Source organism: Clavelina lepadiformis, chromosome 7 (assembly GCF_947623445.1).
Source record: "Clavelina lepadiformis chromosome 7, kaClaLepa1.1, whole genome shotgun sequence".
Lineage (NCBI taxonomy): Eukaryota > Metazoa > Chordata > Ascidiacea > Aplousobranchia > Clavelinidae > Clavelina > Clavelina lepadiformis.
This window is the reverse complement of record NC_135246.1, coordinates 2,394,510-2,537,595: the sequence shown is the minus strand read 5'-3', so window position 1 is coordinate 2,537,595 and position 143,086 is coordinate 2,394,510. Positions and strand designations below refer to the sequence as shown.

The window sequence follows — 143,086 nt, the reverse complement described above, 5'->3', positions numbered from 1 at the left end:
TCTATTTCTATTGCAATTTCTAAAGCAAGCAATCTATCAATTCCGTCCTTTTTAAACGAAGAAGAATACAAGTTATAGCCTGACACTCTTCTTTTGCAAAAGATATTTGTAAGCTTTCCTAGGGAACTAGCGCTGTAGGTCTTTAAGGACACCACCGATGCGGGTTCGTGTCTGGTACCACAGACAATGAACTGGTAAATTGTCCAGTTAGCGGTGTCGTGCTAAATTGTACTTCCGGACCGCAGCGTAATCTTAACTACCCAACCGCAGAGGAGTGTGATAACAACAACATGCTGCGCCAGCTGCGGGTAATTCCAATGAAGGAGGGAGAATTTGCAGTTTGGTAAGGTCTAGGACTCTAGGTTGTTTGATTTTTGTAACAAGTCACCTGCTTTCTTGACTGTACTATCTTAGAGAGCTTCCTGTCCAATGAAAGTTCAGGGACATCATTTTCAGTATGCTTGAGGCAACAACAACCTAAATGAATTGAAAACTCTCTCACACATAAAAGTTCAAAACTGAAGGTTACGTTGTGGTTGTAGTGTAACTGCGATGACCACGGTTACTGCTCGCTAAAACATGACTGGGAACAGGTCGGTAGCCTGAATTACAAGTTATCAATGGGCTGGTTATTTTTAACAACGGACATGTCCGGTCGAAAAACTAAACACTCTTTTTATGAACCACATCACAAGTTAAATTATCCCTTATTTTGTTCCAGCCAGAAACATTTTCGATAATAGGCCTGGTGACAACCATGAATCAGAGATTTCCAAATAATTTAAAATGTTGTTCAGGAATAATACAAGAAAACACTGTTAAACCAAGTAATTGCGATAACCTGTTAACTTCAAGAAGACAAATGTTACAAAGGCAGCTTTTACCAAGCTAGTTGAGAAGGCAAAAACAAGTATCAGAATTGACCAAACCTCAGCGCTAACAACCAATTGGCAATGGTGACATTACTGAAAGAGGCTACTTATGTGTTGTGCTGATTCTCGTCACGAAATCGTCGGCTACGGATAAGAAGCGCCACAGAGCGTTAACCGGTGTAGAATGGATACTTCAGGCAACATTCTAGAATCTAGAAGAATGTCCGCGGGAACTTACAACAGGTTTAATTTGAAGGACTCCAGTGTAGCCAACCTTACCACGGGAATTTAATCGCAAATTGAGCCCTTTGAAGATTTATTTGGTTTGGTGGTGATAAACACTTCTCAAAGGTGTGCAAATTTGTTCTAATCTATTGCATGACTGTATGACATGGTATGGACTTCCACGTGATCAATCTGGATTACAGTGTCCGTTTTTGTATTAGTCTGCCACGTTGAAGCAATGCTATGGAAGCATTTGATTCTGCTTTGTTACGTGTTACTTTTGAGCATGTGCTTGATGCTGTCTTGTCAATGTTCTGTTATAAAGCAGTTCAGTAGGCTTAGGCGACTCTTAGGCCCACATGGGTTGTAAAATAACGTCTTTGCAACGATTTCCCTTATCTACACTTTTTGAAATCAATGTCATCTGGAGTATTCACTAAAAAGACACCACTTCATGTCACCCATTGTCAATTAAGCCTAATAAATATTAAGTTGCGATTTTTTTTAAATTTTACCTTGTTTCGTTGCTGTTCGTAAGACCTTGCAAATATCCTGATAATGACTTTGGAAGTATTCAGTTTGACTGAGGCAGGGAAAAATGACATGAAACGAAATAGGCTACTCAACTGTAGCAGACTTAGAATATCATACCTTCCATCTTGCTGGCATTTCACTTAAACTATGCCTAGTTTATTTTTAACTTCTTAAATCTATGCTGATGTTGCAAACACCAATTGTAAGCACATATGAACTAACACCGATTTCTAGGTAAGCTGTGTGATGTGCTGAGCTCGGATATGTCAGAAACTACAACAATGACCATGGCTGGAAAAACACTGATTTTCAATCTGAATAACTCGATGTTGCCCACTCCGAGCTCCCATTTTTAAAGACAGAAGATGCAGTGTATATATAATTCAGAATCTTGAAAAATATTTTACCATTTACATATTATAGGAGCTGGTTTGTTTGTCTTGATGAAAACATCCGATGTGCCCAGGCTATCCATCCATTTGTCTACTTGCCCATTAATTAGCCCCAGGTGCAAATCACGTTAGCATGCATTTGCAGTATGCAAATAGTTTGCTTTGTGTACTATGTTGGGCATTGTGACCTTGCTGGTTTATGGGACCACAAACTTTGAATGCCCGGTGAGTTTGTAACCTTGAAAGTTTTCTACTCAACGCGAAGTCATGCCAATCAGTACCAAGAAAGAATTTGGCACGAGATTTTTCTTGATGACTCGCGTTTTATAGCCACACGTATCGGAATTGAATGGAGTATTTTTATGCTTCCTTTTCAATTAGGAATTATTTTTTGACATTCAAACTTTTCTGCATGTGCTGGGTACTAGGGATGGGCCGATACGAACCTAAACCCGAATAGATTCGCCGAATATCGCCTGTGTGGAAGATTCGGGCGAACACGAATACCAACGATGACGAACCCGAATACAATATTACTTGTAAATATACTGACTTTCGTAAAAAACGATGATCTAGTTCCCCGACAAAGCTAAACTAGAGTCAGCAGTACAGTACTTACAATGAAGGTCTTTTTCCTAACGATTTTGCTTTTTCGATCGTTTTTTAAACACTATTTTTCGTAAGAAAGCGATTTGTTTATCGATTTCGTCATTTTAGAAGCAAGACTTAACAACTTTTGGAGGAAATTCTATTGTTTGGTTCCAATACGAATAGATTCGGGATTCGTTCGTGTCGACCTTCATGATATTCGGGTTCGCACGAACCCGAATACTCTTCTTCGTGGCACATCCCTACTGGGTACTCAATAATATAAATGGACACTCAAAAATTGAACGAACACAAAATTGATTGTGTATATTTCTGTCTAAAGTGGAATTAGGTCTTGCTTGATGGGGAGCGATATTATTGCACTTGATATCATACGAGAGGGAAAACGACAGCCTGACTGGGAAAGTGGGTTGAAGTCTGCAGCTTTATCTCGGGATACAAGATATTTCAAACAAGTTATTACAGATCATTTTGGTTTAAAGCACGCTGTATTCGGTCAAGTGGGGATAAAAGATTGTTTTTGCGACACTTTTGTTGTTGTGGGCCCACATAGGGTGTAAAATATTGTTCCAGCACCCTTAAAGGTGAGTTTCCAAATAGTTTTCGCTTAAATATAGAATCCCACCTTTTCACAGTCATTTTCTGCCCTGTTGTAAGTATGTGTAGCTACGAGTTGCGCAAAAGAAGTACAACACTAAATCATGCAAGTCCCAAAAGAGTTAGTGAAAATTCATACGGAATTTGTAATCATCATGGCATAATCTGGATGATTTTTTTGAAATTTTACCATCTACCGTGTATCTTTTCGAAAGATTTTGGACATTTCCTGCTCATGACTTGTGCCTTGCTGGGCTGTTTGCCGAAACCATTTTTTATATGTTTGGAAGGTTGCTCACTTCGACCATTTTCTTAAAGTTAAAGGAAGTGTTGAAGCCACGTTCCGTGTGGTTTCTGTTTGTGTAGTGCACTAATGTAGTCACCTGTTGTTTTGCTCTGACAAATCTGTAAGCTCTTCGATAAAAGTTTTCTCCGTGACAAGCATGGTAGAACCTTTTGTTCGCCGTAGACCCAACCCACAATATCACATTTTTTGACTGCTGAATCAGAACCTTATTCAAATAGATAAACTCCATTCTCCTGTTTAAAGCTAGGAGGCTAAGTAAGTTTCCATAAGGATTGGTGATGATGTAAATAACTTCTGTTTGATTAAAACCACTTTAAATTAAATCTGTTCTTTAACCGAGTTACAGCTAGCACGAATGTTACTAGATTTCTGATTTTAACCCTCCGTCTACCATGGGGTCAAATTGACCCCAATCGTACTTTCACTGTGTGATTATGTCTTTAGTTTTAAAGATTGCTCATTGAAACTTGGTGACTTTGTGCGCATACCCAAGTAAACGCACCGAATCAAACATATTTGTCCATTGCCGCATGCGATTCAAGGGAGGCGGGAAAGTGATCCATTTATGACTTGCAAGCCAGGCTTGAAATTCAGAAGCCTGGGTCGAGATTACAGAGGTCTTGGCTCGTATAAATTGAAGCCTGGGTCGAGATTGGAAAGGTCATGGCTCGTACAAAATGAAGCCTGGGTCGAGATTACAGAGGTCATGGGTGAGGCTATGTAGCCTACGACTGGAAAGGTCACAGCTTTTTTTTTACCAAATGTCTGATCGACAATAAAAAGGTCATGTCTAAAAGGCTGGTTTGAAATGAAATAGATCATGTTTTTTAATTAAATCCTGTGTCACTTAGTTCGCGTTGTGCAGTAAATTATCATACATTACCTATATTGCAGAAATTAAGCCCCACAAATTACACACGAAGTTAAATTGAGTGCCACAGGAATGTTGAGTTATGCAAAACCACAAATACATTATGCAAGTACTTGATATACTTATTTGTGGTGTTTTTGATAAAATGCCTGCTACCAATTACTTTTGTCTCGTCACATGTTAATTACACCATTGTCTTACTTGTACTGTACAGGTACATAGTGATTTGCCTAGTAAGCAATTGAAGGACATAAAAATGAAGTGGTTTGACCATACATCATTACTGCATGTTCGGATTTTTGATGCAGACCATTTCACGTTACTCCTAGGATTGGGAAGTCTCCTGACTGCATGAGTTAAAGAAACATTTACAGAAGAACGTCTTTGTAGTGAAGAAATCATTTAAAAGTACTTTCTTCCACCCCTTCCTTGATATCCCTTCAATTTAATAAATCATTTACAGTGAATGCTTGCCTGACTTTTATATTTGTACCACAAACAGGTTAAGAACTGGAAACAATTTTATTACATGAATTAATTTGTGCAATGTTTGCAAAGAAACTGTTGGTTTTCTCCAGGTTCAGCAGAGCAGGATTCATCGGCAGCATTGATCACATGCATAGTGAAAGATAAATGAGCAAAACAGTTTTATATGGCTGTAATGGAAGCCTTAATGTTATGACATTACATTGAACAACTTAAGGCGAAAACTATTTACCCATGCAGTGCTTCGTGATGTTGTTTTAGAACAAAGAACACAAAATTCGTCAAGGTTCTCTTCATCTAAAAACAAAACATGAAGTGAAATAATGTAATTTTTCTTGAGACTTAATTCAAAGTAAAATTCCATCTGGTTGTGACATCCATCATCAATTTCCTGTTGGTTTGGCAATTTTGTAAAAGATGGTCCTTCAACCTTTTTGTGTGCTTCGCATACTTATGGTAGTGCTTCACAATTGAACGAACACAGCTTATAGTGCGAGAAACTTCTTCCTGGCCTTTTAACGCATGCTGCACCACTAGGTTGAGGGTATTGAAGTAATTGAATAAAACTGAACTTGCCACTTTTATTCCTGAAGTCGTATTTCCTCCAATATTACATCGGCCTTGTGCGCTTCCTCAAGTTCCTTGTTGCAATGTAGCTCCTACACTGATATGAATGCCATTACCATGGTTAGATGTTCCAGTCGACAATTATGCCTGAAGCTTCTCACAATAACTTCACAACGCACCGTTATTGCAATGTAGCTCCTATGCTGACATGAAATAATTCTTATTGATTGCAGAATAAGAAAACTTGTTTCAAGAAAACTCTGCAGGTGATGTGGACACAATTCCATTTATTCCACCTTTTAATGTCGCTCTTGAACTTAAAGAAACTGGTACAGTCTTATTGGCAGTGGCTTGTCATTCCCATAGCCAAGCAGCTTCTTTTTAGACCCTGGTGTCTTCTTGATTTATCTTCACCTTTGACTTCTTCAACCATTCCCATGCATCACTGTTTAGCAGATTGCATGATGATCCGGAGTCAGCTAACATGTCCATTTTGACTCCCCCCAATAGATAAAGTCAGAAATCCCTTTTATCTACTTGACTTTATGCTAAATGTTCGATGGATTTCTTCTTCTTCCACAGCATGTGTCCTTGGTCTATCTCTTCTTGCCTTTCTGCCATGTTCAGGTGATCGCTGATCGATTGGCCTAGATCAGGGCTACTCAACTGGCGGACCGCGGTCCGAATGCGGACCTTTTCAGTGTTGAAAAGGCCCTAGATCGACATTCCATCTGCAAGTTTTACTTTCAGCCGGGCATTGAGCATCACCTTTAAAATGACCTTTTCGACCAGAAGCAAAGCATTCTTTTCCTTCCATGTTTGTAGATCTCATCTGGTTTCTTCTCGATCCTGCTAACTGTTGACACATGGCAGTTAGTCATAACTCCTGATAGAGTGTATACAAAGTGCTCTGGGATGCTTTCATTAGAAATGGACAATATTTGCAACTATTTGAACTTCTTCACGCTTGTTCGAAGCACGTGATAAACTAAATTTCGTAACCAGATAGTTTATTTAAATAACCGAAAACGAATAAAAATGCAGACACTTTTTAAATCGTACAAATAGCAATTATGGTCATACTTAGCTCACATAAACACAATTTTACCTCATTACAAACTCATATGAACTCAATTGATAAATACTTTTGAACAACGACTTGGAGTTTAGTTAAATTAATTAACATTTATATGTAGGCTAACCACAGGCAGTATTCGCCAAAAACAACAGCAATATAACTTACTCCGATTGGAGTTACTGTACGTATCACGTCGAGTTCACATATCATATACTATTATACTGCAATTGTAGTTGTTAGCAACAGTTTGGTTCAGCAGATATAGCAGAAAGGAAACATTGATTAGTGAAATGTTTTACATATGCTTAGGAAACAGACATTAATTTGTGTTCAAAAATTGTAGAAGTCACCACCAAATTACACAGGCGCTGATTGACATTGTTCCAAGCCCATACACTCGTGCAATAATCATTTGAATTTTCCTATTTTTGCTCGTTGCAATAAATTAAATCGTTACTGAATATTTTTAGCGGAACAAAAATGTTTGCAACGGTACAAATTAGCTTTCCGACTTTTTGGCAATATGTAAGTTTTCGTCAATTGTTTTGTTAGACTTGGCTGTTTTATTATCAAAATGTAGTTGCATGCGCTTCTACTGCATTTTCGGTACTGGCTTTGAGAGATTGCGTTTGTTGCGCTATAAGCTCAGTTTGAGTATAGTACAGTTGAAGCACTAAGTTACCCAATGAACTTGTTGTGTCCGTACCATTTTCATATATTATCTCAACATCTGTAAATTATTTGCAGTGCCAAGTTTTTTTTTGCTAGTAGTATTGTAGTAAACTTGTATACGTAAAATAAGAACAAAAAGCAGCACAAGACAATACAAGCGTTCCGAGAAGATTACTGCACTTCATTCGAACAAAGAACCTGCCTTTTTCCACTGAAGAAGTTCGTCAAGCGTGCTTGAACTGCCGTGTCTGTCGAGAATGTAAACCCCACTTTTATAAAATGCCTCAAATGAACCTCATCAAAGCCTATGGAACGTGTTAATATCGATTTCAAGGGACCTCTACCATCTAAATTCTAAAGGTAAAAACAAGTACATACTCCAAATATTGACGAGTACTCGAGGATTCCATTTGCAATACCATGTCCGAACATGCACTCATCAACTGTTGTCGAAAGTTTGATGTAGGGTTACATAACTATATTCATTCAGATCGAGGTTCATCATTTTTGTCAATAGAACTACAATCCTATCTGCATGGCCTTGGTATAGCAAGGAGCAGCTGTACTCCATACCATCCTACTGGAAATGCTTAAGTTGAACGGTACAACGGTATCATATGGAAAGCCGTAACACTATTACAGATATTTCACGTTTAATTTTCAGTAGTGCGAAAGCAATACTCAAATATAGAAGTAGACTGTGGAGTATTTTATTCCTCAAAAGACGTCATCCAGGGACAATATTCAGGTAGTGTAAAATAATTTGGCAATTATTTTTTGTGATCTTTTTGGGGGGAGGAATCGAATAAAAACTTTGAGAACCACAGATTTAGACTATATTGTAATTTACTAAGTTTTCTGTTGCTGCTGAAGTATGGGAAACAGTTTAGCATGGCTGAATTATTATCTAGTAAACGAGGCACGCATAGCACACCTATGTAAATAGGCTTAATTATTTTATGATGTGCTTGTCAGGTCTCAATAACAATGTAATTGAAATTGTAATTAGGTAAAAATTTTATCAAATGACAATCACACAAAATAAAAATGCTTCAATTACATTTACATGAGAAATGTAATTAATTACATTCAGCTCAATAACAATTGAGCCAAGCTGCATGACGTAAAGAAACATCTTGCTGTTGTCTTTACAAAATATTCGGTGATAATTAAGCCAGAGAACAGTGACTGATTTGTAGTAGCCTAGATAAAGGTACCTTACTGGGGTTCTTCCACGCTGGGTAACGACGGCTGTATCCGTATCTTTGGCGGGGTCGAAATTGCCCGGTAATAAGATTTTGTTCCAATCTTTCTGAATGGCGAAGGCCCTTCGTTGTTACTGAACACGAAAACTTGAGATTTAAAACAGCAATTCCACTAACCAATTAGAAGCTATACTATTCGATTAAATATTTACAAAAAAACAGGTTTTTGACCTAGCATGTCTGCTGAAAGCTCTTCTTGATTCGTAGTCCCTTTCTTGATGCGGGTGCAAAAACTTCGGTGCCCAAACCTGTAAAAAGTCTCTCCATGGTCTTGACCGCATACTGGTTTGGTGTTGAAAAAAGCTGGATGTTACCAGAAAAGAATCATTCCTCTCCTTAGTTCCTGGTAAGGGTTAAAAATCAAGCTGAAGGTTAGCTCTATAATCAGAATTAAAGAATCAAGCACAAACTGTGATTTTGGCCTACTAAAAGATTCGGGATAGACTAATCTGTGGTATAAAAAAGTGATCACTTTCGACAAAGAAAGTTGCAAGATGACATCACATTAGAGCAGTGCGTCTGAAACTGTGGGTCGCGAAACATAATGCGTTGTTACGTCATTGTCACTTTAATTGATATACGTGCGTAGTAAATCGTTTTTTAGACCGGTTTTGTCATCTTATTTCTGCTGCGTCGTTGAAGTGTGGTTAAAGTGCTCTTAAAGATTTAGTACGCATTACACTGGCTACTGTTGCTGTCAGACCTGGTGACGTGTAATTTTGTTGCGAGGAACGAATTGTTGCATTCATTCCCGCTTTCAGATTTAGATTAAAGCAATAAGTGTTCATTTCATTATGGATCAAAGGCTAGATTTAGACTCGCGTGGAAACATCAAAAGCACACAAAAAAAGCTTCAAGTCAAAAAGAAAATATGATAAAAAATTTTTGCAGTACGGGTTCAATTGTAATGAAACTTTGGCTGCGGAGAGCATGAAACCCTCCAAATTAAAACTACATTTTAATGCCAAGCATGCAATGTATTCCTACAAATCAAAGGAACATTTTAAAAGACTTGTGAAGTCTTCTGCAAAGCATAAAAGTACTTTTCAGACAAATATTTCGCTGTGAATAAATTTTACTTGCACTTGAATAATACTTGAAGCCAGTTATTTGATAGCCAAATCCGCAAAAGCTTTCACGTTTGGCAAAGATGTCGTCTTATCTGCAGCTGTTAAATTGTCATTTCAGAATTAGTACACGGAAAAAAGCATGGTGATCAAATTCTCTTATCTAATGAAACCATCTGCGGACAAATTGTTGAAAATAGTGATGATCAAGTCCAGCAGAAGTCTGAAGTTAGCCAACACAGCTGCTACTGTGTGTGCGGTATGTTCATGAAGAAAGTATTGAAGAATTGCTTTTTGTCGCTCTTTCGAAAGCCACACCAGAGGTGAAGGTAATCGCTCAAGTCAATTAAGTTTTTACAATGGAAAATTTGTGTTGGATTCTGTACGGATGGCGCATGGCAAGGGTGCTGGTTTTGTTTTAACGCTGAAAGAACATGTAAATGAACGAGCCATTTTTATTTATTGCATTATCCACAGAGAAGCATCCAAACGTCATCTGAGCTTCATATTGTCTTCGTGACCCTGTCAAAATAATCAATTTTATAAAAAGCAAAGCTCTCAACACCCGTAAAGGAGGCTACAATACAGTACACAATGGCTATTGCATTTGAAAGATAAACTGTCATGTTCCTGCACTTGCTGGTTGTTTAGTTATGCTACTAGTCTGACATTTCTCGGAAGTTGAATATTTTAACATATCTCTTCCGGGAAAAAATGCATCATTTTTACGTTTAAAGACAACATTAAAACCTTTACTGAAAAGCTTACAATATGAAAATATGGGTAGTTTGGAAATGTTTACTGTAACAGATGATTTTAAGTTAAACTCAACTTAAGTTGCAATCAAACGAATACCGTTGTGTTAATTTTTAACAGAAAAGTTTACTTACCGTTCACAGATCTTCGTCTTGTATCTATACACGGTAGAAACATCAAGTCGTTTTTCTTTTGATTGGGTTGGGCATCAAGTTTTAGTTGAACTGTGTCCATATGCTTGCAGCTGGTTCTGACTGAGTCTTGGCAAATTTTGTCGAAATCATAACTATGGCCGGCTATTTAAATGCTTCTGTAAGACGTCCAACATAATCATAGAGATGTTAGTTTTACCCTGTTTGACGGCATCATAACAGATGAGATTGTGCAGTTTATGGAAGATCATTTATTCAAGTAATATTTTAAAAAAAATGAATAACTTAAAAATTGAAATAATTCTAATAAAGGAACGGAGGTAGATCGTAGTTGGACCGAAGCTCGCTCGATCCGTGTGCGAAGGTACATGATGCTGCCGAATGGGCAATTTGCTGAAACAATTTGCCAGTATTTGCTGAAACCTTCCACGACTCATGATTTTGTTGAAAATTGGTCTGCCATCATCTTTACTCCAAAGTTGGCTTGCATTTTCATTTCCTGACTTATAAACTCCAGTAAGTATTACCACGCCAATAAAACTCTTGAACTCTTCAGCTTCCACACATTTCCATTCCCTGTTGTACACAACTTCTCCTTCTGCATTGGTCCATTTACAAATTGTTTCTATGAGTGGTTGACGTAGAAACAGCATAAATGAGTCCACAACGGAACCACGTTGCCTGTTGGCAAACCGTGATGTGCCTGGTGTTGCATGGATGATGTTGCGAGCAGGAGCTCTGCCACCTGAAAGTCCTACAGGACTGGAAGACCAGCATACGGATTTGTTTCGAGAGAAAAAAGAACTTGTGGCAGCTGTCAACGAAACATCTTCACTATCACTTTTGACTGAAGTATCTGAGGAAGCATAGTCACTGATGTGATCAACCTCTCCATCATCAGAAGACGAATATTCATCATCAGTCGACTCCAGATCCTCTTCGTCTAGCAAACGCTCAATATCCCCAACAGTTAACCATCTCCTCTCCATAGTAGAACTCTTGTTTTTCGAAAAATTGTTTGCTTTTACTCTTTTGTAATTGTCCAAGGAAAATTACTGTATCAGTCTTATGTATCACAAATAAACTTACACTTGTGGTTACTATTGTATCATTTACAAAATAAAATTGCAACTGCTAGTTTATTATGGTGATTTATGTACGAAAATCTTCTTGCAACCTCAGTTTTCCGATTGTGATTCTGTTGGGGTCAACTTGACCCAATTGGTTCATAATGCTGCTTTTTTGCAGACATAGTAAAAGATGATTTTATTTACTGAGGTTTGTGTTGGTTATACCACTGGGGTATGCGCACAAAGTCACCAAGTTTCAATGTGCAATCTTTGAAAGTAAAGAAATAATCACACAGTGAAAGTACAATTGGGGTCAATTAGACCCCATGGTAGATGCAGGGAAAGGAGGTAGGTCGTAGTTCGACCGAAGCTCGCTCACTCCGTGTGCGGCATTATAACAGATCGTATTATGTCATAACTAGGGCAACCAGTTTTTTTACCTAAAAATTTTCAATTTTGACCTTAAAATTTGCAAATTTTGACCTAAAACGTTTAAATTTTGACCTAAAACGTTTAAATTTTGACCTCATTTTGAAAAACGCTATACTGATAGTCTCTACACTGTCTACAGCAACTTTCTAATCTAAAGCTGCATTTAAAAATGACAAAATGTTTTTCTAGTGTTGACTTTTTTTCGTTTCTGCGTATTAAGATTGACAACTTGCAGTTTCAAATGCAATGCCGTCACATGGTGACGTCACCAAACGCGCTGAAAAGCCTTCCCTCTCTTTGTGGCTTTGGTTCTAAGTAAAATTTGCGGCACTGGAATTGTTTGCGGTACAAGAAAAGAGAAAAACGGAAGAATAATATTACAAAATTACAAGTTTAATAGATTTTGACCTAAAAAAAAAGACCTAAAGAAACAATTTGACCGTATTTTGACCTAACGTAACATTTTGACTTTATTTGACCTAATAACTTCTATACCACACATCGTACAAAGCTGAAATTTGTTTTGTGCTTGTTTGATAACATTCTGGGCAGGTTAAAAAAAATTGACCATATTGACTTTTGGTTGTCCTTATCTTTACGTACTAACTAACTAACTAACGTAATGTAACTAAAACATGTATGAAGCCCTGAAAACCATCAAACCTACATCAGTTGAGGCCGAACGTACGTTCCCAGCCCTTGGTTATTTTGGCAATAGCTTGAAAGTAGACATCGCCTTCATGATGACGCTCTTGATGCACTGCTGTTTTTGCGTTGGTATTACAATCAATAAACATGCTTTGTTTTGATTGTATGTGAACACTTTTTACTTTGTTAATCTCGAAAAGGCCCGGGATTTCAAATTTAGTCCCGAAATCCCAACCCTAGCCTAGATCGTACTTACTTGAAACTAAGGGTTGTGTGGTTTAAACGTAATCGAATTCATCTAAAACCTTCATGCGTAACAGTTAACTTAGAAACTGCTGCTTTCGTTTATTTGTTCACATTACCAACATTTTGTTTTGCGAAGGGATGTTGTGATATATTGCACGTCGCTTGGTGGCGCCAGGGATCCGTACAGCATTGGTGTTTATTACAGTAGTGATTTTTAAATATTTTCTTTTGTAAATATAACAACCAATTCTATAAACATTTCTTTTGTGACTCAAGTCAAGTAAACCGAAATTTCCATGGCAAAAAGAGTCAATTCGAGTCTTAAAATAAGTCTAAAAACGCGAGTCAGGTCTTTTCAAAAACTCGACGCGAATCAAGTCTTTCCATCTCAGCATCAAATCCAGTTTAACTTTCAAGGTTCGAAGTAGTGTATGTTTCTAGCTGTTGTATTAAGTAGTGTATCAATTATTCGCGTCAACCAAGGAGGAATTTAATTGATTCTACCGTGAAAAACAAGACAACAAGAAAACCAACCTGTTGGCGTTTTAGGAGCATTTACGTTAAAAAATGGCGTACGATCTTCGGTAGATTGTTAAATGTGTTTCATTAATGTGATTGTTAATGTTGTTTCATGTTTGTCTAGTTTAAAATTGGATATGACACAATTTCTCAAGGTAGCCCACAGTAAAATTTGAAACATGAAGAATTTTTTGTTGTTGTTTCCTTGCATTGGTGTAACCGGTTTTCGCCGGTCAATTCTGCCAGGCTCTTGCCGTATAACGGCTGGTCGCTGCAGCCAGATAAAACAATCGAAAGGTTGCTTACTACGACTCCATTTTAAGACGGTACTCGTCTAATTTTAATACGGTAAAAACGAAGGTTCGAAGCAACACAACTCGGAACGTCACGGACCTTCATCCCCTCGTTCTCTCTCGCCATGAGTACAACAACCATCATTACTTGATAGCAATCAGTGTAAGTCGGTCGCTTGGGCGGAATTAGTGCTCTGGGAGATACGAACAAAACCGCACAAACCACCAACGCAGTTAAGACGCATTTCTACTTCCAAATATTGTGATCGTGATTACAGTGAGTAAAACGATAAATTGTGGAATCTACGTACAAGTTACAACGTGTTGAATATAGAAGATATAACCTATACGTGTAAGGTGAAATGGGCGCTACACAGTACACTTAAAAAACACAAGCCAAAGCTACAATAGTAAACATAAACAACAAATACTAACATATTCATGACATTGCTATTGCTGACCTACTCTATGCCGACGATGGTGTTGTATGTTCTTAGGTTCTTACATGCACAAATATACTGTTTCTTACCATGCATTAGACCCAAGAGTAAAGGTATTGTGTAAAGTTGTTTTTGTTATCAAACATTGGGTTTACCCACGCATTTACAAGCCATTAATTAACCTTATCAAAGCCTAGTGGCCGATAACAACCAATTTTACGACTCGGTATTTGGTGCCAATAAACGGTTGGTTATGAACAAACAAACGGTTTGCAAACAGGAACTTTGTACACTTTAACAAGTTTTTAATGTATAGAACTGCCATGGATTTAGGCGTTTGATAGTTTTATCGTAATACCACGGCATACTTTGTCAGAAGTCACCACAGCATATGAAAGCTTTAAACTTACACAACTTTGCACTTTTATCACTGCAGTTTTCAAGTTTTCAGAAACACATTTACGATTTACTGAGCGAAGTTTATTATTGGATTTCGATGTAAAATCAAAAAATTTAAACCATAATCCGACGATGTTCCATCAAAGTGTGTATAAAATCTGCAAGTTCAGCCAAGATGAACGCGTTGACATGATCTTGAAGCAAAATGCCATTTCATCAGTTATCTGCGATAGAACATGACTAAGCGTTAGCAGAAACCGGTCATGTGTGCAGTCCTGTTGATACGACTAACGATCCATTTCTCCGACGTATCGACCGTCACATCATTTCAATAATTTTCGGTTTATGCGGAATTGGTTTCACGGTTTTAGATCATTACAGTATCTGTGGGAAAATACTTATTCAACTATATCTGATGTACTCACGGCAAAATGTATTTTTATTTGATGTTTATTTCTATGATTTATTTTGTTTTCCGCCTTAATTGAGCCAGTTCATTTTTCGCATGAATGAATATTTTGTCTTGCGTAAACGAAAAACAAAATGCATTTTCGATGCATGTGTCAAACAAATTGTTTCACGGGCACATGTACATGTATGAAAAGATGTAAAATTGTGAATAGCTGTAACATAAAGTTAAACCAAACTTGTCTTTGGTATGTAGATTGTTTTGTAGGCCCGAGTCTTGTGGTTTGAAGACTATCTTGCAATTTATTCTGCCTGCCAAAAATGCTTAACTAAAACAGCATTTCGTGTTGCCTACTTATAATAGCAAAAACATTCTACACATTTAACCAAATGTCATTATTTGCCTTTTGTTGGTCCGGTTCTGCAAGAATTTTACGAGTTAGTGCATTTTGCAAACTTTCCCCAACATAAATTCCGTTTGAGCTCCATGTCACATGCTAAAGAATGCGTGCAGAAGGATCACGAGATGCATTATGTACACGAAGAATTGCAACACAGCTAAAACAACGCTTGTAATAGTAGCAAATACTGCAGGGCTGTTAACCTTTTCAGCATTTCAGTTTTACAGTAAATAATTAATTGTTGTTTGAATAAGTCACGAGATTCGACGAACAATGGTAAGCATAGGGTTAATTTCAACAAAGTTAAAAACACGACCCTTAATTATGATCATAACGGGATGTTTACGCATAACCAAGTAGTGTTTTTATTGTAAATGTTTTTGTTTCATGTCGCCACTGAGTTTATTTTGTTTTGATCTGTTCTTTTATACAGCATTAGGTTTGGTGACTTGAGCTTTCCGTTACTTGCTTGCCACAAATTCGATTTTCAATCCGATGATATTTAACCTGTATCAGACAGATCCTTATAAACGTTAAAGAACCTGTAAATGAGGTTTTGGCCTTAACCAGATGCAGTAATATGCAGTGTGTTTGCTTGCATGCATTTCATCGAATTTTCTTTTGCAGCTGGCCATAAACGAGCGCACAAACATGTCATGGGCAGTCAGCAAAACTTTATAAATAATTAATTGCCACAACCTTTGTTCGGAGTACTTTGCACGAAGCTTAATACTGTGCTTTCCATGAAAGACGCAATCAAATTTTGCCAAGTAGCATAGGACTCAAATACTAGTAGGTTGGTTAATGAAATTGTTCTCAACTCCCGAGTCAAAACAACAGACAATCCTGTCTATGGTACCAATTTTATCCGAAAAAAATTCAAATTGCTTCACGCAAATCGGCTTGTTATAAAAACAGGACTGTTTTAAACACCCAACAATATTGTCGTGCTGTAATGTAACTATCAAAACAGAATGATTGTAAGATTTACGTATTTACTTTCATTTTTGCTTTTCATGCTTTCAGGTTGTTGTGATTAGATAGATGGTTATTGATGTGTTGTCACTTTTACGCTTTCTATATAGTTTATAGGCTACGTCGGGCTTACATTCTGTGAAAGCGCGTATGCGTTAAACAATGCATTTTGCTTGGTGGCGTATACCAACTATACTCCTGCCAGTAAAACGTTTTGACAGCTAAAAGATATTCTCAATACAACCAAAAATAGACTTCAAAATAAGTCTTTCGAGTCGAAAAGCTTTGATTCTATGGAAAGTAGGCCTACAGATAAATACATGCAACGAAAAATTGCGACCACGAAATTTATATAGAAGGGATATTTGAAAATCCAATATTTTAGAATACTTTTCAACGTTTGTTATAAAGTTTAACCACTTTCGATATTTGGGGGCTTGTGATTAATTGTTGGCAGGGATTATGCATGCAGCATCATAACACAAAGGATTGTACTCGACGGAAGTATCCTGGACGGTTTTGCAGCGTAATTCAACAAACACATAATAATTAACTTCTGGTAAACACAAATATTTGTTTAACGGTGGTCTATATAGACTGCTACTACCAACCTATTTTAATGTAAAACGAGCTGGTGTTAGCAGATTAGAAGGAATTCCTTGCAAGAGGGAATAATAAAGCAATTCAAAGCAGTTGAAGTCTTCGCATAAATGACTTCGTTTTATTGCAGATTATATTTTAATACAAGTGTTAAGTGAACTAGATATAACAATGAAGTCTTTCGCTGTTTTGTTGCTCTTTGTGGTTTTGGCCAAGGGAAACGTTTTCTTTCAGCAAGAATGGGAAAACTGGAAGTCATTTTATGGTAGGCCTATAACGCTTATACGCTCAGTTTCAATAACTTGTTTAAGGCTTTTGTAGTAATTTTGATATTGTCGGCTTTTGAGGAACGTTTTTGAACGTAAAAAAGTATTTAAACGGGAGTCAATGAAAATTTGTTTTATTATTTAGATGTTTTGTGAATGATGTCATTTTGTTTATAGAAAAAACATACACCATTGAAGAAGAAGAGAAGAGACAGTACATTTGGCAGCAAAATCTCATCTACATCACCAAGCACAACTTGGAAGCAGACCAGGGCCTCCACACTTACCGCCTGGGTGCTAACAATTTTGCCGATCTGGTAAGTATGATAAGTATAATATATCAGAAAAAATGACATTGGCTTCGTTAAAAAGATTTTAAAATTCTTAGGACAATGATGAATGGAGAGAACTCATCCTGAGCCAAGTAACAAGACCGAAATCCCAGATGAGTTTCTGCAACATGACATTAAGCGCTGATTCCGGTTACACTGTGTCTAAGAAGAATGTCGATTGGCGCAAGAAGGGATACGTCACTGGCGTCAAAAATCAGAAAGCTTGCGGCAGTTGCTGGTCATTCAGCGCGGTAAGAGTTACATTGAAATAGTTAACGGTTTTGCACCGACAATTCGGGGCGAGTTAACAAACAAGTAAATTAAGGACCTAGAATTTTTCACGTTTGAACTTCGGAATTAATTACCCCCCTCCACCCGCCCATGTAGTAAATGCAATAACGTACAGTAAATAATTTCAATGAATGTCAACCAGAGTTTTAGTAACAATAATTGTTTAGTTAATTAGAGTAATTAGTTGGATGAATATTTTGTTACAAGTAAATTTTTCTTCTACATTACTTTCTACTGGAATACCGTTCAGTACGTAATTGTAATTACGGTTCAGTGCTATTCAGTAATTGCAGTGCTTTAACCACTTCAATTAAGTAACAATCAGACTTTGTTTTCAATGTAAACCAGACCGGCTCTCTAGAAGGTCAGCATTTCAAGAAAACAGGTCAATTGGTCTCCCTCAGCGAACAGAACTTGATTGATTGCAGCACAAAAGAAGGCAACCATGGTTGCGAAGGTGGTCTCATGGACCTTGCATTCGAATATATCAAGATTAACGGTGGCATTGATACCGAAGCGTCATACCCCTACATGGCGAAGGTTAGCGAAATGTAATGTGCAGTGCTTAATATATTTTGTAAGATATGTTTGACCATGAATGTCCAAATTTGCTTTATTCGGCCTGCTCGTAAATTGCGAATGAGTTCACAAATTGCCTTCGTGTTCAAAATTTACGAACGGGTTGAAAGAAGCGAATTCTGACACATATGGCAAACCACAGTAAGATTGCATGCAACAAAGGTCTACATTATCGTATACGTGTGTATCCTGGGATAATGCCTACGTATGAAGACGTGGACTTAAGATGCTCGCTATTAAAAGTTGCCAATAAATTGTTGTCTTCAGAATGATCCTAAGTGTCTTTACAACACTCGTAACAAAGCTGCGACGTTGACCGGTTGTGTTGACATTGCTCGTGGTAGTGAGGCTGCACTTATGAAAGCAGTTGAAAAAGTAGGACCCATTTCAGTGGCCATCGATGCTGGACACCCATCTTTCCAGCTCTACAAGTCAGGTATTTGGCTTTCAAATTGACAGCTTCAATCTCTTTTCCTTACCAATGCAACATCGTTGTTTCTGTACCATTAAAGTGATTATCATCATTAGCATTAACACCGTACAATAGAAATAACAGAAATCTAAAGCCTTAAGTTTGCTTCATGCAGGAGTTTATTACGAACCGTCATGCAGCGCAGTCAAGCTTGACCACGGTGTGTTAGCAGTTGGTTTTGGAGTGGAAGAAGGCAAAGATTATTGGCTGGTCAAAAACAGGTGATAAACTATCAGCTTTAAAGCCTTATTGATAAGTTGTTCAAACTTCTTACAGATGTGTATTTATCCCAAAATCACTTCTTCTGCAGCTGGGGTACTGAATGGGGCATGGAGGGTTACCTCATGATGTCACGAAACAGAAACAACAACTGCGGTATTGCCACGCAAGCTAGCTACCCGGTCGTTTAAGAGTTTGAAGAATTTTAATACGACAATAATCGTTTTTCCATCAACATAACAGTTTATCTTTTAAATTACCATTTACTGCATTTTAACTTTAATTTTTAAATTACTCGCATATTTGAGCATGATTTCTTTTCAAAATGTTTCTGTGCCATATATACGACGACATGCATTTCACAGAGTTACTTTGTTTCGTCTTTGTAAACTGTTTTAATAAATTGTTGTACTGTAAATTGAGACTATCAAAATTTAAAAAAAATTTAACATTCAGAATATAAAAACCAGTAAACTTCAAATGAAAACCAAATAAAACGCTGTTAAAGCAATATTCTGATACCTACTGCATGGCAGCAAAACTGAGGTATAGCTTATAGCTTCCAACAAGAAAAATGGTTCCACTGTAGCAATACATTTATCCAGTTACATTGATTTTTGTTATGAAATACAGCCAACGCAAGATGTTCTTAACAGAAGAAAAAGAATTGACCTTTGACCTCTGCTACAACAACGATCAACTACAGACAAATCCGACCTGACAGTGCAGGATTAACCATTAGGCAGACTACATACGCCAATGATTTGCTATAAATGTTTATTATTATAATTTTTATCAACTTTCAAGGATGAGGTTTATTGAGGCCTACGGCAGCTTCTAATTTCAAAGAATCTGTCCTTGTACCAGGACAATAGAATGAGGTAACATAAGTATATTCATACTGTATAGGCGATGAATGTACCGAGTAAAATACTAAAACTAACTACTATGCTACTAGTACTATTACTGCTAAACAAACTATTCCTACTAAAATACTGTGTGCGCGATCAATTTTGTGGAATCGATGACAACCTGCAATAGCAAAGCAAACCTGAATGAAAAAACACTTAACCTTCGTCAGACTGCATATTTTTACACCGCTAACAGGCGGCATGGGTACAATTGTACCCACGTACATTTTCCATTGAAATTTACAAGTTAGTTATATTTTTTGTGCGGTATGCCGTATTTATTGGTCAGAGCGTTTAAATACTGTGCTCTAGGGAAGTATAGCACCTGTTGCTGCACCAGTTCTCTCTCCATTCCCCTTTTATTTTTATCATCCTTTCTGCCCCTGCGATCAGCTATCGTTTGTTATCTCCCTTCGTTATCTTCGTTATCCTTCGTTCGTTATCTCCCTTCGTCTCTTGCCTTAGATAAGACAAGGCACGTGCAGTATTAGAGTTTTTGATTATATTTGAGTAGGACTAGTAGGAATTGGTAAGTTTTCTGCCGGAATTGGTTAGGTGTAAACTGTAGATTGAAAATTGGTTGTACTGTAGGCTATAAGTTTTGGAAGGTTGGTGAAGAAATCATGAGTGATGGTGATCCAAAGCTAACCCCAAAGAACCCCATGGAAATCGAGGAGCTACACCGATTGTTGGCAGTTGCTATGTCTGCAGAGATCAGAAACGAAAACGACGTAAAACCAGGAAAGGCTGCGTGGCTTGCGTCCAGCCTGTGTGCGACGAACACTCCATAACAAAAACAAAGTGTATTACTTGTGACACTGACTAAACCCATCTCGACTAAGTTTTCTTTCATATTTCTGTGTCAAATAAATCATTTCTGTACTCTGTTTCATTCAACATTCAAAAAATTGTCTTTGTGTTATGTATACTGGCATTATTTAGATACACAATGTGCAAGGGTACAATTGTACCCATACCGCCTGTTAAGGGTGTAAAAACAACTCGACCCTAAATCTCGGTAACGTGCAAAGATTTTTTGCCGACATTTAGTCTGCATAATCTAACACAGAAATGTAGAGATGTCAGGAAGTTTCAGGTCTCTCGGGTTTCTAGAAAAAAGACTGTCGTATTTTAAAATTGGAATGGGTACAATTGTACCCATGCAGCCGGACGAAGGTTAAAGCACTTGCCAATATTAGGCCTAATTGTGAATTATCTAATGGTATTAAGTGATTTAAAACGTTTGAATTGGCATATTACTACCGCTCGCGGAAAACACATTTCGGGATGTTGGTTCAACTATCGCTGTACTATAGCAACGAATTACTTTCCCGCGGTACTTTTTCAATGCTTGCCTTGTAAATGCATGGATAAATCTTCCACGCAAAATTGAGTAGTTCACACGCAATTTTGGAGCTTTTTCCCAGAAATGCGCGTAATATAACCGAATCCGCGGGTTTACTTTTTGTGCCTTAGATGAACACAGCGGACAGGAGAAGCCGTCGGAAGTAGTCTGATAAATGATGACCCAAAACTTCCCCTTCTTTTGTGAGTAAACCAATAGATGTCCGGTTTGCCCTAAACCAACATTAGCACAGAGGACCAAGGTTATAACTGAAAAAAATAATGACGAGATTGTTCTGAAGCGAGCCTACCGGATTCGTGATTGATAACTGTTTGCCGCGAGGTGGCAGGACCGGTTGTATAAGTTCATTCCCAAAGTTTCTGTTATCATGGCTCACAAGTGCGTCATCAACGCAATACAGTGCGTGGGTTGCGCTATAACGCTCTGGGTCTGCATACAAACATATAATCCGCGCCAAAGAAGCAAATAATTCGGGCAAAATCTATTCCCGAAAAGAGTCCTCCTCAAATTCCTTTTAAGTAATTACATCATTACAACAAATACGTTATCATTACACAGCACTACCTCATAATCAGGGACTTATCCTATGCAATGCAAAACACTGTACAAGATTTAAACTAGCAAGTACCAGAAATTGTCATGAAACCAAATATAAGGACGACTGAGTTCATACCTACATAGAGATCAAGAATATTAACCCTAACACTGAAATTTTAAACGTAATTTACCTAAATGTTAATGTTATCTATATCGTCTCCTTAAAAAAATAAAGCATTACGTTTCTTGGAAAATACGTCCTAAAATTTCAATCAACACCAGAATCAAAACAAGCTGTCACTGGGACCAGTCGCCGGCTACAGTCCGGTGCCCGTAACTGATTATATCATCGTAACCACTTAACGAACTAACACCTAACTAAAATACGATTCAAATATATCGTGTCTATATATTTCTGTGTATACAGTGCACACATGTAATAATACAACAACGCAAGAACGTAAGTGACGTGGAAACGTGCAAATATAAAGCAATGCAAGAAAGATTTTGTCGTCGCAAAGCGATAAGTAATTTACTGTAATTTCGATCAATCATTTATTGTGGCAATGGGTCGCATAAATGGCCGACTTTAAACAAATGTTTGAGCAGAGCGTTTCAAGTTTCTTTTGCGTACAAATTAAAGCATGACGCTTATTCATTTTCATAATTGGTGATTAAATTAATAACAAAAAACAATATTAATGATTTCTTGGTGAAATGTAGTCTAACATCCTAATGTTAAGGATTTTTGCTAATTTTATAATCAATCGCGTACAAGAACGCCTTTGATTAAGAAATAATGTGTCGTAGTCACTTATAGTTTCCAGTAGCTGCAGTGTGTTCTATACTTGGCAAGTATACAATGGACTACGCCACAACCTTAGCAAATTCTATACTAGAAAAATTTGGAATGAAAATATAAAAATTTTGCTAATTCTTTATGACGACATGAATTGTTGACACAATTTGAAGAAAATGCTACATCGGCATAGCTTAGCAGTAGCCTATTTTGCGACAGCACGACATTTCACAACAAGCCAAATAAATTAAATCAATGAACAAGATGACTTGAGAAATGTTTTGCAATCGTACATATTTTATTTTATATTGCTCGTAAAATTCACAAATTTATATAGGAACTTGTTTTTTCTTGAAGATACAACTTAGAATAAATATTTACAGCAAGTTTTTGAAGAATAAGCAACAATAAATACAACAAAAACAAATACCACAAACATACTGTGCAACTATTTTCAACTAGGAGTGTTACAATGTAGCATAACAAACTTACGACATTAATAAAAACATGATAACAATAGTAAAAGGTTTCGTAAGCATATAACATCTATTCTTTGGTGTAAGAAATTTGTGTTTGAGAGTAGCAGAAAAAAGACAATAGAATGATAAAAGAAACTGAAAAAGTGAAAACCGATTGCCAATTGTATTCTTTTGAAAATCAGCTTTCCGAAATCAGTTATACGTAACTGCTGGTAGAAATTACCAACACAATTACAATGAGGTAAGTGATAAGACGAGAGTTACGTAACAGCGGTATTACATCACAGTAATCGCCATATTTCTTGCATTATATCTTAGGTTATTACGAAAACTCTCCTCCATGAAACATCGCAAAGAAAGGTGGTGATCGCTACTTCACAGTGCCCTTGTGTACGCAACAATGAAGTAATACTGCGGATGACTGTTTCAAACGGACCGCCTTCACAGTCCAGGAGGTCAAATGAAACTTAACGAGCCTAGCGCGGAGAGACGAGATGGCCGACGTCCAGTTGCTGTCCCGGAGTTTGATACGGAGGCAACATGCTTGAGGAAAGATGTGCCGGGGCAAGCATCACATTAGCTTGACGCAAATGTTGCGACTGAAGATTGTGCGGCTGCAAGTGATGAGCGAACTGAAGATGTTCCGTTGATGAGGATGAAATTGAAGGAAGGAGCGCTTCCCCGACAGAGTTTGCGTAACTGCATCTAACGTCATTTGCGTCCGGTGCGTGCTCCTGGTGATGAGAATATGACAAAGGATGATGACTTAGAACAGGATTGTGATTTTGAGTGGAGTGAGGCGGCTTGGTGTCCGTTTCTCTCGATGCACCGTTGCCGTTGTCATCGTTCCATTTGTTTGTGTCTCTTCTTCTTGCGTTCATGAAATAATTACTCACTGTTGTCACCTCCAGTCCAAGTTGTCTCGATATTTGGATCTGTTACGTCAGAAGAATTTATTGTTACTCAATTAAGCATTTCACTTTCGTATATAATAAAATAAATTTAAACTTGACAGAAATACGGAAACTGTACTAGCGTACACAAATGTAAAAATTGCTAAGTGTAACAAACGTAAAAACTTAAAGTCTTAAACCAATCATGAGATTATGTAACAGCATTTGCATCAGTATCATTGAATACTTCAAACCTGCACGTCCTTTGTCGGCCGTTTACTTTGCTGAAAAATGTCGAACAATGTTTTCTTCTGTAGATCAGTGAACACCAGGCGGGATTTCTTGGGAGCAGGACTTGAGTTTTCTAGCGATTGTTCGTCTTCTTTTCTCTTGCAAGCTGAATGAGAAGCTTTAATAAAGTTATAAATGTTTGCAGATTGACCATATATAACAAAATAAAAATATCCTGTAAAACTTTCAGACAAACACTGAGCGTTTAAAAAGGTTGTTAATAAATAATTTTAAATAATACGGTTATTCACGCTGTTTATACAAATCGTTTACGTGGCTTGTAAGGAAAAAGACTGTATAAAAAATATCAATATGATAGTACAGCGTAGCAGTGGCCCTTTCACTTTTCGTAAGCTACGTTGGTGTGCTTCGACCGCAAATACTTTGGCGTCAATTAATTGCAAACTGACAGAAAAATCAATACTTTCGTTATTGTTGTGAAAATTTGAGGTGGTTTTTACAATTTTGTATTTTCCCGTGACGTATCCTTATCTCACAGTCTACTTTCTCTCTCTCTCTCTCTAGAGCTCCAGCATAAATTTTCAAACCAACATTTTTAATAAAATTATCATTTATGCTTGACTGGTCAATTAGTACACGTCAGGTGGGAGTAGAGGGCAGGTAAATTAAGTATCTTTAATGTCAGGCTGCCAAAAGTACAGTAACGTGGAAAATATTTTGCAAAACTTTTGCTGTGTTTTAGTAGGTTTTGAAAGAAAATGTTAAATATCAAAATGAAAAACGTCCGTTTCAGCCGAATGATACAAAAAACCTTCCAATTCATAATATCAAACACACCGTTTATATAACGGATATTGTTTTCCGAAAAATAGTTTTCAATATAGATTAATTTTCGTACAAATATTTTCTGTTGCTGCAAGAACTTGAAGAAAGCTTTTTACCCAGACTGAGTGAGCCAGCAATTCCGTAATTGGATTTTGACGAGATTTTAAATCGCGGCAGTGCCATTAAGATGAGATTCTTCTTTTGGCTTTCACACCAGCTCTCTCGCGTAATTACAAGCGCACAAGACACTTTGCTGCCCTAGATGTTTTGTTACCGATTTCCATGCCGAGAGACAGCGGTAAAACAGCGAAATGCGCTAAGTGAGGTGACCTCAACGACAACGTTTTAAAGAAAAATATTGCCCGAAAATGCAGGAAAACAACGCCCCCACAAGGCGGGGTGCGGTTTTCGTGACACTTGAGATATATTTGAACAAAAATAATTGGGAAAAATTTCACAGAAAGGCGTGGCTCCGGGGGAAGTCAATTCGCTACACGAACATGCCAAAAGCTGGAATGGCTTCATGACATTGCTTATACCTTAAACATCCTGCTTAAGGAGGTTGTATTTTAAGCTCTGTCTACATATTCCTTGATTTAGGTTAACTACTGCAATGATATTGTGAAAATAGGTAGTAGTAACATTGGGGCAGGGTGTAGTAATATCTATCAAAACCCACTGCAGGTAACTCCTACACTTTGCTGGCAATCAACAACACTGACACTTGAGTGCCAGCGACACAACAAGCATTTTTTCCAGATTAGCTGTTTTGATTACAAACAAATTATTTAAAACTTGAATGTAAATTTATTACAAACTTGCGAGTGATTCGTTAATATTAATAATTTATTTTTAATCACTTCCAAGATATTTTTAAGAAGTTTCCCGAAGAATTCAGTCACGCAAAGTTTTTTAAAAATAAGTTTTGACAGTTTTAACAACCAAAATATAATATGATAATTATCTGATTACGATACAGTTTAGTCGCTATATAGTTAAGTGGCGAGAACGGTCGAACTAGTTTGGTGTTATGAAAAAAATTGAACAAGTCGTATCTTTCTGATAAAAGAAAAGTCTTTTGCTTTTTCTATCGGTATCATTTCATTGCTTTTAATCCAGGCCACAACAATTCACCGATGACCCTCGAATCGCCCAATAAGCTCTCGTCCCATCGCAGCTGTTACGCGCTCCAATCTATTTCCTACTGTTTTCAAGGACATCTGCCTGAAGTAACTACGTAACAATACGCGTTATTGTTGCGTATTCACGTAAGAGGCAAACACGATAACACAAGATTCAAAGGGCTTTCATGTTGCAGAATACAAGCTTTAAATAAATGTGTAGCTTCAAGGTCTCAAGGAAAATATTACATTACCACACGTCCACTTAGCATGTGATTTGATAGTAGGCGGGCTTAACAGAGCACAAAATAAGATTGCGAAAATTTTCAACGTCGTAGGTCTGTAATTTAACTAACTAACTAACAAAGTGACTGTTTCTGTAATAAAAACTACGTAGTTTTTAAAGAAAAAAATTACAATTTTTGTTTGATGTCGGAAAATTGCATGCAACCATGGTCAACATGTAAGTTAAATTACAAAATGGCGAATATTGTAAAGGTGGCAAGATTCCCAAAATCATCACTGGATAATTTAGTTTAACATAATTTCAAATTTTTACTTATTGTTTGAAACTTCTGGTTTATTCTTAGAACGTCAAGCGCCCAGGATAAAATTCTAAAAAAATCATCTTAAAAAGGGTTCGATAGTGGCAGTAACTTCAGTACTTTAGTGACGTAACTTCTAGATAGGCCTACCTGAAGCACAGCTAAAATCAACCGAGAAAAATAACCTTAGTATTTTGCACGGCAGCACATTGCATTTTCAACAGCGTATTTTTAAAGGTAAGTTATACGATGGAAATTACATTCGTTAATCATGTTTATAGCTAACGTGTTACTTGTAAAAAATACCGTTGGGAATGATACTAATACAGATTTATATGGCACCTGCTTTCGACATCAAATGAGACAACCGGCGGCAACTGTACAAACACTTACAAGCTGCCATCAAAAGCAATTAAGGCCCCACTCAAAGTCATCCCATTGAAATTTCAAAGCATAAAGCGAGTTTGACTTGTTAAACTGTAAATTGTGACTTGGCGTATATTAAGCTACGTTACGAAGTTTTTTAACATTTTGTCCGGTTATTAGGTGCTACTGGTGACGTACTTGGTCATACTTTTCAAATATTTCAACTTGACTGAATTGGTTTTGTCATAAATCGCGTAAATTCATATTCACAATTAAATTAGCACTACATTTCCTCTCAGTAAATTGCCCGCTTCACAAAAAAATAAAAGGGTTTATTGCATGTCGTAACATTCTGGAATCCTATATCCATATAACCGCATAATATTGTTATTCTACTGTAACAAGGAATAAAGCTATAAGAGCTTTTTTTCTGGATTTTAGTACATTATTTGGTCACGATAAAACAGTGCAACGGTATTTGCAAAAAAAACTTTATGTGGCGATCTTATGCATGCAGGCTTTATCAATCTATATTTAGTGACATTTTTCTTTGCGCAATTCAAGTCTATTTGTATTTTGGAAAATAACCTTCACCGGCTTGTAGTGTACAGCCGATAAGTAACATCTTCGACACATATCTAGTTTTTTTTCTCTAACACTGCCATTATATGACTCTGCCACATAAACAGTTTTTCCTGTGAGGAGGAATTTTAGGGTTTTTTAAATTTTACATAATGACAATACGCAATAAACAGAGAAATATTTTAAAAATTGTTATTTTTTTGCGTAAAGTGAAAATCGAACGAGATTATATTTGTGCCGCCGAAGACATTGCACTTTCATTAGTTTCTTAGGAAACTTCTGAATCTGGCATTGCACCCCAGAACAGAGCAGACGTCGGCTGCATGTTGGTGGAATGCTTGTGTCAGGCACAAAATTAAAATCAGTCGGATTATCGATTTTTACGTGGCTTGCTCTCTGGAGTATTAACCGGGTTCTCGTGCAAAATCGAAAATTAAGGAAAATATTGCGTAAGGCATGGCTTTCAATATGACTCAACCTTTAGGCAAATTCCAGCCCCAAACGCACTAAGGTCAGTAGGAAATGAAGATGGTTAATACACAAAAAAACAATCTATAGCTACGACTTTTAAAAAGCAAAACTACAACTCAGTGTAAATAAAAACATTTCCATACACGCAGTAAGCAGCTATAATGTACCGCTTACTCGACCGGAAAAGACGTTTACATTAATTAACCAAACATTGCTGTTTGCAGTTCAATCAGCGCTTGCGAAAATCTGGTTTTATCCGGTTTACTTACTTACGTCCAATCACACTTATTGTGTTTGTGCAAGTTCGTCACGCTGGTTTGCTCTTTCAGTTGTTTCAACAAATACAAGTGTTTTTACCATTTTTTGTTTAAGAAACTCCCTTTTGTTTAAACTTCTGTTAAATCTTTGTTTGCCAATAAAGTAATAGCTAACAACATAGTCATGCATGCATTTGCTTTCAGCTACAGTAGTACCGTATATATCAGCATGGCATACAATTGTCAATAGCAATCTTTGTTGTATATAGCACATTCTTATTGGGATTCAGTCAAGCATAAGCAAACGCTTCGCAGTATAAAGATCTAGTAAAGAGTTGCAAGAACGCAAAAGCTTCTTGTATTTGTAATAAAACTTGCGATTGCTTTTCGCTCAGTTGTTAAAAGTTTTCAACGGAAATTGTACACTCATTCATGGAATGTTAATCGACAAGATTTAGCGCATTACTTTCTGATGGCTTTAAAATAAACGCCGGAATGACAAAAATATTGTGATATGGTTGAACAATTTAACGATTTATAAACTTTCCTGGACTTTGCAAAGCTGAATCGTTTTCATTTAGCCTTCAACATTCATTAAAACCCGAGGGGTTTATGCACAAATGCGCATGTCGTTAGTAATAAACAGAAACACGAAAACTCCACTGAAAACAATCAGAGGGAATGGGAATCGAGACCACAGTGACCTGATTTTCCATCTGGTGCAATTAGAGAGCGGAGAAATAATGAACGCAGGTGAATAGACAGCTCTAAGCAAAACAAGCGAGGTCCTGTTTCACTTTTTCTAATAAATTACATCCGCGCAGATGTTGTTAAGTACATTACCGAGGTTTTTCCTAAACTGTCGGCTGCACAAGCAAGCTTCAACATGACATCATACTCTACTTGACATCTACACGGACAAATTACCATCTAAACCTGTCATATTCTTACCTGCCATTCGTAATTGTGTCATTCTTTGTGTTTCTGGTTGCTGCAGCCAATCAGACATACGCCGGAAGGTTTCGCGACCGCTTTTTAACTTGGACCAAGGCTTAGGGTTCCTAAGGAGGTCGGAAAGCGTTCCCTGGCTGCGGCTGAGGACCTGTTGGGCAAAAATCGCTTGCGGGATGCTGTACCGCTTAAGTTCCTGTGTAACTTTCGTCGCTACTTCCCTGGTGTTAACCTCCTCTAAATCTCGGCTTCTTGACGATTGTCTGCAGTTGGACAAAGAATGGCCAGTCAGTCTTTCCGAGCTTTGTGTCTTTATTTTTTGGGATTCGTTTCGGGTGTCCACATGCAGGGGGATTCTCTGATTTCTTCGATCATAATGTGCGTTCGTTTGGATGGAATTGGAAAAATCCTGAAGCGAAGCTGGGTACTGAGGAACCATGCTTCCGGGGCGATGGGAAAACATGTGACTTCCCTGGAAAGCGGAACTGATCTCGGGCCGTTGCTGATCAATTCTTCCGAATACGTGAGCATCGTATGGGTTAGCGACAGTACTTTGTGGTATGATGTTTGAAGAAAGTACAGGAGCCTTATTATAAGGAGATAAAGTAACTGCAGCAGCAGCGGCCGCTTGATTTACTACATCTAGGGCAGTTTGGGACTGTATATCACCTCTGGTCTGTGCCGCTAGACCGTTTAAAAGCATGCGATTGGAAAGGGGCGGTAAACTATGACCCATACCGCCTATTTTCGAATAACCGTTACTAACATCGTCAGAGTCTTGCTGCACGAAAGAAGCGTAGCTGCTTCCATTCGGGATGTATTTTTCAGTCACTGCTGCGATTGGGGGAAGTGGTTGGAGGGGTGTCAGTGTGGCGTAACTGGGCGGTTCGTTGTTTTGTGCGGATACGCCGTCCATCTGCTGTTGTTCGTCCATAGCATTCTGGTTGCGCGGCTCTGAACGGAAGAAGTTATCGTTTGGGCCTGAAGTAGAGATCTCGAGTTGAATGAGGTTGTTAAAATCGTCTCCAGAAGATTTTCTCGACAGTCCGGGCTGAAAGGAGGCAAGATTTTGGGAATCGAAGTGATACAGCACTTGCTCCTCCTCAGTTTTTATTGAACAATGTTCCGGAATCTCCGTGGAATCTTTCATTAAGCTCTTTTTTAAATTCTCGTTATTATTCGAGCAAGTGACATCGTTTAAGTCAGCCATTTCGCCATGTCTGCCCTGCTTAAAAAATTTGTTTTTATCCTTCGAGTCCTCATAATCCATATGTTCGCCTTTGTCCTTGCAGGGAGAGATCTTGTGTAGATTTGTGTGATTATCACAACGCAGCAAAGCATCCCCGATCGACGGAAGATGATTATGAGGAGGCTTTTCATCTTTTCTGTCCGACCGCTTGGTGCTCTCGGAAGATTCCGAATTCAAAATGTCGGAATGACATTCTTTATCGTTCGGAAAAGACGGCGTCTCGGCGGGCGAGACAACCCTGTCGTTATACCGGGATCCTGCGAACGCGTTGTCGCAGACCGGATGGTGAAAGTGGTGGTGGAAATGGTCGTGACGGTAATATTGCTCCGTGCTATGGTGATGTCGGTGGATGTGGTTAAATCCGTTAAATTCCTGAGATGCCGTAGTAGCCATATATGAGTGGCCGTTCCCAGTGATACCGTCCAAGTTTATGGAAGACTGAGCTGGCTCAATCTTGGATTCGTGTCGTTTAACCAAACAGAATATCGATTCATAAATCACCTTTTTAAACCGCATGTGACGGTCTATAAGACATATAAAAGATATATAAGACGACTATAACGACTATAACTTTCGACTATAACAATGTATTGGATAAAATAGAAAAGAGGATATAGTTTGGCACTCTGAAGGTTAACCATATTTTTGATTCTACTACAGAAACGTTCGCAAACGTAAACTTGCTTCTTCGAGTGTACTAAGAAAAATCTTACTAAGAAAAATTGTAGTAGGCCTGAAGACGCAAGTTTAGGTTTGCGATAGTTCATGTAGAAGAATCAAAAATAAATTTAACCTTCAGAGTGCCAATTTATATCTTGTTTTTTATTCTACCATGTACCACGGTTTAGCCACTGTCAACTTTGTAGAATGTATTGCATAGGATAGTTTAAGCTTGTTGTAATGATGGGCACATATACTATTTTATTTAAGTACATTTCAAGAATTGGCTTGATATACCAAAGTGGAACGCAATTTGTTGACCATCACGAATTTAAAATGGTCGTCGCGCATTTTTACTTGTAAATTGTTACAAGTAAGAAATAGAAATAATTAATGTTGCAAAAAAAATTTATCACAGTAATAATAGGTTATAGTGTTTTAGTTTTAAAACTGTAGAGTTTTATTACAACAATGATATGTTTTTCTCAGGACTCAGGACCCCTCAATTTTACTACATAAAGCAGTCGATACCGACCAATACATATCGATTGTTTTCAAATTGTACAATTTTTATAGAATAATCAATATAATGAATTTCATTCTTTAACGGGAAAGAAAAAGTAAATCTACATCTCAACCCTTTGCAAGTGGCACGTTTTGTTGACTGCAATTTTTTTTAATCACTAAACTGACCACACTGTCATGTTTGACTGTAAATTTATCGCATACTTATCTCACGGTCTATCTCCATTCCGTCTCTTGCAAACTAACATATTTCATGGAACCTTTATTTGGAGCAAAACCTCTTTCCAACATCTGCTTTTTTTATTCGACGTTGGCTGTATGCTTGTAGCCGACGTGCGACCTATCTGTAAGGCGATGTTCCATCTGCCTTTTTTGGTAACATGTTTGAAGAGCGACGCAGCACTTATGACCCTGCCTAGCTCAGTAGCTCTTGTGCTAGTATTCGCGTTGTTCCTAGTTGTAACCTTTCCTAAATAAAAGGTCGCTTACAAGTGACGGAAATTAGTGCGGTACAATTTGGAACTCTAGTAAATCTGCAATTTATTCTTATAAATGTTAAAATTTTGCTTTACGTTATAAATACGTATGGACACATGTCGGACTTTGACTTGTACATTAACACGCTCGAAAGTGAATTTATTTAAAATTTATTAACCAGCAATTAATGTGAAATCCGAAATACGAGTCACTAAAAATAAACTCACACTATATCTGGACATATGGTTACTTGCACTGAACCGATGAACGTCATCGTAACATATGGCGTAATACACCACATTTGCGGAGCTGCATAGCGAAAAAATTCTTTTACCACAGTTTGAAAACAAAAGCGGAGAAACTATAGACGACATCTTGTATTAAAAGCTATTTCTGTATTTCACTTTATGCTTTATAATAATTTATTGCCAGCGTAAAACAATAACTAAACTTGGAAAAGATGGCTTTTTTAAGTTGAGTAATGAAAGCTGTTTTGTGGAGAATAACTTGATGACAATTTTGAGTGCGTATGTTTTGGAAGACGTACTCAGCTATTATGGTGCTATTCTGAGCCGAACTTTCAAATTATTAAATTCTATTAAATCGCGTGTTCGTTTACCGGAACAATATTCAAAATAAATTTGATATATATTTCTGCTTGATGCTATGCGCCAGCTGCCGAAATCTCAGCGAATTGAAATAATTATTATTTGTTTCTTTTCAGGGAGTGAGCCCACGCACTACGTGCCTGTTCTATTGTATTTTTCTAATAAAGCGACGAGCAGCGTGTTACACGTGAACCAAGCAAACATAGACAGCCTGAGTAATAAAAGCACCTCCCGTACAACAGATGGACCAATGTAAGCTCTAATATTATTAGGCATCCGTCGTGAGTCGTGACGTAGTATTTTGTTTTCGTTTGACGTTAGATTCGTTGCTTTTTTTCTGTCAGTGCTCGCGCCGTGTATTTGATTGAAAATGTTTGAAAACTAAAAGCATGCTACCGTCTTTTCCTGGATTGGTGTAAAAATGATGTCACTGAAAGTTTTTTGGTCGAACCATCAATGTGTAGTCTGGCTAACTCATATTAGGTTTTATTGAATACATAAGTCCGCGAATTGAAATGCCATTTCTATTGCAACAAAGAAGCCTGCATGTTTTGATGCCTAAGCAATGCAAAATATTGAGAAATGCAAGCTTAATCGTAATTCCATGTTCAGCTTACAAAGATTTATTAGAACTAATCTTCATTATATAGATTAACTAAACATTTTCGTCTGTCGGATTACGAGAAGGCTGAAAAAGGGTCAATGCCAGTTATGCTGGAAAAATCTCAATCAAAAACTTTGAAATACGGTCACTTTAACCCGTTTGGTACCTTTATGTAAGTTATGATGCTAACGATAGCCTACATATGACTATTGTAACTTTTTATCTTTGATTAAATCAATTTAGGCGGCACCGCGTTTAATTTTAAGGCGCACCTACACAGTTATTTGCGCTTTACGTAATATTTCGCAATAAATGGTTTTTAAACAAAAACTGTATTTAATTGTTTGGCAGATACCGGCAACTCGGACAATTTCTTGACATTTTCGGACCGAAATTAACCAACAAGCGGTCATTACATTACTGCGCTTAGATCTTACTGTACTTAGCTGAGAGAGAAAATCAAGCACATTGTAAGAATTTTATTTATCTGACTCGGCAGGCACTACAAGCCCTTACCGGCTTTTTATTTAGGAGATTAGGAAATGACGCATCGCGGTAATGGAATCGAAGTCTCGCGTTTGTTAGATTGATAGCCGCAAACTTCCCCAAGAGACCCCGCTAGTGGGCAGTAAAGACATAGCACAGTAACGACCAGAAGCGCATCAGGTGGCAAAGTTGAGCGGACGAAACCAAATGACAATCCATATTCGAGCTAAATAAAATTCGACTCTACTAAATCCACTACGGTCACATTTATCTAAAAATAACATGAACTAATCGGGGCTTTGCGACCTTCAATTGCAGTTTTTAATAAAGTGCATTTGGTCACAAGCAACCAAGTATGAACGCTACAACGCTACTTTGCCTGAGCGAAGATTGAATGAATCAAGACTCGTATGCTTCCATGCGTTCATTAGATCATTAGCATTGGCGTTCATACACAGACGGTAGTTATAGTTTCATCAGGTAATACAATGTTAGCGGTAAGATTCGCTGTAAGTTAGCAACCACTAAACAATTTATTATTGTTTTAATAGAACAGTTAGTGCATTTCTCACAGTAAAACTTACACGCACATAGCACAGAAAACAAAACGTAATTTTTGAAACTGAAAAATACCATGATAGTTGCAATGCCAGAAAATGCAATTTTAAAGCGAAAGTAGCACCTGCACAACCTGAAAGCAAATTCAGGTAAATCGTGTTTATAGCTGAGTGGGAAGGGCTGGTAGGCACGTTAATATAACACTTAAGTAGGCAAGACTTGAAGCACAGTGTGTGGGGTAGCTTTAACTACCCCTAGTTAATGAAGCAAAATTACTCAAGTTAGTTAGTTTTAGTCTGGAGTGCATTAGGTTGCACCTAATGCTCAACTTTATGCCCAACTACACGTTGATTTGTCAATAAGAGCAAGCATTACAATTTACGCTGGTGTTAGATTTAGTAAAACGCATTATATCATAATGGTATGAAACTGTACATTACATTTCAAGTATATTGCAATTGCATGCATTCTTAAAAAGGTAAATCAGAAACTTAGTAAATACCCTTTTGGGGACAAGAAAAGTAAAAACGCAGCACATTGTACACTTTAAGTAACAACAAGAACAAGCAAAACAGCAAATTAGCTAACTTATCAACATTATTTCATCCATGATGCAAAAATCTTAAAACCTCCGTCTAAAACTTAATTAGTTTACAATGCAATCCCGAGTTATTGTCAAGACAAGCGAACAGGACACAATTTAAAGTGCATAGAAGTTTCTCGAATTGATTGTCCGGTCTTTCCTAAACGTCGCTTAAGTCGTCATCCACAGAATGGCGAGAGTGCAAAATTATGGAACAGTTGTTGCGATTGTCTTCACATAACGCTTCTGTCTCTTTTTTGACGAAAAGATTTGAGCTGCAATATGTCTAATATGCTTTGATTCAGCATTAGATGTACAGTAAAAGCACACAAGGTGATATGACACACTCTCTGTGTGTATGACACGCACACTGCATACACAAACATGGCATTAAAGGTGTATATGACAGTTGACACAGTCTTTGCTTGTATGGGAATGTGCAGTGCAAAGAAAAACGTGATATATACAATTATAGCGCATAAGAAGCATGCGCCCTAGTTGGTATCTGTTGTGAACAGGTGGCAATCAATGTATAGAACTATTCGCAAACCTTACCTGCAACTGGGCTCTTCAGTCACATTATTATTGGTTAGTGGCAACAGATTCTTTACATGGAGCAAATCAGAATTCGTCTTGGCATGGTTTCGTGGTTTCTTACCGGAGGGTAACTTCAGCTGTCTCATAGCTATTTTGGTGGCGGACCTCTGCAATTGAAAAAGTTGATTTAATTACAAAACATACAAAATAACATTGTTTAATGTGCCGTAACTTCTGTTACTTCCGAACTCTGACCTAACCTGACAGTCAATTCAAACTTAACTGTCATCTTTTTCAAGAAAAGACGCACAAATAATAATTAATTAGATGCAGATCACTAAAAAAATTCCTGTACTATTTTTCAACTAAGTTTCAATCTAAAATAAAAGCAACTTTAAAATCTTTCCAGTAAAACTTTTTAAAAGAAAGAGCGCATTTATTGGAAATAAACTTTAAATAGAATAACACCTGAATAATGTATTAAACTAGCCGTAAGTGGATAGCTATATCGTTAACTTCATAGCTATGTAAATATAATAATAATAACTAAAAAGACAGAAATCTTTTAACAGCAAATTAAACTGATATACCTTAGAGAGTGGAGTCGAATTATGGCTTGCTTCAGAAATATTTGACGGAAATCTTTCAGTGCAAAAATTAAACGTATTCTTTTTCTTATGATTGAGTGCACTGTTGAGATCAACAGTATCCAGACATGCAGGGTCAGAATGCAAGTTCTCAGCACTGGGAAAAAATAAAAACAGAATAAAAATATCAAGATGAAACTTGAAAAGCAATAAATTTATTTGCTACAAATTTCAGTTTGAGAGTTGAAGCGTTTATTTGGCTACAGTGATTAATATAAGCGGAATAAACAGATTCTATTCCATAAATAGCTCCAGCTATCATCTACGACTATCAACAAAGCTTGTTTTGCTTTAATAGGTAGAACAAATTCCCAAAATATACGAAAACAAAAATGAATGACGAGAGTGCAAATAGCAGTCGATCTCATTATTAAGAAATTTACTATTTCAATCTTTAAATCAATACAGAAAAAATAAACAAGTCTGGAATAATTCAAGACCCGGTACACAAAAAGCTGCAGCATATACAGGTAGATAGACATTTCTTCATACATGATTAATAATATATCAGACAGTAAGTAGTAATTAATATTTACTACGCTACGGCTACACTTTGCAGTTAAACATGTTTGTGACAATCCATGGCAAGAATTTGATTCTAGTAACCTTCTTTAAGCGTTGCGTTTTAATAATATTGGTTAACTTCCACAATTCGTAATTGCTATTTAAGTGAGCTGTATACGGTCAAAATTGCAATGGGAAAAAGGCCTGCTCCAGAAAACAAGGACTAGGCTCTAAATTTAAAAAAAATCAATACATATATACATATGCGAAGTTGTGGTTACATTGTGTTACTAAAAACCACATGATTTTACAGGTTTTTCAATAAAACATTAAAAAATCAAATCAATATAACATCAAGTTAAATGCAACAGAAACCTTTTTTTTGCTGTGCGTGAGGTTCGAGAATCTGTCCGCGTAGACCTCCTAGTTCGGCAACAAAGCTTCTGCTGCAGTGATCTCTTTATAGCAGGAATTCTCCATATGTATAAAATTGGATTAGCAAGAGAATTACAGGTGCCCAGCAGAAAGGTGAATATGGCGTAGTCCGTCAATTTTGAGCTGTACGTGCTGCTGAAATAGTCCTGAAATTACAAAGCAAGAAATCAAATACTAAAACTAACTCCATTCACCACTTTATCATACATACATGATCCTAGGTCTGTGGTTAACACAGTTTCATAAGAAAATATTTTAATTAAAAGAACTTACCCTGTGAAATTTCAAAGGGAAAAATACTAATATGAGTGTTTTAATTTTTGTTAGACTTTGAACACAATTAATCTGCAACTGAACACAACCAATCTGGGTATATATAAAATACTATGCTTTTAGTTATATTTGGTCTTTGTTTATTATCAAATATACCTCTTAGAATAAAATACAGGACAACGTGACAAGTACCAAGGAACAAGCGCTGGGGATGAGTTAATGGTCGTCAACTGTTTAATGTTACAGTGATACTAATTTAACTCATTAAAACGTGGACTGTAACCGCTTATGTCCAAGTGAACAAAGCAACAAATAACTTTAATATCAAAACAGGTCTATGTTCATTTAGAAGACAAAAATATTAGGGACACACCCAATTATAGGAAATAAAAAGTAACAAATGGTCCATTTTTAGTGCAGTAAGCAAGCAAAGTTCCTGAGTGATAGAATTTTAACAAATTCCGAAAATAAAACTTAAAGTTGAGATTTTTTACTTCATTTTCCTTTTCCTTAATTAACAGTTTTTGGACAAAGCCCAGTATGGTTTCACAGTGAAAAATATACAATAAAAATTGTCAAAATTTTGCTTGAAATATTTTAAAGTTTCCGAAAAAAAGTATAAGATATATACTTACAACAATCATAACTATGCCAGATGGAGACAGGGTTACAATAAAGACGACCATTATGACAATCAAAGTGCGTATCAAACGCCTGTCACGGTGTCGCATTTTCTGTCGAATCGCTTGTGTGCTTTTTCTTGCCTGCAACAATATACCCACACTACTTCAGCTACAAATAAATTTAGAAACTGCTACTCTATAAAATTTAAACCATTCCATCTTCAACGAGTAAGCATATAAATATAATTTACAAAACTTAATAAGTGAAAAGTTGACGTTAAATTACTACACCAATTGCAAACCAATTTATACTACAGTACCTATATATAGCAAGTAGCTTATCTTTATTGTATAGTAGCATATTTTTGTAGCTTTTTCAATGCATTAGACTCATTAACATAACATGTCTGACAGGCAATTAAGGAAGCTTTTATTTATCAAAAAGCTAAATCAAAGATCAGAGATCCAAAACAAAAACATTATTTATTTTTCGTCGAAAACAATTCCTCTCACAACTGCTGTTTCAAACAGGAGAATCTGAGGCAACGTTATTCTCCGCCAGCACCGTGAAATTGTTAACATTAATTCTTTATTCAACTTTTAACAGCTAACTCATACTGACCTTGATAAATATTAAACAGTAGATTATTACTGGTAGCGGCAATATAAACGAAAGATACAATACAACAACCAGGATATATGATTTGGTAAAAGGCGGGATAATTTGTGAACAACTGCTTATTGGCAAGCACTCGATATATTCTCCTTCTCTGCAACTGAAAACAAACAAGATTATACATAATGTCCACAATAACATGGCCATAAGCTCCGGTCATTATACAGCTAGGCGTATGTCTATGTTATATAATGCATCAACTCAAACATGATTTTGTTCCACATGTAGGCCTACATATCTGTTTTCTGTATCACTTTATTATTGATATGAAAACTGAAAATGACATTTATGTTAAAAATGAGAGATTTAGTATTTGACAGTACATATGTAACCAAAAGTAAACTCACGCAAGTACAAGTAACTTTACTTTTGTCCATTTATTGAAAATAATTTACCGAAACCTTACAAATACAGACTTGGCTATGGTACAAAGACAGTATGGATAACCAAAGACAAGACGTTTTAATCCCGTTAAATTAAAACTACCAACTTAAATGAACTTCTAAACCATCTCTAATCAAATTAGTACCGATTAAAATAAAATAAAAACTGGAAATATAAGATAAAAATACTCGATAAGGTAGATGTAGCTTGCACTTACTCCATCAAGGCATTCATGTGTATAGGTCTGTTTAAATATATTCATAAACCTACAATTAAAAGTCTACCAAAATAAAAGCCTGACACATCGCATATGTCCTAGTACGGCAAAAACAAAACACATACATATAAACAAAAGATGTGATCGAATACAAATCTTTTGGTATATGTGCACTATTGTTTACTTTCAATAAAAGACATAATAACAATGTTTCCTAAAACTTTTTGGCAGCAAAAAAACAATTGATTAGGCCATTAATAAAACTAGTTTTATGTATTGCATCAGTTAAGGAATACTGGCCTATGAAAAATAAACCTTTGAAAATTGCGAATTATTGTATATGTAATAACTAAAATCACCTAAGACGGGAGCTTCTCCTGCTATTGACGATCTGATATATCAGATAGTATTTGCAATAACGTTTAGAAGCATAATTCCCAGATCTGTCAATTGATTTATTTTACTTGGATCTTAAACTTATTTATAAGTTTTGCTTAAATGGTGATTGAAAACGGTCTTTGAAAATTATCAATATTAACAAATAATTTAAACTTTAACTACTACAAAACTATTCTAGTGAGCAGTATTACTTGCAGCGCTCTTTGCATGACCAATTGAATACAATGGGTGCGACGTTAAACATCAGCATAGGTATGAGCAAAGCAAAGAAAATGGCAAGTCCGACGTTACATTGATTGAAATATAGATTATGCATTCGACGGTGCACAACCTGCATGTACCTGCAAAAACAAACTTTGTAACAGTTGCAAAGAGAGATAAATATTTGATGTGAGGCACCTGGAAAAACATATATATTACACCTGCACTGATATGTCAGCTTTAAGTTGCAAAATATGTACAGGTATAGTCTACAAACAGAATGTATAGCTTGCAGTTTATATTTATCCAAGTTTTATCACCTGTCAAAGGCAAGGAGGAAAATCCCAAGAACTGACGAGCAAGCACTGGTGACCCAAACGCCATTCAATATTGATAAGCTTGTAAGTGAATTGCTTATTTCAAAGATGGCAGCCAGGCAATAATTCCACAAAAGCATTAAACCTAATTCATGAAATGTGCAACGTAAGCGTTAAAATATAAGTATCCAGAAACTTATCTGATTCTGCAATCATATTTGAAATGTGCCGTGCAAGTCTGCGTGTGACAAAACAGCACCCTCATAATGCCTTACTGGAAATATAATTCGTTATGTGAAAACAATTACTGGGCCATGCATTAATTCAAGCGGTGCGCATTGGGTAACATGGTGTGCCTTCTACAGCCATTTTCTCACCATTTTACATTGTTCCTTGGTGGGCTAAAGGTGTAATAATCCAAAGAAAATGAACGCAAAAGGTTTTTCACCTGTAACTACAATTTTTCAAACAACTTTTCTATTTGCGAAAAAGAATACATATACAAGCAAACAATAATGTTTTGTCATTTTGGTAGAAAAATGCCTCAAGCTCTGTCAAAATCAAACTAATTGCAAGCTGACTCAGCAGCAAATTGCTATTAATCGTTCAAAATCCACACTTCCCCTTATGTAAACTTGGAGCTTATCTGCTTACCAAGAGATAAGTCGGTGATGCAAAGATGGGTTATGAACCAAAACATCGGCCGAAATGTATGCGAGTATCCTCCTATAATGGCGTAAATAACCAAGACATTTCCAACAATGATACCACAGGACATCAAACCAGCGGTAATCACCAAGGGTGTTGAATTTAACGGCTCGCAGGTCTTGATCTATGAAAGCATAATTAATATATATTCTAGTTAAATGGCCTAAAACTCTGGCTAGCTTCAATGATTCTGCTTTTCATTCTCAACAGCAAATTTGAAAATCATCTTTTCAAAATTTTATGAACATATAACACTAAAAGCCACAAATTGAATTTGAGTTGTTTTTTTCAAAACATGTTGTGTGTTGTGAATAAATATATACTGTAATCAAAACCTGAATTAAAATCTCTACCTACAAACAACCTCAGTTGCATGTGTAACGTTACTAATGAATAAAAAATCACTATAAGTTGAAAGATCAAAGCATTAATGCACAACATATATATATATAACTTTTATTTGGATGAAGCTGTGTGTTATGAAGCTTCTTCATTTAAAATTTTGCTTTGTGTTTCTCAACTTTTCAGCACATACAATTCTAAAAACATCATCCCATAACTGCAGGCTTCTGAAATCTAGGTAAAAATTACCAACAACGTTTAATGGTACATACATGCGTAAGATTATAGTCATGCTCTGAGATTGTAGAATTCATCGTGTTAAATGAAGTAAGATCATTGTATGTTTGAGGCAGGAAAGTTGTGAGATTAACGTCATCTTCAAAACGAGCAGATTTATAATCTGGCAATAAGCCAGATATATTCATTTCTATTTGCTTGATACATGCCAATAATAATCTAAAAATAAAAGCATACAGAATGGTGAATTAAATACATATATGATTATATTATCTTGTTACAGGGGAAATTTCTCCCACAAAAACAGAATACTTTCCAATCTGGCAGATAAAAATCAGTTTTCCAGCTCGTATAGCTGTTTCAGAAAGATATGCGAACAGGGAGTATCAAAACCTATAAATTCTGAAATTGCAATCTACGTGCACAGCAGGTTAGGACCCCTGAACCCTGAATATATATGTATATAGTTTCTATAGTGAGATCCCTGACTGGAAAATATGGTAGTTTCTGATGAGAAATTCTGCGCTTGCAAACACACAAATTCTGGCGTTTAACAATGCAGCCTTAATTCTTTTCTAAGTTATTATATAAACCGGCAAGCAACCAACTTGAGCTGGTTTGTTTATCATAAATCTGCATAAAAGTTTGATGTGGACGTTGAGCCTCAGGTGGCATGTGAGACACTATCTACTATGGGTGAGATCTGCTAAATATATACTGTCATAAAAAAGAGACGACATTTCTTGTTCCTGGATACTGGATATTTCCAGGATAAGTGTGTGCCTGCAAATGGGCCTCTTGTACTTTTGCATTCTGTTTCGACTAAAAAGCCTCAATGGGAATGAGTTATGAGGTTATACAAATGAAGGGCCAAGTGTACAAGGGCACAAGCAGCCAATCAATTGTGACGTCATCTGGTTGTGCACTTGTATAGCCTACTACAGGGATGTCCAACCTGCGGCCCGCCTGAGATTTTTGTGCGGCCCGCTAGTCATTTTCACTCCAAAAGTATGTACTTTATGTACCCATTTTTCTTGAAATTTAATAGGTTCTGCGGCCCATTGAATTATTTCAACTGACAATGCGGCCCACTATAATAAAAGGTTGGACATCCCTGGCCTACTAGGTCCGAAAAAAGAATTGTGTTGTGACATCTTTCAATACTCAATCCTGATGTGGGAGCGTAAAGAAGATCCCAAACGTACAACATCTGCAAATTATGGACTTTCGATGGTAGGTTAGTCCAGATTTTACTACCGGTACAGTCCCCTACAAACGATTGTACTGCTATGTTACTACTTTGGTTTGTCATTAATACCAGCGCCTTCTTACTGCCTCCTATTTTTCTACAACAGTACAATAGGTTGTATAACCCACAATGTCATATCAGAAACTAATGGACAATTTACCATTGAACCGTAGACCTGTAAGTACCGTATAGGTGTGCTAAAAAAGTCACAGTTGCAGTGACCTGTAACGAAACAGCAAAAAGCGGAAATAATTGCAGATCTCTGAACTAATCTAACACCTATTTAGCAAACGATTACACGGTAACTACTTCCTGTGCTCTTGTTAATCTGTCGCAACGACTGTTCGCACCGTCACTCCGTCAGCGTCTACCATTCCGTAACCCTACGGCGTATACTTACAAAACCTATGCTGGCCGTTTGCTTCGGTTCGCCTGGCTATACGCTGATGTCTTGGCGTGTGTGGACCAAACCATTCACTGAATAGCCTCAATTACCGTTGCTATTAAACAAAAAAGTGATCAGGCAACAAAATGGTTTGGTCGACCAAAACGCATAATACCAAGCTTTAAAGTACACTAAACCTATATTAACCTTTAAAAGCAAATTAGATCGATCAGTATTCATAATTACGTGGACCGCGACTTTGGGCATCAAGTTAAAAGCTATCATCACCATTGTCGAAATGATTGTTACTGTATGTTTCAATTCGTAACTTTTCGACAAGCAAAACCCAATAAATTGTGCCTAGCAGCAGTTTCTAACTAACAGCGATTTCTGCAAGTACCGCAATGAATGGTGTGTTGCCTGGGTATAAAAAAGTGCTCGACCAAGACCACGACCATGACCCCTTTTCCTGCAAGACTTATCTACGAATGAAAATAATTAATCACTTTTAACTTGAAACATTAATTTGGCAATATTGCGGGACACACTATTTACGGGATTGTGTCATGCTTGATATTGTCAGCTAGGGACCTGATTATAAGGGGACAGGGCCCACAGGGGGACATGTTCCCCCAAATTTTGAACAATATCATAGTTTATCACAATTGGTAACTGCATTCTGTAACTGCCAATGCATATAACACCAAGTCTGTCTCCTCAAAAGTTTTCTAGGAAACCAGGTTCCTGTTGTCAACTACAAAATTAATTTTTTACAAAGTTTAAAACCCGAAAATAACCACAGCATAGTTGTCAACAACGTCTTGCACGTATTAAGCCCTCGAGGCTTTGCCACTTTTTCCCGTTTGTTGATTATGTGTGAGTATAATTTTGTTTCCGTAATGCTGTTAAGCATGAGATTAACACCATCTTTTTTACTCCCCGCAGTCAATAGCAAAAAATAAACGATAAGGTACCAGTAGGCTACATAAATTGCCATCTTAACTGACATAACCAAGAAATGGGCAAATCAAAATACGCAATGTGACGTCATTATGTTTTATCATCAACACAGGGGTATCCGAAGTAAATTCCACAACAATTGGAGATGTAACAGACGGGGCTATTCGGTTATCAACTGTTTTCCTATTAAGAGCGTAGCGAAATAATACGCATTGCAACAAAAACTTTGCACAGCGATTGTGACATATTAAACTTAATTGATTTCAGTTTGCAGGAAATTTAGTACTTTTGATAATCCAAGGTAGGACTCATAGACTTTATATATAAGCTTATAATCTACTGTTCATAAATAGAGACTATGGTAGGACTAAATTTTCAAAAGAAATAAACTTGGCGATGAAAGAGACACTCAACAACTGCAATATACTTTCACCAAAAGTAACTACTCCATAAAATACATAACTTCGATTTATGTAGGCCTATAAGATTGTGCTGAATATCTTGGAAAGGTGTTTGATGTCACTTGCCCGTGTTTAGTCACAATCATCGAGACGACAACTTACTCGCTGACTCACACTTCCACTTTTGTAACTTTGCAAGGAGTTATTTTATTTTATTATGACGTCTAAACTCCAAATCAAAGTACATTTGAGGTTAACTTCAGGATTGTGATACTAATCTCCATTGTAGGCAAGCGCAGCGCTGTACAAATTAAAGAAATAATTCAAAACATTTGAGACATAATTAGTATAAGGCTAGCTCGGTTACCGAGGCTCGAGTGTCGATGAATCATCGCCGAGTTTAAGTCGAACAGAGACTTTCCTCAGTCCAAAGATGAAGTTTATCATACCATACCAATTATATGATGTTTAACAATACGCCACAAAGCAGTAAAGGCCTACTGGCTGGCATCTCGGTCTTATTGTGGACCAAGACGATTTTCTTATGAACGGGCGTTAGAATCCTTTTTTCGGTTCCCCGTAACTTGAAATTTGGTTGGCAGAAGTGGCCATGTTTGTTCCGGAAAAACAACAATAAAACCTTTTCGCAATAGATTAGCGCCTTTGCGTCAAAGAATAGCTTTGCTACTTATGTTTTATCCGTTTAATCACAGCCACCCTTCGGTGCGCTTTGCCATCTTTCGCTTGTCTATTGACCAAAGCGGTCGTGCAGAGCGAAAGCACTGATTTTATCTCCTTCATTTACTCAGTCGATTAACTCAGACAATTTATTGACTCACTAGCGCCATCGCGGGGCTGATAAATTTCCTGAAATTTCCGCCTCTTAAACTGTTGATTCAAACTTTTATTAACTTACATCAACATCGGCACAAAATAAGATCGACTTTTCGAAACAAACTAATTGCTTATAGCGGAGTTGCTCATACTTTGCTATTCTAGCATTAACAAACTTCGCTTTCTTGAGTATAAAAAGCGAAGTGTACATAGTTTGACAAAGTTTAAAAGGCGAACCGTTGCAGCAAAAGTAGTTAGAATTGCTTGCGAAGGGCCCAATGCAAGAACTGTTAGCGCCGTTCCTTGACGATTTTAAGAAAACTTGAAGAAATAATAAGCTTAATAATAATAGCCTAACGTTCACCAAATATCAGCTCAACTCTCATCAAAGCTTTGCTTCGAGATATACTTTCACTGAAACATTGTTTTTCGAGAACAAATTGAAAATCAACGATTGTGATTCATGCAAAATAAGACTAAAATGTCGTTTTTGTTTTGGCGCAAGCGGGACGGGTCCCATGCAATCGCATCGCTCGCATTGACCGGTTTTAGCAGCTATTAGCCGGATAAATGTTCGAGCGAGCGGGAAGCTCCAAGATCTCACTTCAAATGAAGGTCGCCAGTCTTTCCCGGTAAGCTACATTGACGGCAGACCTTACCAAGCAGATTAACCTGTACAAACAAATCAAAATTCGTTACAATTAACTAACTAGACCGAGAAGCGAACACGACTGCGTTTGACGAATGCGATTTGAGGACAGATAAACCAACCAATTCATTAATGATTAATTATATTAAAGTAGGGAAATATAAAACAAAGCATAAAAAATAACAAAGGTGTTATCTATCTAAATTTACTTACACAAGACCCATTCTTTCTCAAAATGGGGAATTCATCCCCAGCTTAGTATTAAAAGCAAGCCTCGCCCGTTTTTGGTTTCTGGTCCACATTTTAATTTCCTTCCATTTCACAAATTCATTCCACGTTAAACAGGGTATTGTCCACAAAAAGGTAATTATCCATATGAATGGCTAAAGAAATTGTTCCGCAGATTTTGAGATTCAAATTTTTACAGAGTTTTGTAAGTTTAAACAAGTGAATTGCACAGGCAACTGCATTCATAAATACTGTATAAGCAACAAGTATGTTACAGTAATAAAATAAATCAGTTTGTAACGTTTTAACATTAGTTTTTGCATCATGATAATCCCTTTTCCCACCTAATACGCTGTATGTACAGAACTGATAGACTAACTAACTAATATTAACTAATAATACCAAAATAATAACTAAATAATAATGGCAATAACTAGTTAATAAAGTAAGAATTTTAGGAAATCTTTACCTCGTGCTTTCCCAACGAAAATCGAGTCAAAGTACTTGGTAAAAAATCAGAAGAAGATGACGTAATTGCAATTACTGAATAAACAACTTGTGCTAGCATCCTAAAAGTAAACAACATGTAACTAATTCTGTGATATTTGTCGGTTTGGTAGCCGAGTGGATTGAGCGCTGCCCTCGCGATAATGCGGCCATTGTTTTTGATACCTAGTGGCGCTACCATTGCAAAGCCCTTGGCCCAGGCATTTCGGGCAATACGATACAAAAAAAACAAATAAAAAATGCGTGAAAATCGGAACTTGCACAAAGTCTAGCTCGGTAAACATGACTCGATCGATGAGGAATCATCGCCGAGTTTAAGTCGTGCAAAGGCTTTCCTCAGTTTGGAGATGAAAGATTATATCATGCCATACTATATTGTACTAAAATACTAAATGTTAATAAACAAGTTACTTACAGCAAGAGAACTGTAGAAATCCAAAGTTTGTTTGTAAAAACCAGTCGATTCTTTAGGAGTTTCCAATGATGCACGTAAGCACTTGATATTGCACCTACAGCAGAAGATAGTGTTTAACAAAAAACAGAAAAATTCAATTTTTTATTTCAACAAAATGAAGACCAAAACGATTTAAAACACACAGTAACTCTATATCGGCACAACTTCATGCAAAAGACATCTACAAGTAGGCTACAAACACAATATATACTTACACATGTAAAGAGTGAGTGCAAACATTGCAATCTGTTGTGAACGTCTCGTTTGCTGCTGAATGTATGCTTGTGCCAAAGATGGTTGAGGACAGGAAGTTTTGGCCATAACAAATTGTGGAAAGCACTGAAAGCTGAAAGCAAAATACATTTAAGTCCATGATGGTCATGAAACGGTTAACACAACCGCTGCCATTACTGCGATTGTATTAAAGTAAAGTGTGACATTTTCAAATATTATATCAAACAAAAATTTACTGAATAAAAATCCGGAATCTTGTGCAATCAACCAGGCAGGCAGCTTACTTATCACTAGTTTCACTTTGATTGCAGGTAATAAAATTTTTAATCTTTTACATGAAGACACTTGAGGCTAGTGGCACTATCAGAAGTAGTTTGTAATCCTAAGATAAGCAGAAAGTTACTTACTTCATTTCATTATATTGACTCGGTGAAGAAGAATTGAGGGTCGTGTTATCCATCTTGCAGTTCTATATTGAATTTAATTACAAAAAATTTAAAGGTTTGTTCAATATTATCATGGTTTCAATATTTTCTAATTTAGAATGAATTCAGGCAATTCAAAACTTATTCATACTCATTGACATTGTGTAAATAGCTTCTGAACGTTAGCATTTAATTTGTACACTTCCACTTCAGTGCTATAGCATGCATATTAACATTTCTCACACCAAATTTGGACAATATGGATATATGTCACCTTAGTTGAAGTAGAGGTAATGATAATGATAGCGTTTAATTATCGTAAATGCAATCGTTTCATACATAATACACAGTCTCACCTGATTTTGTAAAGACTGGCACGATGAATGTAAGCCTAAAGTATGTATCACTAAAACTGTCATACAACTAGGAAAAAATTTCATCACAAAATGCGTAAAGTTTTGAAAAATTATATTCAAGAATGTTGTGGAACGACTCGTGTTGTTTAAAGAAGCCTGACTCATCAAATCTGGATCGGAAGGTGAACCGAGAATAGAAAAACTGAAAAGTTTTCAATGCTCTAGTAAGTTGTGCTCAAACATTATACTATTACAGTAAAAAAAAAACATTGTACTAACATGTAAGATTAATACACTAATTAATTATGAAACATACATACAGTGTATAACGCATATGTACTAATTATGACCTTTTAATTTTACATAAATTAGTTAACAAGCCTTTCAAGAGCAAAATACCTTAAGCATGGAATTGTGATGTAACAAAGCCAAAAGAGATCCACAGGGGCAAAGACAGCAGGCAAATGCAGAATATGGGAGAACAGCTGCACAAGACTGACCATAAACAAGCATTTTATGTACAGTATTAAGCATACGTTGGTCAAGGTAAGCAACTGACGTGCCTATTAAAACAATTCAAAATATATAAAGACGGTTAGGATTATCTTAACTGATTTAGAAACATTTTAATAACATTAAAGGCCATTTAACTAAAAGTAATTCATTCAACAACAACAGAACTAGCAATTCTATCAAAAAAGTAAAAGATACTTGCTATGCTGCGTAGTTGCGTGGCCGCTAATGCTAACCCATATTGGGGTAAAAAATTGAAACAGAAAAACCATCGGAAACAACTCATTAATTTAACAACAACAAAGTTAAATATACAAGCCAGCACATACTTGAAAATTCTCTAACTCTGTGAAAGCTGAATATTTGAAAATAAAGAATGCAAACAAGAAACACTTTTTGGATTGCTGAAAAGATTTATAGTGTTCATATAAAGATAAAAATGTACTATTAAAAAAATTCAGGATCTTCAAGTATCTTGCCATTCCCAAGGGTTTGCCAATTATGTAGGACTGATAAAGTGACAAAATGATGGGTCCACAAATGCACATTGTGATGCACAATGGAAGTTTCGTTACATCAGCAAAATTCATAGACAGCTAAGTGAAACAATTCTAGTGTAAACATCGTCAAAGGTTTTGGGGATCTGACTAGCTTAGGCAAATTATTCCTCTCGTAGTTAGCAAAAATAGTAACGATTTAGAGAAATTAGGCGAAGATAGCCTAGCCTTACTATAGCTTAATCACAAAAACAGTAATTTCTCAGTCATTACCACGTTATATGTGGCGACTTAGGGGAATTCTTCTGTATGTTGTGTGGGACTTAATTTTAAATTAATTTTAATACCGGCTTTTTATTTGTAGTTCTTTCTTTACTCTCAGTGTAGCATATTTAACTTGATTAATAATATTAACAAATTAATTAATTAATTTATTAACAAATGTTTGTATGCATGACATACGCATTCACATTTCTGAATTTAAAATACCTGATATGCATATTTGCTACATATGTGTACCTTTAATTGAACTGCATTCTTCCCCAATACAAACAGGAAGAATAAGTTACGTGTTATTACAAAAAGATTAACTCAGTAATTTCCATATCCTAAAAAACATCTTCGTTTTGTCAAAATCAACAAAAATCAAGATCAATCGATCAAGGGCTTACCTGCTTAATCATTTCAAAGATGGTGGCCATGCTCTCTTCGTGCGAAAGGTTCACTGAGCAAGGGAACGTGTTCAACGATCGGGCGCAAGTCATAAGTTTTGTGGAATTTGATAAAATTCTCAGATAATCCTGATCAGCAAATACCAAATCATCATAATTATCAAATAAGATATTATTACTGCTTCATTGTACTAAAACCTAATTACTGTAAATTCACTAATAAAACCATAAAAACCATTGATAGAGCCGAAACAGTGGAAAACATTTTATCAACCATACATTAGGCAATGTTTTGGCTCGTATTAGTCAAACACTGTCGACAGTTGGCACATTGCAAAACAATTTCACTCTGTTATCATTTCAGGCCAAACACCAAAAGATCGACTTTGCTTAACATAATATGGATATTTACATGACTATCAGCCTCATGCCTGTCCTCGTCAACAGAGGAACTTGTTGCAGATTCTTTGTGCGAGTCCAGAATTGGCGGCAAACCTATACTAAAAAGTAACAGACATTATCAAAAGTATTAAAACTTATTAACGCAGCGATAAAACCTGGATTTAGCACAAAGGTTATTCTTGAGTTTAAGTCGTTTAAAATTTTCTCTAGTGCGAGGGTGATTATTCCGTTAATGTACTTCACGATTAACCATCCTAAAAATCACGGTTGAAACCAAGTCATTTTTTTTGACTTGAGTCAAATCGAGTCATTTTGACCTGTGACTCGAGTCAAGTCAAGTCAATGCCTTTAAGCTAAAAACTATTCTGAGATCGATATTCGTGTTGCATTAAACTGAGTAGTATAACGTTATAACTTATAACAGTCTAGAAATTAGTCTGGTACTGGTATACTTATTAGTTATTACAGAAAGCTGTAATTGTTTAGAAATATATCCAATATTGTAACCTAGATTGGTCTTTTTTGCCTTTACAATTTGTCATAACTTGACTCGAGTAATTCAGGATCTTTGACTCGAGTCAGGTTGAGTCACTTGAGTTCTTACAACACTGGTACGAACCTGATGTCAGCTTGTGTAAAAACTGACATGTTGTGTACGTCGTCGGAACTTCCAATACAACACACTACCTCATTGTATTTTTGCATTATTTCGACCATTTTCTGTGATGCTACGAAAAGTTGAAAAAGTTAGTTAATTAGAAACTTTTATCGCATAGATATCTATTACAAATCCATGCTAATAAAGAAAATATCATTGGGATTTAAGATCATTTAGTATTTTAGTGCTACGTTTCACTGCACCGCATAATGCAGGTGAAGAAAAAAGTTGCAAAAATGAAACACTACAACACATTTGGAAAGTTCCTTGATAATTATAATAAGAATGTTACAAAACAGTTTATTTCTAATCAAAGCTGAACAATGGACAAAATTTTAATCAAGAACTAAGTGGAAAATCTAATGGTGCCGTTGAAATACACAAGTAGGCTGTAGGCCTATATAATTTTCTGTTTTGCCTTTCCAACAAAAATAAATACCTACAACCAAATAACGTAGGGTACTACTTATTCCAAAGGTCTGAACAGTATAATGAGAGACTGCAACGGTTAAATAGCAAACATGCAAAACCAAACTCAAGATAAACATTATACATTTTACGTATGTATGATTTATCTTAAAATTTTTAGCTTGTCGGTAGCCACCCAGCTGGAAATGTATATAATATTTATATAAAATTATACACAAAGCTTAAAAAATACGTCACTGGTACCATAACAAAAGATAATAACCAATTCATAAAAAAGGGTCGCCAAACACATTAAGTGAAACCTGAGAAGAACTTACATTGGTAGTTGCAGTTTGTGAAAAGTGGAACAAGCAAGGGCACATTGTCAACATTTTCTATATGAGGTATTATGTTTTCTACACCACAAGGCAATTTTGCCTAAAAAGTACACATTTTTCGTCATTAGCAATTATATTTAAACTACGTCAAAAAAGTACATTGGATATGTAAATTATCAAAAGTTGCTATGTCATCATGTCTAAATGTACTGTAAATATACATCATTCATAGGATATCATATCATAAGATATTTCAAACATTAAATAGTAATTTAGCACCATGTCTTTTAGTTTCAAAAGATTAACTTCATCTTATCTTAAAAATCGTTATGCATATGTTCCATGAACATAAAATCTGTGTACGGTGGAAGTTACGCACCTTGTTCTGAGAATGAAATGCTGACTCCGAAATGCTAGACCCACTTTGTGGAGTTTGTGGAGTTTTCTTGCTAAGAAAACTGATAGAAGGGTCGTTGGCATCATCTGCTGTGAAAAAAAATCTTTTAAAATGTTTTAAAATCTTCGCAAGTGATTGTACTGTATCTATTGTGATTTGCTGCTAGGCTTTGTTGCTAACTTAATTGAAATCACCTTCAGTGACATCATAATCAACAAGCACGCTCTCCTGTTTTGAATATTTGCTGCTATCTTTATCAGAGTTTGAAGTTAAGGAAATGTGGCAATTCCAGCCAACCTCAAGACCCATCTTCTCGGCAAACACCTGGTGACAACAGAACATAGACATCAAATGTTTCATTATTCCACTAAAGATGCACAACAACAGAAAGAAAAAATAGAAACGCAAAGCTTAAGAGTAAATTTAGTCCACTTACATAAAATGCCTGCTCGTGAATTGTAATTTACCAAACAAATCACTGCTTTTGCAATTAAGTAAGTATCAATCATTTGTTGAAATAATACATGCTTTTATGGCGAAATAATGCACCGAATCTGTTATCCCCAATCATTCTGGCTTTTCAAACTATTTTAAACTAAGAAATGAGACAAGTAACGTCACTTCATATGCGAAGTGGCTTTTGAAAGTCTGTATTGCAACTGAGAGTGGCTGAGAAATGACGTGAGCATTTCAAACATCCTATTTCAAACACCTAGAATCAAAATTGTGTCACATAAATAACTTACTCTTGCTCTAACTTCATCTTCCGGTGAGAAATGCACAAAACGGATGCAAGCTTTGTCAAGTGCTTCGATCAGATGGAAAGTATCGATACGAGTTTGGTGTTGCATTGTCACGGCACCAAGAAATATTTGGCTTGAAGAAAGGACTGAGGAACTAGTGCTGCAGGAATATATGTTATATAGGTTGTATGCAACAATGATACTGTTAGATTGCGTCTAAACCAGGGATGTCCAACCTTTTATTATAGTGGGCCGCATTGTCACTTGAAATAATTGAATGGGCCGCAAAACCTATTAAATTTCAAGAAAAATGGGTACATGAAGTACATACTTTTGGAGTGAAAATGACTAGCGGGCCGCACAAAAATCTCAGGCGGGCCGCGCTGTGGCCCGCGGGCCGCAGGTTGGACATCCCTGGTCTAAGCAATAAACCAGAAAACGTACAGCGCAAAAAATCAACATCCAAATGCATGCATAACATAGCAGAAAATACTTCAACATGAATAAATCATAAAAATTAGGAAAATTTATCCAATATTTTACCTTTGTTTAGATATGTTGGCAACAGACGAACCCTTGATTTCATATTCATCATCAGTTGGTATAAAAGACAGAGCAACACAGTGTCCCACTATTGACCCACGATGGCAAAAATCAGCAACTTTTTTACGGCTGCTGTCGTTCAACGGAATAATATTGGCTCCATCCCAGTAATGTGAGCAAAATTCAAGAACTAGATCATCAGAGCCGGCCATTAACATGTAATTTTGACCTGGAGAAACCAGCATATAAAAACGTCGCGTTACGGTCTAACAAATTTCGAAAACAAAAACGTTCCATTGCCAGACGACTAAGTTAATTTGATAACAACTGGCTATAAGAACTAACTAATATATGTTACAATACAAGTCTATTTTGAGAAGATAAAAGTAAACTATCCCTTAACTAACTAACTAACTTAACTAACTTCAATTATTTAAGTGTTATAATTCAACCACTAATTTTTTATCTACCTGTTATCCAATGGGAAACCAAAACAGCGTGAGCATGGGGCAATGGTAGACTATGTTGACGATGACATTGTGGATTTCCCAAATTGTCTTTGTAAACGGTTCTCACAGCCTTAAAGTAAAATGTAAGCAAAGATGTTAAATTATTTGTAATATTAAAAGAAAAAAACCAAAGTTGCCAACTAAGAAATAGTTGCTTATTTACCCAAGGAAGATAAAGTTGGTTGACATCAGCAGCAAATCCAACCAGTTTAGTCAGCATTTGTAAACCTCTCTTACAGTTTAAAACACCTAAATACGCAAGATTTCATTGCTAATAATTTAGTTATTTAAAAACATAAATTAGCATTTAACTACGTTTACGTAATATCCTTGCTTAGAAAACAGCAAGTTATAAATCTTGATTTTTGTACTGCTTTGTTACAAATCTATTACCATTGTTATATTCCATTACCAAGTAGCTAAAATAAATTAGTTTGAAAATTAAATGATTATTATTAGTACTGTTACTACTGTACTGTAATAATGTTAATACAGTTATAATAATAATGTTAATACTGTACTGTATTATTAGTACTGTACTATTAAATATTTCGTAAACTTGGCACCAATAAGATAAATTACCGTGTACGAAACCAGAAATATTAAATCTTCAAGACTCACCAGGTGAGATGTAGGATTTCTCAATAGATAGACATTCTAATTCATGTTGATGCTGTAATAATTTCTGATAAAGATTTTCGTGTTTCTGGTTTAAAAAAATTCAGTAAGAGAAACAAAAATATAGAATTTTAGTTAGTTAATTCTGCAATTAAAGGCCATTAAATTGAAACTAGAGAGAACCATCACTTTACAACAAATTATCTGAAGTTGCCAAAACTGTTAAAAAATATTGATCAAGACAAGAGAATCTTCGAAAGTTATTCAAATTCGACTGTTTTACGGCATCAAACACCTTCATTATGGGAGAATGCGTGACATTTTACTTAATTCGAAATTAACGAAAGTCGCTGAAACAGTGGAGCAGTTGTAACAAAAAAATTTATTTATTGAGCTTTCAATTCACACACAGTTGTTGTATCTTTCAAACACCAAAACCAAACGAATAAAGTTGTTTGTTTTCGAAAATTTTGATTCAAGAAATAAGCTGAGTTCACAACTTTTAATATAAATTACATTAAAATGAACACTTATGGTAACTTGCGCTGACATCCAAAGCACTGTCCGGTTTGTTGCTGGTTGAAGAAAAAGTGACCAATATGTTTAGTCCAATTGCTTTCAATGATGGGTAATAAACTTCCCAGTTGACATCGTCGAAATGAAGCTGAAAACAAATTAAATGAAAACATTGCTAAGAAACATAACAAGGTTTACTTTATTTCACCTTTTCTGATGTTGATGCAGCCTGGGATATGGTTAAGATTTCAGTGTTGTTTTCTTGTTCATTTGGTGGCAAGCTCTAAAGAAGCATTAAAAAGATGAAAAACATTAACCAAAAGTGCCAAAAGTGTTAGAATAAAAATACAACAGTACATATTGGATTGGACTTTAGGGAATATTATTCTTTAAGAAACTGGCAGGTTTTATTGTATTACCGTAATCATAATAAGACATAAAAATGTAATAAAGTAAACATGATCAGTCTGAAAGCTATAAGTAAAAAAGATTACTGCAATAACTCACGATAAAAAATCGTTATATATGCAATCGGAAAGTTTCCAACTTTTATTGTTAACATATACAGTAGTTGATGTATTACTATTAGCCGTCAACTGCACTTTACAACAAAACTTTGTGATAAAATTTTTTTCAAATGTGGCAACTCAGTAAAATAACATTACATTTTCATCTTCTTCCGAAATCAACAAATCTTCATCTGAAAACAGGTCAATTCAGCAGATTCATATTTTCAAGGCAAGTCGATATGAAATGAATTAAAATGAATTAAAATAAAACTGAAATGTTAACTAATCACAACATCAAAATAATCATCTTCACATGATATGATTAAACTCCGAAATGAATAAAATAATGTAAGGTGCACTGAAAAGATGTATACCAGATTCACAGGACAAGACTTCTACGTTTACAGGCTGCTTGAAGAAAAATACTTTTTCAGGAGCTGGGTCGTACCAGGACAACAATCCTTCCTTGTTAATGCAACATAAAACCTACAAATCATAACAGTAGCGTGATGGTGCCGATATGTTGCCGAGAAAAGATAAAAAACTTTGTTTGTAGCAACTAGCCTAATGCTGGGAAACTCCACTGTCCATTTTCCCCAATGTAAACTCTTAAGCATTGACCTGTGTTGTTAGTTGAAGCATATACAGGGTAAATAGAAACATGTTCTGTTATTCAGTGGTCTTTAATGTGATGCTGTTAGATATGCCAAGTAAAACTATTGGAATTGACAAACCAGTAGATTTGAATTTTTGATTTAATCCTGAATTTGATAAGATTTTCAAAATAGATATGAACAGTAGAAATCACATTTTGATGAAATTTAAAGGAATAGGCAAGACAAGAAGTTTCTGGTTAAACAATTTTCTATTGCAAGTTCTTTCCATTACAAGGTGCAAGTCATTTACCTTATTTCAAACAGGTTTTTTCCGGTACATGCGCAGTTAGTTATTTTTAAAACTTAGTGTTTAGATAAACCATTATAGCATTATGAATCAAATGAAATCCAACAGTACAACTACACATAAAGTTACGTTTTAGTTATGGTTTATAATAATTAACATGCTGGTAAACTGTCATTGATTTTCAACGGTATAAAGGTAAAATGGAATAGCAAATGTCCTTATACACAAAAAGAGAAGCATGCTTACAGTTAAGGATCCTAAAGTGTCAAATGTGCTTGCATTATGCGGCAGTAGGTCCCCAGTTGTCAATCCAAAAATGACTTCAAAAGTCAATTTAAGCCAATCAATGGTGCTTATCTACAACAGAGAGAAACAAAAAAATCTGGGTTGAAATATCTAATTTTTGATCGGATAATACTTTTTAAATTTATTATATCTTATCCGTAATTATTCTATGCCACATGTATTTACACTAAAACAAAACAACTCACATTGCATTGTAAATCTCCTTTTAGACTATTTAGCGCAGGAAGTAAAGTCCTTGCCTCGCCCAGCCCGTAAACAAAGACCCAAAGCATAGGAAGAATAAAAGGTAGCACCGGGAAAATGACACCAACCAATGTCATGAAAAATAAGTCAAACCAGTAGCGGTCCCTTGTCCGTTCAATAAAGAGGGACGCGGTCTCATTATCATGGGTCAAACGGGGTGAAGTTTTGAATAAAACAAACCAGACACAACTCAAAATGGTGGTGGCAATCTGAAATAAGCGACAACCTTTCACACATGTTGACAAGAGCCTTAACGATACTGTAACGTGCTCTTATACAGACATCTTTTAATTAAAATCGGGACTTGATTCATGACCTGAATGATGTAATTGCTTTAAATCAAGCATTACATGTTGTTGTTACCCTTCAAAAATTTAAGTAAGAGCTCCTGGTTTTGGCCCACTTTTAAATAAATTGTACCACGGTAAAAAGTTTAAAATATGTACCATATAAAAAAAGAAACACATCCAACAAAAAGGTAAAAAAATGTCAAATTAATTACTGATAAAATTGGAATGGCAACTGCAATTAAGTAAAAAATTGTCTTCTCTCTATTTTTTATTAGCATCATTTTCGGTCGACGTAACATGGTTGGTGCATTTGAAGCGGACAAACAGTCTTTTATTTCTTTAATAACTGGGCTTTCCAAAACCTTAAATCTAAAACAAAAAAAACAAAGTTAATCATTTACTCTCAAGTGTGCTCAAGGGCATATCAAGGTCCTCTCAAATCATCTAATCTAATTGTTACACAATAGATTTTAACCATTCACTACATCAGGTCTTATTTTGAGTTGTTGTGGTTGGCCACCAGGACCAGATGTTGGGTAATTATATAGACGCCGGCTATAGTATATTTCTTTACAACAAAATTGATTGTGCTTGCCTGGAACAACGTGTGAACTCGTGTGACTCTGTGAATGATCTATTTTTGACGTAGTATTATCTTAGTCTTTTGCGGCAATGGAGTTAACTCATTACTGGTGAGAGATTGATTAAAATGACTTTGTTTACAAATTCTAGTCATTTTAACAATGCTCTTATGTTTAATATATATGTGAGATCCAAGTCAAAAACATATATTGGTTGCGAATAGATAAGTTTTGTAATGTTTGCTTAATTTCGGGGTCTATGTACAACCCTGCTATACAATATAATACACTACAATACTACTACAAAATAAACCTATATATTATATACAATATATACAATATATACAAAAGCTTTACGGTACACAATTTGTTGCTGAGAAACAAGCAGGTTTGATGGGTCTGGCTTACTTGAACAACTGATTATGGCTGTCTTCAATTTCTTTACTGCAAGCCAGGTTGTCTCGAAGGAAAATTTCACCCTTGTTTAAAGCAATACAACCATCCTATACAGACAAAAAGGCTTGATTAATTGTTTAGTCAGCCCCACATATGTTAAAAGACGAAAGTTTCCTCATCTCTTATCATGGAATTTCTTACCATTAATTCCACTCGTGATATGTTGCAGCGGTTGAAGGAAAAACTAAAAAAATGAATTAAAAGTATAAATCTTACCACAGCACATTGAACTTGACACGGGCAGGTTTGACCAGGACACAAACTAATGACATCATCAGTCGTTACCAATGACGCTGGATAGAGCAATGGTTCACCTGAAACAAGATTGTTTGAAACATTTGAAAATAACTATAGAAGAAGCAAATTGACACTTTTTTGATTTAGAAGCACGACAGTAAGAACTAAGAGAACTAACTAAGAACATGATGGAAAATAGGATAAGGTAAATGGGGTAAGCCAAGTAACAACGTTCTTAGTTACAACTCATAAAAATTAAAATAACAAATCGCACCAATATTGATACAAAAAAATAACGTCACAAAAGTAACGCTAACATACTACATATGTTTCATTATAACATTATCGATAGGTATTACTTACTACATACACGTATACAAATATATACCGGTATGCTGTATATTAAAGCAATGAGCTTACACAAAGTATTTGAATACAACTTATGGTACCTTCACCATTTTGACAGAGCAACATAAAACTATGGGATGGGCTGTTAAACATATTGTTGAGTCCACTTGCTGAAAGGTAGGACTGAAGCTCCCTAGCTGTTGTTGAATCATCAACATTCAAACTTAATTCTATAACAAAATCAAAAGTCTTCAATCATATTTAAAGCTTTTTAAGCCTATTTTATTTTCATGCAATGAACAGTATGAGCACAATTTTTACAATAGTATGCAAATAGCATACAGCCTGTGCTAAGGTAGTTAAAGGATAAGAAACATTAGCCAGCTGCCTTCGTTGTTGTATGTTTATGCAAATAAGTTTTCTCACTGATGTACACAGGTTTTAGGAAGAATTTTAGCTGTTTGAGTTAGCTAATCATCTTAGCAATAGAAAAATGTGAAATCTTGTCAATCATTGAAGTAAGCATTAACAATAATTTCTTGTAGCTTCGCATGTATTAGTTTAACTGAATTAATTATATAATTAATTATCAAACAGTTGCTAATAACACATGGAAAATAATATACTGAAATAACAATGATATTCCATTCTATAATTTTGTCCATTAATAGCATCAAATTTTAATAATAATAATGGAGAAAGACTAATAATCTATTTATTTGTAAAAACCCGAAAAACATTGGCCAGTTTTGGACTGCCATGTTCTCCATCAAAAATAATATTAATGAAGTAGATTACATAACGCTAATTACAGTAGAAAAATACACAAAAGAAAGGAATTGAATAAGAGCGTTGACCAGGGGGCAAACTTGTACAAGAACTAGATTCTGGTAACCACAAATAGCAGAGAGCCATTAAATTTTTTTGTGGTGTTAATAAAAATGTTGTACACCAGTGTTTCTTAACCTTTTTGTCCATACTTTTGTTTGTAAAAAATTGCATTCCTCACAATCAGTGGCGTATTTAGGATTGCGTTTAAGCCAAGGGGTGGCCAAAGTTGAGTCTATAATTCCAGCACTTGCTCACCTCGCATCTCACCCGAAATGCACAAAGTGTAAAAAATTTTGGTTCTTATGTCTCAAAAATGGCTGAATAGAAATAAAATTAGGCAAAATAGAATGCCTCGAAATGAAACGTATATTGAATGTAATATATAATTATATATAATATATTGATATATATATATACATTATATATATAATATAATTAAATGTATATATAAAATGTGAAAATCCCGTATTGAAATGTATATTTCTACAAAAGTTATGATGTATCTTCAATTATGAAACGCAGTGTATCTGCTTATTGTATGTTTTTCTCAGTTGTCAGCTCCAAATTTTTCGTTTTCAATCATTTATTGGTGTCATCTTCTTTGTCTTGTAGTGTACTTAAGTAACTGACTTAAGATTATATACTCAATATATACTGTTAATTCCAAAAATGTAACAAAAAAAGTGTAATTTGTAACAACTGGCCACTGTTAAATTGGGTACAAACAAAATTGTCAATGAGCATCATCATTTTGACATTATTCATACATGGCATACTGCATACGAAAGGTTGCCGACACCTGTTGTAGACCCCTGGTAGTATTTTTGGCACCCCACCGATGAGGTCTGATAAAGTCTTGGTGGAGCTTGATGAAATTTCGGTGAATTGAATTGAATTCAAATTTAAAAAAAAAAACAGGTAATCACTTTTCACAACTTTTAGTTTGAAGTTGAGCGAGAACAAAACTGTACTGTAACTACTCAATAGCATATTTAGGGGTGAGGGTGCATAGGTCCATGCCCCCTTCACGGACCCAATTTTTCGGGCCATAAACATTTTTACGTCATCAGTCTTTTTTGTTTAATAAATTTCTTTGTTTGTGACCACTTATCAACTATAACTGAGGAAAATATAGTACAATAAGTTGTACATCATAAATTTAAAATATTACATATGTAACAGTATATACAAAAAATAGCTTACAGCTTGTACAGCATGTACAGCTTGTTATTACATACGTAACAACATATTCAAAATTGTACATCATAAATCACCAGCCATTGTACGTGTAAATATGCGAAGACATTTAATTTCAAGGCGTACTAAAGCAGTTTTTGAGACATAAAAACAAAAACTTTTTGGCCTCTGCGTATTTAAAGCAAAGTGGGCAGAAAAGGGAAGTATAGATCCAGCTTTTTAAAAAATGCGGCTTCTACTCCAACACAATCCTATACACCACTGATGGTGGTGAGTACATAGGAAATGAAGGTCCTGGAACAAAAAAGGTTTAGAAACACTGGTGTAGATGGTTATATTTAAGTTAGGGTAGTATTTAGTAGACTGTGCCAAATTGTTACAACGTTGTCCTGGAATCACTGAAAGCAGAAAAAAGACAATGAAATGCAGGCAGAGTGGAAGTTAGAACAATATAACTGAACAAAGAATAATTTAATTAAAGATTTTTAACAAGAAAGTAGTGCCATTTTCAAATTTTTCTTTATGAAAGAATGAGTTGGATTTTGTTTATAAAAAAAATTTCTTTTATTTTGCTTTCATATTGAAATCTTTGGTATGTCAAAGCAATTACCTCTTTTTTATGTTTGGAACAGCTATTGCATTCCATTTTGTTTAATTTTCTTGTTGTGGTGCTTGTGGTGATTCGTTGTGATGGTTATCTTGCAGTGTGTGTTCCATTACAAACGAAATTTGTTAGAGAAATTTGGCAAGTAAATTTGTACATTCAAATCAGGTTTCATTGGACAGCTCTGGGTACACACGATTCATTGTTGAAGAAGTCGAACAACACAGTGTAATTTTAAGTTGAACTTCTTTTTTTTACGCAACTGTACTTTTTTTGAATGGGCAATTGGTTTCCTATAGAAGGTATTTTCAAGATGGGCATGGAAAGTGAGATTTCGTGGGAAGGTCTATCAGGTTCTTGGCATTTTTTTCCAGGTAAAAAATGTGTACAGAGTTTATCTAAAAGCTGGCAAAGTTATTTGTTGTCAAAGTATCTGTTTCTAAGTTTATGCATTTCACCAGAAAAACATTTTTCCTTGCTGGATTACTCGGCAACAAAGTTAAATTAAGCAGCTTAAATTTTAGATTTTATCAGTGTTAACATTATTTTTTGTCTAGAAAAGTTACAGCAAACTGTCAGAATATTTTCATTTATCACATAAATAACCTCTAAGACCAAAATTTAAACAAGACAACAATATTTCAACAAACAATAAACATAGCGTACATATGTGTTGGATAGCAAAGTGTAAAAGTGTTAGAACCAGTAATGCCGTGAAGTAACAGCACAACAAGTCAAAAATAAAAAAAACAATCGTTAATTATTTTACCCTACCTTTAAGTTGTTGTATGAGCCATAAAATTTTCTTTGAAATCTCATCAACTCTTTTTTTCTTATCCAAAAAGACTAGACAAGTATTGAATACGAGCAGTGCAATAATTATTGCTACGACAACACCAACTGACCTAGAAATTTTTGTAACATTATAAGTTGAAAATAGTGCAGCTCGTGTCAGGGCCAGCTCAAACGAGCAGGGAAACCAAGGATGCATGAAGACAAGGCCCCGGTTTTAACACGTTCACTGCGATGTGACCCACCGGTGGGTCGTACGAACAAAATTACTGTTTTTTTTAAGTTCACTACGATGCGACCTAGCAGTGGGTCATGCGTAAAATTTAGCTACTGCGTTGTGACCCACCGGTGGTTCTTACGAAAAGGTTGGTTTCCAGGAATCGTTAATCGTGAATGGCGTGTTACAGTTTGTCCTGCAATGACCTGACAAGCATAACGGTTCGTTTCTCTCACCATTAGACTAATGATGTCATCTGATATAAATAGACTGAATACGTCTATTGGCCAAACTTTACCTTCGTGTGAAGGTTCAGCCTGAATGCAAAGAGTTTCTTGACCAGTGAATCCAAAATTCCTCTGCCTAACACTGGTAGCAGTCCAGCTATTTTGTAGCGTGGCTAAACCAGCAGTACCATCTACCATACCTGTGGTGGTCACAACATCTGCTGTCGACGTATCTTCCTCTTCATCCTGTTCTACACTTGTACTTCTGCTATCACTTGGTTCATACACTGAATCATCTGACACCTCTTCATCTGAACTAAAATCCTCATATGAAGATTCCTCAAAATTAGCAGCACTTCTACCGTAAAACGATGCAGGATCCATTTTGCAACAATTGAGACAGAAATTACTAACAATATATTACCTTCGATCTATCACACAAGCAAATAGTTAAGTTTTACTCTATAAGTTGCTTAAAATTATGTGACCCACCGGTGGGTCAAATCGCGCTGACTACAATATAGTTTGTGTTTAATGCGATATGACCCACCGGTGTACAAACGATTAAACTGTCTGAAAGAACTCCTTAAAGCGAAGAAAACATGTGGACGAAATTTGGCGGGAAAGCTCTGGCGGCAACTAGCGGTACAGAAAGTTAAAGTAATCGCAACACAAGAAAACAACGAAAATTCTGGATCGCAGCGAACGTGTTAAATAACTTTTTTTGTATGATACAGCTAAAAACATGTTTGTGCAAATCAGCTCCCTGCGAAAATTTTCTTTGCAATTCACTCTCATTAATCTCACCAGAACATTATGTTTTGAGAAAAAAATTAAAAGCTTACACTGAGCTTTGGGTAAAAAAAATTTATATTTAAATTTAGTATTTGAATTTTGGTGCATGGCAGTGTGAGACCCAATGCAGCTGCATTGCTTGTGTCAGCCAAAAGCTGATCATATAAAGTATTATAATTGTTAGCAAAGTCAAAACACATACAAGAAAAAGAATAGAATATAAGATAGTATTTTATTTATTGAATACCTTTGCTGTGGTTCAAGGTATAGTTGCACCAACATACAGACGAGCAAGAAAATTGTCAATAAAATCACTTGCCACGGAAGAAGAGAAGTTGTATTGAACATGCGGAAGGCGTTCCACTTTAAAAACAATACAACAATTAGGCCAGTTAGTTGATCAAAGAAGTTCGGTACCTGTATTAATCTAATAGTTATTTAAACCAAAAACTAATTGGAAGAATTTTGTTATTGCTACTATTGTCTTGCTAGCTTTAGCAAGAGGCTCCGTGGCATAAGTTCGTTGTACATGGAACACATGCTTTCTATACAATTGTAGTTCATTGTGAAAGAAAAAAAGTACACTAAGTAAGTAATTATGAACATAAATATATTTAAAACAAACATGTTTATAAAAATATATTCATTCCCTGAGATACCTGATCTGAATCTCTTTGCTTGTATTCCCTTCTGACATTTTCCAGTTCATTAATCAATCGTAAGAGAGGCATACTCTGTAAGTCCAATAGATTTTGTGCAATAATGATAACACTTTAAATTACTCTAACTTCCACTTAAACAAAAAAAAATATTTGTAAAATTTACACCAGATTCAAGTTTGCAAATAGATATATATCATAAAGATTAGCATTATAAGATACAGATTGTGATAGGCGGTTTAAGACAGAGTGAAGATTTGCTTAGAGTGCAGACTGACAATATTTAACTAAACCTAAAACTTTATTAGGCCATATCCTATTCATTGCACCAAACAAACCCAGCAGACTTTTCATCCTACACGGAAAGTTTGTATGATCTGCTAGAGATTTCCAGAATAGCAAAAAAGAAAATACCGCCGCTGGTGTTTACAAATATTAACTTTAACCTTTCTGGTGTGGCGTGACAAAATCATGTCACAGAATACAAGTATACAAAAATTGCAAGTGCAAGTCAACGGCTTTCCAATCGTGGAAATCAACTCCATTCAGTCAACTAAGAATTAAATTAGGCCTAGTTGCAACGGTAAATAATTAGAGTTTTAATATTGGTGTGGGGTAAAACATTGATCCTAAGTTTGTGTCATAAATCTGTCTGTCTTTGTCCATGCTAAAATGCAAGCTTTCTATACAGGCAACTCACTGCACATACAAACCATAGCGGAAGTAGAAAACAAAGCATGCACAAAACTCAACCAGACTGTCAAGTGAAAAGCAGTTTTAGATATAACAGTATATGTGCAGACTGCAGAGTAATAAGCTTTATCAAGCTGACATTATACGAAGGCACTTTCTTTATTTATTTATAACTAGTTAGCATTCTTAAAAGTTTACTAATTTAATAATTAGAAAGTGTCTTGACTGTAAAAACCTGCATAGTTTTGAGCGTCATAATGAAAATCATGGTACCTGCAATCCTGCATGCCCAAGATTCATCAATGCGCATGCCAAAGTTTTTATCTTCAGACTGAATCATATCGAACAAACTAAAACTGGTTGTTTGAACACCAATTTATAATAAATTAATTGAAAATAAAGGCTTTAGTGCACATCATAATGCCAAACTTTGCGCCTTTGCGCCCATAATTTCTCTTCGAAAATTGCCATACTTTCCAGCAGTCCTGTCGAGCTTGCATGTAAGCAATACATTCAACTTCCCACTTACAAAAATTTAGCATGCACATTGCTGAGTTTTATGCAAGCTGCTGCCATACTTTCCACTGTGGCAGATATCATGGATTTATACATTTTGTTGTCACTGCGTCTAATGTAACCTACATGAATTTTCTGTCAAAGATGCATTCCAAGCAATAAGCATAAGGTAAACAGTCACATGTATTCAAGTTGCTGGTAGCGTCTATCTCATAACTGTTGGAAAGTTTGCCTTCAGTGCGCTGGATAAATAGCCTATACCTAGCATACAGTATATCTAACAACTTTAGGAATTGACTATTTCAGCGACGTCTCTTGCTGTCCTAATTGAAGTTGAAAAATCGCTAAAATTTGCGTCACGCTAACGTTAACAACTTAACAGAATGCTTATATTATAAAACATGCAAAATAACGGAAATTTTTTTCCAGTTTTTTGATGCATCATATAAGCTTTCTAGTACGGTACTTGCACTGGCTAAATTTATGTCGAAATATCCATTCATGTAATCATGTCATACGGACGGTCAGAGCACTTTTGCGATCGATTAATAAACGTCTCTTCCGTAAATTGAAATTTATCGAAAATTTCACACCAACTAACTTATCAAAGCTTACCTAATCTCTAATTCACGTGAAACTAGGACTTTTAAACAAGAGCAAGCGAGGTAATTTTATTAGTCAAAAAAATGAACAAGAACATAACTTTGCAAAAAAAGAAGGTAAGGTTTTTAATATGGGAAATTCCCTAATATGCAAAATAATATGTTCAAATATAATTAAGAAGTAGTTATAATTATGTATGGTTTGTGTGCCGATCCGCATTTAAAGTACCTAAGTGTTTGCACTTGTTTTTAACTGCGGCTTCCGCTTGCAAGCAATACAAATGAGGTTTTCCTTCCATTCTGCCCAATCCAATATGTAGTTTTTGACATAAAATTAGAACCATTTCGTCAGGAAATATTTCGCCTGTATATTAATATGGCTTATAGACTCTTCTAACACCAAATGTTAAAAAGTAGAGTTAAAATTTGCGTAACTAACATAATTATAATAACATATAAACAGAGTAGTGTTTCGTACAATTTTTAGACACTTCAGTTTAACGGCTTTAACCTTATCTGATGCTAGTGATGGTATGTCAACAAATACTAATGAGCAATTATGGTTTCATTCTTCGTTTCACTCTTTAACGCCCGCGCTTGTCATTGTGTTTGCACAACGATTGTCAGTATGGAGAATGTTCCAATACAGAAACAAAAAGTATGTATGCCACAACTATGTACCGGTATGTTTAAAAATATATTGGATGTTTTATTCCTAATTCATGTGGCTCCAACATGCTTACGCTCCTAAACATTTGTTAACCAATCCTCAGCAATTTCTATCACCAAATTCTTCTGGTATGCATGGTTAAACAGATTGTTGCTGGGTCTCTGCTACTCAAACCCTGCCTGCTTGATAAGTATGATAAATACCTAGCAAAATTATTGAAAAAGATATGCTTGATGTGTTACTTGTGCTTTAAAACTCATTGCAATCCAAAGTTTTTCCAATCATATAGTTGTAAACGGGCGTCCATATTAAATCCATCAATGAAATAGTATCAACACTGAAACAAAATCGTGAACGTCGGTATAAGATCAACAACGAATAGAATTGACAATCAATCAGTACACCTGATCTTTTCATGCAATTATTAATGACACAAGCCAATTTTGAAGTTATTGTGATGATATTATTTCATCATTGTAAGCTGTTATACGTCAGCTTATAGGTCAGCTCACAACAAAGAATTAAAATGACTTCTTACACTTAAAATCAACTTAGACTCTATGATTAAATGATACGATAACCCTGTTTTTAACAAATACCAATTGTGAAAATAGTTTTTTAATAAGGATATGGCCCAGATATGCTGAAATTTTGATGAATTCAAAACACAATTTGATGCATAAAAACAGGAAAAGTAACAATTTTGCTAAGAACTTCAAAATACATAACTGAAACATTTCAACATAACAATTACACTTACCAATTTCAAACACAAATAAAGACTGTGTTGAAGTACTTTACACAAACATTTCTAAACCTTTTGTACAAAAATATCATTAAAATGCTTGTAGATAACCAGATGAATTTTCAATTATATTTCCAATGAAAATGTAAAAATCACATATTCACGCTTAAATAATTTTTAGCTTGTTTGCTAGGAAATGTAGGATATAAGCTTTGCAATGGTAGATAGTAGTCAGAAGGCGCATGACAGACAAACTGTACACTTTCCATTGTATGAATAATATCATCGGCTGGCCCGAGGTAGAAAAGTGATGGTTGAAATCCTTCATCATATTTAATCTTTCTTATTGGCAGTAACCAAGTAAATGAAACAAATTTTTCACAAAACTTGTTTGTCATGAAGCAGTTGCATTGAGCGTAATATGTCCTGCTGTCTTCCTCGTCAATCACAGACACAATGTCACCTTGTTGGAAATACATTCCACGATAGAATATTGATTCACTTGTAACATTTGCGTTGCCATTTCGTTCAACCTTTGTCGTTGATTTTGGCTTAAAAATATTTCGTCGGTTTTTCCCTTTTGCAAACACTTTACTCCTAACAGACTTCTGCCGTGTATGAGAAGATTTTGTTAACTTGTTGCCAATTTTTGACTTGTTGTTGCTTCCTGATGAATCTTGTCTGGAGGAAGGTTGTTGAATGAAACATGATTGACAAATATAATCAGCTGATGACAAATCTTTTCTCCAGATTACACTTGACTGGCTTTCACAGTACTTACAAAAGGGTTTACTTCCTCCTAACGGCATTTCCTTCCTGGAAGATAAAACAAAGCAAAATATACTACACCAAATTAAGCAGACCAGGCTATAGGCCTGATATTACTAACAACAACAGATAGATTATATCGGGATTATTAAGGAAAAATTACCCAGAGGGCCAATACCAAGCTGTCAATCACTGCAACTAGCTTTCAGTATGACTTTCCGAGGGCTTTCAGCTTTCAGTATTGACTTTCGCATAAAAAATGCCTATGAAATGATATGTGGTGTCACATATACGCATATAGCTTTAAAAGGAAAAAACATATTGGTATAGCATCAACCATGCAACATTTTATGCATTGCATTGTACACAGAAATTTGTACATTTCTATGCAAAATTATACATAAAAATAAAGCAACATTGATGCAATTCAACAAATTAATGAACACAGTAGATGTGCATATTGGCCTCTGTCATCACTATTTCGGCACATATTCATAGGGATATATTTGGCCTTAGGAAACGAGGCCAATAGCCATTTCTATGTTGATGGTAGTGTAGTAATATCCAGTGACCATGATTGAAAAAAATGGTAGTTTTTGAAAAGAAATTGTTTGTGTAAATACACAGATTTTGGCGTGATGAAGCCTCTAAGCTTTGTCTATTAAACATATTACTGGCAATCAAACAACTCACTTTTTTTGTTTGATTTCTGTAAATGGTGTGAAGGTAAAAAAGTTTGGCATACATGTTGATGAACCTTGTGTGTGCAGGTGCAACATTTTCCACTACAATAATATCACAATCTTTTGTCAAATCTCTTTGTTCATTTCTTGCCATTGATTGTTGACGCAAGTAGGGAGCAAAAAATATGGCAATAGTGCTAACTTTGTGGTAGACTGGTCAAGCAAGGGATACACTAACAAAAATTAACACACAAAAAAATGTCACTCTGAAGGCTTAAAACGTGCAACTTGGTTTAAATTACAGTGGTGCTACGAAGGCCTGACAGTGGGAGATGATAACACGGCCACCTAACTGCTGCAACAACTAGTCCTAAATTAAAATTAACTAATTGTACTTATTGTTAACTAAGTTAATTGTCGGCCCATCATCACAACCATGACGCGACAGTTAATCGAACGACAGCTGATCGAACCGACAGTTGATCGAATCGACTGGGTTAGGGTTAGGATTTATCGTTCGATAAATAGTCGTTCGATCAACTGTCGGTTCGATTAGGGTTAGGATTTATTGTTCTATAAATTGTCGTTCGATCAACTGTCGGTTCGATTAATAGTCGTTCGATAAACTGTTGTAGTACCCATCATAACATACCACACCACCAACTGCAGGAAACGAATTAAACGAACCATTTTTAGGAGTACGAGCGCATTTCTCACTTAACTCCGGAGGTGGCCAGTCGGACGGTACAGTATGGTACCGGTATTTTTGCCAAGCAAAAGTTCGGTGCTTAAGGATGCAGCTTGCGTACGAGTCATAGACAAGCATTTCCAGCTTCATGGCAGCCTGGTAGGACGTGACTTGGCCTCATACTTATACATGGGTAGGCCTAATAGAAAACAGAAAAAATATTGTAGTGTATCCTTTTATCTTAAGAAAGGACATGTTTCTCTCAAAATGGATTGTAAGTTTTTTGTGTATAGGATAGTGCAATCTTCTATAACTGGTGTGTACCGGTATGCGTAAGTGTGCACCATATATCACTGTTTTTGATTTATTTTGTGCATTTGATAGCTACGTTGTGCACCGAATAAAGGTTTTCTTTCCAAACGGGCGTTTCTCAGGCGTGCAATACTGTTTTAACCAAACATTTTCGGGTGTACTCCAGCTGTCCAGCATACTTTCGAGTCTAAATGGTCAATACAGCGAAAAAACTACCGAAATTTCTGCACCGCAATACTGCTCACTGCTTTGGTGCTACTGCACTACTTGAACCAGACAGACTGAGTAGGCCACTAGTCCAAGTCCTTTTTTTAGTGATGTGGCGTCTAGAAAAACAGGTAAATAATTAAATAGATGTCAAATGAAAACACAAAAAATACGAATGAGTTGACATTAAGAGAAAATCTTAATTAAGTACAATTCCGCATTGTTTTCTCATACACTTGTACTGTAATACTATAACACTTTTTATATCACTCTAGGCCAGAAAAACTTTGCAATAAAAACAATTTGCTGGCGTTATTTTTCATTTTATACTTAAACAAATTATCGTTTTGACGTTAGTTTCCCCGCTCGCAAGCGGTCATCTGCATAAATAAAGGCCAGATTATGCATCAAATATAATGACTCAAAACATCAATTTCCGCAAAAAAAACATCAATTTTTTTTTGTTGCAATTTATTTATCCATTGACTTGATGGAATGTATCAAGTAACCTTGACTTTATTATGCTAACAGACAATTTATTTAAAAGAATAAGAAGCACCAACAACTTGGCAATAGTTTTTGTGAAATCTAAAACATGCAGCACGTAAACATAAAAAGCCTAAATTGCTCTAAAAAAGCAAACAAATCTACGGCTATCTATCGAAAACTTCTATTTATTCATAATAAATCCAAAATAATCTGCCGCCATAAAAGTCATTAATTAATGCCAGCAAATACAAATGTAATTAGCAAATATTGGATTTTCGTTTTTTTAATAATCTTATTAAACATAAAGGATGGCTTGGTCTTTAGTCGAAAATTTGACACGACATTTGTCATGTCAGATTTGTTCGGGCATTGTGACGTTGAAGTAGCGCATGACTGAGCGCAAGTGCTCCGCTTAGAAACCTTAGAGATTGCGGTGAAGTTTAAGGAAAACTTACAAATTTCACTTACCTGGCCTTAGCTTCACTTAAGGAAGCAAACAAAGGTTTTTGTCAGGAAACTTACGCCGAGTCATGCGACATCTTTATGTCACAATCCTCGGAGCAATTTTGGCATGACAACGAAAAAAGGAATAAGCGAGCTCTGCTGGCCGGGCATCATGGTATTGCTTAGCGGCGGATTAAAACTGGGTGAGACTCATGCTTAAAATTGAGTCAGGGGCTCCTTAAGAAGAATCGGTCGGTATATCAGCAAAATAGCTTACCAAGTGATTTTATTTTGTGTTTTACGTACTTAAGATATAATCGACAATTTCTCGTCATGTAATTAATGACATTAAAGGTTTCGAAATGCTTTCCGTTTGAATTCGTCACAAAACCTTGGGTCCTACATAAATTTGATCGATCATAGAGTCAGTGGAATGGTTGCAAATACTTTAAGTTATTTCGTCATTATGTTGTGGCGTTTGGATATAATCAAATTAAACAAGTTTTATAATTGGCATTTTAAAAGCGGTTTTTGTGTGTTTCTCTGGCTGGAATTAAGTAAATGTTAAAACAGACGTATTTATCGTGTTAATCTCTTATTCAAACAAGAAATTCTGAACCGACATATTTAACGCAGATTGAAGTGTTTCAAATAGCATTGTTTTCACGGCGTAAAGTTTGAGTGTACTTGAAAACGTTCAGATAACGACAATATGCGACACGTGGTTTTATGGTAGCAGGTATTGTTTTCTAGTATCTTTAATCAAATCGTAGTTTCAAACCAACATGTGACGTAGTTAAGTGTGTCAAGTGGTTTTCTGTATTGAATTCTTTGTGAGAAAAAGGCTTAAAATGGACACATGTACACGTGTGATAGTAAGTTAATTTGGAAGCGCTGATTGGTCAATATTTTAGTATAAAAAGAAATGTTTGGTTTAAATCGCTCTCTTACAAAACGGATCTTGGAAATTCTCTCTTCTCTGAGTTATTTCCCTTGTTCTGTAAAATTGAAGTTATTACTGAATTATTAAGAAAGTGGGATCATGGTGTAAATATTGCTAATTCGATACAACTGATTCGGACAATATAACAACTAAACTTTATGAAGTTGGTGTTGATTTAAGAAGCAAATAAGACAGTAAAAAGCAACGGAGTCAAGATAACTAGCTCGGAGTCAACAGTCAGACTTGGCTTAGGCCAGTCTAGAAAGTAATACACCACCCAAATCCCATAATGTGTAGTCAAGCAAATAACAGATAGGCCTATTTTTTTTTCACAAACTATTTTTGCGGTTCCTTTGCTTGTCATCAGTTCTTTTGCTAAGTTGAAAGTCAGTAAGCTCAGATTTGCAGAATTATCGAAGCCAATTTTTTGCATTCCTACGAATTCAAATCTTTTCTTACTTAGCGCGAGGTTTTATTGATGCTAAATACTACGGTTAAATAATATTTTTAAAACAGTAAACCTGATTCGTCATCAGGTAGTTGGGAACGTAAGCCCGAATGGTAGAAGTTCGTTGTTTAAAACCAGGGACGTATAGAGACAGTTTTTTGATAAGAAACCATTTGTCATTCAAATGACTTACTAAGACTGTTAACGGTCATAGCTCCAGACTTAACGAATTTTTTTGCCGAAGCGTTGTTTTTGGGTGCGGGAAAAATTTTAAAATGGTTTGAATCGTGTTGATGTTTAACATCAGGTTTCAAATATGACAACGTGTTTATGTTTTGAGGTAAAATAACACGCTTTAATTTGGCTATTTGTAATACCATTTTAAGTATGACTAGGAAATTTGCATTAAACGATTTTGTTTAGAACCGAACAATGGTGGTTATGACGTTATCACTTAACCGATCCACGACGGCCCATGAATGATTTGGTGCGAGTGGACGTTTGAATGCGCACAGCATCAAACAGACGAACTCTATTTAGCACCAGAATTAAGTGATTTCTTTTGTTATAATTACGTGCTTTTCAACCCACGGGGCCCCGGGCTGCACCCTAGTCAGCCAACCCCTTAATTTTTCACTGGTAGCCTACTACTTATTGCATCGTGTTTCTTGATAAGGCAAAAAATTCCTGTTTCATTATTTGGTTGTTTACCATTATTCAAATTGTCCCGTTAGTACAAATTTTTCAAGCAGTTAAAACGAAAATACTAACATTGATTTGATCCATAATAAATTGTTACAAGTCACTATTACAATCGCCATAGCACATCTTTTTTGAATCATTCAAAGACGGAGTCTCAGAAACAAGAGATACTTCAGCACTCGTAGACGGTATCGTAAGCTAAGGCGTAACAGGAGCCATGCTGATACCCAAACTACAACCAGGTGGAAAGTGTCAATCGTTCACAAGAAGCAAGTTGCTCGCAAAGACTGCACCAGTCACTATTAGCTTGTATACGTCAGCCACTCTACTGCAATACCAGCTGCTGCTGCTTGCTGGCATGTTCCAGCTACAGTACTACTAGCTGACATGGTACAGTTAATAAGCAGACCATAAGCCAAATACTGCTAGCTGGCAAGTGGCGGTTACCTCTCCTTTTGCTGAAAACAGTGCCAAAAGCCGCTAGGGATAGGGGCTCTATTGTTATTACCATAATTTATCTGGCGCTTTTCAGAGCCATGTTACTGTGTGCAAGTTGGTGCGGTGCCACAGTCACTAGCACTAGCCAACGCGCAGCTTTGTGTTGTGTTTCAGCGATTTGCAAATATGTGCAGCTTTATGCACCATACAGATATATTTTGAAAAAAGCTGCACAGTGCACACGTATAAAAGAAAGCGATAAGAGACTATTTTAGTCTTTTAACGGCCTTAGTCAGCTTTATTCGGTCATTGCTGAGAGACAGTGAAAGATTTATTCGCCCGTTAATTAAGTAGGCCTAGGCCAGTTAAGCTATAAAATTTAACAAAACCAGTAGTGACTTAGCACGGAGCGGGGAAAACCGGTATGAAAAAAAAGCATAAAATGGTTCAAAATTCTCCTTTGTAAGATAAGTAATTCCCGCAGCAAAATCTAGTGCACAATCTCGCATACATTTTGTTAAGTACTGAGGCACCCAAGTCTTTGAAAATTATGTTGGTCATACTTGCCCCGGCTGTGCACTGCGACTCGTGGACCAAGGCTGCCCGGCGTTTGTGCAGGCAAGGTGTGGCAAGTATGATACATTATATTTCGTTTGTGTATTATTTGTGTGAAGTATTACCCAGCAAACTCATCTGTCACGAAGACCACATTACTTTGGCGGTTATTGTTACAATATGAGGGAGGACGATTGATGGTTGATGACTTGTTTTGCTTCTGCTTCGATGATATGATTTCTCATTTCTCCAACGGCTTGACAATGTTGTTAGTTGCTTAATTCTGTCTATACAAATTACTAAATGATTAAGTTCCCATTTTGTTTATTATAAGACACAAAGATTTTCACGTTCGGGCAAAGCTTACTGAATATTACATTGCGCTTAGCAACAAGTGAAATCGAAAATGGTAAAAAGGGAATATTGCACACATTACAACAGTATTTATATGTGGCACACCAGTTCAATCGAGGAAATTATCTGACGTCATTAAGGAGAATTCAAATTTGGTCAACAACTGAATTGCAAGATCCCAAAATAAAATTTCAGCATTTCGAAAACAAATCGTGATTTGTGACATGATCGTCACAGCCCTTAACGATAGAAATCGGGAAAAAATTTTCGTGTTTCCCATATGCTTTTAAAGATATCGGTTTAAAATAGTGATTTTGCAGTATAAATCGGACCAAAATTTAGTGTCTGCTTCTTTTTCGTATTGGAGACATCGATTTTCCCTGATGTGCCATGCTGTTTTAGAAAAAAAGTCTCGGGTGTGCACTTGTCATACTTTACAGTCTGGCTTAATTCGGTAGGGTCTCAAGTTAGAATGTGTTTTTATGTTTTGAAAGTTGCAGTTTTTTTAGTCTCAGAAGTTCTATATTTGTTTTGATATTTTAGTCTATCAGCAGAACTTTTACTTATTTTATTTTTGGGAATGTTCTAAAAGGATTGAACATGGCTGACTGTTTTGAGGTTGATAATAGCGGTGATGGACCTACTACACCTTCTACCAGGCGTAACATCCTTCATAGTTCGTGTGGACCCTCCACTTCTGCAACTCCCAACGATGGCAGTACAAGGGTTAGAGATAAATCTGCACAAAATCCATGGCCGCACTTGAAAAAATTCTGGAAATTTTTAGGGTACAAGGGATCAAATATGTTGGAGTTCCGGTGTTGCTTGTGTCAAAATTCCCTGAAAAAAATATCTGCCAACCGCAAGTCAAACTTCAACTTAAAAAGACACATTTTAAATGTCCATCCAAATAAGGCAAAAGAACACCAAAATTGTATTGATGCTGCATCCAAATTGTCATGTAAGCGGAGAAGTTCTGTGTCCAAGTCTACTTCTGTGGAAAAAAAAGCCAAACCGAAGAAGTTGAATGAGTTTCTTTGCTTAACACAGGAAGTGGAAAAGGATAAGAAGATTTCTCAGGAAACTTACGAGAAAAAGGTTGGTAAATAGTCGTATTAACTGTATCTATGGCCACAGTGAAAGCGTTAAACACGAATGCATGCACTTAACTCATCACTACACAAGCCAAATTGCATCAAGTTTTCTTTTAGACCACCAGATATATATCTAACACCAGTAAATCTCACGTTCGTATTTTTGTCATGCCAAGGTGATATATGTATAATTGAATTATCAAATATGCTACAATTTTAAAACGTTGTATCATATTCGATACAACATTCTGCACCAGTAAATTGTAGCATAAGTCAACTTTATGCAACAGAAAGTTTTCTATGCACGAAACAAATTTTCCAGTAGGGTACATTTACCATGAAATTTGAGTCTATGCATACAAGGTTTCTTGTCGAAAACTTCCATATATAGGATACTTTGCTGTCTGGTTTGCTGAAGCGACTTTAGCACTTTCGCAATATGTTAAACGCTGTGTAGCTGACTTTGCTAAAAAACTCTTTTGTAGGTGATGGCAGTTTTTATTGAAAATATGCTTCCATTAAAAATGGTAGATTCGTCATCATTTCAAGATTTATTGAAAAGCTTTGTCCCTATAAAAAATCCTATTTCAAGGCATTCTTTGACTACATGCATTGAAGAAAAGTAAGTGATATTTTTCAAACTTTTTGTTGAATACAGTGCTTCCTTGACTATTATCCGGTCTAGTTGGAGCAATGTTTTTTTAAATTTGAGTGGTTGAAACCAGCAAACGAAACAGATAATTGAATTGTTATATATTGAAGACATAAACAGTCACGCTGTTTAGTTACAGCTGCAGGAGATGCTGTAGTTTGTGTTATTGTATGATTACGTCACAAATACCAGTTAATCCAGGACGCACTAAGCTTTGTTTGTAGTTTGGGCATTTTACACATCTCCAGATTGACATTTTAGCTAAACATTGGAGTGTAATTTACTTACATATTTGCAGATACAGCAGCAGCAAACAATTATTAAGGGAAATTTTGAATGAAGTGCCATATGTAGCGACAACGGCAGATCTTTGGTCCTGTAGAAACAAGTTAGTATTGTGCGGTAGGTTATATCGTGTGTTGCAATGTAATGGATTTTCTTCAACTTTCACTTTACCAGGCTCTTGCTGTATAACTGCTGGTTGGTACAGCTCGATGAAATATCGACCGGTTGCTGTTAACAACTTGTATTTTAAGATGGTATAAAAAACATAAAAATCATATAAAACATAAAAAGGGGATGAAGAAGGCTCAAAAACGGCGCAGCTTAGAACACCACTGACCTTCATACCCTCCTACCATCTCTGCTTGTCTAATCATACAATAGTTATCAATAATTTTAGCAGTCACCACTTGGGCAAAATTAGTACACGCTTTAGGGGATACAATTACAAATAAATACCAAGCAAAACACGCACATAATGAAAATTCTTTTCAACTCTCGAACATTGTGGTTAATATGGGTATTCTCTTACAATATGTGAAGAAAACAATAAAGCGATTGTGTAGTCTACTTACGTTGAATGTAAGCGTATAAACATAACTTATTTACACATACTATGGTATTAATACCTAAACCTACAGTAAAAGCATGTATACATAAACCAACTATTCTGCATGATTGGTTGTCATTTGTACATCACGTTAAGTGTTAATGTGCATGACGTGGTTGAATTTATTTCTCATCTAGATGGGAAAGTATGTTAGGTTTTTAATTGAAGAGATGTCGTGTGTGCAGACACATCACTTGTCATTGAAGCGTCAATATTTTATTTCTTTATCATGGATATATGCCATTTTGTCAATCACGATCCTGAGGCCTAAATACCAAACATTTGACACAAACATCATCATTTTGAAGTGCTCTCACGAACCTGAGCTTCATTCCCGTGTAAACAACATAAAATTGTTTATTGTTGCGATAGAACTCATTTCAAAGGCAAACTATACAGTTTATGTTTCTTTGTAAAGCCTGCCAGCGCCACTGCCTAGTTATTTCTCCACACTGTTTATGAGGTCTTTACTTCTCACTTTGTTTAATGTTGGTCCCTGGTAGCTTCCCAGTTCTCTCAGAAATCAACAGTAGTTTTTGGTTGGTTTTTATTAAAAGATCTGTGGTTAGTTCACGTTTCTGAAAAAATCTATCTCATGACTTAAAATGTTTGTCAAATGGTTTGTATTTGGTAGTACATCAATTTAAATGTACGTTTATCGAAGATGAAAACTTAAGCATAACCTCCAGTCCAGTATATCGATAAAGTGTTTTATTGCAACATCATTACATGCCGTGTGTTCAGGCAGATGCAATTCACAGGATGAAACGTTATTACACAACAAATTAAAAGCTCGGGCTCAAACGAGCACTTGTCAGCGGTTTTGTATTTCCGCAATTACAATATTTGTCATAAATTACCATCAAACAATCAAATTTGCTCTGTTTGTTGTAAATTATTGTGAATCTGAAAAATGTTGGCAAGCACAATGAAAACCCTTGTATGTGCACCTCATTTTGCACTTAATAGTGATCACAGTTTAAGATCCAACATGTTCTTGTTCTAGGTCGTACATTGGAATGACCTGTCACTGGATTGACAAATGCACCTTTGAAAGAAAATACTCTGTGTTGGCTTGCCGCCAAATTAAAGGACGCCTTACGTATGATACACTTGCCAAGGAAATGGATGCAATTTATTTTGATTACCAAATTGGGAATAAAGTAGTCAAAACAACAACGGACAATGGCTCAAATTTTACAAGATCTTTCAAGTAAGTACTTGAAGTGAGCTTTGCAGGCATGTTGAACAATAATAATCATACAAAATTACATTATAAACGTTACTTCTTTATTCTTTAGAGTTTTTGCTATATCGAACCCTGAACAGGGGAAGAAATCGTACTTCACCAAGGAAGAAGAAGACTATGACGATGATGAAGATTTTGTCAACATGCAAGAGATACTGCCCATTATAGAAGGCAAATACATAGCTAACTAAGATTTTGTTCTTGCAGAAGTAGAAATTTAAGCATGGAGAAAATATTTTATTTTCAGAGGCGCAAGAAAGTGAATGCTATGTGTTACCAAAGCACATTAGATGCGCTGGACACACGTTAAACCTTGTCGGCACGGTAGATACAGAAAATGTTTTCTGTCAACCAGGTGCTTTCAAAAGCATTTATAAAAATGCCTTCGAAAAAGCTGAGGAACTGTGGAACAGCCAGTCAAGGCAAGTTTTAAAGCACTGGAACATAAGACATGTTCTTGCGTAATTACTTAACTATTACATAAGCTATATTGTTTAGTAGCACCAAAGCAGCGGCCTTAATAAAGGATGAAATTGGTGGTTTACTGGAAGTGCCAAACGTAACTAGCTGGAAATCGGTTTTGGGTAGTGTCGAAAAACTTCTTGAAATATTTCGCGACAGGAATCACCTAAACGGACTGAATCGTGTGTGCAGCAGTTTAAAAATTTCTCGTATTGATACCGGTAATTTCTGCAGTTATGCTTGATCTTTTAGATGCTTTTGAAATTAATTTTTTGATTTTAACGATTTGATGCCACAGTTTATTGTTGATAGCAATAGCAAATTAGCAACCTATACTTGTACTAACCTTACATAATTGCCAAACATTGCCTAAATTTTTTCAGATGACATAAATTTCTTCCAAGAGTACTATCGAGTAATGAAACCGCTTAGCCAAGTACTTGACATCATTCAATGCGCAAGCAAAGCCTACTTGGGAGTTTTGTTGCCCAGTTTAGCGATGACTCTAAAGCACCTGAAAGATCTGCGTGAGAGTGGATCAATTGAGGTTTGCATGGAACTACTTGACGCAGTGATCCGAGGCATTCAAACAAGATTTTCAGCCCAGTTTGAGGACATTGACTGCATCTTAGCGTCTGCGACACACCCTCAGTTTAAATTGGCGTGGTTGTCCTGCCTGGAAGGATTTAATTATAATGTTGAACTAATGGAAAGAAAAGCGAAGTATGGCATCATTTCTTTCCTGGAAGCGAAGTCTACCTACCATTGCAGCAGTGTTAATGATGATTTATCGGACAATTTCTTTGCCGCATTGTATGCAGATGACGGAGAGGAATCCATCGCAATGATTGTGCAAAACTACCTACAAGCGGGCCCAGTACCCAAACAAACCATTTCTGCAGAAGACTTTCCAAATGAGCAGTTTGCCGATTTATTTATAAAGCTTAACACCGCCATACCATCCACTGCAGCTATTGGTGGGATGTTGTCTTTGGGAAAAGACGTTCTGCAGTCCCAAGGTTTAGGCTTAAGCGACAAGCATTTTGAAATGTTTGTTTTTCTAAAAGAATTTCATTAATTTGTTTTTAACTGCGAACTAACAGCGATCTCGTGACCTTGCTTAATTTATTTTCGTCACTGAGTAAGTTGCGATATTTCGCGAACGCGACAGTTGATGATCATTACAAGCGACAAGGATGCAGGTACATTATTATCAAACTCTAGTCGCTTGTCTTTAAATCAAACTGCAGTTCCAAAATGTTTAAGCATAGACAACTACTGGAGGAAAATTTGATGTTAAATGTCACGACGTTTCATGGTGAAATGCAACAGGGTATATGTTATCCCAACGGTGTAGCACTGTAGCTACAACATAGCTATGTTTTGCAGTTGTCTAAACCGCAAGTTGGTTTGTTGGAAACTACACATTTCATTTGGCACTTTTTATATGGCAAGGTTTAAACATAAATACCGTATAAAACAGTTTGGTTTGATACTTTTGTTTATTATCATTATAGTAACAGCCTGACAGTGACAGGACCAGACTGCAGAGTTTGGCATAGGTAATTAATAAGCGCACTCAATAGCGACACTTCTAAAACATACAGGTTCGAATGGTACGAGTGGTTCCATCCAGTGTTTCCAGTGGAACCATTTGGTTCAAGTCTTCAAATATTACAAAATGTTTCACAGGTTCAACCTTCAGGTTGGACAAATGTATTCTTTGCATTAATCCTGTTAAACATACTTCCATGATCTCTGCGTCAAGACCTGTTGTAACTTCGGCTTAATTTGGTGTTAATTCTCGGTTCACATATCCAAGAAAATGGTATTGATAGTTTGATACGGTATTAGGGAGCTCCACAGCAGTGTGGCAATGAAATATTACCCAATTAAATTTTGCTGTTTCATGCCGCAATTCCTAAAGTGTGCTTAACTCAACAGATACGTCTGTTCAACCCGAACCTGTATATTTTAGTCATATCCTCCAATGCTGCTTTTCATGACCTTCAGTGCTGCACTAATTTCACGTTATTTCGCACTATGATGACTTGGACAGAACTATCGTGCACTTAATTTTCAATTGGTTTAAAAATTAAAGTCAAACTGTGGACATTACTGTGCAATTGCCCACCCAAGAGCACACTTCCATTGTCACGTTTTAACACCTCAGCACCCTATTTTTGGTTCCTATTTCACTGGCATCTATTTATCGAAGTAGCTGAATCAAAATTCGATGACTGGTATTTTTCGATGATGAATTTATCATTCTCATTTTGGACGAGGTGAAGAAAGCAAAGTTGTGGGGCTCGTATGCTGGAGGTCTCGGGTTCGAATCTTGATATTGTTTGTCATGTTTAATTAAAAAATAGCAATTGTTTCAATTTTCAGCCTAGCTTAGTGATTTTATCATAAGATTTTGGGTCACAGGATATTAGTTTTAGTTTAATTTATACTTTGGAAAATTTAGTAAGTCATTTCATACTGAAAATTAGCATACATTTCAATTCACAGACTAGCCTAATTATCTTTTATTGTATTCATATTTTCCTACATTAGTAAAAGGCGGCCGAAAAAAAAGTGTCTATTTCACTGATTGCCGTTTACCGAAGTAAGAAAAATACCAATTGCATAACCGGCTTGTCGTTTTCTAAAGTAGTTTGTTCCAAATTTCGTAACGGACAATCATTGAAATAGATGCTGTCCACAGTCAATAGCGAAAAAAAAAATTATAATCCTGAGTGCAGAGCAATGCAGTTCTTCCAAGATCTTGGGGGTGCAAAAGCAAAACTTCTGTAAACAAATGTGCAAGGAAGTGCTTTTCACCACGACTCAAACAGCCAAGACATGTCCGGCATTTATGGTCGCCAAGATATGGCCTTTTATACTAGAAAAAGAAGAAAAAACATGAGTGTCTCCTTTTATAGTGATTGCTCTTCTCGCGATGTGCAACACTGTTTTAGCCAAAAATTTTCGGTGTGCTCTGTAGCCTGGGTAGGTCACAACATCACCTTACTAGCATCCACTTGAAAAGGTACTATAAATTAATGTAAACTCTGCTCAGTGTTCTTTTTGTTGAACTAGCCTTACTCGACACACACGAATAGGCCTACTGTAGTTCACCAGTCTCTTTCAATGGGAAATCCCCTTTGGTTGTGCTCGAAACGGTTCTTGCGTTGGACTGTGCTGAAATGTTCTGTAGTGTAAATCAGCCTTGTTACGTTACATCGGGCAGAGCTTTACGTCGTGAGCTTTCCTCACTCTGAGGATGATTATTACAATTCACACGTGTTCAACCTTCAGAAATCTTGCATTTTAGCACAAGAAAACTTCAAAAGAATTACGGTCTGTTTTTTATGCCAAGCTATTTCCCTATTTCGCTCCACACAGCCAATGGTGAAAAACACACAAAGTTGCTCAGAAAAAATGCGTCAATTCCAACCTTATACTGTATCGATTTTTAGCTTATTTTGTAAAGTTAAGTATTTAGCATTATTTCACAACCATTGCAGCTATTATTTACTTCGTCAATATGCTCCTTGATAACATTAAACATTTTATTTTATTTTCTTCTTGTGTCAATGTCACAACCAACAGAACCCAGTCAGGAAACATTAGTTTTTGCCAATTAATTATTGATAGGGAGCAATTATTCGTGAAGCTTGATACAAACTGGTTCTCTTGTAGCGGCCGTTGGGTGTTTTGTTTGTTTGTCGCTGGATGGCGCTATCAAAATGCTCCCAGCACATGTTTATTTAAGCACTGTTAGTTCGTTTTACCGCTCTCTTTTCGTTTTGCACTGTCTGCGCGCAGGACATCAGTTCGATTAAAGCAGCGGTTCTTAAACTTTTTTGAGCGCGACCCAAATCTGAGTTTCATGATCACCTCACGACCCAAACCTATGTCGCGACCCATTTTAATGTCCTATAGACCTATATTATATTATATTAACCTATGTCGCGACCCACCTATGTCACTATCTCGCGACCCATTTTCTGACCCTCCGCGACCCATGTTTGGGTCGCGACCCATACTTTAAGAACCCCTGGATTAAAGACTTGAAGTAAGAAGGTCGTACTTGTTTTTCCTTTAATATATGAGCGAAGGTAACAAACAACTGAGTAGCAACCTTCTGAGTAAAGGAGTCAGCATCGTAACAGGAACGACAGCGCTACCTTCGCCATACTCTCTCATTAACAATTTTTGGTAAATGTGTTCTCCTGTAACTGGTTTGGTAATATATATTATACTTTTTGCCTCAACTTTGCTTACCGGATTTTGCTTTAAAGTCAGAGCTATAAGTTTAACTTGAATAAAATTGTTTCCTTGTATAAATTTGAAGAAGATGGAACTGAAAAGCAACCAAGCCACTGAAATACTCAACAGCTTAAATGAGTGAGTTGCTAATTTAGCAGTGTTCATATGCATTTAGTTTTTTGTGAAATTTTTCGAAATCTTAATTTATGATCTTTCCCAAAAAATTGTTGAAGTTTACTTGAATTACACCTTACACCAATTACAATTACTCTAGTGGAAAGAGTGGCACTCAGACACAAGAGACTCATCATCGTGGACATTGAACTTTTAAACATTCACGCCGATTTGTAATAAACCAGACAAAGCTGGTTGCTTAAACGCCAAATGTTAATGAATTAAAACAGAACTAGGGCATCAGTGTGCCACCAGGCCAAATTCTGTATGGGTGAATTTTTGTCAAAAGCTTTCATACTTTGCAGTCATTTAGGCTGCATCCTTTTAAGCTGACTAATCCGTTCTACATATTAATCAGTTTTAAGCAATTCTACCCTAAAATAAAAAGCCTAATAACTACTTTGGTTTATGTTAGCTATGTGGTTTAAAAGATTTCTATTGTCACAGGGATCGAAAAACAACAAAGGACTTCTGTGATTTCACAATAATAGCTGGAGGAAAACAATTCCCTGTTCACAAATGTGTGATTGGTTCAATCTCGGAATATTTCAAGAAAATGTTAACTACAAAGGTGGAATGAGCTTATTTATGTTAACATCTGCTTCAAGTAAATTGATTAATTTATTCTTTATAGATGATAGAAAGTTTTTTGAACGAAGGAAGCGTTAAAGAAATCAGTGGTCCAACAATGGCATCGATCATTAACTTCATATACACTTCATGCATAATTCTCACTCATGACAATGTATATGATGTACTGGAAGCAGCAGAATATCTACGGATTCCAAGTAAGTATTGAGTCATTCCATGTATAATCAACCAGGCCCTGTAACCAATACTCTTGGATTTTGATAATTTCAATATATATTATAGACCTTGAAAAAAGCCGAAGATTAAAAAAAAAATTTTGAAAATATCTCCAGGCGTTTTCGAGTTATTCAAATTTGAAATTTTTGCCACACGATGGCCTTTGGCTAGTGAGCACTGGTCACGCTTTATGATTTTCTTTAATATCTTTATTTCTGAAGGTAGAATAATGAAACAAATGTTGAATTTACCATTTTTGGGGTCAAGGAATTCATTTAAGCACATAAAAAACCTATATCACACCTCCTTCATGGAGTAAATTAAGTTTTTTCATTAATGTCAAAGTTCAAGTTTACGATGCAATTACAAAAATAGCAATCGCATTGGAAACATAATTTTTTCACTTTTGTGTAGCATGGTTCATGTATTTACATGTATCCAAAAATTGGAAACTTGTTTTTTGTTCTTTAGGAATAAAGTTGGTTTTAACAGCAAGCACGATTTTTAAGATTCCTATAAGATATAAAATGCAGATTTGAGCAATATCGTATAACTGGTCATGCATATATGCAAGGTTGCAATTCCAAGGCACCAACTGCTAGTGTTTAAAGATTATTCACCAAAAACATTAATTACTGCCTGCTAAAGGTGCACTCTGAGATAGGTTACAGTAAATTTGACTTCCTTTTTGAACTTTAATTTTGCCTACTCCTATTTTGATTCTTACTATTTTATTATTATTATTGTTATTATTATTTTGATTTCATCTATGTATGAAAATGATGAATTTACCCGTTTAATCCCTGGAATTAAAGATTATGTAAGTGTTTTCAAAAATGTTCATAAGCAAAAGAGGCTCATTTTGTGTAATTTGAAGGAATTATATGCCACATTTTGTGAAAAATATCCCAAGCTGAAGATTGGATTCTCAAAGTTTTGTTCCCTCCGTCCCAAATGGTGTGTCCCCGTATCGCCCAAAGGCAGTCATTCTGTCTGTGTGTGCATCCAACATAAAAATTCAATCCTTCTGGTTAATGCTACCAACAACCAGTATTTTCATACATAGATGAAATCAAAATAATAATAACAATAATAATAATAAAATAATAAGAATCAAAATAGGAGTAGGCAAAATTAAAGTTCAAAAAGGAAGTCAAATTTACTGTAACCTCTCTCAGAGTGCACCTTTAGCAGGCAGTAATTAATGTTTTTGGTGAATAATCTTTAAACACTAGCAGTTGGTGCCTTGGAATTGCAACCTTGCATATATGCAGGACCAGTTATACGATATTGCTCAAATCTGCATTTTATATCTTATAGGAATCTTAAAAATCGTGCTTGCTGTTAAAACCAACTTTATTCCTAAAGAACAAAAAACAAGTTTCCAATTTTTGGATACATGTAAATACATGAACCATGCTACACAAAAGTGAAAAAATTATGTTTCCAATGCGATTGCTATTTTTGTAATTGCATCGTAAACTTGAACTTTGACATTAATGAAAAAACTTAATTTACTCCATGAAGGAGGTGTGATATAGGTTTTTTATGTGCTTAAATGAATTCCTTGACCCCAAAAATGGTAAATTCAACATTTGTTTCATTATTCTACCTTCAGAAATAAAGATATTAAAGAAAATGATAAAGCGTGACCAGCGCTCACTAGCCAAAGGCCATCGTGTGGCAAAAATTTCAAATTTGAATAACTCGAAAACGCCTGGAGATATTTTCAAAATTTTTTTTTTAATCTTCGGCTTTTTCAAAGGTCTATAACATATATTGAAATTATCAAAATCCAAGAGTAGTGGTTACAAATTTAAAAAAAAATTGGTTGATTATACATGGAATGACTCTATTGTTACTTCAACTATTTCTATGATATTCAGTGCCATAGCAAGGATAAAATTTTACTAAGGTAAATATATCGTGCACATCCTTAGTTAAGTACGTTGTAAAATGCATTTTAACAGTGAAGCTATTTTGAGCAAAAATTCCAGATAATTTCGGAGGCAAGTGCCTCGTTTGCATCATTGTAGCTATGGCTTAAGTTTTAACTGATATGACCTTTGCGTCCAGTTTGTTGGCTTAGTGGTGCACAGTACACTACATCTTATGCTTATCACTTCATGCTTGCAACTTAGTTTTTTTGTTCAAGTGTTGCAACTATGAGTGTTGTCGTTATTATCGTTATTACACATTGATGAGTGACATTGCACTGTATCTGGTTAATGTAAATTATAATACAAGGCATTGAAAGCTTCGCTTTTATGAAAACTTCACCGATCTCTGCAAAACATTCTTTCATGTGATGAAGACATTTTCTTTGAGTCGATAAAAAGTTAGCAACCATTTGCAACAACAACACACTTGCACCTTTTTCTGCCATTTTTTTATTCTTAAGTTTATATTGAGAATGCATTTTCTGGAATGCTTCTTAGTAAATTTAGACATAGGTTTGGCCTTTTCATTTGGACATGTGTTGCTAATATGAAACTATTTAGGTTTGATATTGGAAAGCGGTAAGTTAAAAAAGTCAGGTCTGGGGAACAAACAAATTAATGAAATGTTGTCGTGCTGTTTAGTGTTAAAACTTTCTGACAGAAGATTGTATTTTGAGCGTGGCCATTTTTCAAACTGCAACTTTTCCTGAATGAATAAGTAGGTCCAAATTCTGTGTGTATTTGTTCAGGTTTGAAAGAACAGTGCAAGATATTTTTCAAAGCTTCTCTCAATGAAGAAAGTTGTTTGAAAATTCGATCTTATTCAAACCGATACAACATGGGTGATCTTGTTCAAGCAGCTGAATTGTTCATTTCTGAAAACCTGGGAGCAGTTTTGAAAAGTACAGATTTTCTTCAGTTTGATGTTGATGATGTCAAGTATATGCTGATGTTGGAAAGTGATGAAGTAAACTTAGAATTAAAACTTTATTTAAAAGAAAATATAAGCTTGTTCTATTAAACTTACTTTTGATTTTGATAAGAAATTCAGAGAAAATGTGAAGAGATATTAAAATTATAAATAACTTGACAGGAATTGATCGACGAGGACAAGTACAGGAGTGTGATAAGTTGGACAAAACATGGTGTTTTTGACAGAAAGGAACATTTCAGTGATTTGTTTTGTTTTATTCAACTGGATTATTTATCCTCAGAGTTTTTGAAGGATGTTGTCCGCAAAGAAGTAAGTTGTACGATATTTAGTTTTACTTGTGCTCAAATTTTTATTTAAAATAATTTTGGTTGCAATATTTGCTACTACAATAGGACAAAACAAGTTTTTATCGGTGAGTTTAAACCTTTTATAACTGTGATTTTGAACATATGGCATCGCAACTACTGGCATATCAAAGACCTACTAAAAATGCCTTGTACATTTTGTTCACTATCATTACATCACTCCTCGCTATTAATTGCAGCGTTTTAATTTCCACTATTACTGTTACATGTCATTGCTGTTAAGCGGTTCACCAAAATTTCCACATGACCAGTGTTTTGTATGAGATGAACACATCAACTGATTTCTATGTATTATAACGAAACACATCAACTAATTTCTATGTATTATAACGAAACAAATCTGCCGATTTCTATGTTATATAAAGCGAACACATCTCAACATATTTATATAAAACTCTGTACTTTAGGAATTGGTTTGTAATTCACTTGAGTGTATGAATCTGCTCGTCATGTCAGTGACTTCACGATTGTCCGGTGCTCAAGTCTTCAAGAAAACGAAAGGTCAAGTGGTTTGACATGCTCATGTCAATTTTGTCGTTGTTTTATGAAAACTTGGGATTGTTTTTATCTAAACACGTGGAATATAAATGTCATATTACGGAATGGACACATATTTTTTTCCTTCTATTTACCACATATGCCTCCATCGCTTAAGCCAGGGATGGGCAACCTTTTTGAACCCGAGAGCCACTTTGGTTGTTAAGTTTTTACTGAAGAGCCAAGTCATAAGAAATTATGATGTCATAAATAGTTTATGTCGTTTAATTGTTCCATATCTGCATTCCTCAATCGAAAACTATAAATAAATTTGGATAATTAACAACTTGTCATCATTGCTGGCCTAAATAAGGAAAAGAAAAAGAGAGAAACGTTCATAAACGGTACTCTTGGTAGCCTTAACAATTTTTTTGAAATTTTACGATTCGACTAGAAGAGCCACAAAAAACATGCCGGAGAGCCGCAGTTTGCCCACGTCTGGCTTAAGCAATAAAATTATCGAATAATTTTGTCTTTGGTTCAAGCCTCTGCATGGAGGTCTTGCTTTCAAGAAAGGCGATAATGACAACAAATGATTTTTCATAAGATTTGAGTTAACTCGTTACAAGATGTTTATGTTTCAGGTCAGTTTGATAAAATTCTTATCATTGGTGGGGAGAGTTGTAAACAAAGTGTTGTCAAGTTCCACACCAAGACAAACCAATGGAGTAAAATGCCGGTATGTTTGCAATCTTCACTCTCGATAAATGAAACCCGCAGCCAGGTTTAGAAATGTGGATTTGTTGAGCTGCAGATTTTTATGAAAAATTACGAACTTGTGGTAAACAGGGTTTGCTGAAGTAAAAGTTTGTGGTTGATGAAAAATAAGCTTCACTGGCTTATAACACAAATAGGTTCAAGATTTTTAAGTAGTTGACACAATGCTAAAATTAACATTGGTCATGTTTTCAAACCCATTTTTAACAAAACGAGTGAAATGGATGTATGAGATTTATTTGGTTTAATGATCAAGCTATCATTTAAACTCAGTTGATATAAATCTATTCATTTATCAGTGTATTTCATAGTCTTCATGAATGCACCCTCTATCATAAAAATCTAAACTTAAACTTATTGAGAACAGAAATTAACTGATCTTATGAAAATAGTTCATCATTTTGTTAAAAGACTAATTAGCCGATCCCACGCCCGTTATTATTATTACTAATTACTTGTAATTACTAATTGTGTTGCATCATTTTCACCATTATCCGATCAGTCAATCAATGCTATTTTTTTGCACCTTGCCTTTGCCACGTCTGCTACCGCCACAGCCTGTTATTTTAAACATTACCCTTGCAAATATCATTATCGTTTACTGCATCGTCTTGTCTGTAAACTGGAAATTTCCTTTTTTCTTGAAGCTACTTCTGTATGGAGTCGTTATAAATTTTTAAACACTTTGATTTTATCAATTACATTCGTTTCTTACTCTGATGAAGGAAATATGTTCATGTCATACACATGTTAGTTCTCGTACAAGTCCAAGTTGATCCAAGTCCAGTTTTTTTGCGTGTTCAACCCAGGACTTAGAGGTTAGAAATTGAGCCGCGCGTCTTTGTATAAGATGTCTTTGCATGAAGTCAATAAGTTTGAACAATTCATAATTGTGGTAGCAAGAAAACTTGTTGATTTAGGCGTTAGGTTTAAACAATTCCTTGGAAAGTGTTTAATTTTACATCAAACCAAAGATTTTTTTCCAGTTGTCATTTCAAAAGTCAAGTGTCACCAAAAAGACTCAAAGCAAACCTGAGCTTAGTAATGCCTTGTTGTTGTTGTCCAGTTACTGTGATGTCAGAACATTGATTAATGTTATATAACGTTGTAAAATAATCGAACCTGTTCTTAATGTTATGAGTGGCAGTAGTTGAATGAATATTGACATTTGCAATGATGTTTCATCATACAGGACACAAACATTGCTCGGATGCATCCATCTGCCGTGAATTACAATCAACAAATTTTAATGATGGGTGGTGCTGAAGAATGTGATGCTCCTTGCTACAACTCTGTTGAGATGTTGGACTTGAATGATGAGAATCCAAAGTGGGATAGCAACTTGCCTTCTATGGGAGAAAAGCGAAATGCATTTGCATCAACATTACTGAATGGTAAGTTTTAAAGTAATGGAGTTTATGCAGAATTTCAAAGTATATGCTGCTGATGGATTATAATGGCTTAGATCAAAAGAAGAATGCATTGGTTAGATGTAATACCAATTTATTTTGACCTTTGCAATAAACCTACATATTAGTTAGCGCTCTGTCATTTTTTAAATTGCCTGTAGCATTGTTTGTGATGTTTTTATCTGAAATATATATTTTGTTAACAAAGTAGCCATTGTTTCGGTTTATATTTTCAATATTGCTGTGTTGCGTATTATATTAAATATCTTGGGCTCTACTTCTAGAAATAGTTGTTCTCCTGCATACATACAATCATACGTAGGCCTACATTCTATAATATTTTTTATAATATCATTCATCATAGGCCTTAAATATTGTACTGGTGGTCAAAATGGCATAGAAAATGAGAACGACAAAAATGTTTTTTGCATAAATTTCATCTGATTGTGACCTGTAGGACTGGTTTATTGTACTGGTGGTGAGAATGATAATGATTGTCTATCATCATGTGAAAGTTACAATCCGGAAGAGAGGAAATGGTCTTCGATAAGAAACATGAATAAAACGCGATATTACCACACGTTGGTCAGTGCACAAGGTGAGTTCCAATTAGTGTTTTTTGGAAATTTTTAATACTACTAAAAACTGTGTTGATTTTATGTTTCTTTGGTTGTGATATTCAATTAAGCAAAGTTCTATATAACCACTTGGCCTATTCCATCAAAAGTTTTCAATTCCTTAATATTTAATTAACAAAAATATTTGATGAAAAATTGTGTTAAATAAACAAGTCTACGACAAGTCATTAAGCAAGTAACAATGACGTCATTATCTTCGTTAGCTGACTTTTAAACTGAAAGCAAAACATATCCTTTTAAAATAAAACCTTTATTTGCAACATGGTTGTTTGTATAAATTGCATTTATCAAATTGTTTGAAGAATAAGAGTTGATAAAAGAGTGTCTGAAAAAATTGTGTAAAAGTAAAAAATCAACAAATTTTTTTTATTTTTTGTTGTATGAGATTTTTTAACTGATTCTACACAATCTTGGGATGCTGATTTCAAATCTGCAATCAGTTTCTTTATGCATGCTCTAGTTTTTATGCAATCGAAAATTTAAATTTTTTCGTTTCTGGCTCATATTTAGTGTGCGCTGTCTGTATGGTACAGTACCAGTGTTTCAGATAGAAGCTTTCAGCTCTTTTAAGTTGTAGCCTACTGCCGTTTAAGGGTTTGAAGAAGCTAAGCAGTTTGATTATAGTGAGGTATTGCGGATAGATGCTGTAGGATAGGTTATAAGCTCTATTTTACACGCGTAAATGCAAAAATAAACCTGATTCATTTTGTTATATCAGTGGTGTGTACACGCTTTTTTCGTCAAAGATGAAATATAACATCGTTCGTGAAGCCTGCCTACAGAGCTTACTTTGGCATCCATCTTGGCGATCAAGATAAGAAATGTTCTCCACATATTGTGTGCCATAACTGCGAACAAATGCTCAGAGACTGAACAAAAGAAAAGCGGAAGAGTATGCCTTTTTGCATTCCAATGGTGTGGCATGAACCCCAAGACCACACGACTGACTGCTACTTTTGCATGGTAAATATGAAAGGTGTTGGCAGGAAGAGCCGACTAATGCTTTCTTATCCAAGTATACCATCAGCTATACGACCTGTTCCACACTCTGATAGATTCCCTCCTTCAGTCTTTAGTGGTTTTACATTTTCTGAAGATGAGGAAACTGAATCGGAAAGGGAAGAGGTTATGGAAATGGAGTATAAAAGAACAGATACAGAATCTGAACACTCTTCTGGTGAAACCAGAGTAGCTGTTCAGCAGTTTAATCAATCAGAACTGAATGACTTAGTACGTGATTTAGATTTGTCCATGCAAGAAGCTCAGCTCTTAGCCTCCAGACTCAAGGAAAAACAGGTTCTAGATTAATCTGTAAAGGTTTCCTTTTTTCGAAAAAGAGAAGAACTCTTTCTTCCCTATTGTTCAGAGGAAAAAATGCTGGTATATTGCAACGATATACCTGGTCTTCTCGAACAACTGGGTATCTCCTTGTATGATCCAGAACAATGGCGATTGTTTTTGGACAGTTCCAAGCGCAGCTTCAAGTGTGTCCTTTTACACAGTGGAAATGTTTATGAAGCTGTTCCAGTTGGTCACTCCACTGTCTTAAAGGAACGGCATGATGACATTAGAATTGTTATGGATTTGCTCAGATATCATGAGCACAACTGGATCATTTGTGTTAACCTCAAAATGGTTAGTTTTCTGCTAGGTCAGCAAAAACGATACACTAAATTTCTATGTTATCTATGCATGTGGGACAGCAGAACACATGAAAAACATTGGACACAGAAGGAGCGGCCTTACGTGAAACATTTCAAGTTGGCATGCCTAATGTAACACACAACCCAATCGTAAGCAGAGACAAAATTGTTTTTCCGCTCCTGCACATCAACCTAGGTCTCACAAGACAGTTTGTTAAAGCTCTAAATCCTGACAACGAGTCCTTTCATCATCTTCTTTACACTTTCCCTGCTTTGTCATATGATAAAATTAAAGCAGCAAACTCAAAAAGCGTACAAACGCAGAAGTCATTGGATTGCCATCATTCTTTTCAATGTCATTTTGCAAAAAAAAATCGCTTATTACAAGTATTTTACCAGCAAAAATGTTATTTGTTACATTTTTTCAAACATTTGGTGCCTAATTGTCTGTAAATAGAAATGCTAGTGGTAACACAATAATTTCTGGGAACCTATTTTTGTTTTGAGGTTGGTTATTCGACTATAAGCAAGAACGTCATTTGACAAATCATGTAATTTTCAGAAAATTTAAATTTAGTAAATAAAAAATCTAGACCTTGCAGAAAAAAACTAAGGTCAGATTCGGATTCAGCGCCCCCAAATTAGGTAAGAACAAGTGTTGGTAGAAATGCAACAAAATTTTTGTTGACCAGTGTAATATCCATGCTCTAGGATTTTAGTTCATGCCTCAGTTCAGCTGCTTTTCTATGTATTGTGTGGGGAGTAATCGTGCTGGAATTTCAAGCACAAGTGTCGTGTTTTGATCGATTGATGGTTTATTTTGAAAGGTTTGCTTTATGCGCTTGGAGGATTGGAGGACGGCTGCACTATAACAAACACAGCAGAATGTTATGATCCACGAAATGGAAAGTGGGAATATATTCCAAAGATGAAAACTTGCAGATATGGATTAACTTCTGTTGTATTAAACAACGAAATATACGCGATAGGTGAGTCTTGCTGCAAGTGTAAATATCTTTCAAATGTTTAAGGAGATTTATGACTTGTCATGTTCTTTAAATGAATTAAATAAGGTGGACAAGGCGATTCAAAGTATCTCTCTTCTGTTGAAAAATACAACCTGGACACGAAAGCTTGGATTGATGTTCGATCTATGAATGAGGAAAGATATGGTGGATCAGCTTGTGTAGTGGATGGCGTTATATGGGTGTTTGGAGGGTGAGACATTTTTTTATAAAGCCTACTTGAAACACTAAAAAGCGAATATATCCAGGGAGTATGGACCAGTGGAGTAAACTCATTTAGGGATTCAAAGGCTAATGGGCTGCTGGCTTCAGCGAGTCTTTAAAAATTGACTGGGGGATATTGGAACAGTGAGGTTGAAAACTCCACTAAGAAGATCAGTTTTGAAGTGCTTTTGTTTCCCTAATTTTGACGTAATAATGTTGGTCAAAGTTTGAGACCTGTAATTTCGCTAATGTGGTTACAATCTGTTTTTAAACATACAGTAAATGATACTTGGTTACACCAATGTGCTCGCACAATTTTATGTAAAGGATCTGAATGTTTATCCTCAGACAAAGTAAATTCTTTATACCACTTAAACTTAGCATTGGTTGTTCACAATGGCTCGAACAACAACAACAGGGTTTAGAGCGGTGGACATACTATACCATCAAATCCAAGACTAATCCCATTGGTCATTGTTGTCGCTAATTGCAAGATTTAGTTGTAACAAAGCAGTTTCATCTCTCCCCTGCTTAAGGTTTTAACTCCAATTTGAGATTTTGTTGCAAGTTGTTGTTTCAGAAACTCGAAAATTAATTGCTTATGATTAAACAAATACTTTATTGCATTAAAACAGTCAGGAGTTGGTTATCTTTTGTTTAAAACTTTTGCACACATTTTATAGAGAAGGTGCCAAAACAGTTGAGTTCTATGATCCAGCCACCAACAAATGGCAAGTATCGACCAACATGGACACAGAACGAGAAAGTCCTTGTGTCCTTTCCATCTGAAGCATCGTCACTTCTAGATAGTAATTGAATCTTTTCTATTATATTTGTACAGTTTTTTGTAATTTTTTTTACATTTGTGATTTATCGTTAATTTTCTGAAAATAAAATACTTGATATCAAATTATGTGTCTTGGGTTTTTTAGGATGTATTTGAATTCAATTAATTAATTATTTGAATTATTTTGGAAATGCAGTTATAATACCATGAAAAAAGGTCATTTATCGACCATGTTTAGTGAACAACGAACAACCAAACCCGAACAACGTCAAAAATTTGTTTGCAATTACCTTTAAAACATTGATGTCATTTCCGCTGGACATTTACTTAGTGGCAGGTTGGAATGAAGCCACTGGCTCTTGTAAAGCGCCGCCATGTGGTCTTATGTAGTATAGTCGTAGACTTACGTTATTTATTGCGATGTAATTTGCCGAAGGTATATACCTACTTCACACTTTCACCAATTTTAATGGATGTCAACACTTTTGACATGATATTGGTTAATAAAGTTCTGATGACATCTTCTGTTTGATGTTGTCGTAGTCCTACATACGCCTTTTCCACTTATTGCCCCAGCTCTCACCCATATTTGGAGCGTGCAAGTGTTAGTGACGTAGTTTTCATCTTGTTGTCTTGGAGTGACAACATAATAAATTTAAGGATAGTCCCGTTAGGTTTAAGGTTCATTTTTATTAGGAACCTGCCTTGCCATAACCGGCAAAATCATAGCCTAGCTTCATCATTAGTAGGCCTATTAAATATGTATTTGTATCAGCCCATCCACCTAATAAGCCCATACCGTGTGGTATTAGCTACTGTGCTTTAACTTTAAACACGGTTTTGTCTGCCAAGCGCATTCTTAACTTCAACCAAGTTCATTGCAATGGCAGCATGTAGGCTAATGACGCAGAGCATCGAACGCAGCCAGCGTAAAAGTTCGTTTAACGATGCAAGTAATGTGGCAAACTGTTGTGCTAACCTCTAAATTAACCCTAGAATGCATAACAGGGGTCAAAATGACCCAAACGGTGCTATTCATCGTAACTGCTTAACACATATTGCGAATTAACTCCTGGATTTTTTTGAATTTGTTAGCCTTTTATACTTATACATGATGAGAAAACGGTTGTTCTGTAAAATTTTACCTTTGACAAGAAAAATGCATTTTTTATCAAATACCCCTAGAATGCATAACAGGGGTCATTTTGACCCGCAGCATGCATCACGATATAAGCATTGACGAAGAAGACCCAAAAAAGAGGCCTGAGATCATCAGGTTTTATAACAAGACAAAGATTGGTGTTCACTTGGTTTGTCAAATGGTTCAAACATATACTTGCAAACGACAAACCCGCCGATGGCCTCTAGTTCTCTTTTACACTCTGCTCGACATCGCAGCTCTAAATGCATATACCATATGCAGACAAGTATATCCTGATTATCAGAGTGGACAAGGTTCAAAGCGACGAGGTTTCATAACAGATCTTGCTAACTGCCTCATTTTGCCCCACATGATGACAAGACAGAAAATTCCTCAACTCCACAGAGCCACAAGAGAGGCTATGGTGAGATGTGGCTTAGCTTCTCCAAGTACATACCTGCAAACAGCAAACACGTTGCAGCAGTAGAAGCGATGTTTCTTATGTCCACACGCAAAGGATAAGAAAGTTAGTTGCAAAATGTTGCTCAAGATGTTGCAGACCCGTGTGTTCAAAGCACAGCGTGACCATGATCACATGCAACAAATGCAGTGAATGAATCAGGCTATTCGTTGTAATGTGAACTGTTTTGGACTTTTCTTTCATTTTCTCATCGACTTCTTTATACTGTTTTTCGTCGGTTGTTTCATTAAAACGCAGCAAAAACTGTAGATATGTCGTCATAACACCAACGGAAGAGACAAGGAAAGAACAAGAAGAAAAACATTCAATTTCTTTAAAGTAGAATTGCATGTAATAGCATTACGGGTCAAAATGACCCCTGTTATGCATTAGCGTAAGTTTTTTCATGTATGCATTCTAGGGTTAAAGAGCCAAGACTACCTCGCCATGACGAGCTAGAAAAATCCTTAAGACTCATTGTATTGCTCCCTAACAATGACACAGATATGAGCTGTAAGCAAAACGTATGTAGTAGGTACGACAAAAGGTTGTACGTCGCAAGCAACAATTAAAACACAAAGTGTATCAAGAATTTACACAGGCTCCAAGTCTTAAAAGAATTGATAACGACGACAAGCTGACGAAAGTTGTCAAGTTTGTCCAATGCATTGGTGGCAACTGCGTCGTGGTGTTCGGCTTGATTTTTGGCCTACAGCTGTTTCTTTTTAAATATTTAATTATAAGCCAGAGGCTTCGCTAAAATCATTCAGTAGATTAAAGGTGTTTTTTTCAGAGTATGTAATCTAGCGAAACTCCCTAATGAAAAACTGAAATCGAAAATTATCAAAGTTGATTTTGTACAAAGTTAGGAAACCGCAAAGTAGCCAACATTTTTTCTGTCAGTCTGCTAAAAGTCGAAATAGGCTAAACAATGAGCGTTGAATAGCCTATATTGCTAGGTCTAAACATAAATGCCGATTAAAACAGTTTGGTTTGATACTTTTGTTTATTACCATTCACCCCATTCGTCAAGGATTAGCCCATAGGAAAGGGAAAAAGGAATGCACGGATTAACCATTCGTATGGGCTGAATGGAATAATTCCATCTTTAAAAGTAATAGTTGTAAGGCTAATCGTGTTGGAATGAGTAATCCTTTTTGTCATGTGATATATTGGTAGAACTTGGGTAGAATACATAGCCTATACCAGGGATGTCCAACCTTTTAAAGTGCATACTTTTGGAGTGAAAATGACTAACGGGCCGCAGGTTGGACATCCCTGGTTTAGAGTATTCCAACCGCGCGCAACAATAGAGTCAGATAATAATTAATTCGACAGGTAAATGAAGTTAACATAGGAAGTGTAAGCTCTGCAAACTAAACTGAGTTTATTGTGTAGTGGCCTAGTACCTAAACAGTGATGGGCAGTCGACAGCCTACTTGGTAAAAAGTATATCGCTACCGGTAGAAAAAAGTAATTTGGTGCTTTGTCAGTACATTTTTTGTTTCGCGAATCCTGCCCCAAGTGCATTTTTGACATCGCCTCTCGACACTAAGTTAGATATCTGTAGATTGAACAAAAACAGCCAATGTTAAAACCGGCATTAAGGTTTAACCATAGATATTGTGTTTGTATTAGCCTAGGCCTATATCTATATGAGCTTAAAAGTTAAACTTGATTTAAATGAAGTGATAAACATACCTTTCGACACATTGTAATAATTAGTTGAAAAGTACCGAGTTTCAAGACCAACTAAAATTCTTGAAATTACCGGTGCAGTGACAAAACCTTTCCCCGCCATTGTGACGTCTTAGATCAGGACTACTAAACTGGCGGACCTTTTCAGTATTGAATTCGGACCTTATCTGTCTCAGAATTTACGCAAATGAAATCGTTTATCATTAGTTTTGTTATTCCTGCTTATTCAATTAATCAGCGAGTGTGTAAGTGGTAGCTAAAACTAGTTTTCTAGCGGTTTTTGTTAATAAGTCGTTTGTCAGTCATGGTAGCCGGCGTTTTGCGCAATGAAACAAACAAACAAACAATGAAAATAAGCTTGACATTTTCAAATTGAAAAAAGAATGGTTTACCCTATTTACAAAAGTTGGGATGATGATACATTACAAGAGGCTCAGCCAAGTTTCTTTAGATTCGTTTCAAATTATTTTTGAAAATCAACTGCAGAGATTGTTGCAGCTGATGCGTAACAACTAAAAAATGCACATTTGCATAGAATTATCCTAGACGTCAGTTTTACAAAAGAAAAGGTGGATACAGATATAATTGGTGTAGTAAAGTATGCTCTGTAAGTACTTCCATGAAGATCCAAATAAGCTTGTGTTAAAGGTGACCTCTGCTGATGTCAATACAGCTGTCTAATTTGAAAATTATAAAGATATATCGATTCGTCCTGCAGGTAGAAACATTTGATTGTGTAAGACTCATAGTACAGTACAAATAATTTTACTTGAAGGCAGATGAAGATGTGGCGTTGAACCGTTGCATTGTGGCAGGTCGTAATTAATTTGGCTACTTTTGCGTGTTTTCAGTTTTAGTGCATTACTGTACTGTGCCTTTTGTAAGGCCAGATGTGTCAGTCACAAGATTTTGACATTTTCGTGGACAAAAAGTGTGCTTTTGACAACATAAATTCTGCCCTTGAAACTGTCACCTTAACATTTGCATGCTACTAGGCCGACGTGTTTGAGTTGTAGTTGAAAAACAATCACTAAATATGAAAACCAATGATAAACTAGAAAGACGAAACATGGATTAAATCGACATAAGACTGTCAACACCCTACAGACCAGTGCTCTTTAACCGGGTAATTGGTGGCTAACTTTGACAATTTAACAAAACAAATGACATTTGCTAGCAACATCGGGCCTGAGGAGGGGCAAAACTTGGCTAAACTGTTTTACTTTCATGCCTCTCAAGCGTTTTTGTGGTTAACGTCTATGCACTCCATCACACTCGTACGCCCTGGTTGCTGTTTCCATGCACCTTGGTTGCAGAGTACTGCTATAGCCTACTTGCAATTTGTTCTGTCACCTTTTTGAAAACAGAAAAAGTTTCAAATTTTTTGTGAAGTCAAATGGATTTTTTTGCATCCGTTGTACACAAGTTTCAGCTCATTTCATTCCCCTTATTCAAACTTATGCTCGATAAAACCTTGTACATGATAGAGCATAGTTTATATGATAAAAATGTTCTGAAAATTAATGCTACCACTACATGCAAAGGCTATTGTAGTGTGCATTACAGCCTGCAGCGTAATTTTACCTAGTGGGAGTGGAACGATTGGTTTTCCAACCACAAGTGTGCAAAAATGACGTCATGTCGCCTGCTACCATGTCGTGGGAAATTCAATTGAAACAGGAGGAAGTTGCTTTTTCTTAAGTAACAAGAGTACGTTCTCTACTTCTGTGTATCGTAAACCTAATCACAGCAACCGCCATATACTATATACTCATATGTCTTCTACGTTCTTGTGTTCAATGACGTCTTCGTAACCAAGCTTCAGTCGTTAGATAAAAAATTTTATCGAATGAAACTGTCAAGTTCACACTGTACTCAACGATGCAAAGATTGGCTTGACACGACGTCACACTATTATTACAAAATCATGTTATTTCCATGACGTTTTACAAACCATTCACATTCTACAACAAAGATTGTTATGATGACAAAACAATACGTCGGTCTTCAACCAAATTCTTTCGTCATAAGTGCGAAAGTTAATCATAATCGCTCAATCGACTCAAACCAAGTTGTCTGTCAGTTTTCAAAACTTCAAAATTCTGCCCATGTGATTGCCACTCGATGGCGGTAGAGGCAACTTTGCCTTACGACATCCAGAGTATTGGAAGCGTTGCCACAGATCTATGACGTGTGCATCACGACACGAGGATTTTATTATGAAATCCGGAAATACCGATTGCGACTCGATGGCGGTAGAGGCAACTTTGTCTCAAGCAGCAATTTCAAAAGTTGTGGCAACAGATAGAAACAACATCTAAGTATCGACGACATCCAGACCATTTGAAGCGTTGCCACAGATCTACGACGTATATGTCACGTCACGAAAATTTTATTACAAAATCCGTATATCAATTGGTTTCTGCGTTCATCAGAGGTAACTTGGGAGATAATTTGACTTTGACCATAACAAAATCGGAACATGAACACATTCGTGTCTACCGTTCGACACCAAATCTTACATGTTAATCAAAAATGAAAGTCTCTTCCAGGAATACGGCAGGTCAGCGTTCTTATCAGGAATTAAGAAACAATCAATTCGTTGAAAACATCCCAAAACTTTAGAAACATCATATTCCGGTAGAGTAAAACGAAAAAAAAACTTGTTAAGAAGCAACTGATAACTTAAGAAAAAATCTCTAATGAAGGTACGACATCTTTTCGTTCTTAACTTAAGCCGACTTAACCATTCGTGGACAGCGTACCCCGAGGATCCTGGTGTGTAGCACAGAATCAGGCTTTTATCATCTGCACTTTTCATTGGTTATTTGTGTGCCATATGAAGTTACTAGCTAAAGGGGGGAAATGTCATTGGTAGCCTAGTAACCAACAAATGCTGTATAATTTTAATCCTTGCTACGGGCACAGCATGAACATATTGTATTAAAGGATGTATTTACAGAAAATGACTTTGGCGATTGAAGCCAGAGGATCGGAGAACAAATCAACCTTGAGCTTAAAAAGGCTGCAATTTTTGTCTTTTCGCAGGTTAGCGTAAGGCACTTCAACTATTCTGCTAACGAGCCCTGCAACCACTACATGCACTCTCACAAATGTAATTGACAGTAAAATCACTGTCTACAAAATTATGCTCTGACAATAACGATTGCATTTCTTTTCTTGACGTGTGTCGCCTTGCTAAACTTTTCTTTCTCTTTGACAAGTTAGCCTTAACAATTGATGGTGCTGGCGTATCTTGATTTCTGTGTAGAGCTGCTGATTCAGCCTAGTTTCTTTTCGGTCATTGCTTTGAGCTGTTCAATTTCCTGTCTGGTGATATGTCACAATGTATTTCTGAACGTTACACATTTCTTTCATAGCTTGGAATATAACTGGTCGTGATGCATTTTCGTGAGGAACTTTTGGTTTTGTTGATTTCCATAACTTTCATCGGCATGGAGCCGGTAAATTGTTTTTAATGTACACTTTTCTTTCTCATTCAACATTCTAAACTGTTCCCTAACCTGCTACAGGCGCTTACGATGCCCAGTGTTGCAAACTTAAACCAATTCTTTTCTTTAGTTCAGCACCTTTTCAGTAAATTTATACTGGTAAACCGTTGATGCCAAGCTTTAGCCCAGTTTTAGCTGTTGCAACGCCAGATCATGTACTCTCTTCTGTGACATTCCTGTACTGAAAACAATTTTGAAATGTAATTAAATTCCAGAATAAGTGACTGCATAATAATATTATGAGGTCACAATGAATACTATATCACCCAGTTGAAGGTTTGGTTTTAGTCGGTTTGTTGACATGGCAGACAGTATGCTGACAAATAGCCTAAGTGCTTCCACTCTTTGAAGAAGAAGCAATTTCTTCTTACCCAATAAAAAAAAGATTCAATTCTTATTGCACAACAAATATAAGGGAGAAGATTGAGTCCAATGCACACCCCCAGAAAAAAAACATCAACTGCAATTGAGGGAATGATGAACTCAGTTCGCTACACCGCATTGATCAAATGAACGGTCAGTGGCGATTCGAAAAAGTTGAGATAAATGTTTTAGATTGGCCAGGAAACTCGCCCGACTTGAACCCAATCGAAAATTGAAATTGAAATCTCGTTTGCAAAAACTTTATTGCACCTATAGGCTATTACTCAAGTTTGGTATAGACTAGAGACACTTTAAAATTACCTGTCTAATCGTTGGAAAGAGGTGCTAAAGAATCAAGATGGTCACTTAAACCGGGGTTTGAAACATTTTGTGGAAAGTAAAAACGCCGCTTTTTTGCTGCTTCAGTCATTTAATTATTAGTTTGCATACGATTGTATAACCCATGGATACGTAGGCCTACATCAGTCATTTCCTGGGGAAGTACGCAAGTTGATTCTGAGTAGTTTGTGGGACCTTATGTAGTAGTTGCGTACTTCGTTTACACACAATTAAGCGCATTGGTTGGTTAGAGTGCCTAGTGGAGGCTTTAAAAAGAATCGGTTTGATCATATCGACAGTCCATGGTGGAGACAGAATTTTAGGCATAAAAGAAGTCATGAAGAAAGACCTGTCGGAGGCAAAAACCACTTTCCTACATCTACTTTGGTCAGTAGGCCTACAAGTTCGTTGTGGAATACGAAGGCCAGGAGAAAACTTGCCATTACTGTGATGAAACCGAAAATCTCGTTCAATATGTCCATACAGAGGTGGAAAGCAGTTGGTGAGACACGCCACACGTTTTCAATTCTTGCAACAAAGAGGTGCAAGCCTTATCGCGTATCGGTCCATACCCACGCCTAATCTCTCAAAAGCCCGTGTCCCGAACAAAGATGTTCCAAATTCGAAAATATCTCTAGACTGTGTTAACTGTTAACCTGAACAATGAAATAGGCGCGTTTTATCTCTAACAATTCTTGATAACACAACGATTAAGCAAACCTTGTAATGACAATGACAAACTTTTTGATTCCACATAGTAGGCTAACAAATCAATTTCACTCTTTTAAGCATACATGACTGTGTAGCGTTCGTGATAGCCTAATAATTGCAATAATTTATACAAATTGGCATTTGCATGAGTTTTTGTATTTTTCTCCAGTTTAGATAATGTAATGTCCAAAGTTTCGTATTTCGTGCTAAGCTCTTATTCAAACAAGGAATTCTAACCGTCATATTTGACGCAGATTGAAGTATTTCAAGTACCTTGTATTCACGGCGTAAAGTTGGAGTGTACTTGATGAAACATTTAGATGACGTACAATGTATGCGACACGTGGTTTTATGGTAGCAGTGTAATAATAGAACATGGCGTTAGCTGATTGGCTGACGTGTATGATATAAAAGGTTATGCTTGGGTTCGGCTTGGTTTCAAATGGTTTGTTCAAATGGTTATGCTCGGGCCGGCGGGTCTCTGCAAGGGCTTGTCCCTTCAGGACTTGCTAAGCTCTGATCTCTTCTCTCTGATCTCTGAGTTATTTCCTTTGAATTGAAGTTATTACTAAGATATTGGGAATTGAAAGATGGTGTAAATATTCTAATTCGATACAACTTATTCGGACAATATAACAATTAGACTTTATGAAGTTGGTGTTGATTTGAAGAAACATTATTGAGACAGTAAACGCAATCGGAGTCAAAGACAATTAGCTCGGAGTCAAACAGTAAGACTTGGCTTAGGCCAGTCTGAAACCAATCCATCCACCACCCAAATCCCATAACTGATTCCCAATATTCATCATAAATCTCGTAGCTGAAGGGAATGTAAATGCATGATTTTCTAATGACATTATTATACTTTTTTTAAATTTGTTCTATGTATTCTTTAGTGTACTTATGGGCTTCACTATTATACCCATTCTTAACCACAAAAACGGAAATCCCGTTCCTAGAATGGATATTCTTTTGTGCGTTTTTTTAACCATCCACTTGTTTGTATTGCAAATTGGATTGAATGCATTACAATGTTTGAAGTACGCAAGAATCAGGAGACTAGATTTAGTTGTTTAAGCAAAAGCATTTAATTTCTGGTTTACAATGCTTAAAACATGTGAACTACGCTCTTACGTAAGAGCACGTTTTCAACACATTTTTGGATGGAGTCTTGAAATAGAAGTTAGATTTTCTGATAGTCAGGACAACAATCACGGCAAACTTAACGTTAGTGAACATTCATTAAAAAGAAACCCAATAAATCCACGTCAGGCTTTAAAATTATTAATATGGTGAGTTATTGTCATGATTAAAAAATCAAGTAATCCAGGTAAAAATCCGCTTCCAGTTTTGACGTTGTTTCAAAATTTTAATGTCTATGAACCGTGCCCAACAAGGGAAAGTCCCTAATGAAAAACTGAAATCGAAAATTATCAAAGTTAATTTTGTCCAAAGTTAGGAAACCGCAAAGTAGCCAACATTTTTTCTGTCAGCCTGCTATAAGTCGAAATAGGCTAAACAATGAGCGTTGATTATATGGCTAGGTCTAAACATAAATACCGTATAATACTTTTGTTTATTAACTTTATTATCATTATAGTAACCGCCTGACAGTGACAAGACCAGACTGCAGAGTTTGGCATAGGTCAGGGGTGGGCAACCTTTTTGAACCCGAGAGCCACTTTGGTTGTTAAATTTTTACTGACGAGCCAAGTCATAAGAAATTATGACGTCATAAATAGTTTATGTCGTTTAATTGTTCCATATCTGCATTCCTCAATCGAAAAATATCATTAAATTTGGATAATTAACAACTTGTCATCAATGCTGGCCTAAATAAGGAAAAGAAAAAGAGAGAAACGTTCATAAACGGTACTCTTGGTAGCCTTTACAATTTTTTTGAAATTTTACGATTCGACTAGAAGAGCCACAAAAAACATGCCGGAGAGCCGCAGTTTGCCCACGTCTGGCATAAGTAATAGGCGCACTCAATACCGACACTCCTAAAACATACAGGCTCGTATGGTACGAGTGGTTCCATCCAGTGTTTCCAGTGGAACCATTTGGTTCAAGTCTTTAAATATTACAAAATGTTTCACTGGTTCAACTTTCAGGTTGGACAAATGTATTCTTTGCATTAATCCTGTTAAAGATACTTCCATGATCTCTGCGTCAAGACCTGTTGTAATTTCGGCTTAATTTGATGTTAATTTTGAGTTCACATATCCAAGAAAATGGTATTGATAGTTTGATACAGTATTAGGGAGCTCCACAGCAGTGTGGCAATGAAATATTACCCAATTAAATTTTGCTGTTTCATGCCGCAATTCCTAAAGTGTGCTTAACTCAACAGATACGTCTGTTCAACCCGAACCTGTAAATTTTAGTCGTATCCTCAATGCTGCTTTTCATGAGCTTCAGTGCTGCACTTATTGTACGTTATTTCGCACTATGATGACTTGGACAGAACTACCGTGCACTTAATTTTCAATTGGTTTTAAGATTAAAGTCAAACTGTGGACATTACTGTGCAATTGCCCACCCAAGAGCATACTTCCATTGTCACGTTTTAAACCCTCAGCCCCCTATTTTCTGTTCCTATTTCACTGGCATCCATTTATCGAAGTTGCTGAATCAAAATTTGATGACCGGTAATTTTTCGATGATGGATTTATCATTCTCATTTTGGACGAGGTGAAGAAAGCAAAGCTGTGGGGCTCGTATGCTGGAGGTCTCGGGTTCGAATCTTGATATTGTTTGTCATGTTTAATTAAAAAATAGCATTTGTTTCAATTTTCAGCCTAGCTTAGTGATTTTATCATAAGATTTTGAGTCACAGGATATTAGTTTTAGTTTAATTTATACTTTGGAAAATTTAGTAAGTCATTTCATACTGCAAATTAGCATACATTTCAATTCACAGACTAGCCTAATTATCTTTTATCGTATTCATATTTTCCTACATTAGTAAAAGGCGGCCGAAAAAAAAAGTGTCTATTTCACTGATCGCCGTTTACCGAAGTAAGAAAAATACCAATTGCATAACCGGCTTGTCGTTTTCTAAAGTAGTTTCTTCCAAATTTCGTAACCAACAATCATTGAAATAGATGCTGTCCACAGTCAATAGCGAAAAATAAAAATTATAATCCTGAGTGCAGAGCAATGCAGTTCTTTCAAGATCTTGAGGGTGCAAAAGCAAAACTTCGGTAAACAAATGTGCAAGGAAGTGCTTTTCACCACGACTCAAATGACCAAGACATGTCCGGCATTTTTGGTAGCCAAGAAATGGCTTTTTATACTAGAAAAAGAAGAAAAAACATGAGTGTCTCCTTTTTTAGTGATTGCTCTTCTCCCAATGTGCAACACTGTTTTAGCCAAAAATTTTCGGTGTGCTCTATAGCCTGGGTAGGTCACAACATCACCTTACTAGCATCCACTTGCAAACGTACTATAAATTAATGTAAACTCTGCTCAGTCTTCTTTTTGTTCAACTATATAGCCTTACTCGACACACACGAATAGGCCTACTGCAGTTCACCAGTCTCTTTTAATGGGAAATCCCCTTTGGTTGTGCTCGAAACGGTTCTTGCGTTGGACTGTGCTGAAATGTTCTGTATTGTAAATCAGCTTTGGTACATTGCATCGAGCAGAGCTTTACGTCGTGAGCTTTCCTCACTCTGAGGATGATTATTACAATTCACACGTGTTCAACCTTCAGAAATCTTGCATTTTAGCACAAGAAGAATTCAAAAGAATTACGGTCTGTTTTTTATGCCAAGCTATTTCGCTCCACACAGCCAATGGTGAAAAACACACAAAGTTACTCATAAAAAATGCGTCAATTCCAACCTTATATCTATTTTTAGCTTATTTTGTAAAGTTAAGTATTTAGCATTATTTCACAACCATTGCAGCCATTATTTACTTCGTCAATAAACTTCTTGATAACATTAAACATTTTCTTTTCTTTTTTTCTTTTGTCAATGTCACAACCAACCCAGTCAGGAAACATTAGTTTTTGCCAATGAATTATTGATAAGGAGCAATTATTCGTGAAGCTTGATACAAGCTGGTTCTCTCTCATTAAAAAATTGTTGGTAAATGCGTTCTCCTGTAACTGGTAACTGTAACTGGTTTGGTGATATAAATTATACTTTTTGCCTCAACTTTGCTTTGTAGTTACCGGATTTTGATTTAAAGTCAAAGCTATAAGTTTAACTTGAATAAAATTGTTTTCTTGTATAAAATTGAAAAAGATGGAACTGGAAAGCAACCACGCCACTGAAATACTCAACAGCTTAAATGAGTGAGTTGCTAATTTAGCAGTGTTCATATGCATTTAGTTTTATGTGAAATTTTTCGAAATCTTATTTTATGATTTTTCCCAAAAAATTAGTGAAGTTTACTTGAATTACACCTTACACCAATCACAATTATTCTAGTGGAAAGTGTGGCACTCAGACATAAGAGACTCATCATCGTGGACATTGAACTTTTAAACATTCACGCCGATTTATAATAAGCCAGACAAAGCTGGTTGTTTAAACGCCAAATGTTAATAAATTAAAAAAGAACTAGGGCATCAGTGTGCCACCAGGCCAAATCTGTACAGGTGAATTTTTGTAAAAAGCTTTCATACTTTGCAGTCGTTTAGGCTGCATCCCTTTAGGCTTTCAAATCAATTCTACTAATCAATCAGTTTTAAGCAATTTTACCCTAAAATAAAAAGCTTAATAACTACTTTGGTTAAAGTAGTGCACAGTTAGCTATGTGGTTTAAAAGATTTCTATTGTCACAGGGATCGAAAAACAACAAAGGACTTCTGTGATTTCACAATAATAGCTGGAGGAAAACAATTCCCTGTTCACAAATGTGTGATGGGTTCAATCTCGGAATATTTCAAGAAAATGTTAACTACAAAGGTGGAATGAGTAAGATTTATTTGAACATCTGCTTCAAGCAAACTGATTAATATTTTTCTTTATAGATGAAAGAAAGTTTTTTGAACGAAGGAAGTGTTGAAGAAGTCAGTGGTCCAACAATGGCATCGATCATTAACTTCATATACAATTCATGCATAATTCTCACTCATGACAATGTATATGATGTACTGGAAGCAGCAGAATATCTACGGATTCCAAGTAAGTATTGTTACTGCAGCTACTTCTATGATATTCAGTGCCATAGCAAGGGTAAAAATTTTACTAAGGTAAATATATCGTGCACATCCCTGGTTAAGTTCGTTGTAAATTGCATTTTAACAGTGAAGCTATTTTGTGCCAAAATTCCAGATAATTTCGGAGGCAAGTGCCTCGTTTGCATCAATGTAGCTATGGCTTAAGTTTTAACTGATATGACCTTTGCGTCCAGTTTGTTGGTTTAGTGGTGCACAGTACACTACATCTTATGCTAATCACTTCATGTCTGCAATTTAGTTTTTTTTGTTCAACTGTTGCAACTATGACTGTTGTCGTTATTATCGTTATTTCACATTGATGAGTGACATTGCACTGTATCTGGTTAATGTAAATTATAATACAAGGCATTGAAAGCTTCTTTTATCAGAAAATTCATCGATCTCTGCAAAACTTCCTTTCATGTTATGAAGACGTTTTCTTTGAGTCGATAAAAAGTTAGAAACCATTTGCAACAACAACACACTTGCACCTTTTTCTATAATTTTTCTTTATTCTTAAGTTTATATTGAGAATGCATTTTATGGAATGCTTGTTAGTGACTTTAGACATAGGTTTGGTCTGAGGAACAAGTAATTTAATGAAATTTGTTCGTGCTATTTAGTGTTGAAATTTTTTGATAGAAGGTTGTATTTTGAGCGGGGCCATTATTCAAACTGCAACCTTTCCTGAGTGAATAAGTTGGTCCAAATTCTGTGTGTATTTGTTCAGGTTTGAAAGAACAGTGCAAGATATTTTTCAAAGCATCTCTCAATGGAGAAAATTGTTTGAAAATTCAATCTTATTCAAACCAATACAACATGGGTGATCTTGTTCAATCAGCTGACACTTTCATTTCTGAAAACCTGGGGGCAGTTTTGAAAAGTGCAGATTTCCTTCAGTTTGGTGTTGATGATGTCAAGTATATGCTGAAGTTGGAAAGTGATGAAGTAAACTTCGAATTAAAGCTTTATTTGAAAGAAAATATGAGCTTGTTATATTAAATTTACTTTTGTTTTTTATAAGAAATTCAGAGAAAATGTGAAGAGATATTGAAATTATAAATAACTTGACAGGAATTGATCGACGAGGACAAGTACAGGAGTGTGATAAGTTGGACAAAACATGGTATTTGTGACAGAAGGGAACATTTTAGTAGCTTGTTTTGTTTCATTCGACTGGATTATTTATCTTCAGAGTTTTTGAATGATGTTGTCCGCAAAGAAGTAAGTTGTATGATATTTAGTTTTACTTGTGCTCAAGTTTTTATTTAAAATAATTGTGGTTGCAATATTTGCTAATACAATAGGACAAAACAAGTTTTATCGTTAAGTTTAAACCTTTTATAACTGTCATTTTGAACATATGGCATTGCAACTGCTGACATATCAAAAACTTACTGAAAATGCCTTGTACATTTTGTTCACTATCACTACAATACTCCTCGCTATTAATCGCAGCGTTTTAATTTCCACTATTACTGTTACATGTCATTGCTGTTAAGCGGTTCACCAAATTTCCATATGACCGGTGTTTTGTATGAGATAAACACATCAGCAATTCCTATGTATTATAAAGAAACATATCTGCTGATTTCTATGTTATATAAAGCGAACACATCTCAACATATTTATATAAAACTCTGTATTTTAGGAATTGGTTTGTAATTCACTTGTGTGTATGAATCTGCTCGTCATGTCAGTGACTTCACGATTGTCCGGTGCTCAAGTCTTCAGGAAAAGGAAAGGTCAGGTGGTTTGAAATGCTCATGTCAATTTTGTCGTTGTTTTATGAAAATTTGTGATGGTTTTCATTTAAACACGTGGAATATACATGTGATGTTATGGTATATACACATATTTTTTTTTCTATTTACCACATATGCGTCTATCGCTTAACGTATGAAATTATTGAATAATTTTGTCTTTGGTTCAAGCCTCTGCATGGAGGTCTTGCTTTCAAAAAAGGTGATAATGACAACAAATGATTTTTCATAAGATTTGACTTAACTCGTAACAAGATGTTTATGTTTTAGGTCAGTTTGATAAAATTCTTATCATTGGTGGATTGGGTTGTCCACAAAGTGTTGTCAAGTTCCACACCAAGACAAACCAGTGGATTAAAATGCCGGTATGTTTGCAATCTTCACTCTCGATAAATGAAACCCGCAACCAGGTTTAGAAATGTGGATTTGTTGAGTGTGACAGGTTTTTATGCAAAATTACAGGCTTGTGGGAAACAGGGTTTGCTGAAGTAAAAGTTTGTGGTTGATGAAAAATAAGCTTCACTGGGTTATAACACAAATAGGTTTAAGATTTTTAAGTAGTTGACACAATGCTAAAATTAACATTGGTCATGTTTTCAAACCAATTTTTAACAAAACGAGTGAAATAGATGTATAATATCTATTATCTAGCAATCATTAAAACTTAGTTGATATAAATTTGTTCACTTATCAGTGTATTCATAGTTTTCATGAATCGTAAATGTAAACTTAAACTTATTGAGAACAGAAATTAACTGATCTTATGAAAATGATTCAACGTTTTGTTAAAATTGTATGACTAATCTGCCCATCCCACCCCCGTTATTGTATGTGTTGCATCATTTTCACCTTTATCCGATCAGTCAATGCTATTTTTTGCACCTTGTCTTTGTCACATCTGCTACTACCACAGCCTTTTATTTTAAACAATACCTTTGTGACTATTATTATCGTTTACTGACTCGTCTTGTCTGTAAACTGGAAATTTCCTTTTTTCTTGCAGCTACTTTCGTATGGAGTCGTTATAAATTTTTAAACACTTTGATTTTATCAATTACAGTCGTTTCTTACTCTGATGAAGGAAATATGTTCATGCCCTACACATGTTAGTTCTCGTACATTGTTAATAAATTATGTTTCCTTTACTAGTTACTTTGTTGGCAACTTAATGGTATTTAAGGTCGACTTTTATTCTTCCTACTTTATAAGATCTTACGAAGTTTGTCTCAATCAACTTTTTTGCAGTCAGACCTCTTTTGTTGTTTTTATCTTTAAAGTGAAATTTTTGTCTAAAGTATAATGTTCAAGTCCTGTTGTTTTTTTGCGTGTACAGCCCAGGACTTAGAGGCTGGAAACTGTACCGCGAGTCTTGGTATAAGATGTCTTTGCATGAATTTAGAGTTAATAAGTCATTAATGTGAACAATTCATAATTGTGGTACCAAGAAGACTTGTTGATTGAGACGTTAAACAATTCCTTGGAAAGTGTTTAATTTTACATCAAACCAAAGATTTTTTATCAGTTGACATTTTATAAGTCAAGTGTCACCAAAAATGCTCAAAGCAAACCTGAGCTTAGTAATGTCTTGTTATTGTTGTCCAGTTACTGTGATGTCAGAACATTGATTAATGTTATATAACGTTGTAAAATAACCGGACCTGTTCTTAGTGTTATGAGTGGCAGTGGTTGAATGAATATTGACAGTGGTTGAATGATTTGCAATGATGTTTCATCATACAGGATACCAACATTGTTCGGAAATATCCGTCTGCTGTGAATTACAATCAACAAATTTTATTGATGTGTGGTAGTTGTAAAGGTTTTCTTGGTCCTTACTACAACTCTGTTGAGATGTTGGACTTGAATGATGAGAATTCAAAGTGGGATAGCAACTTGCCTTCTATGGGAGAAAAGCGATCTTTATTTGCATCAGCTTTATTGAATGGTAAGTTTCAAAATAATGGAGTTTATGCAACATTTCAAAATGTAGGCTGCAGATGGATTATAATCGCTTAGATCAAAAGAAGATTGCATTGGTTAGATGTGATATCAATTTATTTTGATGTTTGCAATAAACCTACATGTTAGTTAACGCTCTGTAATTTTTTACATTGCCTGTGGCATTGTTTGTGATGTTTTTACCTGAAATATATATTTTGCTAACAAAGTAGCCGTTGTTTCAGTTTATATTTTCAATATTGCTGTGTTGCGTATTGTATTAAATATCATGGGCTCTACTTTGAGAAATAATTGTTCTTCTGTATACATAGGTTTACATACTGTAATATTTTTTTATAATTTCATTCATCACAGGCCTTAATTATTGTACTGGTGGTCATAATGGCATAGAAAATGAGAATGACAAAAATTTTTTTCGTATAAATTTCCACCTGATTGTGTCCTGTAGGTCTTGTTTATTGTGCTGGTGGTTATAATCGCTCTAGTCGTCTATCATCATGTGAAAGTTACAATCCTGAAGAGAGGAAATGGTCTTCAATAAGAAACATGAATATATCACGAAGTCACCATGCGTTAGTCAGTGCACGTGGTGAGCTTCAATCATAGACACCTTAAATAGAAGGACTGGTAACTATTTAAGGTGTCTATGGCTTCAATTAAGTTTTATTTGGAAATTCTTAATACTACTAAAAATATGTTGATTTTATGTTTCTTTGGTTGTGATATTTAATTAAACAAAGTTCTATAAACCCACTTGCCGTATTCCATCAAAAGTTTTCATTTCTCTAATATTTAATTAACAAAAACATTTGATGAAAAATTGTGTTAAATAAACAAGTCTACGACACGTCATTAACCAAAGAACAATGACGACATTATCTTTATTAGCTGACTTTTACATTGAAAGCAAAACAGATCCTTTCTAAGTATAAATTTTATTTTCTTGAATCATGATTGTTTTTATAAATTGCATTTATCAAATTGTTTGAAGAATAAGAGTTGATAGAAGAGGGTTTGAGAAAATTGTGTGAAAATTTGAAAGCGAACTAAACAAAAGAAAATGATAATATTCATGCTCTAGGTTTTTAGTTCATGCCTCAGCTGCCTTTCTATGAATTGTGTGGGGAGTAATCGTGCTGGAATTTTAAGCTCAAATGACGTGTTTTGATTGATGGTTTATTTTGAAAGGTTTGCTTTTTGCGCTTGGAGGATTGCATGATCGCAACAATGCAACAAACACAGCAGAATGTTACGATCCACGAAATGGAAAGTGGGAATATATTCCACCGATGAAAACTCGCAGATCTAGATTAACTGCTGTTGCATTAAACAACGAAATATACGCGATAGGTGAGTCTTGCTGCAAGTGTAAATATCTTTTAAATTTTTAAGAAAATTTATTACTTGCCATGTTCTTTAAATGAATTAAATCAGGTGGACATGACGGTTCAAATCCTCTCTCTTCTGTTGAAAAATACAACCTGGACACAAAAACTTGGCTTGATGTCCCATCTATAAATGAGAAAAGATATGGTGGATCAGCTTGTGTAGTGGATGGCGTTATATGGGTGTTTGGAGGGTGAGAAATTTTTTTGTAAAGCCTACTTGAAACACTAAAAAGCGAATACAGCCAGTGAGTATGGACAAGTGGAGTAAACTCAATTAGGGCTTCGCAGGCTCATGGGCTGCTGGCTTCAGCGAGTCTTTGAAAAATGACTTGCGGATGTTGGAACAGTCAGGTTTAAACCTCCACTAAGAAGATTAGTTTTTAAATGCTTTTGTTTCCCTAATTTTGATGTAATAATGTTGTTCAAAGTTTAAGACCTGTAATTTCGCTAATGAGGTTTCAATCTGTTTTTAAACGTACAGTAAATGATACTTGATTATACCAATGTGCTCGCACAATTTTTGGTAAAGTATCTGGATATTTATTGTCAGACGAAGTAGATTTTTTATACGACTTAAACTTGGCATTGATTGTTCGCAATGGCTCGAACAACAACAACAGAGTTTAGAGCGGTGGACAAGTAGAAATGTGCGACAATCGGAACTTGCGCAAAGGCTAGCTCGGTAACCGGGGCGAAGTGTTCGAACTCGAACAATGAGGAATCATTGCCGGGTTTAACTTCTGCAAACACTCACCCAGTCCGAGGACAATAATTACTATACCACCAAATCCAGGACTAATCCCGTTGCTCATTGTTGTAGCTAATTGCAAGATTTAGTTGTAACGAAGCAGTTTCATCTCTCCCCTGTTTAAGATTTTAACTCCGGTTTGAGATTTTGTTGCAAGTTGTTGTTTCAGAAATTCGAAAATTAATTGCTTATGATTAAACAAACACTTTATTGCATTAAAACAATCAGGAGTTGGTTATCTTTTGTTTAAACCTTTTGTACACATTTTATAGACAAGATGCCAAAACAGTTGAGTTCTATGATCCAGCCACCAACAAATGGCAGGTATCGACCAACATGGACAGAGAACGACAGTTTCCTTGCGTCCTTTCCATCTGAAGCAATCGTCACTCCTAGATAGGAATTGAATATTTTCTATTACATTTGTACAGTTTTTTGTTATTTTTTTCGCATTTGTGATTTATCGTTGATTTTCTGAAAATAAAATACTTGATATCAAATCATGTGTCTTGGGTTTTTTAAGATTCATTTGAATTCAATTAATTATTTGAATTATTTTGGAAATGCAGTTGTAATACTCCAATGTAAAGCTCATTTATCGAATACCCGAACAACGTTTAGTCACAAATTTGTTTACAATTACCTTTAAGACATTGAAGTCATTTCCACTGGACATTTACTCGGTGGCACCAAGTTAGTGGCAGGTTGGAATGAGGCCACTGGCTCTTGTAAAGCGCCGCCTTCTTGGTCTTATGTATAGTCGTACTAAGGTTATTTATTGCGATGTTATTTGCCGAAGGTATACAACTACTTTACACTTTCGCCAATTTTAATTGTAACAACAGTATTTTATGAAATGTAATGGTAATATCGATCTTGTCTTAATTATTATTCTTAAATAATTGCTTTTGTTATTTACCCAATCGAGCTTTGTCAACTGCACGTTTCATCTCATACTGTGGCATGTCCTGTAGAATGATATGTGATAGGTCGAGTTAGTTATATCTCAGGCGAATCGAAACACAAAGATCGATACAATCAGCGAATCGAAAACACAAAGAACCCGCGGACAGTATTTGCAGATGTTTCAACCCTATTTTACACGAACCTCTCAATGCCGCCAGAGGACAAAGGGAAGCTAAGATGTTTTTGGTACACCGCTTGCATTAAAGCCGTGAGTACAATATAAACAGATGCTTATATTACTCTTAGCTCTCCAGCGGTATTTGAAGAGGTCCATTTTACACCGTTGCCAAAAACGCTTGAAACACATCCCCCTTCCCCCCTTTTCTAAAACACATCTTTTGCTTAAGATAGTGTTATCTTGGCGGTTTAAGGTTTAACCATAGATATTGTTTTTGTTTTAGGCCTATATCTATGAGCTTAACATGAAACTCGATTTAAATGAAGTGATAAACATACCTTTCGACACCTTGTAATAATTAGTTAAAAAGTACCGAGTTTCAAGACCAACTAAAATTCTTGAAATTACCGGTGCAGTGACAAAACCTGTCCCCGCCATTGTGACGTCTTAGATCAGGGCCACTCAACTAGCGGACCTTTTCAGTGTTGAATTCGGACCTTATCTGTCTCAGAATTTACGCAAATGAAATCGTTTATCATTAGTTTTGTTATTCCTGCTTATTCAATTAATCAGCGAGTGTGTAAGTGGTAGCTAAAACTAGTTTTCTAGCGGTTTTTGTTAATAAGTCGTTTGTCAATCAGGGCAGCCGGCGTTTTGCGCCATCTTTTGTTGATAAAACAATGTTTACAGAAGTTTCATTCTCGGTTTAAGAAATTGTATATTTCTATAGAAACAATGAAAATAAGCTTGACATTTTCAAATTGAAAAAAGAATGGTCTACCCTATTTACAAAAGTTGGGATGATGATACATTACAAGAGGCCCAGCCAAGTTTCTTTAGATTCGTTTCAAATTATTTTTGAAAATCAACTGCAGAGATTGTTGCAGTATATGCGCAACAGCTAAAAATGCACATTTGCATAGAATTATCCTTAGCGTCAATTTTGCAAAAGAAAAGGCGGATGCAGATATAATTGGTGTAGTAAAGTATGCTCTGTAAGTACTTCCATGAAGATCCAAATAAGCTTGTGTTAAAGGTGACCTCTGCTGATGTCAATACAGCTGTCTAATTTGAAAATTATAAAGATGTATCGATTCGTCATGCAGGTAGAAACATTTGATTGTGTAAGACTCATAGTACAGTACAAATATTTTTACTTGAAGGCAGATGAAGATGTGCCGTTGAACCCTTGCATTGTGGCAGGTCGTAATTAATTTGGCTACTTTTGCGTGTTTTCAGTTTTAGTGCATTACTGTACTGTGCCTTTTGTAAGGCCAGATGTGTCAGCCACAAGATTTTGACATTTTCGTGGACAAAAAGTGTGCTTTTGACAACATAAATTCTGCCCTTGAAGCTGTCACCTTAACATTTGCATGCTACTACGTGTTTGAGTTGTAGTTGAAAAAAAAACAATCACTAAATATGAAAACCAATGAGAAAATAGAAAGACGAAACATGGATTAAATTTACATAGATTGTCAACACCCTACAGACCAGTGCTCTTTAACCGGGTAATTGGTGGCTAATTTTGACAATTTAACAAAACAAATGACATTTGCTAGCAACATCGGGCCTGAGGAGGGGCAAAACTTGGCTAAACTGTTTTACTTTCATGCCTCTCAAGCGTTTTTGTGGTTAACGTCTATGCACTCCATCACACTCGTACGCGCTGGTTGCTGTTTTCATGCACCGTGGTTGAACAGCACTGCTATAGCCCAGATAGCACGTAGTTGTCGGTCCGACAACTACAACGAGCTATTCTCGCTATAGCGATTGTAGCTCCTCTGCCGCTAATGGGTAGCAAGCTAAACACGGTGTTTTTACGCTGTCCAAAAGATCTTTGTCGGGCCGACGGAGGTCCATTAGTGATGTTAGATGATGCCATAAAACCGTTTAGAACAAAATAATGATTAAACATACATAACTTAGTTTTATTTAATATTTTTAAAATATAAATGTTATTATTTAATGAGGTTCGTAACAGTCGGAAAGGTTTTATCACTAAATGTTGGTAACAAACTAACAATTATAATAATTATAGTAATTCCTATAGTAATAACACCCCTGGCTTTTTTATTCAGATATTTTGAATATAATACGTATTATACTTCTTTGTTTATTCTGAGTTTTTGTTTAACAATTAAATAAACATTTATTTCTAAGTTATCAAATCGATATCATTTTAATGTTTTTTTCTGCTTTGAGGCTATGGTCGTCAGCAAGTTTGATTGTCGTCGCCGTTTGAACAATGAGATAGGATATAGTACGATACAATAGTTTGGATTGAGGATGTAACATTTAAAAGATATGAAGGCAGGCAAAAATTGTTTTCTGGTGGATTTTAAACCATAGTTCGGTTTATTATATAGTATTGCTGCTGATAAGTGGTTAGAGATTTGATACAAATCCAAATGTTATATGTACCAATTGTAGTTGGATTAGATCTTATCATAAAACATACACATGCACGAGACTCGTTGATTGGTTAATGTGCGTCTGTCTGCACGCTAGGCTACGTAAAGAGTTTGGTATAGGCTAATGGCCTTAGTCACGTAGCTTAGTACGTGTGTTTTTCGACTAGGCCTACTGCTGCGTCATTTGCTTAAGGCAGGTTGTTTTCCGTTTCAGGATTATAAATCAATATTCAACAAAAGTATAGCCTATATTTCAAACCATTTGGCATATAAAAGACATCCACCAAATTTCGAATGAGGCAAAATCTCGAAATAAAATGTGCCCTATAAGAAAGAAATACGTACTAAGTCATGCAAGCAAAGTCAATATCTGAAGAGGTCCAATAATAAACCTAGGCTAGGTGTCCAAGACTGCCAAGTTTTGTAACTTTATCATGAGCGAAACATGTATTTTAGACGGAGGATAAAAAAGCCCCCTCATGTGTATTTTGAGTCTCTCTGGAACTTGTGTAAAATAGAATTAAGGTGTGTAATTTTGCACTTGTAATGTATAATAGTTTCTAGTTTGACTAATAAAAGTGTCATGTTTTTAGGTTAACCATGGCTTCAGCACAAAACATGCATACCAGTATAGTTTCCGATAGAACCCTGCGTCGGCATGCTGCAGCACGAGCTGAACGGCATAACATATTTTTCCAGCAAAGCGATGAAGAAAGATCGGATCCGGTTGCTGTATTACAATCAAATAGTACTACAGAAAGTATATCTGCAATATCTACATGTACCGGTAATCGTTCTGTTTCGCAGAACATTGACTTTGATGTTAATGATAATTCAGACCAACGTACTTATATGGTAAACAGTAATGTAGAATCTCGGAATGGTCATTTAATTCAAAGTCAAAATGAGGGTTGGAGTAACTATGATGACAGTAATTCTGAAAGTGATGGGCCTAGTGATGATGAGAATGATTTTGTTACTACTCTGAAACACTGGGTAATTGAAAGTCAGACACCTTTGTCTCATACAAACTCTTTACTGACTCTTTTAAGACCTCATTTTCCTTACTTGCCAAAAGACAGTCGTACACTTCTTCACACTCGTCGCACGTATGACATTAATGAAATTGCTGGTGGACATTATCACCACTTCGGCATAGCCAAAGGGATCATATCTAGGCTACGGAGACACCATCTGTGCGATCAGATTGTGCTTCAGATCAACATCGATGGTTTACCATTATTTAAAAGCAGTACTGAATCATTTTGGCCTATATTAGGTCTTACAACTCAAGAGAAAAATGCTGAACCTTTTGTTATTGGTCTTTGGGTGGGGACTTCTAAACCCAAAGATGCTAATGCTTTTCTTGAAAAATTTGTTGAAGAAATGCTTTTAACTAACTTTTTTTCCTATCCAGTTCATTCAAGCAGACTGAACATCTGGTCTGTACGAGATCTAAATAATCGTCTGTGTGTGATAAATCTAAAAGATGTTTGTTCAAAATGTGTATTGCTACCCAACAAAAGTGAATTTGTTTCTATACCGCTTTTGTAATGTTATTTGCATGTTTTCATTAACTTATATATATATTCATTAGCTATTTATGTTTGTATTTGATACGTGATGATATAATAGTTTAAGTATTTAAAACTATTTTGCATGTACGACCAAAAATATAGCTTATGGTGTCAGCTGAAAGATTGATTTCTGCGTAAAACTTAAATGATGTATATTAACCATTCTTAATTTTTGTGGGTGAATTAAAAAAGTGCTTGTCAAATCAAGTTTGTCATGTTTCATGTTTTTCACCAAAGTTGATTCTTTATAACATAGGAAATTAAGAATATTTATTAACAATGAGTGATAAAAAGTTTGCAATTGTGCACTTCTATGAAGAAGACAGTGTCGCGGTCGTTCATAAGTCATGGATAAAGGCTACAGAGGATGGAATAACTTGCTCCGGGCCCCCTAAAGGTGCAATCAAGGTCAATCGAATTGAATTGAATTGAATTGAATTCAACAATGCAATTCGACCTCCATCTCGACTTGAAGATTCAAATTCTGACAATGATGCCAGGTAAAGTAAACAGAATTGACCTTGGATGATGAAATAAACAAAGTGCAAATGCTTGATAAATTACCTGATTAATTATTATTATACATGTTATAACTGTCTAAATTAGTGATTTGCACATTAGTGAACATATTTACTGCAGTAACCACTGGGAATCAGACCAATCCAAACCCAAAAGGAAAAAATTGTTTTTACAACATTCAACACCACCACCTGTTGTTCCAGAAATGCCTAACACCCAGGAAAGAAGGTATACATTATTCTCGATATTGCTGTTATTATAAATAATATGTAATTTTTTAAATAAGTTATGGGCTACATATAAAAGTTACCAATCTTTACATTAATGTTCAAGGTAAAAAAATGAAAGTATTTTATCTTCAAGTAGAAGTGATAAGCTATGCTACCAATTTCTTTGTTTTGGCAGTGCAAATACTTCTTTTTCAACACCCATTTTAGTTGCAAGGTAAACAAATTTGACATGCAATATTTCCAGTACTGTACTAACTGCAATCTTTATTTGTCGTGCCCGTATCAGACCATTATAATATGCGTATTTCACTAAATGATGTATTTAATACTAACAATACACACTTCATGTTTTTTGCAGTTCTGTGACTTCTCAAGAAACTGATGTACAGGCAAGTGCGTCACATCAATTGCCAACAGAACGGTAAGTTTAAGTTGTACAGAACTAAATAAATTTTCCCGGAATAATTGCATGTAAAAAGGAGTAAAGTAAAAGTGGTTTTGTAAAACTCTTTGGTGGGCTACCAATTATCATGTGTCACAAGCTCTTGGTGATGTTGCGCAAATATTTGAACAGTGAGAGACCATCTACTATTCTCTTACTTGAAAGAATTTGGGGACAAGTAAAACAAAACAGTGTAATGCTCCAGTCTCTTCATCGCCAATTTGTGGAAGGGCAGATACCGTCCACTTCTTCGGTGGAACACTTCAACTTGCCGATAGATTCATTTGAGGATTTTGATAGGGTGGAATCACTGCTAGCAGAGAAATCACAAGCGCATGTTTTTGTAAGTGCAACATGTAGGTTAATATGCAAGTTACTGATAATTAAATAATAATATGAATATTGAGTATTTTCATCTCTTTTATCTAATTGCTATGGGGGACTACGTTGACATTTTTTTCAACTTTGATAATGCTTCCATGTAAAAGCATGACATGTAACCAGTAACATAATGCCGCCAAACAATTGATTCTTATCAGGATTTTTTTTAGATTTCCTATCTAGAAACAATAGGTGGCATAACAGCAAAAGATGTTATCAGCATGATGTTGAGCAAATTGTTGACCTGTGAACTGGCAACCAATTGTAATTGGATGGGAAAGGGTCATAAGACAGGAATGCATTCATCACAACTCGCAAAAGCTGTTATAGGTGAATAAGTCAAAATTGAGTGTTGATGGTTTTGCTAAGTCATGTTTTGATTTTTTAGGTTGCTTACCGCTTCTTAATTGTTTTAAGATGTATTGTGAGTGTTATTTACTATTAGGCCTATCTGTCGATGATGTTTACTCCAGTATTTTGTTTTTATGTCATTATACTTTAGATGCTGCCAAGAAATCGGGTATTAAGGAAGCAGAGAGTATCTGCGAGATCAAGAAATGGTTAAAAAATGCTAGTGATAGGGAAGGGGGACGGCTAAAAATAATGAAGAACAAAATGGGTAAGCTGTGTGGCATGCGTGTGTGATGTTCATATCATGTATTGCAGAACGTTTTACTTTGCATTTTTAATTTTGTAGATAGTAAAGAAACATTATGCAATATATTTCATTACAAAAATGTTTTAGATAAAGAGCGGAAAGATGAAGCCACGCGCAGACAATTGTATTTCATGAATTTCGACTCATCTTCTACAAGTGATGATAGTGATTATAATAAAATATTGTGTTTGCTGGTAGAACTTTCAAATTTGAAAAAATAAACTTTTTGCTGAACTGCATAAAAACCCTGTGTGTTAGTGATTGTTGGTAGGCCCAAGGTCGGCTCGTAGGAGATCGTAGCTAACTCGCCGACCGAGGTCCGACAAAGATTTTGTTGCTCCCTACCCGACCTAGGCCCGCTGGACAAAACGAAGTTGGCCCTTCAGCGATTATCGTTTGTGGGCCGCCAAAAGCAAGCTAGCGGCTCGACGTCGGCCCTCGAGCGACGTGCTATCTGGGAGCCTACTTGCAATTTGTTCTGTCACCTTTTTGAAAACAGAAAAAGTTTCAAATTTTTTGTTAAGTCAAATGGATTTTTTTGCATCCGTTGTACATAAGTTTCAGCTCATTTCCTTCCCCTTATTCAAACTTTCGCTCGATTCAATTGAAACAGGAAGAAGTTCCTTTTTCTTAAGTCACAAGAGTACGTTCTCTACTTCTGTGTATCGTAAACCTAATCACAGCAACCGCCATATACTATATAATATATACTCACATGTCTTCTACGTTCTTGTGTTGAATGACGTCTTCGTAACCAAGCTTCAGACGTTAGATAAAAAATTTTATCGAATGAAACTGTCAAGTTCACACTGTACTCAACGATACAAAGATTGGCTGGACACGACGTCACACTATTATTACAAAATCATGTTATTTCCATGACGTTTTACAAACCATTCACATTCTACAACAAAGATTGTGACATGATGACAAAACAATACGTCGGTCTTCAACCAAATTCTTTCGTCATAAGCGCGAATGTTAATCAATATCGCTCAATCGACTCAAACCAAGTTGTCTGTCAGTTTTCAAAACTTCAAAATTCTGCCCATGTGATTGCCACTCGATGGCGGTAGAGGAAACTTTGCCTTACGACATCCAGAGTATTGAAAGCGTTGCCACAGATCTATGACGTGTGCATCACGACACGAGGATTTTATTATGAAATCCGGAAATACCGATTGCGACTCGATGGCGGTAGAGGCAACTTTGTCTCAAGCAGGAATTTCAAAAGTTGTGGCAACAGCTAGAAACAACATTTAAGTATCGACGACATCCAGACCATTTGAAGCGTTGCCACAGATCTACGACGTATATGTCACGTCACGAAAATTTTATTACAAAATCCGTATATCAATTGGTTTCTGTGTTCATCAGAGGTAACTTGGGAGATAATTTGACTTTGACCATAACAAAATCGGAACATGAACACGAGGGTTTGCCCAATCTACCGTTCGACACCAAATCTTACATGTTAATCAAAAATGAAAGTCTCTTCCAGGAATACGGCAGGTCAGCGTTCTTATCAGGAATTAAGAAACCATCATTTCGTTGAAAAAATCCCAAAACTTTAGAAACATCATATACCGGTAGAGTAAAACGAACAAAAAAACTTGTTAAGAAGCAACTGATAACTTAAGAAAAAATCTCTAATGAAGGTACGACGTCTTTTCGTCCTTTGAAGCCGACTTAACCATTCAGTCGTGGACAGCGTACCCCGAGGATCCTGATGTGTAGCACAGAATCAGGCTTTTATCATCTGCACTTTTCTTTGGTTATTTGTGTGCCATATGAAGTTACTAGCTAAAGGTGGAAAATGTCATTAGTAGCCTAGTAACCAACAAATGCTGTGTAGGTTTAATCCGTGCCACATGCTACGGGCACAGCATGAACATATTGTATTAAAACATGTATTTACAGAAAATGACTTTGGCGATTGAAGCCAGAGGATCGGAGAAGAAATCAACCTTGAGCTTAAAAACGCTGCAATTTTTGTCTTTTCGCAGGTTAGCGTAAGGCACTTCAACTACTCTGCTAACGAGCCCAGCAACCACTACATGCACTCTCACCAAATGTAGACAGTAAAATCACTTCCAGGCTACTGTATAATCTAAACTAAATCTGTATGCAGAGCTGAGTCCAGCTGAGTCCATTTTGGTTTTGTTGATTTCCATAACTTTCATCGGCATGGAGCCGGTAAATTATTTTTAATGTATACTTTTCTTTCTCATTCAACATTCTAAACTGTTCCCTAACCTGCTACAAGCGCTTACGATGCCCAGTGTTTCAAACTTAAACCATTTCTTTCCTTTAGTTCAGCACCTTCACAGTAAATTTATACTGGTAAACGTTGATGCCAAGCTTTAGCCCAGTTTTGGCTGTTGCTTCGCCAGATCATGTACTCTCTTCTGTGACATTCAGACATTCCTGTACTGAAAACAATTTTGAAATGCAATTCCAGAATAAGTGACTGCATAATATTATTATGACGTCACAATGAATACTATATCTGATATAGTATATCACCCAGTTGAAGGTTTGGTTTTAGTCTGTTTGTTGACATAGCCTAAGTGCTTCCACTCTTTGAAGAAGAAACAACTTCTTACCCAAAAAAATCATGCAAAAACGGTTAGCCTGGGAAAAAAATGATTCAATTCTTATTGCACAACAAATATAAGGGAAAAGATTTGGTCAAATGCACACCCCCAGAAAAAGAACATCAACTGCAATTGAGGGAATGATGAACTCAGTTCGCTACACCGCATTGATCAAATGAACGGTCACTGGCGATTCAAAAAAGTTGAGATAAATGTTTTAGATTGGCCAGGAAACTCGCCCGACTTGAACCCAATCGAAAATTGAAATTGAAATCTCGTTTGCAAAAACTTTATTGCACCTATAGGCTATTACTCAAGTTTGGTATAGACTAGAGACACTTTAAAATTACCTGTCTAATCGTGCGAAAGAGGTGCTAAAGAATCAAGATGGTCACTTAAACCGGGGTTTGAAACATTTTGTGGAAAGTAAAAACGCCGCTTTTTTGCTGCTTCAGTCATTTAATTATTAGTTTGCATACGATTGTATAACCCATGGATACGTAGGCCTACATCAGTCATTTCCTGGGGAAGTACGCAAGTTGATTCTGAGTAGTTTGTGGGACCTTATGTAGTAGTTGCGTACTTCGTTTACACACAATTAAGCGCATTGGTTGGTTAGAGTGCCTAGTGGAGGCTTTAAAAAGAATCGGTTTGATCATATCGACAGTCCATGGTGGAGACAGAATTTTAGGCATAAAAGAAGTCATGAAGAAAGACCTGTCGGAGGCAAAAACCACTTTCCTACATCTACTTTGGTCAGTAGGCCTACAAGTTCGTTGTGGAATACGAAGGCCAGGAGAAAACTTGCCATTACTGTGATGAAACCGAAAATCTCGTTCAATATGTCCATACAGAGGTGGAAAGCAGTTGGTGAGACACGCTACACGTTTTCAATTCTTGCAACAAAGAGGTGCAAGCCTTATCGCGTATCGGTCCATACCCACGCCTAATCTCTCAAAAGCCCGTGTCCCGAACAAAGATGTTCCAAATTCGAAAATATCTCTAGACTGTGTTAACTGTTAACCTGAACAATGAAATAGGCGCGTTTTATCTCTAACAATTCTTGATAACACAACGATTAACCAAACCTTGTAATGACAATGACAAACTTTTTGACTCCACATAGTAGGCTAACAAATCAATTTCACTCTTTTAAGCATACATGACTGATTCCCAATATGCATCATAAATCTCGGAGTTGAAGGGAATGTAGATGCATGTTTTTCTAATGACATTATTATACTTTTTTTAGTTTGTTCTATATATCCTTTAGTGTACTTATGGGCTTCACTATTGTACCCTCTCTTAACCACAAAAACGGAAATCCAGTTCCTAGAATGGATATTCTTTTGTGCGTTTTTTTTAACCGTCCACTTGTTTGTATTGGAAATTGGAATGAACGCATTACAATGTGTGAAGTACGAATCAGGAGACTAGTTTTAGTTGTTTAAAAAAAGCATTTAGTTTCTGGTTTACAATGCTTAAAACATGTGAACTACGCTCTTACGTAAGAGCACGTTTTCAACACAGTTTTGGATGGAGTCTAATTGAAATAGAAGTTTGACCTTATGATAGTCAGGGCAACAATCACGGCAAACGTTAGTGAGCAGTCATTAAAAAGAAACCCAATAAATCCACGTCAGGCTTTAAAATTATTAATCTGGTGAGTTATTGCCATGATTAAAAAAGGGAGGAATCCAGATAAAAATCCGCTTCCAGTTTTGACGTTGTTGCAAAATTTTAATGTCTATGAACCGCGGCCAACAAGGGAAAGTCCCTACTGAAAAACTGAAATCGAAAATTATCAAAGTTAATTTTGTACAAAGTTAGGAAACCGCAAAGTAGCCAACATTTTTTCTGTCAGCCTGCTAAAAGTCGAAATAGGTTAAACAATGAGCGTTGATTATATTGCTAGGTCTAAACATAAATACCGTATAATACTTTTTTTTATTAACTTTATTATCATTATAGTAACAGCCTGACAGTGACAAGACCGGACTGCAGAGTTTGGCATAGGTAATTAATAGGCGCACTCAATACAGGCACTCCTAAAACATACAGGCTCGTATGGTACGAGTAGTTCCATCCAGTGTTTCCAGTGGAACCATTTGGTTCAAGTCTTCAAATATTACAAAATGTTTCACAGGTTCAACTTTCAGTTTGGACAAATACATTCTTTGCATTAATCCTGTTAAAGATACTTCCATGATCTCTGCGTCAAGAGCTGTTATAATTTCGGCTTAATTTGATGTTAATTCTCAGTTCACATATCCAAGAAAATGGTATTGATAGTTTGATACGGTATTAAGTAGCTCCACAGCAGTGTGGTAATGAAATATTACCCAATTAAATTTTGCTGTTTCATGACGCAATTCCTAAAGTGTGCTTAACTCAACAGAAACGTCTGTTCAACCCGAACCTGTAAATTTTAGTCGTATCCTCAATGCTGCTTTTCATGATCTTCAGTGCTGCACTTATTGCACGTTATTTCGCACTATGATGACTTGGACAGAACTACCGTGCACTTAATTTTCAATTGGTTTCAAGATTAAAGTCAAACTGTGGACATTACTGTGCAATTGCCCACCCAAGAGCACACTTCCATTGTCACGTTTTAACCCCTCAGCACCCTATTTTCTGTTCCTATTTCACTGGCATCTATTTATCGAAGTTGCTGAATCAAAATTTGATGACCGGTAATTTTTCGATGATGGATTTATCATTCTCATTTTGGACGAGGTGAAGAAAGCAAAGTTGTGGGGCTCGTATGCTGGAGGTCTCGGGTTCGAATCTTGATATTGTTTGTCATGTTTAACTAAAAAATAGCAATTGTTTCAATTTTCAGCCTAGCTTAGTGATTTTATCATAAAATTTTGGGTCACAGGATATTAGTTTTAGTTTAATATATACTTTGGAAAATTTAGTAAGTCATTTCATACTGAAAATTAGCATACATTTCAATTAACAGACTAGCCTAATTATCTTTTATTGTATTCATATTTTCCTACATTAGTAAAAGGCGGCTGAAAAAAAAGTGTCTATTTCACTGACCGCCGTTTACCTAAGTAAGAAAAATACCAATTGCATAACAGGCTAGTCGTTTTCTGAGGTAGTTTCTTCCAAATTTGGTAACCAACATTCATTGAAATAGACGCTGTCCACAGTCAATAGCGAAAAATAAAAACTATAATCCTGAGTGCAGAGCAATGCAGTTTTTCCAAGATCTTGGGGATGCAAAAGCAAAACTTCGGTAAACAAATGTGCAAGGAAGTGCTTTTCACCACGACCCAAACGGCCAAAACATGTCCGGCATTTATGGTAGCCAAGATATGGCTTTTATACTAGAAAAAGAAGAAAAAAAATGAGTGTCTCCTTTTTTAGCGATTCTTCTTCTGCCAATATGAATACTGTTTTAGCCAAAAATTTTCGGTGTGCTCTGTAGCCTGGGTAGGTCACAACATCACCTTACTAGCATCCACTTGCAAACGTACTATAAATTAATGTAAACTCTGCTCAGTCTTCTTTTTGTTGAACTATATAGCCCTACTCGACACGCACGAATAGGCCTACTGTAGTTCACCAGTCTCTTTCAATGGGAAATCCCCTTTGGTTGTGCTCGATTTTGACGGCAATGTAAATGGTTCTTGCGCTGGACTGTGCTGAAATGTTCTGTAGTTTAAACCAGCCTTGATATGTGACATCGGGTAGAGCTTTACGTCGTGTGCTTTCTTCGCTCTGAGGATGATTATTACACTTAACACATGTTCGTCTTTCGGAAATCTTGCATTTTAGCACAAGAAGAATTCCAAGGAATTAAGGTCTTTTTTTCATGCCAAGCTATTTCCCTATTTTGCTGCACACAGCCAATGGTGAAAAACACACAAAGTTGCTATGAAAAGTTTTCAATTCCAACCTTATACTGTATCGATTTTGAGCTTATTTTGTAAAGTTATATTTAGCATTATAAGTATTTAGCATTATTTCACAACCATTGCAGCCATTATTTACTTTGTCAATAATAATCTTCTTGATAACATTAACAATTTTTATTTCTTTCTGTTCTTGTGTCAATATGAACCCGGTCGGGCAACATTAGTTTTTGCCAGTTAATGATTGATATGGAGCAATTATTCGTGAAGCTTGATTCAAAGTGGTTCTCTCTCATATAAAATTCGTTGGTAATCGTGCTCTCTTATAACTGGTAGATGGTTTGGTAAATATAGTTCATACTTTTTGCCTCAACTTTGCTTTGTAGTTACCGGATTTTGATTAAAATCAAAGATTTAAGTTTAACTTGAATATAATTGTTTTCTTGTATCAATTAGGAGAAGATGGAACTGCAAAGCAACCATGCCACTGAAATACTCAACAGCTTAAATGAGTGAGTTGCTAATTGAGCAGTGTTCATTTTCATTATGTTTTTTTGTGAACTTTTGAACTGCATGCCTTTAGGCTGACTAATCCGTTCTACATATCAATCAGTTTTAAGCAATTCTACCCTAAAATAAAAAGCTTAATAATTACTTTGGTTATAGTAGTGCACAGTTAGCTATGTGGTTTAAAAGATTTCTATTGTCAAAGGGATCGAAAAACAACAAAGGACTTCTGTGATTTCAAAATAAAAGCTGGAGGAAAACAATTCCCTGTTCACAAATGTGTGATTGGTTCAATCTCAGAATATTTCAAGAAAATGTTCACTACAAAGGTGGAATGAGCTTATTTATGTAAACATCTGCTTCAAGTAAATTGATTAATTTTTATTTATAGATGAAGGAAAGTTATTCGAACGAAGGAAGTGTTAAAGAAGTCAGTGGTCCAACAATGGCATCGATCATTAACTTCATATACACTTCATGCATAATTCTCACTCATGACAATGTATATGATGTACTGGAAGCAGCAGAATATCTACACATTACAAGTAAGTATTGTTACTGCAGCTATTTGTATGATATTCAGTGCCGTAGTAAGGTTAAAATTTTACTAAGGTAAATATATCGAGCACATCCCTAGTTAAGTTCGTTGTAAAATGCATTTTAACAGTGAAGATATTTTGAGCCAAAATTCCAGATAATTTCGGAGGCAAGTGCCTTGTTTGCATCAATGTAGCTATTGGTTAAGTTTTAACTGATATGACATTTGCCTCCAGTTTGTTGGATTAGTGGTGCACAGTACACTATATCTTATGCTTATCACTTCATGTCTGCAACTTAGATTTGTTTTGTTCAAGTGTTACAACTATGAATGTTGTCGTTATTTAATTATCGTTATTACACATTGATGAAAGACATTGCACTGAATCTGGTTTGGTAAATTAATGTAAATTATAATACGAGGCATTGCAAGCTTCGTTTATCAGAAAACTTCACCTACCTCTGCAAAACATCCTTTCATGTTATGAAGACGTTTTCTTTGAGTCGATAAAAAGTTAGCAACTATTTGCAACAACAACACACTGGCACCCTTTTCTATCATTTTCCTTTATTCTTAAGTTTATATTGAGCATAAATTTTCTGGAATGCTTCTTAGTAACTTTAGACATATGTTTGACATTTACATTTGGACATGTGTTGCTATTATGAAACTATTTGGGTTTGATATTGGAACGCGGTAAGTTAAAAAAGTCAGATCTCGGGAGCAAACAAATTAACGAAATGTGGCCGTGCTGTTTAGTATTGAAACTTTCTGATAGGAGATTGTATTTTGAGCGTGACCATTATTCAAAGTGCGACTTTTACTGACTGAATAAGTAGGTCCAAATTCTATATATATTTGTTTAGGTTTGAAAGAACAGTGCAAGATATTTTTCAAAAAATCTCTCAATGAAGAAAATTGTTTGAAAATTCGATCTTATTCAAACCGATACGACATGGATGATCTTGTTCAAGCCGCAGAAACTTTCATTTCTAAAAATCTCGGAGCAGTTTTAAAAAGTGCAGATTTCCTTCAGTTTGCTGTTGGTGATGTCAAGGCTATGCTGAAGTTGGAAAGTGATGAAGTAAACTTAGAATTGAAACTTCATTTTAAAAGAAAATATGAGCATGGTCTCAAATTTACTTTAGTTTTCGACAAGAAATTCCGAGAAAATGTGATGAGATGTTAAAATTATAAATAATTTGGCAGGAATCAATCGACAAGGACAAGTACAGGAGTGTGATAAGTTGGACAAAACATGGCGTTCGTGACAGAAAGGAACATTTAAGTGACTTGTTTTGTTTCATTCAACTGGATTATTTATCCTCAGAGTTTTTGAATGATGTTGTTTGCAAAGAAGTAAGTTTTATGATATTTAGTTTTACTTGTGCTCAAATTTTCATTTAAAACAATTGCAGGCATGGTTGACTGTCATTATGAACATATGACATCACAACTACTGGCATATCAAAGATCTACTGAAATGTGCCCATGCCTTGTAAATTTTGTCCACTATGATTATATTACTCCTCACTATTAATTGCAGCTTTTTAATTTCCACTATTACTGTTACATGTTATCACTGTTACACGGTTCACCAAACGTCCACATGACCAGTGTTTTGTATGAAATGAACACGTCAGCTAATTTCTATGTATTATAACCAAACATATCAGATGATTTCTGTGTATTATAACCATAGACACCTTAAATAGAAGGACTGGTAACTTCTATGCTCGGTATCTGGAACTTGGGTCCCATCATAATTTGTGTCAAATACATGGTAAAACCTTCATTCTGGTGTCTCTTGGGGGGTTTTGAAGGGTGAGGAATTACTTTTTCATACTTTTAACCTTCTACAAGGTCATCTGAAAGTCATCTAAAGGTCAAATCACCAAAAAATAGTCCAAAATCACTCAAAATATTGCATATTTTCTCACTTAAACAACTGAAACACACGGTATGTTCCCCTGTGACTGAATTAAAATGTATTCATGGACAGTTTAGCCTGAATATTTCAACATAAACAATGAAATTTGTGAAACAACAACAAACAACAATGAAATTTGTAGAAATGAGTAATCAAAATACTTGTTGGCATACTAAAGATACTTGTTCAGTTTTTAGTAGAGAGTTTTTCTTTTCTTCTCAAACAACCGAGTTGTCTTTCTTTTTCACTGTTGTCAAGCACAAATGCTTTCAAAAGAATGTTTGATAAAGTAAGACATGCTCCTTGAATTACAACCATTGGACTATCGATACGACGCAAAGCATGGCATAGATGAGCTCAGCAGCAATGCAAGCTGTACTTACCAAACAGTTTATAGGCTGAGTGTACAAAATGTACTGTTGAGAGTAGAGGTACAGTTAGTCCACCTCTATTTAAGTTTGTGAGAAACTCCGAATTAATCCGATGGTCGTCATCATTTTCAGTTTCGATACGCAAGATATTAGCTGGATATTTGTGTTCCAAATATCCAGCTAGAAAAATACATTTATGCTTAACACTGTCATTAGATTGCACCAGGTCTTCAGTGTCGCACACCAGGTAGAACGTAGATGAAGTTGTGCTGAGTCAGTAGCAACTTCGATCTTCTGGAGGAGTGAGCAGTAACTGTAACTGAGCATAAATAAACAGGAAATGAGGCGAATCAGAACAACTCATGCTATTCAATTCTTCAACAGCACTTTTTAGATAGTCTTTGAACTCATACTCGGTAATGCATGACAGAATTTTGTCTAACTGTGACCATTTACTGAGAAGGCTATTCTTTTGCAGACAACCAGCTTTGGAAAAATACGTTTTAGGTATGTCCTTTCCATTTTTCTCAACACATTTAAGATGCAAAAATCCAAATGACGATTGCACGCGTTGAAAATGAAGAAATTGAATAACAGAACGTCCTTTTGCATCAGTTTTAGAAATGTAAATGTCATCACTATCACAAAAAAAAGATGATCCTTTGGGAAATGCTGCTTGATGTCATTACAAAAAGAAGAAAAGTCAGCTATCTTATCCAGGCCTTCAGTACGGAATCGTTCCTTTTCAGCTCTCGCCTCTGCTGAAGCAGTTCTCGGCCTAGTTCTGTGTGCTGAGGAGACCTGCTTTAAGCATGACTTTAAAACTCCAGGGAAAATGGACGGTGGTTGGCTTGGTCTTTTTCCACCTTTAACTGAAATCCATTCACAGTCAAAATGATTAGCACAAGCATAGATCTGCTTAAGCTGTAGCAAACTAGAACGCTCATTTGGCATGGCATCAATCCAGCGGTTTCGTTCTACTTCATCAGTTGGAAATGATACCACTTTGGAGTACGGTTTCTCCCTGTAATTGCCTCGACAACCATATACATTACATTTCTTAGGCATTGTGTGTTATTAACAGAGACCCCTGAAAAAACTTTGTTCCGATTATGCAATAGAAAAAAAGAAAAGTTGCTTTAAAAAATTACCCTACTCTATCGGCATTGCCATAGCCTATAATTGGTTTCATCGTCACATGTGCTTATTTATCAGCTATTGAAGCAGTTAGAAAGCTTTAAAGTCACATATGCTTGTCTGCATGCCTTATTTTAAATATTTATACAGTTCTTTTCCAAAATTCAAAATATTCGCGGCACACCTGAGAATCTGTGGCGGCACACTAGTATCTATGATTGGGACCTAAGTTCCGTAACCCGAGAGTGCGAGTTACTAGTCCTTCTATTTAAGGTGTCTATGATTATAACCAAACATATCAGGTGATTTCTGTGTATTACATTTACAACCAAACATATCAGATGATTTCTGTGTATTATAACCAAACACATCAGGTGATTTCTGTGTATCATAACGGAACACATCTTCTGATTTCTATGTAATATAAACCGAACACATATAGTATTTATATAAAACTCTGCATTTTAGGAATTGGTTTGTAATTCACTTGAGTGTATGAATCTGCTCGTCATGTCAGTGACTTCACGATTGTCCGGTGCTCAAGTCTTCAAGAAAAGGAAAGGTCAGGTGGTTTGGCATGCTCATGTCAATTTTGTCGTTGTTCCATGAAAATTTGTGATGGTTTTTATATAAATGCGTGGAATATAAATGTGATATTATGGCGTGGACACAGATTTTTTCTTTTACCAGATATACATCTATCGCTTAAGCCATAAAATTATCGAATAATTTTGTTTTTGGTTGAAACCTCTGCATAGAGGTCTTGCTTTCAAGAAAATTGATAATGACTCCAAATGATTTTTCATAAGATTTGAATTAACTCATTATTTATAAGATGTTAATGTTTTAGGTCAGTTTGATAAAATTCTTATCATTGGTGGAACTGGACTGGATTGTCAACAAAGTGTTGTCAAGTTCAACACCAAGACAAACCAGTGGAGTAAAATGCCGGTATGTTTGCATTCTTCACTCCCGATTATAAATGAAACCCGCAACCAGGTTTAGAAATGTGGATTTGTTGAGCGGCAGGTTTTTATGCAAAATTACACGCTTGTGGGAAACAGGGTTTGCTGAAGTAAAATTGGTGGTTGATAAAAAATAAGCTTCACCGACTTATTACACAAATAGGTTCAAGATTTTTAAGTAGTTGACACAATGCTAAAATTAACATTGGGCCCATTTTTAACAAAACGAGTGAAATAGATGTATGAGATCTATTCAGTTTAAATATTAAGCTATCATTTAAACTCAGTTGATATAAATTTATTCACTTATCAGTGTATTTCATAGTCTTCATGAATGCACCCTCTATCGTAAAAATGTAAACTTAAACTTATTGAGAACAGAAATTAACTGATCTTATGAAAATGGTTCATAGTTTTGTTAAATTTTATGACTAATCTACCTATCCCACGTCCGTTATTGTTATTACTAAATACTTGTAATTACTTAATTACTAACTGTGTTACATCATTTTCACCATTATCTGATCAGTCAATGATATTTTTGCACCTTGTCTTTGCCACATCTGCTACCGCCACAGCCTGTTATTTTAAACAATACCTTTGAAACTATTATTATCGTTTACTGCATCGTCTTGTCTGTAAACTGGAAATTTCCTTTTTCTTGCAGCTACTTCTGTCTGGAGTCGTTATAAATTTTGAAACACTTTGATTTTAACAATATTTATTTCTCAGTCTGATGAAGGAAATATGTTCATGTCCTACACACGTTAGTTCTCGTACGTTGTTAATAAAGTATGCTTTCTGTGCTAGTTACTTTGTTGGCAACTGAATGGTATTTAAGGTCGACTTCTATTCTTCCTACCTTATAAGATCTTAAGAAGTTTGTCTCAATCAACTTTTTCGCAGTCAGACCTCTTTTGTTGTTTTTGTCTTTGAGGTGAAATCTTTATTTAAAGTTTAATGATCAAGTCCTGTTGTTTTCTTGCGCATACAACCCAGGACTTAGAGGTTGGAAATTGTACCGCGAGTCTTTGTATAAGATGTCTTTGCATGTATTTAAAGTCAATAAGTCAATAAATGTGAACAATTCATAATTGTTGTATCAAAAGAACTTGTTGATTGAGACGTAATTCGCAATTCCTTGGAAAGTGTTTAATTGTACGTCAAACCAAGGGTTTGTTTTCTCAGTTGACATTTTAAAAGTCAAGCGTCACCAAAAAGACTCAAAGCAAACCTGAGCTTAGTAATGTCTTGTTGTTGTTGTCCAGTTACTGTGATGTCAGAACATTGATTAATGTTGTATAACGTTGTAAAATAACCGGTCCTGTTCTTAGTGTTATGACTGACAGTATTTGAATGAATATTGACATTTGCAATGATGTTTCATCATACAGGACACAAACATTGATCGGGGATGGCCATCTGCTGTAAATTACAATCAACAAATTTTATTGATGGGTGGTAGTAATGGTTGGACTTACTACAACTCTGTTGAGATGTTGGACTTGAATGATGAGAATCCAAAGTGGGATAGCAACTTGCCTTCTATGGGAAAAAATCGATCTGGATTTCCATCAACATTATTGAATGGTAAGTTTCAAAGTAATGGAGTTTAAGCAACATTTTAAAGTATAAGATGCTGATGGATTATAATGGCTTAGATCAAAAGAAATATATATGCATTGGTTAGATGTGATACCAATTTATTTTGACCTTTGCAATAAACCTACATGTAAGTTAATTCTCTGTAATTGTTTACATTGCCTGTAGCATTGTTTGTGATGTTTTTACCTGAAATATATATTTTGTTAACAAAGTAGCCATTGTTTCAGTTTATATTTTCAATATTGCTGTGTTGCGTATTATATTAAATATCATGGGCTCTACTTCGATAAATAGTTGTTTTTCTGTATACATATAATCATACGTAGGCCTACATACTATAATATTTTTTTATAATTTCATTCATCACAGGCCTTATTTATTGTACTGGTGGACATAATGGCATAGAAAATGAGAATGACAGAAAATTTTTGTGATTGTGTCCTGTAGGTCTTGTTTATTGTGCTGGTGGTTGGAATGGCAATGGTTGTCTATCATCATGTGAAAGTTACAATCCTGAAGAGAGGAAATGGTCTTTGATAAGAAACATGAATAAAAAGCGATCTCACCACACGTTGGTCAGTGCACGAGGTGAGTTCAAATTAAGTGTTATTTGGAAATTCTTAATACTACTAAAACTGTGTTGGTTTTATGTTTCTTTAATTGTGATATTTAATTAAACAAACTTCTACAAACCCACTTGCCATATTCCATCAAAAGTTTTCAATTCCTTAATATTTAATTAACAAAAATATTTGATGAAAAATTGTGTTAAATAAACAAGTCTACGCACGTCATTAACCAAATAACAATGACGTCATTAAGCAAATAACAATGACGTCATTATCTTCATTAGCTGACTTTTAAACTGAAAGCAAAACAGATCCTTTTAAAATAAAACTTTTATTTGCGACATGGTTGTTTGTATAAATTGCATTTATCAAATTATTTTAAGAATGAGAGTTGATAGAAAAGAGAATTGTGCGAAAATTTGAAAGCGAACTAAACAAAAGAAAATGATAATATCCATGCTCTAGGTTTTTAGTTCATGCCTCAGCTCAGCTGCTTTTCCATGTATTGTGTGGGGAGTAATCGTGCTGGAATTTCAAGCACAAGTGACGTGTTTTGATTGATTGATGGTTTATTTTGAAAGGTTTGCTTTATGCGCTTGGAGGACATGATGGCAATGCAACAAACACAGCAGAATGTTATGATCCACGAAATGGAAAGTGGGAATATATTCCACCGATGAAAACCTGCAGATCTAGATTAACTTCTGTTGTATTAAAGAACGAAATATACGCGATAGGTGAGTCTTGCTGCAAGTGCTAATATCTTTCAAATGTTTAAGGAGATTTATGACTTGTCATGTTCTTTCAATGAATTAAATAAGGTGGACAAGACGGTTCAAAGAATCTCTCTTCTGTTGAAAAATACAACCTGGACACGAAAACTTGGCTTGATGTTCCATCTATGAATCATGTAAGATATGGTGGATCAGCTTGTGTAGTGAATGGCCTTATATGGGTGTTTGGAGGGTGAGAAATGTTTTTATAAAGCCTACTTGAATCACTAAAAAGCGAATATAGCCATTGAGTATGGACAAGTGGAGTAAACTCAATTAGGGCTCCGCAGGCTCATGGGCTGCTGGCTTCAGCGAGTCTAGAAGAAATGAGTTACGGATATTGGAACAGTCAGGTTGAAACAAGTGCTTTTATTTCCCTAATTGTGACGTACTAATGTTGGTCAAAGTTTAAGACCTGTAATTTCGCTAATGTGGTTACAATCTGTTTTTAAACATACAGTAAATGATACTTGATTACACCAATGTGCTCGCACAATTTGTGGTAAAGTATCTGAATGTTTATCCTCAGACGAAGTAAATTCTTTATACGACTTAAACTTGGCATTAATGTTCACAATGGTTCGAACAACAACAACAGAGTTTAGAGCGGTGGACAAGTAAAAATGTACGACAATGGGAACTTGCACAAAGGCTAGCTCGGTAACCGGGGCGAAGTGTTCGAAGTCGAACAATGAGGAATCATTGCCGGGTTCAACTTCTGCAAACACTCACTCAGTCCGAGGACAATAATTACTATACCGCCAAATCCAGGATTAATTCTATTGCTCATTGTTGTCGCTAATTGCAAGATTTAGTTGTAACAAAGCGGTTTCATCTCTCCCTTGCTTAAGGTTTTAACTCCGATTTGAGATTTTGTTGCAAGTTTTTGTTTCAGAAATTCGAAAATTAATTGCTTATGATTAAACAAATACTTTATTGTATTAAAACGATCAGGAGTTGGTTATCTTTTGTTTAAAACTTTTGCACACATTTTATAGCGTTGGTGCCAAAACAGTTGAGTTCTATGATCCAGCGACCAACCAATGGCAAGTATCGACCAACATGGACAGAGAACGACAGTTTCCTTGCGTCCTTTCTATATGAAGCATCGTCACTCCTAGATAGTAATTGAACCTTTTCTATTATATTTGTACAGTTTTTTGTTATTTTTTTTCACATTTGTGATTTATCGTTGAGTTTCTGAAAATAATATACTTGATATCAAATTATGTACGTGCCTTCGGTTTTTTAAGATGTATTTGAATTGAATGAAATATTTGAATTATTTTGGAAATGCAACTATAATACTCTAATGAAAAGGTCATTTATCGAATTCCCGAAAAACGTTTAGTCACAAATTTGTTTACAATTACCTTTAAGACATTAATATCATTTCTACTGGACAATACTCGGTGGCACCAAGTTAGTGGCAGGTTGGAATAAGGCCACTGGATCTTGTAGAGCGCCGCCTTTGTGGTCTTATGTACGATGCTGCGTTGTTGACTCCTTGTCTCAGAAGGTTGCTATTTTTGTTCACTGTCTCCTTCGCTCATATATTAAAATAAATGAACACGAGGTTCTGAGTTTAACCTTTACTCAAACTCATGCATCCTGTGCACAAGCGGTGCAAAACGGAATGGTTGGTAAAACGAACGCGCACTGCTGAAATCAACTCGTGCTGGGAGCATTGTAAGGTCGCCAACCATCGACTAAACAAACAGACACCCAATGGCCGCTACACAAGTGTTAGTGAGGTAGTTTGCATTTTGTTGTCTTGGAGTGACATCAGAAACAATTTATCGATAGTCCCGTTAGGTTTAAGATTCATTTTTATTAGGAACCTGCCTAGCCATAACCGGCAAAACCATATCCTAGCTTTATCATTAGTATTAATTATGTATTTGTACCAGCCCATATCATATAGTATTAGGTACCGTGCTTTGACTTTTGGCGGTGACTTATTTGTTTTGTTATTGTTGACAACTGCCAAATTATGGAAAATTAATGTATTGCTATATGAATCTTAAGAACGATTAGAAGGTTGCGAATTCTGTCTAGAAACTCCTAAACTTCAGTTGAATAGTTTATATAATTTTAATCGCTGAGATTCTGATTAATATAGATTTTAAAATTCTTCATTAATATTTCAAACAAACACTAAAAAATTACAACAATATTATTATTATACAGAAAGAGTTTTAAGAATAATTTAACGATAAAAGCGCATCTCACTACATTTTACATCGACTTAAGGAATTATTCAGAGAGTTATTACGATCTATATCTTCTCATTAATTGAACTTTAAAACTCTAATTGTATACTGAAGAACTAATATGTAGACAAGTAGAACCAATATAGTACTAATTCTAAATGCCCATGCATGAGTTACACAGTCGTATGAATATTAATCGACTCAAGCAGCAAAAACACACAATTTTAGCTTTTTTACTTTCCGCAAAATGTTTCAAAACCCGTTATTAGTGACCACCTTGACTCTGTAGCACCCCATTCATACGATTTGACAGGCAATTTGCAGTTTTCTTGAATTGCAGTGTCTCCATACCAAAATTGAATAACAATAGCCTATTGGGGCGGGGCAATCAAGTTCTTGCAAACAAGATTTCAAGTCGGAGGAGTTTCCTGGCCAACCTAAAACATTTATCTCAACCTCTTCGAATGACCAATGACCGTTCATTAGATCAATGCGGTGTAGCGAACTGAGTTGATCATTCCCTCAATTGCAGTTAATGTTCTTCTCCCTTCCACATTGGTGCATCAAAAAATGAATCTTTTTTTTGCTTATGCTAACGGTTTTTGCTTGATTTTTTTTGGATAAGAAGTTTCTTCTTCAATGAATGGAAGCTCTTAGGTTACTTGTACCCGATGTCAGCGCTTTCATGCTTCAATGCTTCCCACATGTTCCCAACATAAGCAAGTCTCCCTTGTGCAAAATCGATGAATCGCTTTCACTCGCATCGTATAAATAGGAGTTTTAGGTAAGAAAATATTAATGAAATGGTTATAAGATGAAATGTATGTAACCTATATAGACGATGAAATGCACTTACTACCAGGTCGTTAAATATATAAAACCTTACACAACTATATATATATATATATATTGGTCATATAAAATAAGCAAAGACTTGCTCATCGTTTTGTCTGTGACATATTGTCTCAAACAAAATCTATGAAGATCTTTCACTAGATAACAGCGCGATTCCCGACATTAACCACGGGCACGACCAAGCGATAAAACACGCGATAGAGCACAAGTTATATTTACGGATTCAAATGCATTGCTGCAGTGGGCATTTAATTTAATATTTCATGCACGCGAACTGTAGCAGGTCTGGTGTGTATTTTATACATTTTATTTTAGTCTCCTTAAAACTTACCACTTCCCTGTGACTGTCTATCTCACTATGCCACTGGTTGCAAGACTTGGCACTTGTCATGCGGTGGTAATCAAAGATTTGCTGACAACTCATTATTTTATGGGTTCGTGATCGTCCGTAAAGTAACTTACTCAAGATTTGATGTATATTCGTATAGAGAAATATGGTACATTGCGCAAGTTCTAAATTGCATGCACTAAGATAGTTTTGCATAGAAGGACTATCCAAGTCAGCCAGAGACAACGTAGAGGGATGATGGTATGGGGATGATGGTGGTGGGTTGCTTTTAAGTTGGCCCAAAGCCAAGACAAATAGTCTTAGACTGCTTGACTCCTAGATAATTGTCTTTGACTCCGTTGCGTTTACTGTTTCTATAATGTTTCTTCAAATCAACACCATTTTCATAAAGTCTAATTGTTATATTGTCCGAATAGGTTGTATCGAATTGGAACATTTACACCGTCTTTCCACATTTAAACATCGCTATAACTCCAATTCAGTAATGATTCCAATTCCTATTATTCTACGTCATCCAAACATTTCATCAAGTACACTTCAAACTTTACGCCGTAAATACAAGGTACTTGAAATACTTATATCTGCGTCCAATATGTCGGTTTAGAATTCCTTGTTTGAATAAGAGCTTAGCACGAAATACGAAGTTTTGCAAACATTAGCCTACATTATCTAAACTGGAGAAAATACAAAAACTCATGCAAACTGCCAATTTGTATAAATTATTGCAATTATTATCACGAACGCCACAGTATATTCGTATAGAGAAATATAGTACCATGCGCAAGTTCAAAATTGCATGCACTAAGGTAGTTTGCAGAGAAGGACTATCCAAGTCAGCCAGAGACAACGTAGAGAGGGTTTGAGATGTCGCTACCCAGTGACAGTCACTTAATCCAACAATTTGATGCGTAGTAAGTGACTGTCACAAACAAGATAAACCATACCTTATAGTCTCAAAATACATGGTATAACGATCCCGCAAAAGATCCAAATACCGTCTTTTCTTGATGGAAATCCGCCCTTGATTAGAAACCGCAACTAACTATGCTAAAGTATTTTTCTATTGAAAGTGGTTCACACACATAAGCTTCTGCGAAAGGCACTCTCTTTGTGATACTATGGGATTTGATGTGGTGTAATGGTTTTAAGATGGCCTAAGCCAAACCCAGTCTTTCAGTTTTATTATCTGACTCCTATGATTGTCTTTGACTCCGTTGCTTTTCACTGTCTTATTTGCTTCTTAAATCAACACCAACTTCATAAGTTCAAATTTGTTATATTGTCCGAATAACTTGTCCGAATTAGGATATTTACACCATGATTCCAATTCCCAATATGTTAGCAATTACTTATTCAAATAGAATAACTCAGAAAAGAATTCCATTCGTACGAGTCAGAGAAGAGAAGAGAGCGATTTAAACAAAACATTTCTTTTTATACTAAAGTATTGACCAATCAGCTTTTAGCCAATCAGCCCATAATCACGTGTCAGTTCCAATTTAAGCCTTTTTCTCACAAAGAATTCAAACCGCTTTACACCAGTACAGAAAACCACTTGACACACTTACTACATCACATATTGGTTTGAAACTACGATTTGATTAAAGATACTAGAACCAATCATTGCTACCATAACAACGTGTCGCATACACCACGTGTCGTTACTTTATCTACACGTTTCATCGAATCACTCAAACTATACACCGTAAAAACAAGGTACTTGAAACACTTCAATCTATGTCAGCACGCTACAAAGCTTTGCAAACATTACATTATCTAGACTGGAGAAAAATCAAACTTTTGCAATGCCAATATATAATTATTGCAATGTTTGGGCTATCCGAATGCCACAATAACTCCCCTAACCCAAAAAGCTTCGAGGTAGGGATACTGGCGTTGGCAGCTTGCAAGATTCTTGTTGTCAGCTTGCAATGTGAATGCAGAATTTGTTTTCCCTCCAGTCAGAATTTTGATGCGGTCAACGAACGTACACAGATGGAAACATGCAAAAGAAAAAATAGCAGTAAACATTCTTCACAAATACTATGTTATATAGAAGGGTTTTTTTAATATTTTGATATGTTTTTGTTATATACTTTTACCATAAACCAAAGGAACATAAAGGTATCGTAAATGTAGTTGCACACAAAACCTAACACAAACAGTTTGAATAAAATGATTGCCATTATAACTAATGCATTGCAATATTTTGACACAAAGGATATCGGACAACGCGTTTGGTTTACCGAATTGTTATAGCAAGATAATGTAAGTACAAGGGTGGGTAAGGGTTAAGAGGGTTTGCATAATGCAGGAGAAGAAAATAAAAGTTCGATCAGTCTGTAATAAGCTTAATATCGCGATTCGCCCCAACTCGTTTTCTCCTTGCATTTGGTGATGCAAGTTATGCGGTACCATTTGTGAATCGAGGTTATTACGGGATATAGTCACAAATCAACAGATTCTGACTTATACAGGATAGCAGTTTGCAACCTGGTATGATGACAAACAAGGCAAAATAATCGTACGGCGTTTTTGTTAACGCTAGTACTTAATGTAAGTCATTTATGAAAGCAATAAAGGTGGGTTAATATAAAACGTAGCTAAAAGTGCTTAGCGTAAGAAAAGATCAAAAGAATGCTTTGTGGGTAGACAATGGGGTGAAAGTGACCGTTGATAAGTATTTGGCTTAGTTAGCCTGTGTCCATGCAAATAAAATAAAATAAAAAAATCATCTACCACAAAACATGATATTGAAAAATAAGTATAGATAGAAGTCGATAGGGGGATAAGGAATACATTAACTTCGTTCAAATTGAATTTCTCGTTTATGAGTATGATGCGTGGATTACGCAGAACAATATAAGGTATAAGCACAGTATGAATTTACGTTCGCGTTGTCCTTGGGGACATAAATTTATGAGGTAAAATCAAAATAAGAAACGTATTTAATATTTTTGTGATTAATAATCATGACATATGTGCGCTAGCTAATATCTAATAACACCAATAATATGCTACGATTAATTCAGAAATGAGTAATGTACTTTACCGGCTAAGAATTAATCGGGTGCAGAATCAAATGTAGAAGTGTCCACAACAGATTGATAACTTCGTTCTTCTTGATGATTTTTCTTCCATTTTTCTTTTAAGCGATGCTTGACGCTGGTCGGTGTTGGTTGCTGGCTTTGGCTAGTGTTGGCTAGCGTCGTCATCATCGTAATCCATAAGGCCAGTAGCACGATAGTCATTGTTCGTTAGCGAGATTTCTTTCAACTGGTTACTTCGAGAATTTTTGAAATGTCTGCCGCAATTTTCTCGCTAACAGACGGTTGAATGCAGTTTTGTCTCTCGATCCTAATCTGACTCCAATTTTCACCTTTCATAAATCGAATCTTTCAGAAGGGCAGTGTTCTCTTCTTTTGCAGAAGAAAGACGGGGTTACCATTTATGGGATTTGATGTGGTGTAATGGTTTTAAGATGGCCTAAGCCAAACCCAGTCTTTCAGTTTTATTATCTGACTCCTATGATTGTCTTTGACTCCGTTGCTTTTCACTGTCTTATTTGCTTCTTAAATCAACACCAACTTCATAAGTTCAAATTTGTTATATTGTCCGAATAACTTGTCCGAATTAGGATATTTACACCATGATTCCAATTCCCAATATGTTAGCAATTACTTATTCAAATAGAATAACTCAGAAAAGAATTCCATTCGTACGAGTCAGAGAAGAGAAGAGAAGAGAGCGATTTAAACAAAACATTTCTTTTTATACTAAAGTATTGACCAATCAGCTTTTAGCCAATCAGCCCATAATCACGTGTCAGTTCCAATTTAAGCCTTTTTCTCACAAAGAATTCAAACC

General features: G+C 35.8%; 10 protein-coding genes across 19 annotated transcripts; 6 read left to right on the top strand and 4 right to left on the bottom strand.

Moving 5' to 3' along the window:
• Nucleotides 1–16,975: 16,975 nt before the first annotated feature.
• Nucleotides 16,976–19,251, top strand: LOC143465925 (procathepsin L-like). The gene is made up of 7 exons (XM_076964453.1): nucleotides 16,976–17,146; nucleotides 17,325–17,464; nucleotides 17,536–17,730; nucleotides 18,119–18,310; nucleotides 18,617–18,785; nucleotides 18,937–19,042; nucleotides 19,132–19,251. The coding sequence occupies exons 1-7, from the start codon at nucleotides 17,053–17,055 to the stop codon at nucleotides 19,229–19,231; spliced, it is 996 nt and encodes a 331-aa protein (XP_076820568.1). The 5' UTR covers nucleotides 16,976–17,052; the 3' UTR covers nucleotides 19,232–19,251.
• A 2,868-nt stretch (nucleotides 19,252–22,119) lies between these two features.
• LOC143465984 (uncharacterized) lies at nucleotides 22,120–31,164 on the bottom strand. 2 transcript variants are annotated; one of them, XM_076964545.1, is made up of 3 exons: nucleotides 29,396–31,164; nucleotides 24,280–24,434; nucleotides 22,120–24,067 (listed from the first exon to the last, which is right to left on the bottom strand). In XM_076964545.1, the coding sequence occupies exons 1-3, from the start codon at nucleotides 31,158–31,160 to the stop codon at nucleotides 23,609–23,611; spliced, it is 2,379 nt and encodes a 792-aa protein (XP_076820660.1). In that variant the 5' UTR covers nucleotides 31,161–31,164; the 3' UTR covers nucleotides 22,120–23,608. The 2 variants fall into 2 exon arrangements, with proteins under 2 accessions (XP_076820660.1, XP_076820661.1); XM_076964546.1 differs by having other exon boundaries at nucleotides 24,280–24,422.
• A 3,369-nt stretch (nucleotides 31,165–34,533) lies between these two features.
• Nucleotides 34,534–41,882, bottom strand: LOC143465766 (sphingosine 1-phosphate receptor 2-like). Its single transcript, XM_076964233.1, has 10 exons — nucleotides 41,681–41,882; nucleotides 41,013–41,190; nucleotides 40,362–40,503; nucleotides 40,032–40,181; nucleotides 38,787–38,940; nucleotides 38,177–38,305; nucleotides 37,209–37,414; nucleotides 36,273–36,426; nucleotides 35,701–35,849; nucleotides 34,534–35,420 (listed from the first exon to the last, which is right to left on the bottom strand). The coding sequence occupies exons 1-10, from the start codon at nucleotides 41,831–41,833 to the stop codon at nucleotides 35,306–35,308; spliced, it is 1,530 nt and encodes a 509-aa protein (XP_076820348.1). The 5' UTR covers nucleotides 41,834–41,882; the 3' UTR covers nucleotides 34,534–35,305.
• Nucleotides 41,883–45,529: 3,647 nt separating this feature from the next.
• Nucleotides 45,530–64,465, bottom strand: LOC143465696 (transmembrane protein 94-like). 3 transcript variants are annotated; one of them, XM_076964123.1, is made up of 32 exons: nucleotides 64,336–64,465; nucleotides 63,924–64,039; nucleotides 62,420–62,550; nucleotides 59,115–59,243; nucleotides 58,645–58,742; nucleotides 58,381–58,475; nucleotides 57,604–57,760; nucleotides 57,044–57,310; nucleotides 56,799–56,909; nucleotides 56,024–56,135; nucleotides 55,806–55,840; nucleotides 55,349–55,423; nucleotides 55,175–55,288; nucleotides 54,628–54,712; nucleotides 54,170–54,255; nucleotides 53,968–54,076; nucleotides 53,498–53,726; nucleotides 52,958–53,114; nucleotides 52,406–52,535; nucleotides 52,194–52,300; nucleotides 51,815–51,914; nucleotides 51,030–51,138; nucleotides 50,421–50,508; nucleotides 50,009–50,137; nucleotides 48,727–48,890; nucleotides 48,328–48,529; nucleotides 47,954–48,015; nucleotides 47,528–47,658; nucleotides 47,274–47,367; nucleotides 46,821–46,920; nucleotides 46,337–46,506; nucleotides 45,530–46,146 (listed from the first exon to the last, which is right to left on the bottom strand). In XM_076964123.1, the coding sequence occupies exons 1-31, from the start codon at nucleotides 64,405–64,407 to the stop codon at nucleotides 46,354–46,356; spliced, it is 3,747 nt and encodes a 1,248-aa protein (XP_076820238.1). In that variant the 5' UTR covers nucleotides 64,408–64,465; the 3' UTR covers nucleotides 45,530–46,146; nucleotides 46,337–46,353. The 3 variants fall into 3 exon arrangements, with proteins under 3 accessions (XP_076820238.1, XP_076820239.1, XP_076820240.1); XM_076964124.1 differs by having other exon boundaries at nucleotides 52,194–52,297; XM_076964125.1 differs by lacking the exons at nucleotides 45,530–46,146; nucleotides 46,337–46,506; nucleotides 46,821–46,920; ... (3 more) ...; nucleotides 48,328–48,529; nucleotides 48,727–48,890 and adding an exon at nucleotides 49,016–49,436.
• Nucleotides 64,466–67,102: 2,637 nt separating this feature from the next.
• LOC143465950 (GATA zinc finger domain-containing protein 1-like) lies at nucleotides 67,103–68,703 on the bottom strand. The gene is made up of 2 exons (XM_076964489.1): nucleotides 68,493–68,703; nucleotides 67,103–68,377 (listed from the first exon to the last, which is right to left on the bottom strand). Exon 2 carries the CDS (start codon nucleotides 68,368–68,370, stop codon nucleotides 67,714–67,716), a length of 657 nt encoding a protein of 218 aa, XP_076820604.1. The 5' UTR covers nucleotides 68,371–68,377; nucleotides 68,493–68,703; the 3' UTR covers nucleotides 67,103–67,713.
• Nucleotides 68,704–74,869: 6,166 nt separating this feature from the next.
• On the top strand, nucleotides 74,870–80,421 carry LOC143465500 (uncharacterized). 2 transcript variants are annotated; one of them, XM_076963828.1, is made up of 8 exons: nucleotides 74,870–75,690; nucleotides 76,172–76,308; nucleotides 76,637–76,726; nucleotides 78,237–78,443; nucleotides 78,532–78,650; nucleotides 78,727–78,901; nucleotides 78,981–79,162; nucleotides 79,325–80,421. In XM_076963828.1, the coding sequence occupies exons 1-8, from the start codon at nucleotides 75,193–75,195 to the stop codon at nucleotides 80,017–80,019; spliced, it is 2,103 nt and encodes a 700-aa protein (XP_076819943.1). In that variant the 5' UTR covers nucleotides 74,870–75,192; the 3' UTR covers nucleotides 80,020–80,421. The 2 variants fall into 2 exon arrangements, with proteins under 2 accessions (XP_076819943.1, XP_076819942.1); XM_076963827.1 differs by having other exon boundaries at nucleotides 74,875–75,690; nucleotides 78,978–79,162.
• Nucleotides 80,422–82,995: 2,574 nt separating this feature from the next.
• LOC143465684 (kelch-like protein 12) lies at nucleotides 82,996–94,501 on the top strand. The gene is made up of 13 exons (XM_076964103.1): nucleotides 82,996–83,147; nucleotides 83,284–83,336; nucleotides 83,820–83,943; nucleotides 84,007–84,160; nucleotides 86,869–87,086; nucleotides 87,213–87,362; nucleotides 87,826–87,919; nucleotides 88,540–88,634; nucleotides 89,865–90,066; nucleotides 90,539–90,679; nucleotides 93,190–93,351; nucleotides 93,436–93,580; nucleotides 94,275–94,501. The coding sequence occupies exons 2-13, from the start codon at nucleotides 83,287–83,289 to the stop codon at nucleotides 94,378–94,380; spliced, it is 1,641 nt and encodes a 546-aa protein (XP_076820218.1). The 5' UTR covers nucleotides 82,996–83,147; nucleotides 83,284–83,286; the 3' UTR covers nucleotides 94,381–94,501.
• Nucleotides 94,502–106,760: 12,259 nt separating this feature from the next.
• LOC143465677 (kelch-like protein 12) lies at nucleotides 106,761–114,224 on the top strand. The gene is made up of 12 exons (XM_076964085.1): nucleotides 106,761–106,908; nucleotides 107,401–107,524; nucleotides 107,590–107,743; nucleotides 108,509–108,726; nucleotides 108,853–109,002; nucleotides 109,430–109,528; nucleotides 109,817–109,906; nucleotides 111,282–111,486; nucleotides 111,949–112,089; nucleotides 112,689–112,850; nucleotides 112,935–113,079; nucleotides 113,909–114,224. The coding sequence occupies exons 1-12, from the start codon at nucleotides 106,859–106,861 to the stop codon at nucleotides 114,012–114,014; spliced, it is 1,644 nt and encodes a 547-aa protein (XP_076820200.1). The 5' UTR covers nucleotides 106,761–106,858; the 3' UTR covers nucleotides 114,015–114,224.
• A 2,748-nt stretch (nucleotides 114,225–116,972) lies between these two features.
• Nucleotides 116,973–121,173, top strand: LOC143466078 (uncharacterized). 3 transcript variants are annotated; one of them, XM_076964683.1, is made up of 9 exons: nucleotides 116,973–117,659; nucleotides 117,728–119,211; nucleotides 119,351–119,458; nucleotides 119,636–119,674; nucleotides 119,819–119,881; nucleotides 120,035–120,245; nucleotides 120,454–120,613; nucleotides 120,786–120,902; nucleotides 121,029–121,173. In XM_076964683.1, the coding sequence occupies exons 3-9, from the start codon at nucleotides 119,436–119,438 to the stop codon at nucleotides 121,160–121,162; spliced, it is 747 nt and encodes a 248-aa protein (XP_076820798.1). In that variant the 5' UTR covers nucleotides 116,973–117,659; nucleotides 117,728–119,211; nucleotides 119,351–119,435; the 3' UTR covers nucleotides 121,163–121,173. The 3 variants fall into 3 exon arrangements, 2 of the variants coding, with proteins under 2 accessions (XP_076820798.1, XP_076820797.1); XR_013118695.1 differs by lacking the exons at nucleotides 119,819–119,881; nucleotides 120,035–120,245; nucleotides 120,454–120,613; nucleotides 120,786–120,902; nucleotides 121,029–121,173 and having other exon boundaries at nucleotides 116,973–119,211; nucleotides 119,351–119,809; XM_076964682.1 differs by lacking the exons at nucleotides 119,351–119,458; nucleotides 119,636–119,674; nucleotides 119,819–119,881; ... (2 more) ...; nucleotides 120,786–120,902; nucleotides 121,029–121,173.
• A 4,180-nt stretch (nucleotides 121,174–125,353) lies between these two features.
• LOC143465679 (kelch-like protein 12) lies at nucleotides 125,354–137,397 on the top strand. Of its 4 annotated transcripts, none has more exons than XM_076964094.1 (13): nucleotides 125,354–126,321; nucleotides 127,864–127,919; nucleotides 128,120–128,243; nucleotides 128,306–128,459; nucleotides 129,319–129,536; nucleotides 129,662–129,811; nucleotides 132,359–132,457; nucleotides 132,746–132,841; nucleotides 134,250–134,445; nucleotides 134,908–135,048; nucleotides 135,611–135,766; nucleotides 135,851–135,995; nucleotides 136,801–137,397. In XM_076964094.1, exons 2-13 carry the CDS (start codon nucleotides 127,870–127,872, stop codon nucleotides 136,904–136,906), a joined length of 1,635 nt encoding a protein of 544 aa, XP_076820209.1. In that variant the 5' UTR covers nucleotides 125,354–126,321; nucleotides 127,864–127,869; the 3' UTR covers nucleotides 136,907–137,397. The 4 variants fall into 4 exon arrangements, with proteins under 4 accessions (XP_076820209.1, XP_076820207.1, XP_076820206.1 ...); XM_076964092.1 differs by having other exon boundaries at nucleotides 125,354–127,716; XM_076964091.1 differs by having other exon boundaries at nucleotides 125,354–127,751.
• The last annotated feature ends 5,689 nt before the right edge of the window (nucleotides 137,398–143,086 follow it).

Coding starts and splice junctions, on each gene's coding strand:
- LOC143465679 (XM_076964094.1), top strand. CDS start 127,870: ATGGAACTGCAAAGCAACCATGCCACTGAAATACTCAACAGCTTAAAT. Junction 134,446..134,907: donor TCCATCAACATTATTGAATG/GTAAGTTTCAAA, acceptor TGTGTCCTGTAG/GTCTTGTTTATTGTGCTGGT. Junction 135,767..135,850: donor GAACGAAATATACGCGATAG/GTGAGTCTTGCT, acceptor GAATTAAATAAG/GTGGACAAGACGGTTCAAAG.
- LOC143465500 (XM_076963827.1), top strand. CDS start 75,193: ATGGCTGACTGTTTTGAGGTTGATAATAGCGGTGATGGACCTACTACA. Junction 76,309..76,636: donor ACTACATGCATTGAAGAAAA/GTAAGTGATATT, acceptor ACATATTTGCAG/ATACAGCAGCAGCAAACAAT. Junction 79,163..79,324: donor AATTTCTCGTATTGATACCG/GTAATTTCTGCA, acceptor AAATTTTTTCAG/ATGACATAAATTTCTTCCAA.
- LOC143465684 (XM_076964103.1), top strand. CDS start 83,287: ATGGAACTGAAAAGCAACCAAGCCACTGAAATACTCAACAGCTTAAAT. Junction 88,635..89,864: donor ACCAATGGAGTAAAATGCCG/GTATGTTTGCAA, acceptor TTCATCATACAG/GACACAAACATTGCTCGGAT. Junction 93,352..93,435: donor CAACGAAATATACGCGATAG/GTGAGTCTTGCT, acceptor GAATTAAATAAG/GTGGACAAGGCGATTCAAAG.
- LOC143465984 (XM_076964545.1), bottom strand. CDS start 31,160: ATGCGGTTTAAAAAGGTGATTTATGAATCGATATTCTGTTTGGTTAAA. Junction 24,435..29,395: donor GACACAATTACGAATGGCAG/GTAAGAATATGA, acceptor ACTTTATTAAAG/CTTCTCATTCAGCTTGCAAG. Junction 24,068..24,279: donor GGCCGACAAAGGACGTGCAG/GTTTGAAGTATT, acceptor CTGACGTAACAG/ATCCAAATATCGAGACAACT.
- LOC143465696 (XM_076964123.1), bottom strand. CDS start 64,407: ATGCCTCTCTTACGATTGATTAATGAACTGGAAAATGTCAGAAGGGAA. Junction 58,743..59,114: donor GCTCTGTCAAAATGGTGAAG/GTACCATAAGTT, acceptor ATCTTGTTTCAG/GTGAACCATTGCTCTATCCA. Junction 47,368..47,527: donor TGCACTCACTCTTTACATGT/GTAAGTATATAT, acceptor CTTCTGCTGTAG/GTGCAATATCAAGTGCTTAC.
- LOC143465950 (XM_076964489.1), bottom strand. CDS start 68,370: ATGCCGTTAGGAGGAAGTAAACCCTTTTGTAAGTACTGTGAAAGCCAG.
- LOC143465925 (XM_076964453.1), top strand. CDS start 17,053: ATGAAGTCTTTCGCTGTTTTGTTGCTCTTTGTGGTTTTGGCCAAGGGA. Junction 17,465..17,535: donor CTAACAATTTTGCCGATCTG/GTAAGTATGATA, acceptor TAAAATTCTTAG/GACAATGATGAATGGAGAGA. Junction 18,311..18,616: donor CATACCCCTACATGGCGAAG/GTTAGCGAAATG, acceptor TGTTGTCTTCAG/AATGATCCTAAGTGTCTTTA.
- LOC143465766 (XM_076964233.1), bottom strand. CDS start 41,833: ATGAATATATCTGGCTTATTGCCAGATTATAAATCTGCTCGTTTTGAA. Junction 38,941..40,031: donor TCATGCAAAGAGCGCTGCAA/GTAATACTGCTC, acceptor GTTTGTTTTCAG/TTGCAGAGAAGGAGAATATA. Junction 37,415..38,176: donor CTGGCATAGTTATGATTGTT/GTAAGTATATAT, acceptor TTGTAATTTCAG/GACTATTTCAGCAGCACGTA.
- LOC143466078 (XM_076964682.1), top strand. CDS start 117,580: ATGTATTTTAGACGGAGGATAAAAAAGCCCCCTCATGTGTATTTTGAG. Junction 117,660..117,727: donor TTGTGTAAAATAGAATTAAG/GTGTGTAATTTT, acceptor TCATGTTTTTAG/GTTAACCATGGCTTCAGCAC.
- LOC143465677 (XM_076964085.1), top strand. CDS start 106,859: ATGGAACTGGAAAGCAACCACGCCACTGAAATACTCAACAGCTTAAAT. Junction 106,909..107,400: donor ATACTCAACAGCTTAAATGA/GTGAGTTGCTAA, acceptor CTATTGTCACAG/GGATCGAAAAACAACAAAGG. Junction 109,907..111,281: donor ACCAGTGGATTAAAATGCCG/GTATGTTTGCAA, acceptor TTCATCATACAG/GATACCAACATTGTTCGGAA.